Source organism: Centruroides vittatus, unplaced genomic scaffold, assembly GCF_030686945.1.
Source record: "Centruroides vittatus isolate TY-2023 unplaced genomic scaffold, ASM3068694v2 contig_549, whole genome shotgun sequence".
NCBI lineage: Eukaryota > Metazoa > Arthropoda > Arachnida > Scorpiones > Buthidae > Centruroides > Centruroides vittatus.
This window is the reverse complement of record NW_027122325.1, coordinates 453,317-597,495: the sequence shown is the minus strand read 5'-3', so window position 1 is coordinate 597,495 and position 144,179 is coordinate 453,317. Positions and strand designations below refer to the sequence as shown.

At 27.5% G+C, this 144,179-nt stretch overlaps 3 protein-coding genes and 1 long non-coding RNA gene across 11 annotated transcripts; 2 read left to right on the top strand and 2 right to left on the bottom strand.

Moving 5' to 3' along the window:
* The first annotated feature begins 6,472 nt into the window (after nucleotides 1-6,472).
* On the top strand, nucleotides 6,473-8,176 carry LOC136978632 (uncharacterized). Its single transcript, XM_067274372.1, has 2 exons — nucleotides 6,473-6,699; nucleotides 6,993-8,176. Exons 1-2 carry the CDS (start codon nucleotides 6,513-6,515, stop codon nucleotides 8,174-8,176), a joined length of 1,371 nt encoding a protein of 456 aa, XP_067130473.1. The 5' UTR covers nucleotides 6,473-6,512.
* Nucleotides 8,177-48,855: 40,679 nt separating this feature from the next.
* LOC136978631 (radial spoke head 1 homolog) lies at nucleotides 48,856-51,709 on the bottom strand. Its single transcript, XM_067274371.1, has 5 exons — nucleotides 51,585-51,709; nucleotides 51,280-51,467; nucleotides 49,812-50,031; nucleotides 49,507-49,733; nucleotides 48,856-49,311 (listed from the first exon to the last, which is right to left on the bottom strand). The coding sequence occupies exons 2-5, from the start codon at nucleotides 51,463-51,465 to the stop codon at nucleotides 48,964-48,966; spliced, it is 981 nt and encodes a 326-aa protein (XP_067130472.1). The 5' UTR covers nucleotides 51,466-51,467; nucleotides 51,585-51,709; the 3' UTR covers nucleotides 48,856-48,963.
* Nucleotides 51,710-53,085: 1,376 nt separating this feature from the next.
* On the bottom strand, nucleotides 53,086-53,461 carry LOC136978629 (uncharacterized). The gene is made up of 2 exons (XR_010881252.1): nucleotides 53,336-53,461; nucleotides 53,086-53,263 (listed from the first exon to the last, which is right to left on the bottom strand). It is a non-coding gene; the product is annotated as an uncharacterized lncRNA (long non-coding RNA).
* Nucleotides 53,462-56,080: 2,619 nt separating this feature from the next.
* On the top strand, nucleotides 56,081-142,061 carry LOC136978673 (putative leucine-rich repeat-containing protein DDB_G0290503). Of its 8 annotated transcripts, none has more exons than XM_067274410.1 (22): nucleotides 56,081-56,176; nucleotides 59,682-59,833; nucleotides 67,268-67,379; nucleotides 71,225-71,381; nucleotides 89,075-89,146; nucleotides 90,532-90,576; nucleotides 93,775-93,990; nucleotides 97,412-97,522; nucleotides 99,903-100,060; nucleotides 102,570-102,827; nucleotides 106,676-106,880; nucleotides 109,276-109,320; nucleotides 110,926-111,039; nucleotides 114,991-115,107; nucleotides 119,980-120,611; nucleotides 123,761-124,254; nucleotides 128,333-128,453; nucleotides 128,590-128,701; nucleotides 132,695-132,748; nucleotides 135,092-135,209; nucleotides 139,170-139,212; nucleotides 141,596-142,061. In XM_067274410.1, the coding sequence occupies exons 2-22, from the start codon at nucleotides 59,773-59,775 to the stop codon at nucleotides 141,741-141,743; spliced, it is 3,393 nt and encodes a 1,130-aa protein (XP_067130511.1). In that variant the 5' UTR covers nucleotides 56,081-56,176; nucleotides 59,682-59,772; the 3' UTR covers nucleotides 141,744-142,061. The 8 variants fall into 8 exon arrangements, with proteins under 8 accessions (XP_067130511.1, XP_067130509.1, XP_067130513.1 ...); XM_067274408.1 differs by having other exon boundaries at nucleotides 141,593-142,060; XM_067274409.1 differs by lacking the exon at nucleotides 56,081-56,176 and adding an exon at nucleotides 56,186-56,324 and having other exon boundaries at nucleotides 141,593-142,060.
* Nucleotides 142,062-144,179: the final 2,118 nt, after the last annotated feature.

Genomic DNA, 144,179 nt, shown 5'->3' with positions numbered 1-144,179 from the left:
GTTAAATCAAATTTGCCACCACACGAACTGTAACAAAAATTTTATTACACATGGTCAGAGCCAACGAATCGAACGGCTACATCACCGGGCAACACCCGGACAATTCAACGAACTTTCTCGCGCTTTTTCTCCAACGTTACCAGCCAACTCCGGTTAGTAAGTGTTGTCAGACAATCTTCTGGATCTCTGGCGGTGGCGGCAGAAGCCTAATAAAATTACAACCCAATTGCATTTATGACAGAGTACCATTAGATCGTTTGTCACGTGCTTAGCTTAGGGATACACTAAAAAACTTGGCAACTTTTTCATCTACATCAGTAGATGAAAAATTAAAAAACTTGGTAACTCATCTGCTAGTGTAGATGAAAAAGTTGCCAAGTTTTTAAAATTCTTTTCGCGCTTTGAACACTAAGAGGACCTTTTCAGCAAGTCCATTATGATTTCGGTCAAACTCACAATGGCGTGGTCGGATGATGAGGAATGGGGCACTATATATCCGAATGAACCGACTTTGAAAAATTCTTGAAGTTTATCGACCTGTCCAGATTCGATTCCGGATTTCCCAGAGCGTTAGGCTGCCACCTTAACGCTCCAAGAGTTGCCAAGTTATCAACAGTTTGCATTTACTAGGAATAAGAGTACGACGAATTTAATCTTTTCATTGTTTGGCCTGATCTTTTTAAAACTAAAATTTCAACTTCAAAGCATTTGATTCCTTAACGTTGAAAAACTGGTTAAGATAACTCCATTAGATAATACAATCGTCAATATTTTATCTAAATTTACCCTCATTGTTTCTTTCCTATTTTTTGCTATTAAGGTGTCAAACAAGGTCGCGAATATTCAATCTACTACTACTACTACTGTATTGAAAATTTCGATGAATTGCCTTAGGATAACTCTGTTAGTTCATATTTATTTTATTAGCTATCCTCACATCTACTTTTGTCTTCGGATAATATTCAAATTGCTGCATACAAAATATTTCACTTAGTTCATACAGATGGTATTACTATTATGTGTAAAACCCAAATCGATTTGCAAAGGAAAATTAATTTTTTATCACTTTTGTTTAAAAAGGGATTGTGGTATCAAAAACTGGAATCCAAAGCAGCAGTCGTTTACAAAATTTGGATAAATGCTTTTTGGAGAAGGACCAGATTGAAATTGTTGATCAATATATGTATTTGGGAGTTATATTCGATAGTACTTTGCCATTTAATTCTCACTTAAAATAAGTCATTTCTCTTGCCACTTAAGTGATAAAAATCTGATTTTTGCATCTACGAATAAGCAATATAAACGACTTTTTATCTGTTTTAGTTTCTATGTGTAAACAGTTATTTTATTCTGCACCAATTTTAGACACAAAATTTTTATTCGGTATATATTTTCTTAATTTTATTCAAAAATAAATTTGAGAAGATTCAAATTCAATTTTTCAAAAATTTAGCAACGAGTTGTGTAACTTTCCCAACTGTTATAAGATTCACCGTAATTTTAAAAATAACAGTTATATTATTAATCATAATGAATAAACTGTGATGTGGCGGAATCTGTTGTGAAATTTTGTTATAAAAATTTTTACATGATTAATTATTATAAAATGGCAAAAAGCTTAATTTTGAAGGTAAAGATAAGTTTTTTTAAAAAAATTATAAATTCTAATAAAGAGTAAAATCTTCATTAAGTTCGACCTGTCTCGAGACATGACACAACAACCCTCTATCTTTAACTCCCAAAATTTAATAGCATCAATGTTCCTTATACACAAGCAGCGTTGCCACAATGAAATTTCAAAATGGATTGAAGCTTCTTCAAAAAATGTACTATTTCTATGGTTGGTTGCTTCTGATATTTATATACCATCATACTCAATTTCTGTACTTATTTGGAATTCATATTCGTGCAAACAGTGGATGTAGGGTTTGGAATCGCTAGGCGAGCGATTTCCGCCCTGGTTTATTATAACGAACTTTCATAACGGAAAAGCCGTTGGAATCGGCCGTTAGAAACGACCGTTAGAAGATCCGTTGTGTTTCAAATCGACGACAGACGGACGATTGGCCGGCGGGAAATGACCGTTGGCGGCCGTTGTGGAAGAATTCAAATTTGATTGGCGGACGATTCGAACGTTGGGACTATTTAAGCCGTAGTTTCGGCGGGAACGAGAGCTCGTATCGTGAGTTCGTATCGGGATCGGCTGAGCTCGTATCGGGAGGATCGGATTGAGATCGTCGTTATCGAAGTGCTAACTAACTCTCTCGTTGGACGCTACGGAAATCTGGGGAAAGTAAACCCCAGTGTTTTAGTACGAACTTGTTCCTGACTCGGAGGTGCTGTTAATTACAAGTCTGTTTGTGGAGGTCGTAAGGAGTTTCTTTCGACGAACGTGTACGGGAATAGTCGGTTGTCGTTGGATTAGTGTTTGTGCATATTTAATTGTAACTCTAATTTGTATTGTTTTGTACATTTCTACTGTAAATATAAATTTTGTGTTTCGTCAAACCGACTGAGTGGTTATTTTGAACATTACTGTGGATGATCGGTTAATGAACAAATCGGATAACAAACACTTTCGAAAAATATTTTTGTTTGGACAACGAACACATGTTCAGATTACGGACACCTCACAGAACAAACACAAGTAGCGACATAAAATAATGAATACCGATTGCTCTTCCCTTATCTTCAAGCTAAACTTCAAAACTTTTCGGAGTGCGGGAGACGTCGACATCGACGCTCGATCCAATATATACTGATCGGATAGTATTCCTTCGAACTTTGAAACTCTCCCTTGTAATTCCTGCCTTTTATTTTTTTGACAGAAACAATTCTTTTATAGTATTCGCGAGATGTCGGGCGGGCACTCGTTAAGTTTTGCGTGGGTTTTTATTTTCGAGAGGTAAGAGTATAATAGCAAAGGTAGAGAGTGGGAAGATGTCTGATGTTGCTGGGTAGTATGACTAGAACAGGTCTACAGTAGGTCGCAGTTCAATCTTATCTAAGAAAGATACTGGATAATCAAGAAGACTCAAGCAACTTAAGGAGTAACAAAAATCGCATCTGAGAAATAAAGAACTTTGAAGAGGTCATAATGGAACCTGAAACTGATCTGATGACAGAAGAACGCCAAGAACTCTTGAATAAAGAACAGCAAGAAAACTCGGCGAGATATGTTTTCTTCTGAAAAAGAAGATTAATGCCGATATCTGCTATTTAAGATCTTTTGAAGAAGTGGGAAGATGTCAGAACAACGGTCTTAGAATGGCATCCAAACCAGGTTGAGGTTAATAGGCTTGGGGATCTCTACAATTACAATGCTATTACTTCCGAATTACTTTCCGATTAATTACTTCCGAAAAATTCTGAAGAAGAGAAAAAAGCAATCGACATTAGACAGATTCTTTAACCTCCACAACGGAAAAAAACATGACTAATAAAAATGCAAGACTGTGTATATATATATTTTTATTATTGCATATAAACAAACGTAGTAAGAAAGTATATATTTTTTATATTTGGTGGTCTCCAGAACGAATTAATCAAATTCCCATAAAAACGTATGGTAAATCGATAATTGGTTAACGAACAATTCGGATAGCGAACAAAGTTTTGGAACGGATTATGTTCGTTAATAAAGTCTCACTAGTCACACTAGTGAGACTTTATTAAACTAATTTTTTCGCATTTTCTCGTTAAGGCACGAAATATTATTTTGTACCGTAAATATTATAATGTATTTAAAATGTACTAAAAATCTAAGTGTACTTTCATTGTACTCGAAAAAGCAAAATGCACCCGAAAAGTACAAGTGTACTAGGAATCGCAATGCTGTACACAAGCTACCCTGCCAAATTTTCTTTCTTGATCTTTACCCAACCCGAGATATTAAATGAAATAAACGCCACCCCCACACACAACACTGTCAATTACAATGTATACTAATATAAAACACAATTTTAACTACTGTATTTGTGTAAATGCAAATCCTAAAATAGCACGCGAAACTGAGATAGTAGTATCCACTAGCGAGGTATAACACGAAATTCATTAGAACGAATTTAAAATAAAAACATTTAAAAATATTTTATTGCCTCTTTATTCTCTCTTTTTTTATTATATTTGCTAATCCTTCGCTGGATTTTAATTTCGCAAATATGTGAAATGATTGTACAGTACATACCAAAACGGAAATATGCGAAATGCGTGAATAAGGAAGTTTCTACTGTAAAGAAACTTATTCCGAAAGTATTCCGATTTTTCAAAAATACATCTTATTTCAAGGTATATTGATTTACGTAGATTTATATATGGTAAAGAGTTTGGTTATAATAACTATTGAAAATAAAATAATTAATTTAAAATATTTTACTAAATAATAAAATTAAAATCCAAAATAGTTTAGTTTGAAAAATTGGAAAACAATATAACGAAAAGCCAATCTCGATCATAAATTCATTCATTCAATTGATCGAGAGAGATAGATCACATGCGAAATGAATAAAATGATATCATATAATTAGATATTCATTGCTATTCTACGTAGACAATAAACCATCTTGACTAAATCAGGTTAATTTTGTCGATTTAGTTAAAATATAATCCGAAATTAAATTGTTGTTTTCATGACGCATGTGAAAATAGAAACAAAGAAATATCTATTCGTCTTAAAGAGTGATAGATTACGTAAGTACTTTTAAATGGCGGGTACTGTTTCTCAGATTTTTCCTGTCCTAAACGGATAACTGAGTATTCAAGGCTTATAAAATATTCTAAGGACAACACATCATTTACAGATTTAGATTAATTTATTTGAATATGTAATAGCACTAATGGAACTTAATATAGGTTTACAATGTTCGAAGCAGGAAAATAGAAGAGTAATATTTGAAAGATTGAGAAATAAGAGAAAACAGTAGTGAAATGATTTTAAATTAAAAAAAAAAGAGAAAGAATATTTATTTTCATTTCTAGCACTACTTATAAAATTACATAGACTACAATACAACTTTATTTAATTAGGAAAGATGAACAATCAAACATCAGTCATTTACAATCACATTTTCAAGATGCTACATTGCAGAAACATTTTTATATTCCATTTGGGTTATTTCAGTTGAATTAAATTACTGTATAGATAAAAGTCTGGATTTCCTCATGTTTTAAGAACATTATGAAATTATTAATGCTGTAATATTGAGTCAATGTTAATTTGGTTAATGTTCAAACAGAGCATCTATCATGTTTTTACATTATTTTGTTTTTAATGGCTTTACTATTGGATGACCAGAAAAAATTTATTTATCAAAATACAATTAAATTATTAATTCAATATAAATACAGTATTTTCAATACTACTATCTGCGCTAATAGGAAGTATACTGCTGATAATAGAGGAAAACATCAAATACAAAAAATGAGAAGTCCTTTTGGTAAATGTATCATGACCAGGAATCAATTTAAAACTACATTTTATATTGAAAATGTTTAATATTTTTATTATAATTTGAATTTTTTTCACTGATTTAAAAAATAAACTTGTTATTTATTATTAATATTATTGATTTTTCAACTAGATTTCAACTAAATCTGAGCGAAAGATTTTAGAAGAGAATGTCTGAGAAACGATCACTATGAGTCTTTCTAAATAGGTTTAATATCTACAAATTATTTCTTGTTAAGTGATTTTCAACTTTCTCAACAAATAAAAACTTGTATGACAATGCTGTATCATCTTTGTTGGTGTTTTCATAGTTGAGGCAAAATAAAGTAAGAAACATTCTTGTTTAAAAGCAATTTCTAGTTTATCCAATAAAGCTATACGCCTAATAAAAATCATTCGTACTATAAATCATGAAACGACAGTTTTAAAAAGAAAATCAGTTATAATTTAATGAAATGACCGAAAATAAATTAACAAAGCAATCGATGACTATACAAACAGTAAGATTATTTATAATCTTAAATCACGAAATTATTTTAATCAATGTTATGTTTTGTAGTACAAATAATCACAACTGTAACTTATATCGAAATTTTAAATATTAAAATGAGATTTAACTGCTGTTGAATTGACTCTGCCAATATTGCTTCGGTATTGTTCTCCGCTGAAATCATGTCTACTCTAATATACTACATACAAGATCGTGTCGTCAATCATGTTTCGTTTAATAATTTTATTCGTTAAAATATTCATTACATTAGAATCTAATTTACATTTTAACATTTAATTATATGTGGTTTTCTACAAATACAAGAAATTAATTATATTGAATAATTGCTTGAATGATATTTATATATTATTTAAATAATTGTTTTAACAACAGCCGAAATTAAATGGCCTCAATAATTATTTAGCAATAATAATAGGGGAAAAAAGTGAAATTTACTCCGCACGCGGCGCTAGTATCGATGAGGTCGTAAACAGACTAAGCGATACGTTGTCGGTTGTAAAGTACCATTTGTTTTTTCTTTAAACGAAAATCTAATAAATATTTTAAGTTTCAAAAATGCCAAGTACGTGGTGCTGTGTACCACATTGTTCTAATAGTGGTGGTCACAAGTTTCCAAAAAATCCAGCATTGCGAAAGAAATGGATTCACGCCGTTAAAAGAGCAAATTGGAAACCAACTTCATCCAGTCTCGTGTGTAAAAATCACTTCACACCTGATCAGTATAAGGAAATTAATATCTTTGGTAAGCACATTATTTAAAGAATTATAATAACTGTACAATATTTTTTTCAAGCTATTAGCAATTAAGAAGCTTCAAACACCTCGCTTGAAAAATACTTGATGTTTACATCAAAAGTCTCTGTTTAGTTTTAATATCTAGGCGTGATAAGCCCTAACAGTAGAGGCTAGTTTTGAGCACTTACATAGCATTAATGCTAAGTTAACAAAGGATAAAAAATATATATAGTATCATGGATTTAATTGTTAATTCTTTATGCTAAATGAAAAATAAATAGATTTATTTTACTTTATTAGGAAACATCCCAGCAAAGAGACAACTGAAGGCTGATGCTGTACCAAATGTATTTCTTTGGTCTAAAAAAGAGGCACCTTCGGTTGCGAGCAGACGAGCAAGAAGAGAAAACCGTGAACGCAAAGTTCAAGATAATCATGATGCATGCTATATAATGGATACTGGTACATTAGAAATAGGAGGAGAAGTAATAATAGATGAGGAGGAGGAAAAGGCTACTTGTCTTATTGAAAATAATGTGGCAAGCACTATGGTCTGTGTAACTACACAGACCCATACTTTTGAAGTCCCAATGTCAGTTGAAAGATTTGAGTTTGACAACAATGCTATACATTACTATACTGGGTTAGAGAACTACAATTCTTTCAATTTTGTACTACAAAGTTTGGGACCAGCAGCATACAGCTTAAAATATTACAAGTTTCAGGTTGTAACACTTGCAGTGCCAAACCAGTTGTTCTTGACTTTAATAAAATTAAGATTGAATACAGCAAATTTTGAGTTGAGTAGGATGTTTAGTGTATCTGAAGAAACAGTACGAAACGTTTTCATTACTTGGATCAATTTCATGTATTTACAATGGCAAGAGTTGGATATATGGAGTGAAAGATCTCTTGTTGATACATACATGCCTAGAGATTTTAAAATGAAATTTCCAAATACTAGAGTTATCATTGATTCTCTAGAATGCAAAATAAGCAAACCAAAAAATCCTGTTGCACAGCAGGCTACATGGTCATCATATAAAAATGACAACACATTAAAAGCAGTTGTAGGTTGCACACCAGGTGGTCTAGTAAGTTTTGTTTCAGAAGCCTATGGTGGTTCTGCAAGTGATCGACAGATTGCAGAAAGGTCTTCACTGTGTAAAATAACAGAGGCAAAAGACTGTGTAATGGCTGATAGAGGTTTTAACATTCAGGACTTGCTAATTACTAAAGATGTTGTGGTAAATACACCCACTTTTATGAGAGGAAAAGCACAGCTGAGCAGCAGTTTGTTATCTCGAGACAGAAAAATATCTAGTAAAAGAATACATATTGAACGTATTATAGGAATGGCTCGTACATATAAGATTTTGAGGCAACACATGCATCCGACAGTAACCAAACTTGGCAGTGAAATTATATTTATATGTTTTATGTTATGCAATTTTAGACTATGCATTGTTGGCAGAGATGCTTAATTTGTTTCACTGTTAGTCTAGCTCTATTAATTCTGTATATAATGTTTTTTTCATTCTAGACCCTAGCCTAATTTAAGTTTTCCATTTATAGTATTTTTAAATTTTTGTCTGCTTATAAATTCTAAGATTAAGAATGTATACTAGCATACACAGTAAGGTCTTCATTATGGAACTTCAATTCAAAGTAATATAGTGGTTTTAAAATTTGTACTATAGTTGAATAAATGTTTGTAAATTTGTAAACAAATAAAAAATTTTAATCTTTAAAACAAAATCTCTTTTTATTATTTAAAAAATTTACCATCTAGAAAAATTTTACATAAACTCAAATTGTAAAATAAAAATAACAATTAGCTCAATTATTTTATAAACTTAATGTTTATAGAACATCTTTTTTAAAAGAGCTGGCTTAAAATGCTCATGGAAAAACATAATTAGTGTTTCAGTCATGTCTGCAATAAATTTATCATCTCTTGGAATGATAAAAACTTTGAAGTCACTTTTTGTGTAAATAAACAGGTGAGCAACTTGTCTATTTGTCACTGCTAATTGACCTTGGATTTGATAAAAATAATCATGATTCCGTTTTAAAGTAATTTTGTCATCAGTACATTCCAAATATGGTACATTTTGCACATTCACAGGAAGTTTAAAACTGGAGTAAGGACATTTAACTTCTAATATTTTATCATCATCCACAAGCCCATCTGGACTTGCAGCTAAGAATGGATATTTTGGATGAAGAAACATGCCACATTCTTTCACAGGAGTATTTTCAAAAGAAGAATATGCTTCAATTGCTTCTTTTTCATACCTTAAGCCATGAGAAATTGCCTTACTTTTTATTGGCCTACTTGACAGTAACGAGTCACACAATTTTAGTCTGTCTGCTGATTTTAATTTACAAACTTTTCCAAAGTTTGAAGATGTCAAACGCAACAAATGTTCCTTCTTCCAAACTGCACTTTTTCGTTGTAATCGGGTCTCTTTTTCCAAATGTTCTATGTACTCCCTACTTGCTTCAGTTACATGTAAAGCTTTTAAAAACATTTCGGACATTGTGCTTTTGCAATAATCATGATCTGACTCTAAAGCCCTCATGTTTGCTGGTTGCCTTAATTGTAATATCGGTATTGCACAACCACTTTGCATGTTCATTGCCAAATTAATAACAAAGTTTGTATAATCAGAGATTGAACTGCCAGATGGTCTGGGGTCAAATTTCATGTCTTCCAATCGTTTCCTTTTCATTCCTCTCTTCTTAAATAAATGAAATGGAAGCTCACTAGCCTTAATTGGGGAACCTTTATGTTGGCGGGTAGGCTGATGGAATGTTTGCAGAACCTGAGTGCATGTTTTGTGACACTTATAATTGCCTGTTCTTCCGTATTCTTCTATTGCCAATAGTGTTACACATACATGTTTGCAATATGCTTTAGGCCCTTTACCTGCTGTACATTCACATATTGCATTTTCTATATCCCCATCATCTGTAATTACTAAATCTGTGTAATATGTGTTCCCCTTGGTTAATTCAGATTTTACATTACCTTTAAAATATAAAAAAATGTTTCTCTTTTGTTCCTCTTATTATTAATAAGAATTCATTAAAATACATCTGCACAGCAGACAGTGGCATTCTTTGATCTGACATCTCCATGTAGGCATCAATTGTATCTATAGTCAAAACTGGTATTTGTAAACTTGGAGAGAGATCCTTATATTCAGATGAATCAGGAAGTTTGAGTTCAGGAGAGCTATCACAGGATATAGAAAAATTATGAGTTTCCTGATTCCTCTCATATGCCAGTAACCTGAAAATTATTGTAAACAAGTTTAATAACTAGTTAACATATGATCACCAATATTTTATTTAGTTTTTTCTGTCTCATTGACAGGAAAGGCAAAAATTATTATTATATATTATATTCTTACCTTAATATATTACATATAATATAAAAATAAACAGTATAAGGTAACTGAACAGTATTGACAAGCACCTAAATATGGCATATATATATATAGTGTATGCCAGATTTAGTAAAAGGAAATGAGCAAAAATTCACTTGTACAAAAAGTTTATTGGTGAAGAAATTAGTCTTATTGCATTAAATTATTAAAACAAGTAAGAAGACTTGTGACCAATAAAAAAGACATTTTGATTATATTTATTTTAATTACTCCAAAAATTGTTTTCTCTTGGTAAAAGATCCAGATATATATCTCTTATATTGTCTTAGAACTTCATAGAAAGTAGTTTTGTTTATGTTGATTGTTGTTCTAAATTACAGTGATAACCTATTCGTACAGTTAACATTTCAGATACTGGTATAAATTGGTTATAATATATCAGCTTCAGTACATGACCATATTCCAAGAGGAAAAAACTTCATTTTAAAGTTTTGACCTTATGTTTTGGTTAGGCAAATGTGAAAAGAATCAATGACAACTTTACTGATCTTTAAATGTTTTTATCGACGAAAAATGTGCATTTTGTGAAATCTTATCCTTAAAACTTTCATATACTGGTAAGTTACCTTATCATGTAATAGTTATAAGGACTTGAAATTATAAATGTAATAATTAACGATAGAAATATAGATGTAGATTATTTTAACTTACCTTTCTATTAAATCGGCTTTTCTACCAGCTAACTTGGCATTGTACTTTTTTAATTCTTCCTTTAATTGTACCGTTGTTAACCTTCCTAAAAAATATTTTCGTTCTTCCATTATTATAAAGTAAGCTATCCTTCGAACGGAACAGCTTGTTTACAACCGTATCGATATGCGCGACATCTATGTCACGTGATCGCTTTTTTCCCCTATTGTTTTGAAAGCTGTTTGAATTTCGGCTAGAAACTAAAATTTGATGTCTGAAAATTCTGCTCCGTTAATTATTTACATTTTGTTTATTTATTTTAAGCAAACCTATTAGAAATGTTTTCATAATTGTTAATTCAGTAGTCATTTACAAATGCATTTGAAAATGCTTGCTGAATGAGCAATCAAAGCAAAGGAAAAGAAAAATTCATTAACAGTTCCTTTTCAGGCTGGAAAATCTTCACAAGAATAATCTAAATTTTATAAAAAATTATTTAAATAATTGAAAAAATTAACATGATAGCTTATTTTATTAAAATATATTTATGTCCTAGCTATTTCAATTATTTTTAATTTAATTTTAATTTTGAATTTCTAATGATTAACGAAAAACTTAAGCCTTAAATTATTAGAAAGGAAATTTATTATTCACAAATGTCATGATAATGATTATTCACTTCAAATAAGCAACTGAAATTGCTCATTTTCACTTAAGTTATATCTAGTCTTCATATTATATTTCAACTAAATTTATTTATTTAAAATTACAATTACAGATAACATTAATTATTTCATCCCTTCAATTTTAATAATAATATTAATATGTCATCATAGATTATTTATTTCATTCTCATGAAATTAATTCTCATCCTTAATTAATTTGTAACGAAAAAAATCAATATTAACTTAATTAATTAGTAGCATTAGTAATATTTGCAAATCATAAATTTAACTCTAATATGAAAATAATAATATATTAATAATAATAATATATAGTATATATATAAACGCATAAAATCACTTTAAAGATAAGATCTTAATGAATTAATTTGATTTTACTTTCTTACGAAGAACAATTTTATAATTTTTTGTTTGAAACAAAATTATATAAATGGTAAGAAAAACTATTCATGAATTCTTCTAGAGATTTTCCTAAAATCTAGAAACTTTATGAGGATTCCTTATAATCATTTAGTCGAGTGAGCGATAATATATTCTACTATACGTAATCGAGATTTAAATCTGATCCTGATCTGTGCAATTTTTCATTGGAAATTCGGTGCAGTCGATGTGATGAAGGATGGAAACCATGCTCCATTTTGAATCAGGACTGCCAGTAAGTGTGCAGTGTTTAAGTTGAGCATAGAATTGATAAAATACAAGAAATAAAAATTATCTTAATTATAAAAAATTGTTAAGACCCTATTCGTAAAAAATGTAATTAGTGATTGTTTCTTTTATTGAAAAATTATGCTTATAAAAATTTCATTATTGATTTTCCGTTAAATGATATTTCTTTCATTTTTCAAATATACAAAGAAAGAAAAAACTGAATTTTTTCCAATTTAATTCGAATACTTTGGAGTTTAACAATTATCTGCCTATAGGAATCATCATATATAATTTAAAAAGAACATTCGAAGTTTATTATTAATTAAAATCGCCATTTTATATTCCTTATAACATATTTTTAAATACAGGACTATAACATTTTTTTGTTAAACAGCTGAAAAATCGAAAAAAAAATTAAAATAGTCATTACATTACTAGAATATAATTTACATTTGACAATCTTATAGGATTTTCTACACGTCAGTTATAGAAAATCAATAAAACTTAGTAATATTATAGTACTTTAATACTTATCCTTTCATAAGCAAACTGGATTAAGCTTTAATAATTCAATCAATTTATGAATTTCTCAATTTCGATAAATTAATGAATCAGATAATTGGTTTTTAATGAGAAAATAAGTATATTGTAATTATATCAAGTGCATGTGAGAATATTAAAATTATCATCTAAAGTTTTAAAATTATGTTTGCATAATTTTCAAAATAATTTATACAGATAAATTCATTTTACAATAGACTAATTTATAATATAAAATATAATTTTAAACTAAAATAAACTAAGTTTTTATTTATCGGCAAGATTGCAAATTTATCAATAAATGGTGAAAAACGATCAGTAAACTCGATTACTGAGTGACAGAGTACATGAATTATCAGAATTACATAATGTTTGATCATTCATTTCGTTATTTTTAACATTAAAGATCAATTTAACTTCTAAAAATACATTTTTATTTATTATTAAATTTTTTCTTATTAATATCTTGTAATAGACCTATCAAGAATTTTACAAAGATAATAAGATTTATGTCATATTTTTAGCGCAGAAATTTAATGAATTTTTTCAAATTAAAATTTTATATAAGATTTTTGACTTCAATTTTAAATGAATTTAGAAAATAGATCCAAATAAATTAATATAATTGATTAATATATGTATATAAAATAATTTTTAGGCATTGTTATTGTGTACTGTAATTTAGATTAATAAAATCAATAATTAATTACTATGTTTAAATGTTTTTAAATTATATAACATACAAATAATATACGCGCTTATTGATGTAAATTAAGCATTCTGTATCAAAAAAAAATAATTTGCTAATATTAAACCTGTATTTATTACCATGAAATTACAGATATAATTTGATAAAATGAATGTTTTCAAAATAGTTAATGTAAAAATGCTTCAGGGCCTTATATTTCTTTTCGGGTTTTATAATTAGAAAAATTAAATTATTATACTTTTAAAAAAAGATGCATAAAAAATACAAAAGTTTAAAATTAGCTTTATTCTGGAAATTACAAAATTTAATGTGAAGTATGAACAATTAAATAAAAATACTTAAAAATGAATATGTAATTCAATTATTAAATAATATAAACTTCTAACTAATCATCACTTGTAAAGTTTTAAAATAGTCATGAGATTAAAGATTGTTTTAACTTAAATCAATAAATATTTATTAACTATATTTGGAGTCCAAGTTATTTTGGAGGATATCTCAGTGCATAAAATCGATTTTGAATATATACATGAATTTTTACATAGATCGAAAGAGAGAATCGAAAGGAATTCTATAAATTCCAATTCAACAACTTCTCTCTACGTAAGAAAGGTGATTTCCTTTTACCAAGTTAGAATTTAAAATTCTAGTCTAAGCTTTCCCTTCATATAATTTGGTAACTAACTATTTGATTTGACCAAGAAGCCTATGCAAGGCATGCATAATCATAATAATTACTAATATTAGGCGTTCTGACAGAGATTCATATTTAAATTTTACTATCGATTTGCAATTTCATTTTACAGCAAACTGAACTTGAAGATCATTTGGGGAGCTGTTATGGATATGTTAAACCATTTTCGACATATAATCGTATGTAATATATCTACACAAATTTATCAGAAAATTTAAAATTTTACAGTTTGATTTTGAGCAAATACTTAAATTAGTTTCATGACTTTATGGCAATGAAAATGAATTTTAAATACAAATTGCTTTCTAAAATTATATTTGAGGGTCATTACATAAAGATACATTAATAGTACATATCGTTATATATTTCAATAAATAAAATTGTATAAGTTTATTAATTAAAATTAACGATTATAATGAAAATATATACCATAAATCATTCAGTTTACCTGAATGATTCATGGCATATATTCATTAGATGATTCATTACCTGATAAATCAAAAAACTTTTTAAAATTTTATTTTCCAGTCTTTATCAAATATTTTTCTATAGATAAATAATTTAAGTATGTGATATGGCTTTATAGATAAGCCATGCAGTAAAATAAGTTATAAATTTAAATATAGTTGTAAGGGGATATTGTTTTCGAAAGCCAAGCTACTATCCTAAAACACATTTTATGATGAGCTATTGAAAATTGATGACACTCGTATGTTGAACTACTAAAAAATATGCACTCAAAACAATACAACTGTTAACACAATGCTTAAATAATAAATCATGTAAATGTATATAACAAAATGATAAAAGAGAATAAAACTTTATCAAAATTCATGCAAACATTACTCTTTAAGAGCAGATTACTTTTATTTATAGTTATGAAAAAGCCGTTTATTCTGAAAATACATGCAATTGTATCCACGCAATTTCTTGTAACATTATTTTAAGTTTTCTGATTCCAAGTTAGCATATAAGTTTATATACATATATTACGCATCAATATATATATAACATTATATATTAATACGGACCTGTTTTATAACCATGTTGATTAAATAACGTAAATATTAATTATGAAAAGATTTATTTTCATTCTTCCTAATGTCTAAATTTTATTTATTTAATTAATTTAATTAATATTTTTATTTAAAAAATGACACAAAGCATCTTTTTTATGTAACTTGATGCATTTTCTGAAGTAAAATATATTCGAAATTTAAATTTTTATTTAATTCTAAATGATGAATCTAATCTCTCTGTATAAAATACTTACTTGCTAGCTTAAAATCGTGACAACAATTTTTCCGTCACGAAAAATAAAATAAAATAGAAACGAATGCACCGGAAATTGATGAATATCACGAAATTTTTGAACAAGTGAACGAAGCGAGCGGAAACGAAACCCTCTGGCTTGAAATATAATACATTTTTATTTATTTTTTTATTAAAATCAATAAATCAATTCTATGAAATAGGAAATAATTTCTGTCTTCGGGAGGAATTAAAGTAAATTATAAAACAAAAAAGTAATTCATATAGCATCATTTTTCTATTGTTATATATCCAAAAAAATTCAACACAATTTTTTCAGTCTAAATACCCGAAAATAGATTTCATAAAGTTATCCCCTTTATACTAGGGGCTTTGCACCTGCATTCGCTTCTCCTTCAAAAATTTCGTGACAATTCATCAATTTCTGGTGCCCCGTTTCTATTTATTCCGTGACAGAATAAGTGTCATGACGATTTTAAGATAAATATTTTATATGTACAGGATGATTCAAAAGTGGTGGATAAAACATTACAAAGTGATCAATTATTCAATTTACAGTAAAATAATGTTGATATACTCTTATCTGATTCTTAAAGAAAACCGAGTTACAGAGAAAAGTCTTTATTTCAAATCAATTTACTACTTCAACATTAACTAGTACAAACTACTATAGTTTACTATTTATTAATTTAGAAACAGATTACATTTACTTAACTAACATTTACAGAAAAATCAAATTTATAAGAGATGATGAAATTGATTGTCTTCATTAGCTGTACGGTCAAGATTTACATCTACGGATAATAGAAACATGTATATTATGACATTTCTTGGGCTTTTGACGAAACTAGCACATTTGCAAATAATGTGACAGCGAAAGATTTATTTGTTTTGTTGTTTTTCAGTGCTAAACTACATTTAAAATTGTGAATGATTTAAAATAAAGATTTTTTTTACTGTAAATTGAATAATTGATCACCCCGTAAAGTTTTATCCACCACTTTTGAATCACTTTATATACGTAGTATATATCTAGTAGCCTTGGAAAGAATTCTATAAGAGTCATTTACTGGAAGAACATACAAGTAAAAAAATTGCTCTAAATTTTGAAACACAGTATCTTACATGTTAAAAGAAAGTGCGATATCGAATTCGGTTATACTCATATTCTTTACGAAAGTTTGGAAACAAAAAATATTTCTTATTCTCTCATTGAAATTAGATTGAATATTCAGTTTTATTCAATTTAATTCGAAGTATTAAAGATATGATGTGACCTAACATGAAAAGATAGAATTAAAAGACTGAACAAATACCGAAATGTTGACAGAAGAAAAATTCTTTTTTAAGAAAATCATAGTAAAATTTCTAATAACCTCTATAATATATAATTTTTTATTATTGTTAATTTGAAAGACGTTTTAATAATATGTTAACATAATTTACATTTGTGTTTAAATGATAACATTTAGTCTTTACATTGCTACAAAACTTTTAATCTTTAGAAATAGATGTAGTAATTATTATTATGTAACGATTGCATGAGTTAAATTATCCTTACATTAAAAGGAGTAATTTATTTGAAAAATTTCCTGATGTTTATATTTCTATTAGTTTTATTGACATTATCCATAACTGTAGTTAGTGATGAAGTGTTTTTCTAGACATTAAAATTAATTACTTATATTTGACAACCAAACACCTAATTAAGAAACACTAAGTAAACTGACAATTTTAACAGAACACATGGATTTTAAATATTTAAATATTGATATTTTGACAAGTTTACCAACGATAAAGTTATATACAGTATAAAATTAAGAACCACATATCATAAATTCAATGTTTTCTTTTATTTTTAATAGTTTATCTTTTTAATTTTACATATATTTAGTGAGATTATAACATCTTATTCGTAATTATTTGTCATTTAATAAATCACTACAAAATGTAGGCCTAATACATTATTCAAATTCAATTTAATTGTTTGTGCTGTAAGTTAAATTTCTAAATAAATATAAATATAATGAGCAATTATTTATTGTGACATCGTCACAATGCCGGACTGCAATTTTTAATTTATTTAATTTAAAATATATACTATCTACCTAAAATTAGTATGGTCTTGCCCCTGTACATAATACTTTTCCGTTAGCAACGGAGTCGTGCCGGTCATCTACCTAACTCCTTTCAGGAGAAAATTTTTGAACTGAAATAACGTGGCTTCCGGTTGCAGTGGACAGTGGGAAGCTTATAGGTCTATAATTTTTTCAAATTGCAGCCCAATTAACCTTGTATATCAAAAAATATTTACTATAGTTTTGTACATCAAAAAATATTATGTACAGTACACGTATATATTATGACACAAGTAGAATTGAAGAGAATGAAGGATTGATGAAGTAAATGTTATACATTGTGTTTCAGAAGGCGTCAAATTTCATTCAATTTTGAAAGGAAAACAAAAAAGATGCGGGCGCAAAAACTGTTTTCGCTTCAGGCATCAGTCATGACTTGTCCCTGGATTTCGATAAAGTTTTTCTTCACCCTCCACCCGCTCTCATTCCGGATCAAGCCAGCCCGTATAATGATAAAATTGTGGCCAGCCATATACTGTAGTATAGTAACTTAGAGGCCTCACGTCTATAAATGAATATCTAAAAAAATTCATACAGTCTAGAATAAAATACAGGTATTGTATTGACATATTCCATATAGCATTAAAGCAATTAAAATGATTACGTTTGATCACTCCTTCAGATCTCTTATTATGTTTTTCATGCTGTGTTTTGTTGTTTACAGAATTTTCTCACTCTATCTCTTTTAGATATTTGCTGACAGCAATGATTACATTGAATTTCTAATTGTTCTATATAAAATGGAAAAAGTTATTACTTCGTCACATAATACAAATGACTTTTTTTATTATCCAATATTTCCGAAAAACTATTATTGTTCACTAAATTTCAAGTGTAAACAATAACAAAATAATTACAAATTCCATTTCGATGTAGCACAAGTAATGAAAACAAATTAACAATGAAGATGAAACAGTCTTTCACACGTGAAATGAAGTGATAATTTCTGAATTATTATTTATATCATTTTGAATTAGAAACTGCTAGTTATAAATTTATACAGAATTTGTAATATTTATAATAATAATATCTTTTCTTGCCCACTACTGGCCTAATGGATAAAACTATTGAACACTTGTAGTTGTTCCTGGTTTGCTGTAACCAACGAGCTGTCCACGTACAGTTTTCCAGGTTTTCTTTACTTGTGTAACATCCCAATAGGGGTCAGTTTCCCATAAAAGGTCCTACCGAAAAACCCTCTCGGCAGATCAATAATTTAGTCGAAGTAGTAATAAATTATTTTTTTAATTCTAATTTGATTAATATAAAATTCATGAAAATATTTATATATATTAAAAATAATAATACTGTATATAATTACTATTAAATATTATTTGCCAGAATAATTTAATAAATTTGAATATTATCAATTACTTTAAAGTATAGTTATATAATCTACTTAAACTTATTATATAAACTGCACGTAAATATAAAAATCAATGAAATATTTATGTCAACACTCAATAAAAATATTTAAATACATTAATTAACATCTAAATTAAGCTTACATTTATAATTTTTTTTCAATAACAGAATTTTCAATGGTCAATCATTTCATATATTTTTATTTGTGTTGAAATATCATTTCAATGTAACTATGTACTATATATATTTTAATCTGTAATTTACGTTCTTGGTTTGACTTAAATTACAAGTCTGTGAATCATTTATTATTGCCGTTATGGGGCCAACTGGCGAGTTGAGAAATAAGGATTGATGGACTAAATCTAAATTTTTCTAGAAAAATCAATGAACGATGATTTCAAAATTCGATTTTGGATTCCCCAAACGGAAGACAACTTTCTCCATTGCAACAATATTTCGGACTCTCATGTTGACTTTAAATATTCATCTGTTAAGAAACTTTTAAAAACATTACAAAGTTTTTAAAATATAATTTTATACAGATATCAGTAATTTATTTTCACACTTATATTTATGTTTCTTGAAATATTCGCTGCTAAATTTTTAGAAAAATATTTAATAAAACATCTTTTAAATCATATTTTTTTTATAGAATTAGTTATAATTTCTCACAAATATTGAATAAAATATTTTTAATACTGCAATTTGAAAAAAATTGTAGACCAATAAATTTCCACTGTCTCCGTCTGTCTGTCTGTCCTCCCTTAATCTGGAGAATGGAGTGAGTTAGCTAGATGAAGATCGAGACCAGGTATGGCAAGCTTAGGGGCTGGAGGGTCCGACTATTTTTAACTTAAAATCTATAAATTTAAATTTGGGTGTATTTTGAAGAATTAAACAAGTTAAAAAGCTAATACTATAAATTTACATTAAGTCAATCTAGACAGTTTGTGATTACGCTTTTTTTATTTAATATCTTTGAAAAAATGTATTTAATTTTATATCTATTTTTTCTCCTCTAGTTTCCCTCCCTGTGGACACCAATACGGCCTATTTTTAACAAACCCATTATGGGGTCATCAGGCCTGCAATGAGAAATCAAGTGATGGGGACGGCGCTCGAAATATCCGAACCAACCTCCTCGAACAATTTCTGAGTTTTTCGATTCTTCTGGATTAGATTCTACCAGAACGGCAGGCTGCCCCATTAGTCGCTCGGCCATTCGGCCTTTTATATCTATTACAGGATTATTATTAAGTTACTTTATAAAAAAAAAAAAAAATCTATTTTTAAGAATTTATTGGAATTCATTTAATTTCGATTTTATATTAATAAACACTTTTTTTTTCAAATTAAGTCCAATTCTTTTACTTTTAGTTTCTTAGAAAAGATAAGTAAATTTCATGTTTCATCGATTTTTGTGCAGTTTTTAGTTTTTATTCACTTTATAAAGATCAAAGAAATATAAAATAAAATATAAAAATATATATAAAATTGCTTCAAACTACATTTTTATAAAAGAATAACAATCATTTTTCATTGCTTTGATAGTTACAATTTGATCTTCAAAATTAAAATAGCTGTAAAAAATGAGAAAATTTGTCACTTGAAAAATGACTTCCTCAATAACAACTTAACAATTTTAAAAAAGAAAGGCAACGACAAAATCTTAGCGTATCAATAAACTGCACACTTTAACATAAATATAAAGTTTATCTGAATATATATATATATATATTCTTATATATAATAAGAAATATATATATATATTTCTTATTGATTTTAATAATTCATAATTTTTTTTATTTTTAAATGTAGTTTCTTGGTTAATTCATAAATTTTAGTTTTTAGGAATTTAAAAATTTTAAATTTATATTCAAATTTACTTACAAAAAGTATAAAATTTACGATTTATTATTTTTTTATTTTGATTACTTACTTCATTGGGCTGAAATTTGAAAAAAATTGTAAATTCCCACTGTCGTTCGTCTGTTGTCTTTCCTTAATTTCGAGAACGGAATTAGATAGATGAAAAATGAGAGTGAATATGAAAAGCTAAAGGCAGGCGGTTTCGAATAATTATATACATGAATTTCCGATGCAAACTGGAAGTCATGTTATTTTAATTCTAATATTTTCCCCTGAAAGGTGTTAGATCACCTTACACGACTATATTGTTAAAGGAAAAGTATGATGTACACGGCAAACCACTACTAATTTGAGGTGGAAAGCATGTATTTCAAATGAAAGAAATTAATAATATGATTAAAACTTGCAGCCTGGCATTGTAACGATGTCACAATTAATAATTGCTCGTTTATTTGCTGAAAGCTTCAATACATTTAATGTACTGCACACTGTATATAATATAAATGCACTGTACTTTATACGATACAAATACATAACTACATATAATATAATGTATCGCATCTATATATATAATCGAGACGAGTTGATAATAATAATCAGTGCAGAGCCCAAACGGTAAGGAGTTGAAAGTTGAAATTTGGTACATAGTTAGGGTACGTCACGAGGACGCACATTAAGAAGGGATTTTTCGAAATACCTCCTCACGGGGGAGAGGGACAGGATTAAGTCTTAACACTTCCATCAACAATGGAAGTGTCAAGTAACAATGGAAGTGTGAAGTAACAATGGAAATGTTAAGTAACAATGGAAGTGTCAACAATGGAAGTGTTACGTAACAATGGAGAACAAGAGAAAGCGACGTGCAAGATTTACCCGCGCTGGAAAAAAAAAAGAAAGAAAGAAAAAGATAATATGTTAGAACATATTCGATTTTCAAATTTAAACACATTAGTTCGGTTTTTCTCGACCTTTCTTCTTTAGAACATTCGATGAAAATTGAACGATATAATCAGAACACGTCGTGAAAATCGAACAATATTAGAACATTCGATTTTCAAATTCGACCTTTCTTTAGAAATACTTAGTTCGTTGATGAAATTACTCTTTTTCTTTTGTGACTATAACGTAATAATCTTAATCTTCGCTATCGTTACTTTTGCCCGAGCAACGCCGGGACTACCTACTAGTAATATATTAATCTAATGTAACTAATAGTTATTACAACGAACTATTTTTTTTAAATATAGGTCTGTCAGTTTAACTTTTCCTAACTCAACTTTAAACAATTGAATGTTTTTTTTAAAGATGTATTTAGGAAAAATACTAAAGAAATTCAAAGAAAATTTATTTTGTAATAAAATAAAAAATTCAATTATAAAATATAATTTTCGAAATATATATATATACATATATATATTTCGAAAATTATGAAATAAATGAATATATATATATATATACATATATATATTTCGAAAATAAATGAAATATATATATATACATATATATATTTCATTTATTTGGTACAAAGAAATCTTGTATGTTCGGGCATACAACAAAAAACATATAACAATCACCAATATCAATTCCAACATGAAATAACACAGTGTTAATAATACAGCGCAGAATAATAAGCGTGTTAAAAAGCAATACAGTGATAATAACAATAACAAATAAAACCATCAACAATAATAATTATAACCAAAAAATATAAAATATACACAAAAGTGGCAGCGAATAGTCGACTCAAACTAAAGTTCTAAAAAATTTTTATATATGAAATCAAACAATTAAATAACCTGAAAAATTAAATGAATTGTTAATTATAATACGCCCAAAAGCACCAACAAAAAACTATGCCAACTCCCAAACACTGAAACAGCCACTAATATATTATATTAGTGGCTGTTTCAGTGTTTGGGAGTTGGCATAGTTTATAGTTTAACATGTTGAAATAGCCACTAATATATTATATTAGTGGCTATTTCAGTTAGAGCCTATTCGGTTATTAAGTGAAAAGCATAGAAATTAACACCAGAATAACAAAATTCACAATATCCTAAATACAGAGCCATCAATCTTTTAAACAATATATATATTTGTAATTTCATGACATAAATATTAAATATTTTTAATTAAATAAATCGTGGATTGTTTTGCTTTAATATTATTAAAAATATTTCTTAAGGCTATTCTATTATATATATCAAAGATATTATTAAATTACAAATAATTAAACATTAATATTCTTCCGTAATAAAATTTAAAGCATTAATTTAATCTTGAAATTTTAATCCATCCTCTCTTTCTCTCTCCCCTTTTTCCTAGCTTAGTTTATTCATTAGTTTTAATTGTTTAACTAGTTTAATTACAGTTTTTAAATATATAATAGAAGTTATTTTTAGCTTCTATTATTTTAAAAACTTTTTCTTATTTTCCTTCATAGCAAAACATTGTACTTGATTTCTCATACGGTAAAACGTGTCCAAAATGCAAACATGTGTAAACGAAACATGAATAAAATGGAAACCTGCCCAAAAGGAAAATTCTTTAGAACATAGCGATTTTCTGTGTTAAATGTTATACGCAGAAACCCGTCCCTTGAGGAAACAGAATAAGTTTTTGAGTACAAAAAACGTAACCGAATCTGGATAATGCGGAAAATTAAGATTCTACTGCAGAACAAGACATGACAAACTATCCCAAGTACAATTTCGTGCCTTCTCAGAGAAACGAAGGTCACGCAACAAGAGGACATACGGAAACAAATGTTTTTGTTAGTATTAATCTTTGTTTTGCAATTAACCAGAGGCAGAAACGAATATCTTTTCAGAATCGAGAACCGCCAAGAGTCGAATGAGTTTCGGACGGGTGATTCTCGAGAACAAGCTACTCGTGAAAACAATGAGAATAAGGTAACATAGTGCTGCCAATTTGCCTTGTACGGAAAAGTTAGTAACTAACTAGTGTCGTGTATTCGAGAATAGGTTGAATAACATGTTGATAATTACAGAGGTTGAAGTGAACAATCAATTAGAGTTTTAAAATTCCTAGAGAAGTCAGATCATAGAGTAATGCTCTATGACCTGAATTGATCTTTGTATTACTGTAATGCGGTTAGAATTTCCGACATCGGAACAAGATATTAGTTTTTGGAACTTTTCTTTTTCGTTGTCGTGAGGTAACGTGAACTCTTAATGACCGCACCGAGAAGTATTCGAATACCTTGCACAAGTTCTCAGAAACACGTTCGAGAATTCTTTCAATCAATACACTGTAGTTCTGAATTCTTGCATTCATATACTTCCATCTTTAGCTAAAATTACTTTAGATTAATTTGGATTAAGCCTAGCAATAAAATTTCTTTACGCGTGTAAAAGTGATTTTACTATATCCACGGTAGCCAGCAGCACCTTTACATTTAATTATTATAATTAAATATAGAAAATACATATTCATTATATAAATACAGAATATCAATGCGGTTCTCGTATTTCCTTTAATCGCTATATGGCTCCTGTGGTTACAAGGTTTGGCCAACTCTGCTCAAAACAGTAAACGTACCTGTGTGACATTTATTTAATGCACTTTATAGATGAAAAAAGAAAAAAAATACTAAAATTTGTTTAGTAAAACAGTAACCGAAAATATATCGGGTATCGTGCAATTCCGGTTTACACAGGTTTTACTGTATAATATTATATGAGATAATAGAGCATTTATTTCAAAGAATTATTTTTAAATTATGAAATTAGAGTTTTGTTTTAGGTTTTTTAAACAATTATTTTACTTAACATATTATATACTCTCGCGATGTATATTAGAGTCATATATAACTATACATATAACATAACTTATATTTTGACAATTATAAATATAAAATTTTAAAGTGAATTATTTTGACATTTTAAATTTTAAAAAAAGTTTTGTTTTTTGATATATAACTTTCATTAAAATTTTACATCAGAGAACAGAAATAAACATTAAAATTTAAACTCTACTTTTTATTGTTTTTATATAACCAGCAACATGGAACAATTCCAACAAAAATTTATCTTAGAACTATTTATTTGTTTTTAACTTTTACCACCCTATGGGAACTAAAGAATGTTTTTCCAGGCCCATATGAGTTCGGATAGTGACTAAACTTACAATGGGGCGGCTAGGTTGTGAAAGACAGTAGGGCCTGCAGGGCATGGCATCGCATGCGAGCACCATCGTCAATGGGGCATCAAAAGGCATTCCTAATTAAGTGCCTGATTTGAATTATGAAATGACAAAAAATGGAATAAACACTGAGTTAAAAAAAAAGTAAAAACGCGTGCTTCAACGTTCCAAGTGTTAACCTTGCATTATATATTTATATGGATTTATGGTATTCAATACAATCAAATGTGTGCGAAGTGGCCTAATTTTAAGTTTAGCGAAGAATAAACTTAGATTACATAGATAGCATCTGAATAAATATTCAGATGTTATCTATGTAATCACTACTATTTAAACACAAATTTACAATTATTTTTTTGCAGATAATAAAAACATGATATTCACAAATACAAAATAGATACAGGAAGACAGCATTTTAAATCCGTTTATTTTTCTGAGAATATTACACTGAAAATAATTTAAAACTTTAAGTATTTTCCTTTTATACATTTTCTAAATCTTAAGAAATAAATATGTACTTCTATATTACATTAATTAGAACATGATTATAATAGAAAATACAAAAAAATGACTCGCTATTTACAAAAAAATAATTAGAATAAATACAGCTATTAACATTTAATGTTTATTATAAATGATTGAAATTTATAATAAATTATACATTTTGCATTGAAAAATATGTTTGAAATAAGTCTATTTTTATTAAACAATTGACAATTGAAGCATCGTCTTCGGTTATTGCTTTTATAAATCGCGGGTTTCTAGGAAACGGATTTGGCAAATGGATTATAGCAAGCTTCAATTTCTTTCTGAGTAATCTTGTTGGAGCTTTCTTTCGGGTTATTTTAAGCAACTTTTTTTCATCTTAAAGCGAGAATTACATGAAATCGGGATAAACAATAAAAAAATTACATTAATACTACAATACATAAGAGGTTTTGGTTCATATTAATGTACTAAGTTTTCTAATATTTATTTTTATACTTATTGTACTTTTCAGAATCAGTATAAAGTCAAACTAATCAAATAATTTCTCGAAAAACTTTATACATAGAGCGTGTTGAATAGATAACCAAACCGAGAGATGTCGCAGAGATTAAAAAACAATTAAAAATGCTGATTGTTTTTCTATTTTTTAATATTATTTATAGCCTATATTTTTTATATAAAAAATGAAAATCTTTAACGTCACTTTTCTGTTTATGCGCATTGGTACAATTGCTTCTTGCTATGCCACCAAATATTGTGAGTGTGTTTCTAGCCAAAAAGGTTGAGAAACATTGCCATAAACTATTCAGCAAAAAAGTATAAAACGTTTGATCGTAGTGAAGAATATTTATAAATTATTAGAGATTAAATGCAAACTAGTCACATATATCAAACATATATATAAGCAGCTTAATTTTGTTGGCTTTGACCTTAAATATCGACAAAATTAATAATTTTTATTAAATATATGTTAGTCATAGGAAAAAAATTATTTTAAAAATCGTCTATCGTCTATTTTTAAAATATAACAAGCAAAAATTATTGTGATACCTTCACAATGTCGGGCTACAGTTTTTAATTATTTGATTTTCATTTAATCATTTATTTTCTTTTAAAATATCATTTTACTTTGTATTTTACATATGAATGAATTTAGTTTTTATTACGATTAAAATTTAAACATTTATATATGTTAATTTTTTTTAAAATTAAAATTGTAAAATATACATCATATTCTGCAATACTTACATTTCTATAATATAAACTACAAAATATTATTTATTGTATATTTAAAACAAAAACAATGCATTATTTCTATAATATGGCATATTCTTTAATTTATATCTTAAATGTAATGAATTAAAATATTATATAAATTATTTTTCTAATAATAATTTAGCTCAATGATTTAGAAAATCTTGTTTTCTTTTGAAATATCCTCTATAAAATTTGTTTCCGTTGATAATTCACTAATTCAATTTCAGTTAAACGAAGTTAGAACAATTCTAAGAGGATAAAAAGCTGCACGATTATTAACTGAGCAACAATGCAGTATACCCTGTTCAGAAATATATCGGTGAAGTATCATTTAGAAAACTTCCCTTCAACAAGATCGTAAAGTCTTTCAAGTAACTTATCCTAACGTTCTAAGTCTTTCCCATTTCAGAAAGTATCGGGTTTTTATTGTACCTTAATACAGAAGTAGATCTAAGTTTGTTTTCAAACGCACTTTCTTTAGAAAATCAATAATCTCTATGAATTAAAACTAAAATAAATAATTAATTTTTTTTCTTCCTTTATCTGCTATTATTTTTGTACTTGGAGAGTTCTCTCTAATTGATTTATATGATTTTAAATCTGATTATAGTGTTCATGTCTGTCAAGATCTGTTTAAAATATGGGATTTTTCAATTTCTTTTACAATATGCTTGAATCTATTATATAATTTATTGACTTCATGAATTTTAATAGAAAAATCTACGAATTAATAACAAATTTCCGAGTTTATGATGTTGATAATCTGAGTCATAAAATATAAAAACCAGTAATCTTCATATGCTTTGAATATTTTTCAAAAAAATAATTTTCAAAATATTCAAATTGTGATCAAAATACATAATTCTAAATAGTCGATAACATCATATAACTTATAGTATCTACAATGTATTTTCGAAAAATCAATTTTGCCTTTATATTTAAATCAAAACTAAAAGAATACATTCATTTTAAATGTTTTGTTGTATTCAAAACAACAGAAAATAATGTGGAAAATGAATGTCATTTTTGTGTATTACCAAAGACAGTTAATGCTTGTGATTTGGTATTTAGTGTAAGCACAATCCATTAATATATTATTTAAGCAAATCCAAGGTAAGTTTATTTATTACTTAACTTTATTACAGAAAATATTTTATAGTATAGAAGATATAAAAGAAATAATATATTTTTATTATAAAAATATTAAAGAATTAAAATGGAAACATCTCTGTAATTCTTATCATTAAAAAGACATCTACTCTACACATTTCAAATACTTAACTTAAAATCGTCAAGACATATTTTTCCGTCATGGAGGGGGGAAATATAAACTGCGGTACCGGGATTGGATGAATCGTTACGAAAGTTTTGTTATGAATAGTCGATATTAGGAATAAGAAGGAAAACCGCTGTAATTAAAATATAAAAACCAAGTAAATAGGCCTAAATAAATGTTATCTACAATTATTAAATGTTAGTTAAATAATACTGCTGTAATTATAAAAATAATGTTTAAGTTTAAGAAATTAAGAATTATATTCAAGTTCAAGTACAAACTAAATCACAGAATTACAAAGCGGACACTGAAAATAAGTTTAAAAAATAAGATATGTAACAGAGTTCTTCAATTTAAAAAAAAATTCTATTTTTTGACCAAAAATAATTATAAGAACGATGGAGTCAGACTTTCTATTCTTCTTACTTGTAAAATATACGAAAAAATTATATTTTTCTTCCAGTTCTGACTTATGATATTGTATAACTTAAAAAATTTTTAAAACATTGTATAAACAATGAATAAAAAAATTAAAGTTAAAAATGGTAGAATAAAATCAACTTGCAGAGAGAAAAACTTTTTTATTTACATTAACAAACTTCCTAAATGCATTTCGCCTTTCATGAAAGGCTTCTTCAGTAGGATTTTTTGACTTTTTGTCTGTTGGGCACTAAGAGTGTCTTTTTTCCATACTCATCGTGGGTTCAGATAAGCTCACAGTAGGGATGACCGAAACTATAATGAGCAATGAAGGAGGTTTCCCAGTACCTCAACCTTCCTATTATGGGCCTGAGAGTGTCTAGAGAGCGAGAGACGGGCTCAACAAATCCAGCATAGACCACTCACGAAAAAATGCCCTGGTTTGCTCGTACGAATTTGATCGCTGGTTCCCCAGAGCGGTAAGGTGATTGATGCTGGATGGCCTAGGGTTAGACCATCCAACTGTCAACCAAATCAAAATTTAAAAAATAATTTATATACAAAATATTTCGTACGTTATTACAGTGATTTTCAACCGGAGTGCCGCGGCACATTAGGATACCTCAGTGACACTTCAGGGTGCAGAAAAATACAGTGATAAGCGGCATTATAACGCTTCTTACATGTATTATTAAAAATTATTGTACTTTCATATGTAATTAAAATTATAAATTATTTAATACATTTGTATTCATTATACTGGAAATATTGTATACAATTTAAAGTAATTGCACATGTATTTATAATACGTATTAAAATGTATAAAGAAGTAGGAGTGTAGTAAGAAAAAAAATGATCAAGTTAGAAGTGCCACTATTAGAAAAAGGTTATAGAAAACTGCTTTGTTACAATACAAATACATAAAAAATTATATTTGAAAACAATTACTACAAAAATTAATGCTCACAAAATAATTGATTTAAATAAAAAACACGAATAAAAATAAGTTAAAATGGATATCGATACGAGAAAATGGAATTACAAACTCAAATTTTTTCTTAAAATCATAATAATTATTTATATATTGAATCTCAAGCTGTAAAATTGAACACTCCATACAATTTTTTATAAGTTTTATTTAGAGTTCTTATATTACAAGTTTCTCTATGTTCTCACATTCAAATTTAATAGTCAATACTGATATAATTAATATAATTTTTACATAAAATATATTATAGATTTACTCTGGATAGCGTCCATTTCTTCTATATAGTTTGGTGAGTAAAAATGTATTTTATTTCTTTCAAAAAAGTTTCCATGATTAAAGAAATTAGTTCAAAGCAATCTGAAAACAATTGAGAATAAAATTTAAGAATTCAATTTGGAATTTGACACTGCTAAAGCAGATTTACAATTGGAAACCAATGAGATGAAGAGGAAGACTTAGGTAAGGACGGAAGGATACTATCAAAAAAATCAATGCCTCTTGACCGCAACAGATGGTGCATCTAATGCCTGAAGAAGAAGAAGAATTTTAAACTTTTAGAAAGCACATAAAGTTATATAATTTAATCATGACTAATATTTAGTCTAATAATAAAGGTTTCCCAAAATGTTTAAATAGTTATTTTTAATTTTTATTCATTTTTTTCTGATAAGATTTTAATTTAAAGTCAAATATATTTACGAAAAATAAATAATAGGTTCAAAATAAAGTAAATAAAATAGTATACGTTCGTGTATTTCATGTTATCAATTGAAATATTAATCATATTTTGTTCAATGACATTACAAAAATATATATAGAAACCATTTAATTAAATATTTTTCTCATAAACGATGCTTATATTATAAGCTACATACCAGTATATATATATATGTGTGTTTTTTTTCAAAATCTCTGAAGCTGTATAATCAATTTAAAATAATAATAATAATAATAATTCATATGCGGTACATTAAATATATAATAAATTATCTAATAATTTTCTAATTTTAGATCCAATTTATCGTACTAGTTAACTCACGATTCGAACTGAATTGAAAGAGAACTATTTAAATATTTATTGAATAATTTAAAATAGAATTTGCATGTCTGTCGAATTTAGAAAAGAATACTACTAGAGCGAAAAAAGATTAGAATGTGCTAAACATGAATCTCAATTAAATATAATTAAGAAAATACTGTGAAATTTTAAAAAAGTGAAATACAAAATCGTCAAATTTGTCTAGTTTATTTTTTCATTCTAATTGAATGTTTTACGTTTATAATAAATTGATTCAATAATTATATTTTTACATATCCAATTTAATAAGCACTTAGTATTCTGTAAACAAAAAGCTAAATAAATTATCTTTATGGATTTGAATATATTTTAATAAATAAATTTTAAATAAATTGTATAAAACATATGTACATTTTGCTTGATAAGGTATTTCGACTGAATTAAAATATATTTAATTATTCAAAAAGGATTGGCAACTTTATATTTGAATACATTACGTAATCACATTTTGCTTTTAATGAAAACTAAAAAAGAAAAATTACAATTTTTATATTAAACTCTGAAATATTCATAAACTATATGTTTATTTCATTTAAATTTAATTTGATTTCACAAATTTCAATGGAAATTACTAACTAAAAAAATAATAAATTAAAAAAATTTTTTGAGGAAAAAATTAAAATTTTGAAAAGTAATTTAATCAGAAGTATATATGATAAATTAATACTACAAGAAAATAAATTGAATTCAATTCTTCAAATGTTGAAAGAAAGTAATCATGAAGAAAAAGTTTCAGAACTAAACTTTGAAGAAAAATTATAAGAATTTGGACAAATGTGTGTTATTACTATGAGTTATATACTTTTTACAGAGAATTTATTAATTGTAAAGATTATTATTTTATATTTAAATAATTTTATTATCTGCTTTATGTAACACTTTCAATTAATTTTTTTGGGAGACAATTTTTATTTATTTTAAGATTTTAATAAATGTTCAAAAACATCCAAATAGGCTACGTTTTATTTATTCAAAAAATAATTTATTAACTATAAAATATACTTTTCCATTAAAATAAATTTATTAATATTAATAAATCCATATTTTTACGATAATAAATAACGACAAATTGTTTTTTCAATAAATGATTTTCTTCTAAATTTTAGACAATAAAAGATATAAGCAAGACAATTCATCTTCTGCAATTGATAAGTTATAAATATTCATTATTTATTAAATTGATCTAATTTAAATTTTAAAATTTGAGGTTAGAACTATCAAATAATATTTTATTTTGAAAATAAAATTGTCAAATAATAAAAGCTAAAGCAATAAAAAAAATAATAAGTTAAATTCAGTAGAACACCTGCTTCTTTGTAATTAATTTTGATATTTATGATTTCATATTAATAATTATGATAATAAATGCAATAATTATCGTAATAATACAAAGTAGAATTAATTTAAATTTTTTAAATTATTAAATTTATATTTTAATTTTAGAAACTTTAAAATCATTTGGATTTATATAATAAAAAACTGGATTCAATTTTGTATATTTCCTTTATAAAAACTAATGCTAACGTTATGTTTATTTTTACTGTTTACTTTACATTAATGTTAATGGCTTCAAATTTGTGAAATGCTTATAAATGGATAATAATTATGTCGCTAATTTAAATACTCATTTAAACAAATTAATGTAAATTATTATATGTTGCATTTATTTTATTTAGAAATAAAAATATAATGACTACAGAATACTTTAAAATTCTTTTGTCTTTGTTATTATTATTGTTATTATTTGAATATTATATATAAAATTATTAAGTTGAATGCATTTTTTATTATTAACATTAATTAAATAGTTATGAACTAATCATAATGAATTATACTAGTATTTTATCACTAAATAAATTTGAAATTTTAATTTTTTTTTTAGCAAAGGAAATAATTTTATTTAATTATGTTTAGTGTTTTTTTAAATATTTTGATTTTCAATTTTTCTTTAATTATAAATTAAAGTAAAAATAATAATAATTATTTTAAGTCGTTCATTTTTATAATAATTCCTATTACAGTCAAACTTCTGAACAATATGTATTGACAGGAACATAAAAAAATTTCCATTGTTCGGAGGTCGCCATTTTTTAGAAGTTATTTTGTGTATATTTTTGTTTTAAAAAAATTCCTGAAAGAAATGGCCTGAGAAAAAGTTGATAATGTTGTTGAGAAGTGGTCATTATTGGAGGTTCGATTGTAATAATAAATATCAGGAAACATAAAGATTAGTACATTTCACATTGTTATTGTTGTTATTTTTTTGCAAATTACAATAAAATAATCTTATAATATCAATATTATATATTCTTCTGTAAGATCTATTTAAAAACTGTGTTTAAAGATGTTAAAGAAAATTGTACTTTAAAATGTTTTAAAAATTATCAATTATACTAAAATTAAATTTACTATTTTACATAATTTTCCCGGAATTTTATATTAATAAAATACGTCCATACATTAATTAGTAATGCTTTAAAAATATATATTTAAGAAAGTTTTTAATTCTAAAATATTAATATTTTTTCTATATTGATTTATGTTATAAATTATTTCATATGAACACTCGATAAAGTTATTTATATATTCGTTTAAATGTAAAATATAAAAAATGCATTAGTTTTTAATACAAACTTTCATACATTATTTATTGAAATAAATAATTTATAACAGTTTATTTAAATATTTACTTCTTAATTATAAATCTTTTTATTGTTTATTATTATTACGTTTAATAATTTTGTCTTTGAATTTAAAGAATAATTTCGATTTATTATATTCGGAAGACGAAAATAACTTGTCTCCAATTCAACAGAAAGTAATAAAAATTTCTATTGATTACAAATTATTGAAGAAAAATGTAGCGAAGAAAAAATAATATAAATTTTAAAATATTTTCTTTTTCTTTTACACTTTTACAATTATGGATCTGGACAAATCTATGAGGGGCTTGATTAAAAAAAAAGAAAAAACTTTCTTAGTGCTCATAGCCCTAAAAGTGTAATATAAACAAAAAGGAAAAAAAAAAAACATTTTTTTTTTCTTTTTGCTCTGTGAACACTGAGAACTTTTAATCAAGCTCTTTGTGGACTTGGCCAGGCCCATAATCCAGTGATGGATTGGTGATGGTCTGGACCCCAACATGATTCCCATTCTCGAAAAAATTCTAGGGTTTTTCGACCCGTCTGCATTCGTTCCCGCATTTTCAGAGCTATAGGTTTACACCTTTACCGCTCAGCCATCATTTATACTATTTATGGGCGAACGTAATTAAAATAGAAACTTAAAAATAACGCAATAAAATTGGAATGCTCTAATATTCAGTTTAAACGTTATTATTCAATATTAATTCAATGAATCACTAACTTCAATGAATTATTCTTAGATATTTTATTTTACGAGGTATAATAATTATATAATATATGTATAATTATACTTATATTTTACTCACTTTATATGTAATAACAAAACTACTATATGTTGTACAATTAGATATTACGTCTTCCTTTCATGTTCAATTTACCCCCCTGTAACAAGGTTTTTTTCCTTATTACAATAAAGATTGATTGATTGATTGATTGATAATTATATAATATATAAATAAATTGCGATAGACTATTATTTTAATCTGAAAATTTCAAATATATTTTTCAGGAGTGGTCTGTCCCAAATACGGTATGTTGGGACCCATTGCTCACCACTCGCCCACACAGTAATGGATTATGTTCTTTTGAGGCCCTAGACACAATTTTGTTATAAGGCCCTTTATGTAAAAGCATTATTTTTCATTTTAAAAAGAAAATGAAATCCTTAAATAATAAAAAAAAAAAAAACTCCAGCAACAAGTTGTGTAATTTTTCCGGCTGTTATAATTATAAAAATAACATATATATTATTAATAATAAACAAAATTGTATGTTGAAACTTCTGTTATGAGATTTTGTTATAAAAAATATTTTATATTATTAATTCTTATAAAATGGCAAGAAGCTTAATTTTGAAAATAAGAATGAATTTTATATAAAAAATTATAAATGCTAATAACGAACAAAATCTTTATTAAGTTCGATCTTCTATCTCTCCACCCCCTCGACTTTAACTACCAAAATTTAATAACACCAACCCCTTATACGCAAGTTACCATGCCGAATTTCGTTTCACAATCTTTATCCCATCTTTATACATACATTTTTTCCAATAAATAAATTATATATATATATTTATTATATTAATATTTAAGATATATATATATATATATATATATTTATTTATTTAAATATCTTGGGAAATATCTTAAATATTAAATATAATAAATAAATATAATATATATTATTTATTGAAAAATGTATGTATGTGTATGTATGTATGTATGATATACATAATACATCATAACAGAATACATACATAAAAGAAAAAAATGGAAAAATTAAAATTCTGTAGCTATGTATGTATGTATATACATACATACATACATACACATAGCTACAGAATTTTTAATTTTTTCCATTTTTTTCTTTTTACTTTTTGGGTTCAGGCTGTCTCAAAACATGAAGATTTACAAAAAACTCGGAGGGTCAAATTTGACACGTTCCAATACTTTCTCTTGTTATGTACAGTACACATAACAACCGAAAAAGTAAAAGTTTTTAAAGGTTTTTAAACGTTCACTAAATTTTTACAGTTATATTATCTTTTTTCTGTGTAATTTTTAGGTCTTCGAGACGACGAGACCTTAGGCACGCGCCTAGTGCGCTTATTGGGTAATCTGCCATTGCGCCCACCCCATTGTGTGCTTGATCGAGCCCACAATGGGTTTGATAAAAAGATTTCAGTGCCCACAAGGCGAAGAGTCAGAAAATACACACACATATATATAAAGATTGAAGTTTTTATTCCAGTCGTATTTGTTTGTAATTTAGTAGAGCATAAATTAATTCGTATGAAAAATAAAACGTTCATTCTTTAAATTTAACGAAAAAATAATTTTTTTCTATTTAAAAATATTTTTTGGAGATTGATCGGAATAGAAATATGCGAACGTTATAAATTTTCTATTTTTATCATTATCTCTAGAAAAACAACATTTCAAAAACTGGCATTTCTTTAAAATCTTTATTTATTAGCACGTCTCAAATTTCTTTCTTTCAAAATAAAAATTCAATACTAAAATTATTTCTATCCAACATATTTTGTTTGACTTTAAAACGTTTATCGCTTCAATTTATAATTATTTTTACAGAGTAATAAAATTAATATTTATATATGGAAATTGTGTAAATTGTTAAAAATATTTTCATGTTTATATTATTTTTGTGAATTACACTGTTTTGCTTACAATATTTTCTAAGAAAAATCCATAGGAAATCATACGGTGTCACCGAAAATTTTCTTTTCCTTCGCGAGGAATCAGTTTTTAATCTTATCTTTTATTATTTTAAGTTCAATAATTGCATTTAAATATGTTATCTGTTTAAGAAATTCAAAGATAAGTTTAGCACTAGTTACTTTTCTAAAGAATTAAATTCATGTTAACTGTATTCTATAGAATGATATATCATTGTTAATTGATAATTGATAATAAGCTAGAATTTTAGCATGTTACAACCAAACTGTAATTCTGTTTATAATAATAATAATAACTTATTATAATTCATTAAAATGTATGATACATATTGTTATACTGACTGATGATGATAATTCAAAACAATTATAGTTATGTGACAGCTCGTATTATATTAATCTATTATCTGTTTCTGCTAAATTTTTTCTTTAAAATTAAGTACAGAATCATAGAATTATGTTAATAAAATTTGTTTTAGAGTAGTGATTCTAAAGATATAATTATTACAGTTTAAATTTCTGATATTCATATTTATGAAAATAGAATGAGTATTCTTACCAAAAGAAAATCTTCGAGTACACTCTTAATGTTAGGTAATTAAATACCGTAATTGTAAAATTTTAAGGATGAATCTAATTCAAAAATCAATGCTAACTGATTACAAATGTTTTATTAATAATAATAATAATTACTGTATTATTATTATTAATTATTAATAATTATTTTTAAACGAATTTGTTTAACTCGCTTGTATCATGTCCTCAAATCTTGCAACTCAAATTCATTCACTTGTAATTAAGATAGAAGGCCGAAACATTGAGTATAGGCCCAAGTCCAATGTATGTTTTAGTGGGTGGCCTTATCCCCGCCATCCTTCTCATCCCGAAACTCGATAAACACAACTAAATGCAAAAATTTAATCAGTGACAAATTTAATCAATTGGACATGGATATTTTAGATGTGTGTGTGTGTAAATGCATTGTAGTGATGTATATGGTGAGGATGGCTCAACCCCCAAAATTTTTAAAAGCGTTTTTTATTTCCTTTATATATTCTATTAATTTATAAAATTTTAATTTAGACATGTGTCGATATGGCTAAATTTAAATTTTATGAGGAAATTTATAATATATCCATCTATTAATATTAATATTATATTATCATAATATTATACTATTAATATGATAATATTACATTATATTATATATTATTAATATAGTTTTATCAATTTTTTTTAATGATTGCCTTTTAAAGATAATCTGACCAATTACACATAACAGTATAGGGAAAAATCAGAATAAAATCAGATTATATTTGGTAAATTTCTATTTGAATCATAGTATTTTGGTAGAGAGACATTTAATTGATATTAGAATTTAAAACTTTTAATCTTATTATGGAAATGTATCAAAATTGCTTATTTTGATTTAGGAAGTATTTTCATGATAGGTATAAGATGTAGATTAAAATTAATTGGTAAAAGTTTTTCTGGCACAAAAACCAAACTGGTCAAGCTGCATCAATCGAAAGGTAGAAAGCAATTAAAAACAAATAGACTAAACAAATAATTACACACAAACTAAAACCTAAATGCAACAGATAGATTGTATCAAGACGAAAAGATTAAAATTGCACTTCGAAAGACAAATAGTTAAAAGAAAAGTAAGAAAAGGATTCCATCAATATAAATATTAGCTCTGTGTTTAAAACTTGATAATAATTTATTATAGAAATAATTATTAATAAGAAAACAGCAGAAAGGTTCTATCATTTTCAACTTTCGTTTTCGTTTCCTGTGTGTTTTTGTTTGTTTCTTTGTGATTAGAACACCTGAATTCTAATTATTGAGAATTTCAAATTAGTGAGGTTATTTATTAACCCGAAATTCCCGATTAATTCAACAAATTTTTAATATAATAATAATATATGCTATAATATTGATAGGCTGTAGTTTGTAGCTGAATATTACAAACCTTTACACATAACTGCAGTAGAATCCCGAGTATCCAAGGTAATGTGGACCGATGCTAACACTGATAAAGCGGGCGGCCATGGCAAATTCGGATAAAAAATTAAGAATATATTGATTAAAAAATAACGGAAAGAAATCATTTTTAATACGTGTTATCGTTTTAAACCTTGTTTTATGGATTACAGTATAAGAAAAGTTGTGTATTTACTTACAGGTCTACCTTGGATAATGCGGAAACTCGGTTAATTGGGGTTCTGCTGTATTATTATATTACAGAATAATCAATATTTTCTATCAGATAGAATCTTATGGTTTAGTCTGTTCTTGATTTTGATATATATTTTTTTCTTTTTGGAAGAATATTTTGCGCGCTGAAGTGCATCGCGTTTATTCTTCGATCGAAGTTTAGAATTTAACGAACTATTCTCCTACTTTGTATTCATTTTAGATTCATATCATCGATTATTGTTATCGTCTTAAAATTATTGGATTTTGGTTACCAAATAGAACTATCAAATATAGCAGAATTAATGAATATTTATTATTCGTCTCTGATATTTTTAATCGATTTATTTAATTTTATCACACCAGATGGCAACCAGTGGTAGCGGGAAACAATCGTGAACAAAAGGTAGCATTTTGTGGTGCCACCTGGCGAGATAAAATACAAAATTATATTTTATGGATAGTAAAATACATCTCGTTCTTCATCCTTAAACTAAACTTCAAAATATTAAATTTAAAATTAATTTTAATATTTAATGTATAAAATTATTTAAATATTTATATAATATAGTTTCTTCTAAAAATAGAAAGAAAAATACTTTTTGATATATAAAAATCTTTATTATTTTTTATAGTCATCTATGACCAGAAATAGACTTTTATAAATAATTATAGATAACATTAAGTATTTAAAAAATTATGAATTTATAAAATTCATTCTGAAAAACAACTGATATTTAAAAACAAAAAATTTCATTATAAAAGAAAAATACGCAGTGCAATTTTTAGTTGTTTTTCATTTTAATACATAGAAACATGTACTGTACATTAAAAAATCAATTGTTGTTAAATATAAATACACAAATATAAATTTGTTTTTAATATATAAAATTTATTAATCTTTAAATAACAAATAACATAGCGTTGTTGAAAATTCATTCGATTAATCATTATTTTGAAGGGATAAAAGGTCGTTTTTAACATTCTAACTTTGATCTCTGTAAACTTAGAATAAATTTACAAAAATCAAGCGTTTCTTAAAGATTTCAAAGAGTAAATTGTATCTTCTTATGATGCAATTACTATAATAATAATAATAATAATACTATACAACACATCACCTCTGGTTGCAAGCTCTTGGCACAAACAGATTATTTACACAGACATAATCAAGTAGCAAATATAATACACCAAGAGCTTGCAAAGAAACACAAATTAGTAGACATCCACGAACCATATTACAAATACATTCCACAGACGGTATTGGAAAACAACACGCACAAAATGTACTACGACAGAGCCATAATCACAGATAAAACAATTTACCACAACAGACCAGACATCACATTCATTGACAAACACAATAAAATCACATACATTATAGACATATCCATTCCAAACACTCACAATATACAAAACGCATGCACTGAAAAAATTAGCAAGTACACAGAACTCGCCCAGGAAATAAGGCATCTGTGGAGGATGGATAGGGTGCTTATTGTACCTGTTGTTCTCTCCTCTACAGGTGTCATACCACACACACTACACAAAAGCCTGGGCACATTAGAATTGAATAGAAACACATACATCACACTACAGAAGGCCACTATATTGAATACAAAATATTGTCATATTGTGAGAAAATTCCTGAATACAGACACACACACTGATACACTTCTTTAATTTTTGTTTTGGTTACTATGCCTTGACTTTGGTCCGGCACAGTACACAGCCACCGGTGTTAACCGAGTATATCTCACTTAACCCAACATAATAATAATAATCTTTAAAAATCGTGTACATCAGCTCATCATGTAAAGAATACATAATGTAAATATGCATAATATAAACAGTTCATTTATGCTTTATATTATATAAAAAATCATATAATTTCAATTTTATATCAAATATAAAATAATAAATTAAATAATATATAACCTACTTATAATATTTGTGTGGATTTTATGAGTTTCCTCTTTTACTCGAAAATAAAGTATCAATATTTTTGAAAGATTTAAATTGTTACTTGTTAACTATAAATAATTCTTTTGTAAGAAGATTATTTCTTACTTAGTTTTAAAAGAAACAATTTTTTATTCTTAATATATTATTATTTTTTAATTATTTAATATCACCTTTATCAGAAAATTTAAAATTTATGGGATTTTTTTTCTGAAGTTTTTGATCTAAGTTACTGGTAATTTAATCGAAGTTGGCAATAACCAACTTCGATTAAATTATCTAGTAACTAAGATCGAGCTAGAAATTTTTGAAGCAAACAATATCCATTGTTAAAAATCTCAAAATGATTGCCCGGACAATGTCTAAATTTGAAAATTTCAAGAGAAATGTAATTCGTTTACAGCTTAAGAATGTAAAATAATAGAACAAATTATTCTGGAAATTAAATAGTTTTGCATTTGCTTTGTGAATTTAAGTTTTGAAAATAAATGCACTTATCAAATTAGGTTGATTTGTATTGTACAGTACATAGGAAAACAAACGTCAGCGGATACACATAAAGGCGAAAGATAAGTACTGTAATACTAATAAAATCTATTTTAGATATGACGTTTTCGTTTTCATCATTATTCTGAACGTTTATGAATGAAACTGTAAAAATTCTTTTACCTAACTTGGATTAAGTTGATCCGCAGAATATGAGGAACTTTCATGGCACAGCAGGAATTTTAAGTAAACGTTTTTAATTTGCGGATAGAAAAGGAAATGCATTTTAGTTTGTATAGCCCTTTTCAGACATGTACCAGTACATCTTTATATAAACAAACAAATACAATTTTAATTGAAATTCGAGTCATGATCATATCGCTTGATGAATACATAATGTAAAAAGGTGCATTATAGCGCATCGAATGCAGGCGCATCGAATTAATGACGATCTCATATTTCGTCCAGAATTGAAATTCGTCGTGTATTAAAGTGTAAAAAATATAATATATAAATTCAGAAAATATATATATGCATGAAGTACACAACACTCGCATTTTTTACATGTTTAAGAAGGGATTAACGCCAGTTCATGAAATGTTACATTTAATATTTCTTTAATGTTGAACTAATTAAGTTCAAAAATTTTAATCAAAAGATAATTAAAAATATCTTTAGATTTTAAACTTTTTAGAACTGATAATCTTTTGAACTTTTTAAATTAAAATATCAATATATTTTCTAGGTTTTTGTACATTTAAATAGTGTAAACAATATTTTAAACCATATTTATTTTAATTTTTGCTTTCTTAAATATTTTTCTAAAAATATAAATAAATTTTTTTATCAAAAACATAATATTATTTGATGTAAGAATATCTCTATTCTTATTCTGTAATCAATACACACACCCACTTGCAAACGAACATACACACACCCACTTGCAAACGAACATACACACACCCACTTGCAAACGAACATACACACACGGGCTCAGGAACCAGTGATTGAGTAGAACATGGCCTACCCACTTTTATCTTTACTAAACATCAAAAAAGCTTAAAATGTAAATTATAAACACAAACGTAAACAAGTTATATATTTATTTAGGTTTTCTACTTGAGTAAAAACATATAGGATTTATTTCAGAGCTTGTTAAATAGTTAAATTCAATTTAACATCACTTTTAAGTCTGAGCTGGCATCCAAAAAAGTAAAATATAAAATAAATATTGACTTTCAATCGAATAGTAACATTAGATTAACTCTCTAGAGTTAATATTTTCTTAATTCTTTAAGATTTTTTTAAAAATAACTCACTAACGTGACGTAAGTTCATATCTGTGATCTATCAGCAGTATCTGACTACGCGATGGATAAGCGAAATGTTTTATCTTTAGAAAATTTGTCAATTAGATGCACTTGATAAAATCTTTTTCTCGGGCTATATGCTACACTCGCATAAATTTTAAGAAGTTTCTACTTTGCCCTATCAGGAATATGATGATGCAGTCGATACTTCAAATGATAGAATACGACACTATTATGTATTATTAAGTACCGAATGAAGATATGGGGTGATTGAGGTGAAATTTAGCCACCTAAGGTTAACATGCTTTTTATAATGGTAAGTTAACGCGTTGTATGCACTTTCTATTACGTCTTGTTGCGCTTCATTTAATGGGCGCCAATAAATAAATGTAAACATTTCGCACTGTTTGGCAAACCATTATTAAAAAGTGAGATCTGTTTCCTAAGAGACAAACCGGTTTTATTAAGTCAAAACTAGATAGAAAAGCTACAAATGTGAAGTAAAGACTATGCTATTAGGAGAAGGTCCTCTAGTACCGGACACCTAAGCTTTTCCTATATTATAAAAAATTTTACAGCTTAATTGGTCCAGATTACATTCCAAAACTTCATTGTCTTATAAAAACACCTATTAAAACTCATTTTTCTAAGATAAAAATATTAATAATTTTTTACACTTTTTACAGTCATTATATTTTTACTAAGTTCAATTGTGGAGAGTTGTATAGGACATGAGAAAAATCTGCAAGAAGAGAACTACTTTTGATTTCATAAACAACTTTTCATTATTAGGCAGAGTTATTATTGAGAAATTTATAAAAGTACAAATTACAGATCGTAAAACTAAGTTAATACACGAGAAGAAAGTGGTATAAATGAGAAAAATTTAAAAAATTATCAGTCTGAAAATTTAAGAATTCGTTTTAATGACAAATGCATTTTGTGTTTATTTATCTTTTTTTTTTGTAATGCAAATATTACATTCATAAAAATATTTGTTTCCTTCAAGATCAGCGCAATTTTCATGAGCCTAATCTTCACAAATTCTACACTGAATCCAGTCTTTTTCAAAGGTTTCATCACAGATGATGTAGTGAGTCTCTTGGTCTTCTCTATTTTCTTGAACTGATTTAGCTCTATTTACTGTTGTTTTTTCTTTGTTTCTCTTTATGAAGACGATTTTTCCCCCAGCAGTTTTCTCTTAGCTGCATAGATTCTTTCTTTTTCTTCTTTCTTTCCTTTACTCTGCCGTACTTTACCCATATTGTCTCGTAAAACAAAACATTCTGTGAGAATATAATTCTTATTAATTTCAAACTGTTTCCGATACAACCTGTAACACCTGTCACATACAACCCGCAATATATCTGTCCGATACAACCCGAAACATCATAGAACAAAACATCGCTTACCACCTACGTATTAGTAAGCTTAAGAAGATTTTCGGCCTAGAAGTTAAAGGACAATAAATGTTGTTTTCAACAATAAACAAAAAAAACAACTTATTCTCATTTTCAAGCAAGCAATGACAACCAGAAGTCATCTTCGTTCACTCAAAACGCTATTAAAACTAACAAATTTTCTGCCACGTGTCAACAACACTACTGATTTACTAAATATGGCGGGAATCCGAACTTTCTTTATTCACCCACATTCTGGTGTCTTCACAGGTTCTGCCACTTGCAACAAATGTTAGAAACAACGCTTGTCCGATACTAGCCGCCGTCCGGTACTAGAGGACCTTCCCTTATGCAATTTGGATTGCTTAATGTTTCGTGAGCCAGAATAAACATCATTTAAATTTACAATTCTGAAAATATTTATGAAAATTGAATGTTTAGTTGGTTGGGTAGATTCAATCTGAATCTACCCAAGAATTTCCTGAAACTTTCAGGAAAACCTGATCTGTCTTGGTTTAACAGAGAATATGGAATCATGAAAGATGTGTTAAAAAGACAGGCAGATTTTAAGAAAATTTCGCATGCAAAAACTCCTCAGTGCCGTAACTAGGCGCACGAAGGGGAACCCTAAAATCGGCTATCAAAAAATGATCAGAACTATATTTTAATTTTCAAATTTTACAGTTTGTCGTTGTGGGAGATGATTCCGTTTTTATTAAAGTTAAAAATTAACCGACCATTTCCATTGTGTTTGTTTTTTTTTCGAAAAAAGAAACAAAAAATAAAATCTTACACAGAACATATGAAAAGCTAGTTAAGACATTGCAAGGACTGTTAACTTCAAAAATTAAAAATATATACAGGGTTAGCGAGAAATAAGTTACCCATTTCAGAGAGCTCTGAAGTGCGTTCTACTGCTCGAAATGAGACAAAATTTGGACTACAGATAATTCAAATGATGCGCTTGACATTTTTTAAATAAAAAATTAGTACAAAAATAGTATATTTGTCGATAGGCGGTGCTGGAGAACATAGAAATTTTGACTACGCGTGCACATATAAATGTTGAATATGTAGCACTAATACTGCTCAATGTGCCTTTCTTCATTTTGAACAATGTACTCTAATCGCAAAACCATATTTTCCACATCTGAACTCAGTGAGTCTGCCGGAATATCCAGAACATGGTGCCGAATGCTGCCCTTCAGATCTAGCACAGATACAAATCTTCTTCGATAGTCGTTGTCCTTCAGGAAACCCCACAACCAAAAGTCGCAAGGGATGATATCCGGCGAGCGAGGAGACCATGCTGTAGGAAAATAACGGCTGATTACCCGTGCATCTGTGAAATGCTGTCTTGGTATGGTTTTGCAATTAAAGCACATCGTTCAAAATGTAGGAGGACACATTGAGCAGTTTTAGTGCTACATATTCAACATTTATATGTGCACGCATATTCAATATTTCTGTGTTCTCTAGCACTACGTATTGATGGATTTTTGTATTATTTTTTTATTTAAGAAATGCCAAGCGTATTATTTGAATTATCTGTAGTCCAAATTTTGTGTCATTTCGAGCAGTAGAACGCACTCCAGAGCTCTCTGAAGTGGAAAACTTATTTCTCGCTAACCCTGTACATGGAACAAGTCAATTCGCGATTTAATTGAAACTTGCAATTTGATTTTGTTCAAAAAAAATTTGCTGAAATAAGTTAATCTAGAAAATTAATGCTCATTTTCCAACAATCTATTTTCTATCGGGTTAAATGCAAGTTACTCATACTTTGAACAAACAATGCTCTTGTTTTGTAGAATATAAAATAGGCTTAAGTGATTAGAAATTGTTCTAGTTACTAAACATTTCAGTTAATTAGTTCTTACTGCTGTAAGTTTAAGCTATAAAATGCTTATATCTAAGTTAAGTACAGTCAAACCTCGAGTTAAGAACGCTCCTGTTTAAGAACAAAATTTTGAACGCCGTATTTGCTCCGGTTGCCGTACGATAACTCGGTTTTCGAACAAGCTACTTAGTAGAACCTGCCACCAATGGTCAACTTCCTATACTTCCTATGTTAAAGAAAGTCGACGGCCCGACCAATCAACGACAGGACTACTAATTCAACAATGGTGCCGAGATTCACTTCATGTCATTAGACGTCACAAAACGAGCCATAGATGACGTAGTTATTCAAATTTGATTTCAATGCACATGTGAGTAAGATACTACTTCCAGTTTTCGGTACACAAATCAATTCAATTTAAATAAAATTAATTAATAAAAGCCATGTTAATTGACATTTGCATAATATAAATGACATGTAATAATTCGTATTTAAAGGTGTTTTACTCAAATTAAATAACAAATTTATTAATATATATTATAATATTAATGTTTAATATAATATTTATTAATTAATACTAGGTAGCCAGTTAATTAAAATTAAAAGTAATAAAATAATTAAAACTCTGGTTTTTATACCAAAAATGAAAGAGAAACTAAAATTAAAAATAAAATCAAAATTAATTAATTAATTAAAATTAAAATTAAATCAAATCAACTGAAACATAATATTTCGGAAAGTGTGGATTAAGTATTGTACTTGTTGTCTGTCTAGATTGATTTAGTTATATTTCATCCAGGTAATCAGAGTTGACTCCATTTATAATACTTTTTGTAAAGTTTAATTTTGGTTTCGGTTGGCAGTGATGAAACATACTGCTTTTAATATGTATTGAAAATGGATATAGATATAAATAATATTATATTATATTGCATTTGTAGATATTTTTATGCATGAAATGCTGCTAAAAAGTAAAAAAAGGCTTTGTTTTAGGGGTAGGGAATGGATTAATCCATTTAAATTGTTTCTTATGGAAAAATTTGTATCGGTTTAAGAACAAATCGGTTTCCGAACAATCGGATGGTTTAAATTCGCTTTGATATTGATCATCAAACACTTAGGGATTCAAGTTTCACTTTATTGTATGCAAATAATAAGTCAGTAAGAACATAGTTGCCACAAACTATCACAAAGTGTATTCTACTATTTTGGCACAGATATATATTTTTCTAATTATTTTTATCGTCTTAATTTATTGTCCTAATAAGATAACTATTATTGAAACATATTGAGAAGCAAATTTATGTATTTACTTCAGTTTTAAATTTCAGTTATTGTGACTTTATTTCTGAAAAAAAGCATATTTTGTTTATCCATTTTTTTCCTTTTTTAATTTAAAAAAAGGAGAAAATGTTGCCAGGAGAAGTATTAAACATTCGGAAATTGTTTCGTATTGATGTCAAAATTATTTTTAATACTGTGTGGTGCCATTTGACTTCTTTGCTCCATTAACATTAAGCATAATGTGTAACGAATAAAACTAAACAGTTTTCTGCTGGGTGTTTTTCTTCCAAACATCCGTAACAGAAACATTAAATTGTAAATTTAGAATAAGTTTCTCGAATTAAACTGGTAAATAGAAAAATTATTATAAATAGAAATAGATACAATCATAAAATTAACTTGACACATCTAGTGTTGTCATCAGTTAATTGACGGAGCAAGAATAGACCTTGCTCCGTTAATTAATATTCAACTCTCTCCGTGTAATATAAATAAACATTTAAAAATATTTATAAAAGTAATACACCTGAAAAGTTTGTATAAATTTGTGAAAATTTTTTACCCTCGCCATTTGCCCATATGGTAGTGACCCAGAGTGGCATTGTGATCAAAATCGATGGATACCCAGCATTAAGTAAGTAGTAGCAACATTAAAAATAAGTGAATAATTCTAATTAAACTAATTTTATTGAATTATTAATTATTAAACGTTTTTGATTATGTTACAGCTAAGTTTTTGTTAGAAAACTCGGCTTCTCTATTGTAAATCTGGCCGAATTCATGAGGAACATGATTAGATATAAGGGTGCGACTATGCAGACGCGAACGAACGAATTTGCCGAGCGATGTGCGAGCGAGCGAGAATGTGGTGAGAAGAGGTGATGATGTTCCTCACTCTCGTTAAGTGCGATATGACCATAACGATGAGAGCAAACGGGAGAATTTGGCATGGGGTAACTGAAAGAGCAAACGGGGTAACTGAGTTTGAATGTTCGAAAAAGTCCTAAAATCATATGAATACTGGTGTGTTAATATTTTTGCTCTCCGAACATTGTCTGTAGAATGTGGCTGCCATCTCATCGTTTTGGGATTTTTTTTCAAACATTCAAATTCAATTACCTTAGAAACGTGATTCTGAGGGTTTAGCACTATACGTCCCCGAAGGCTTCAATTCCTTAGTTTATTCTAAATCTTCATTATATTAATAAATTTTAATAAATTCAGATCTTCGTTCGCAATATATTTTTAATCTAACTAAATATATTTTTTCAATTTTACATTTTTATAAATCTTTATTCTGCCTTTGAGAAATGTCGATTTATAAAAATGGAAAATCAAAAATTTATTCAGACACTCGTCAAATAGAACTTATAATACAAAATCGAACTTAGCGAAAATAGAATATAACGGATTTTTTAAAATTTATTTACGTTGTTTATTTTTATTATTATTTATCTACTTATTTATTTGTAATTTTATTTTATTAGTTTAATTTTTAATTTAAACCAACCGGCATTTTATGTTCGAAAAATTATCTGTTACGAATATTTTCGCTAAGTTCGATTTTATATTCTACCTGAAGATGTCTTTAAAAATGGCCGAAACGTTTGTAATTAATTTGCTGTTTTTAAATGTTTCATGAGTGTCTGAATTTCCATATTCGCAGTTTCTATTTTTATAAAAAATTTATAAATCAATTAAAAAAAATTAAATTTCGATAATTTTAATAAAATACATAAATTATAAGTATAAAGCATATAAATTATGTATGAGTTTTTGCATCAGTCTTTAGACAATTATTCTTGTAGAAAATATTTATTTACGTTGCATATAATCTAAAACATAAACATCAAAGACAAGTTAATAAATACGAATTTACTGAAATAATATGTAATTTTTGTAACTTTTTCTTCAATTTATATGGCATATATTTTTCACAAATAAAATTTGCTAGAGAGTAAATCTAGGTCATAACATAAATTATTGATACAGAAAACATTTTAATACAACATAATAAATAAAAGAAAATTTAAGCAAACATTTTTATAAAGTTGCCGTTAGAAACTTCAAATGTTTTGTTTAAATTGTTTTTTGTTACAGGAAGATACAAACGTACCCTTTACATTCCAGGAATATCATTAAAAATATTTTAAGTGCACTTTCGTATCAATTTTCTGTCATATGATTTTAATGTTTTCTTCTATGTAATTTTCCCTGGGCTATTTATAAGAAATAAATCAATATAACTTATAGCTATATATTCATATAAGCTAATAAAAATTGATATTAAATTTTGATTAAATTACACATTAATATAGACATACTTCTATTTTTACTGTTAATTTTTCAAAATAATTTAATGGAATTTCTCAGTATATAAATTTTTATTTCCATATTAGCATTTTAAAAATTACAAAATATTTTTTTGTAATTTCTTTATCTCATCTACAGACTTAAAATCCATAGTAAAATGAAGCATAAAATAACAGATTAAGTAATGATTATATGAATACAGAAAATGTTTAAATTATTAATCGCGTAATATTCTAAATACCTTTCGCTTAACAGGTAAATATTTTTTTATTATTTAATTTGTTAATTAATCTTTACACACATAAATGAACTAAAAAAAATAATTAAATCAATAATTTTATTATAGTTTTATTTAATATTTTACAAGATATGAACTTATAATTAGAAAATGTTAAATTAGTAGATTTTATTCCTATCAAAATGGAGTAAAACTAAAAAATTTTAGTGAAATTAAAAGTACTATTTTGGTGTTTCCTCTTCTTCTGTTAATCCTGTGATGTTTTCGGCTTGAGATATATTTGTAGAAAATCTTTCAGTGTTTTCTTCCTTTAAATCTCTATCAATAATAGATTTTTTTGTAGGCAACGCATCAACTGAAACTGTTGGTTCAAGCGTATCATCTTCCTTTTCTGCAGCCAATAAATATTCTTTTTCGTCAAATTTAACAATATCTGCGATTCCCCCTTTAAGGGCAGCTTTTTGTACTTTCCCCCCTTTCCATACTAGATCTGATTTACGATCTTTTTTTGATATAAATTCACCATATTGTTCTGTTTTACTCTCAAATAAAAATCTTCCTTTTACAGGCTGAAAATAACATTCAAATTTGTTACTTATTTACACACAATATATTTTAAGTTTACGTAAAATAATTATACTGTGTGTGCTTGACAATTTTAATACTAAATATCTGTAATTTAAATTTTAATGATTAGCCTGATATAAATTTATATTACATAAATAAAATTAGCACTTAATATTCTATTATAGAAGACTATTTACTTGGCAATCTTTAAATATTCCGACGAATATAAAGTTTCCCATAATCAATTCTCCTGATCCTGACATTCGATCTTTTATCCAATTGCCGAGAAACTGTGCGCCTGTTCTACTATATCTATAAGAACCATAACCATGTCGCAGATCATATTGCCATTCTCCGATATATACGTCTCCATTTGTATAATAATAATGTCCAGAACCGTGTCTGTTATTTCTATAAAACTGGCCTTCAAGTTAAAAAAAAAAATTCATATCCATTAGTATGATTAAATATTTTAATACTGTGATTTTTGATTAATATCTACCATTATAAACACTTTTATCTGGATAACGTAGGGTTCCCGAACCATCCTTTTCTCCATCTCGCCATGTACCTTTATATTCTGCTCCGTTGTGATAAATATATCTGCCATCACCATGTTTTCTGTTATAACTATAACATCCTTCGTAAACATCTCCATTAGGATAAATTGCTTTTCCAAATCCGTGTCTTTCCCCTTTATCGTTACGTTCTCCAAAATAGTTCTAAATGATTTTTAGTAAATCACCTTTTTTTTCAAAATATTACCAAGGAATCATCCATAAATTACGAAATTCTAATTTTATATCTTTCAATTACCATTCCACATCTGTAATGCTTCGTAATGCCATCGCTAAAACCCAAAATTATGCAATACATATCCACGATCAACCATCTTAATTGTACTAAGGATACTGAACTTTACATTATTTTATTAATTACACGTATAATGTATAAAGCAGATGTATAACGTACAAAAGTGACATAAACAGTACTGTTTATGTCATTTTTTGTTTCTGAATTGTTGCATAATGTTCAGTACGCAACATTTCAGAAACAAAAAATTCAGCAAAGAGTTGCTTTACTTTCACAATAACATTTGATGGCGCCATCTGTTATAATATTTTATTTAAAATCCTTTTATATTTTTAATCATTATAAAATGACCAAAACCTTAATTTTGAGAATAAGTATAGGTTTTATGAAAAATTGAAAATGCCAATAACGAGTAAAATCATCATTAAGTCTGACCCTACTGAAGGTACACACGATTCCCTTTATTTCCCCACCCCTCGACCTTTAATCACCAAAATTGATAGCATCAATCCTCCTAATAAACATCCTATAAAACTTCAGAAAATTTAGACAAAAAGCACAGGAGTTCTTAAACTTCAAAGAGGTTAAACAAAATAGTGCCACACACACTAACATCCATACATACAGAAATTACCCCCGAATTTTTTGCATTTTTCCATGTTTCAAGATCTCCTGAGTCCAAAAATGTATAAATCTTGGGGCAGCAGAGCCCGCAGACTATAAAAAAGGGGAGACACAAACTATAAAAACGGGCATTGCACATACATTATATAAAATATACAGTAAGTATATACAGTATATACTTTATATTTTATACAATATTATATATATATATATATATATTAAATATACCTGTGATATCTGTGTATACTTATACAAGTATCGCAGTTAATTATTAATTTCTCAATGCTATCATATATCAAATACAGTGGTACGACAGAACAATCACCACCCGCTAGAACAAATTTTCGGAAACAAACCTTTATCCCTATTATTTTACAAACGATACTAATCAATTTAAAAACACTAGTGTTAGGTAATATCGCATTCTTTTGTAACGTATTGTAACAATTACCTGCATACCCATTACTCACCCATATCTGCGTTACGTAATTTACGGACAGCCCCAAGTTTTCATACATAAAGTTGTATTATACCTTTAATTCACAGAAAGGAATTTCTTTTTCGATATCTTCTTCTGTGAATATGAATTCATCTGATTCTGTGAATATGAATTCATCTTCTTCAGATTCCATTTCATTCATTTCATCATATTCCAGGGATTCGAGAGATTCTGTGGAATATGATTTATCTGATTCTCCTTCTACTCTACTTTCCTCCATTGCTAAATAATAAATAATTTAATTGCTGTATTACAAAATAATTATGAGGAATAGAAATAATGCTCTTAATTTATAAATTGTATCAAATCAATGCTTACTACCTCGTAATTCAGCGACACTTAGAATAAATTTGTCAAATTTAATAAAAACTCTTTTGTAACGGAAAATATGCTAAAATCTGTTAAAAACTAATCAAATATTCGAAATTCTTTTTACAAATGTTTTCCAAATATGTGCATTCTTTATTATTTAAATTCGAATTTTATACTAACTCGATTAAATTTTCAAATATTCGAAATTAAATTAATCGATAAAAAATGTTTTAGAAATTTTTATTTCAAGTCATCCGTATTACAATAAAATTAATATATTTTCTTAAAAATACTTTTCATTATTTATTTATTTGAATATTTTCACTTGCAATAACTCACAATACAAATTATTATCATATAAAAATACTCTTTATACATTTGAAGAAAATTCTATTTATGTTCATTCTATCGAAAAATTTTATTTATTCATCACATATTTACAGCATTATGGTATTCTTTACATATATGAGAACATTCATAAATCACGCAGTCCAATGTTTGCACATTTTTACCCCTTCACCGTTCTGGTAACATTTTGTGGCTAGACAAGTGACCCTTCTCCCTAAAACCACGTAGTCTAGGAGACCTTAACCTATCATATACACGATATACGAAGGCTGTTCGGAAAGTTCGCGGCCTGAAATAGAACAACAAACAAAATAATGTTAAAACTTTTTTTATTTTTCAATATAGTTTCCTTTATTAGCAATGCACTTATTCCAGCGATGTTCTAGCTTTTTTATGCCATCACAATAGGTCGATTTGTCAAGGTGTGCAAAATACTCATTCACTTCCGAGATGACTTCGTCATTTGAGTGGAATCTCTTTCCAGCCAAATTTTTTTTTTACGTTTGGAAAAAGGTGGAAGTCACTGGGGGCCAAATGAGGTGAGTACGGTGGATGTGGAACTAATTGGAAGCGAAGTTCGTTTATCTTTTGTTCGGAGATTCTGGCGGAATATGCAGGTGCATTATCGTGGTGGAACGGAACCCTTTTTCTTCAAGTGTTGCCTCTTTTCTTCGATTTCTTTCTTCAGTTTTTCCAAAAGTTCACAGTAGTAGACAGCATTGATGGTCTTTCCTCTTTCTAGGTAGTCAATAAAGATGATGCCTTTAGCATCCCAAAAAACCGAAGCTATCACTTTCCCCGCTGATGGAACTGTCTTTGCCTTCTTTGGTAGTGGCGAACTGTGGTGTTTCCACTGCTTCGACTGTTCCTTAGTTTCAGGAGTGTAGTAATGGATCTACATTTCATCAGTAGTCACAAACCAATGCAAGAAATCCTGTGGATTTTTCTGGTAGAAGTCCAAACACTCCTTTGACATCAAAGTGCGAACACAATTTTGCTCGGCGGTCAGCAATTGCGGCAACAACCTTGCTGAGACCTTCGTCATACCCAAATTTTCGGTTAAGATGTGGTGCACTCGATCGACAGAGATGCCTGTTGTCTCAGCTATCTCATGCGTTTTCAAACGGCGATCTGCTAACACAAAATCGTGAACTTTGTCGATATTTTCTTCAGTGACAGCAGTTGACGGCCGTCCGCTGCGAGGGTCATCTTCCACACTCTCTCTGCCAGATTTAAAAAGGGCTGTCCATTTTTTCACAGTGATGTACGAAGGAGCAGACTCTCCCAAAACTTCATCCATGTCAGCTTTGATTTGAGATGGGGTCAACCCTTTTTTCGTCAGGTATTTTATGACCGCACTAGTCTCCGTCTTCTCCATTTTTGACAAAGCACTTGCACACTAACTATCTGCTAAGCGGTCGTGGCAAAACTTTACGACAAATCAAGCGGAAATTGGTATTGTATCTTTAGCAAAGATGTCTGAATAATTCCCGCCAAAAATTAAATTGATCGCAGCGCCGCATATAGGCAAGGCCGCGAACTTTCCGAACAGCCCTCGTATGAGTTCCGAAGTTGAATTTTTATGGCAATACTAATGGCGCTAGTCATTTCCGTCTGAACTGTTCTCGTAACCGCTGTCAAAGTGTGTGAATAGTTTGCATTGTCAACAGTTATCTCATCTCGAGTTGTTACTATTTTGTGAAATTTGTTTTTTCAGTATGTTGGATTTTCAAGAAAAGCAATGTATTTCGATCAATTTTGTTTTAAAGCCGATTTATCAGCTTTTAAAAACTTTTTACGCTATGTGGGCACTATGTATGGCTTTTTTTTTTAAAGCCCATTATGGGTTCGACCACAATGGGGCAGTCGGGTAGTGAGGGACGGTACTCGACATATCCAGACGGATCACTCCTGAAAAATTCTTGGGGTTTTTGACCCGTTCAAATTAGATTCTGAGTTCTCCAGAGCGGTGGCCTGCCACCCTAACCCTGCCGACCAGGTTTATCAGCTAGAAAAAACTTTGAAAACGGTGTAAAAAGCTTATAGTAAAGAGACGTTAAGTCGAGCGAACGTCTTTTGATGATATGCCAGATTTCGTGAAGGGAGGGAGGTAATCCATAGAGGACGGTGACGTCACACAACAAGTCGAACACACGACATCACCGCTGTGGCAAATTGGTAAAAATGATGAATCACTTCTCGCATGATAGTAGAAGAATTAAAAACATCCAAAATTGTAGTTATTCGCATTTTAGCACCTAAATAGGGGCCAGTTACCCTTAAAAAACCTCGCAGAAGACATCCCCTTAGGCTGATCACCCAAGTGTTGTGTTGCCGTAACTAATAAAACAAACAAACAAACTGACCTCCCAAAGCAGAAGGTAATGCTTTAATCGCCTCCCAATTTTACTATCGGCATTTTTAATATTCTCAAAATAATAGCCTAAATAAATAAATTGTTTAACAGAATTCTAACATCTGATGCACATTTCGAGGAAAGGTTGGTAGTAAAATCTTTTAAACATCATATAAAATGACAACTAACGGAAATAAAATGAGAGAAATGGACTTGACTTCCAATGCTTATCCAACGATATTTCTCAACTTCGAATATTTTTGACAAGAGTTCCAAAACAAAGGAATCCACTATCAAAAAGAATATGATAATCACTTTAAACCGAACACTAATTGGAACAACATTCTTGCTGATTTACATTAAATTAATAACCATAATGAAATCTTGGATAACGTTATGTAAATATTGCTAATAAACCGGATATTGAATATGCTATACTGTATTATTATTTTTTTTAACTTTCATTGTTCTAGTACCGGAACAGATGTATACAAAAAATTATTTTAATCCTTTGCTTTCTTATCCTTTTCTATCAATTATAATTATACATATGATTTCTATGCCAACAATATACTATAATAATATTTCCAATAATGGAAACTGGTGACTTATGAAGTTCTGGTGCTTAAGAATAAACCAATGAGATAAATCTTTTCTAATCCTTTTAATGCAGTGCAGAAATAATATATAATTGTGTAAAATGTTTTTATTATTTTATACATCCAATTAAAACTAATTGTTTTTAACAATTCATGACTTATTCAAAAATTTGCTAATCTGACTCGTTCTTCTTTATCGGCCTTTTCTCAATTGAACATTCTCATTCATAGCGGTCGAGAGAGAGCTGAAGATTTATTTCCCGGCTCGGAGAAAACATAGGAAATCGAAGAAGTTCCTACCCGTATAAAATTAATGTTATTTTTAACTAAGAAAATAAAAGTCTTTAAGACTTCTTTTCTTAATAAAGAAACATTCTACGTATTTCATTTGTTTAAAAAATGCAGATAACTAAAGGAGTTCGTTCTATCGCCGGACTCCATACAAGCTCTCGATGACCCTGATACCATTTAAACTACATCTTTTTGTATTAAGTAATCTGTTAAGGCCATAATTGTTTTACCTCTTTATAGATATGGACTGGTTGTCGAGTGGTTAATATCCAAAATGTATAAAGGAACATCAGTGAGATGACCTAATCAAGTAGAATAAGCAAATGTTATTTATTAATAGCATGAACTAAGAACAAGATCGAGACTACGTAGCGGCGGCCGTAGACTATGAAAAAAAATGAACACAAGCTATAAAAAAAAAGACATCGTGCATTACGCAAAGAGCTTCTAACTCTAAGATTCAACGTCGAATCAGCATTTCCACAAGGTGACGCTCGTTGCACTTGGAGCTAACTTGACCTCGAAAACAAGGAATGGACAGAGTCGGAATGAGGTATTGGTCACCACATGACAAAGTTGCATGGTCATTGGACAAATACCGTTCATTAGTTTTGTTTTTTTTTTTTTTAAATATTAGCAGAATAATCAGAATTTTCCGTTGTTTAGGTACCTCTTGGGGATTATGAAAAGGGCAACCGAGACGAAAAAGGGGCACGTACTGTACCTCAAGTGCCCCAATGTACGGGTGCCCCTGACTACGGATATTATCTTTATACAGTATATATATTTTTATATAAAAATCAATAATAAAATGATAAAATTTTATTATTCTGTATTACTTTTAATTTTGAAAAAAGATATAAAATTTCTGCGCTTTATCAATTGAATATATTAATATTTAGTTAAACTGTAAATTTAATTATTTTTTATTTTAAAATAAATTTACCAACCGATAGGGGGCGAAGTTCGAATTTTGCGAGGCGAAGTGATGAGTGTTTACTTCACGAAAATATCCGAAGCGAAAGGTTGGCAAGAGTTATTAGTATTACTCAACCTATGATTGTGATTGTTTTTCTTTTAATAGAATCTTTACTATTCACTAATTTTCCTTATTAATTCTAATAATGACGTAAATTTGTAAATAATACTGATTGTATCAAATTTAAATGAAGAGTAAGTAAAAATAACTTTATTTTTCAAAATAAATATTTTTAGAATTATTTAATCATTGTTTATATTTTGAAACTGAACATTTAAGCAAGTTTACTATACAGTGGGTAATCGGTTAACGAACATAATCCGTTCCAAGACCGTGTTCGTTATCCGAACATCCAGTGTAGTAAATTAACTGTGATTTAGACACACCGTACTGTTACATCTGAGGAGAATAGTTAGTGATTCAACTAAATATTTAGAATAATTTAGCGTTTTACATTTATAAATAAGATATGAAACGGCTGATATCAATGCGATTTTTTCTTAATTATCTTCCGATTTTTATAATTTATAAATTTCTTAGTTGCTTATTAATGCGAATTTTGATACATGTGTCGCATACTTATACAATATTTTTAGAATATAGAAAAATAACTCTCTGCCTTTCTCCACAATAAGCAGTAGAAACAACTGTTTTTCTTAAAAGTTATTGATAATGTACTGGAAACTGAAAGGAAAAAAAAAAACTAGGGATAACAAAATCACTTAGAAAATTAACAGATAACTGTATCAGTGTGTTTTATTATTTAAAACAATTTTTTTTAACCTTTTATTCTGTTATACTTACCTAAAGAATCTCACTCAGTTTTTCATTTTTTTTTTTTTTTGAAAATGTGAGATCTTCTAATTCAAGAAACAGTTAATATAGATTTTAAAATAGTAAAAACAGCTTGTTTACATTAAAGCAATATATTGTTCTTCAAGCCTAAGTTAATAAATATGGATGATAAAAATTAAAACTGTCATTTTATAACAAAATATTTAATAAATTTTTTTATTAAGGATTCAAAAATCTCATCATCAGAGTATTTAATTAACTGTGATAAAAATATGATAAAAAACAAAAGTATTTGTTAATTTTTAATCAATGACTAGGACAAAAAGATTAGACAAAGTAACTAGGTAGGACAATTGAGATGGAACCGGAAAGAAAGAAGCAATGTTTCCACTTGCCACAATGAAAGAGGCTATCCTCATACCTGCTGACATGGAGAAATGATCCAAGAAGAAAGCAATCTTCGTCGATTACTTTGTTCTTGTGTTTCTTTCCTTTTTTGTGTGTATTTTCCATTAGGCGCATGCAATGGTGTTTTTATTTTTGATCCTTAGACCTAAATTCTGTTAGTGCACTCAGATGCATTGGAGAGCATGCAAATTCACTTTAACTCTTCTGTATATTGAAAATAAAGTCTTGGATTCCTATTTTTTACATTTAACTCTTTAAACATGAAATTGGCCAAAATCAGCTTTATTCATTAAAAACAAAATTGGATAATTGAAAAGTTGATAGACTAGTTTTAGTATACAAGTTCCCCTTGTAGCCTGAAGGGTAAAAACAATTTAGTCATTAGCAACAGAGATGGAGTTAGTTTTCAGAGATTAGAGAGTTAAATGGACCCTCATTGCAATTAATAGAAAATGGCAAAGTTTTATCAAAATTAGCCCATTAAACTTTGAGAATGAACTCAGTTCTATAAATCCATAGAAGATATACTAGTGACTGCAGAACATCACCCGACAAAGTTGTGTGATTCGTGCAATATTGCTTTGTCACACACGCTTGTGCTATGACATTATATCTCGAGAACAAAGTCATGGATTCCCATTTTTTATTACATTTTTGGATTCCTCATTGCAATTAATGGAAAATGACAAAGTTTAATCAAAATCAATCAATCAGATTTTGAGAACGAGCCCAATTCTGTAAGCCACATTCTTCTATGAAGCTTACAGATTTGGCTAACGCTCTGCCTCAATTATTAAAATTTTAAAATGTTTTTTATTTTCTTATTTGTTATTATGATTAATAATAACAAATAAGAATCATTATCATTTCTTTTTCTATTTTATAATCTATTTCTGTATGTTTTAGCCAATTCTATATGACAATCTTTATGGTTCTTCTGAACTATTCTTCGAGTATGAATGTATCATTATAATCATAAATAGTAATGTATTCAGTCATGTTTACTTTGACCATCAATTGAGTATAAAAACAATCTGTTTCTCGTTACAATGTTCTTTAGTGTAGCTCATACCTTTCTATCACATACCTACATTTTTACACATTTTAACAACTATCATTAAACTTATCTACTTTACTTATCATTGTTCTTGGCTTTTTAATTTTTAGTTTGTAATCTGTCTTTTCACTAGTATTCTTGGCTTTTTTTTTTATGGTAGTTAAAAGAAAACACTTTCTTATTCTATCTGATTAGAGCATTTCAATGATGTTTCTTTATATACTTTGGATATTAATGGAGTTGTTTAAAACAAATAGTAAACTATTTGTTTTAAACAACTCCATTAATATCCAAAGTATATAAAGAAACATCAGTGAAATGCTCTAGTAAATGTACACTGTCATCTGTCTCTTTGACTGTCTGTCCTTCCTTAATCTTGAGAATGGAGTTAAATAGATGAAAGATGAGACCAGATATGGAAACCTTGGCAAAATGCCCTGATTAACTATATACGAACATTTGATGCAAACTGAAAGTCATGTTATTTTAATTCAAAAATTTTTCCCTGAAAGGAGTTAGATAAATGACTGGCATGACTCTATTGCTAATGGAAAAGTATGATGTACAGGGGCATTACTAACTTGAGGTGGAGAGCATATATTTTAAATTTAAAAATTATTAAAAATACGATTGAAAATTGCAGCCCAGCATTGTGACAATGTGACAATAAATAATTGCTTGTTAGATGTGATTTATGTTTTTCAGATCTCTAACTTATTGATCATTATGCATTTATGTACTGTATTTTTTTTCAACGTTGCCTATAATTTTAAAGTTCTAGAGTCCCTTTTTGATAAAGCACCTTGTCAAACCATCCATTCCCTTCACTAAGCAAATAGACTGCTACAGTGCATTTTTATAGCCTGGCCAAAATTCATGAAACAAGCTGTACAAGCTGTACTCCTGTTTTACCACTTTCAACCTTTCATATGTATATATTCCTTTATCTTATTTTTATCTCCAATGAGATTCTGTTCTTAATTTATTTTGCCACTCAACTCTTCCATTGTCACATCCTTGTAATGCATAAATATAGAAAAATTTATTTATTTAAACAATAGAATAAAAATAAAATCACAATATTAAGAACATAGCTTTTTTTTTCAATATTTTAATTAAAGAATTATCAGTAATTTTGATAATTTATTTTAATTAAAATATGTTTCATTGTTACAAAGTTACATAGAAACATTTTAAAATTTTAATACCTTTGTTTTTTAAATATGCTAATATTATTGTATTAAAATATTTTCATTTACTTGCATAATAATTTATCATATATTTGTTTTAGAAAAATCAATGTTTAATGAAGATTTTGAAAATGAAGCTGCACGAGTTAAAAAACCAAAGGAATATTATATGATTGATGCATTTTTAATCTCATGGCTGTTCAGAAAATTTTAAAAGAAGTTACTGAAACAGTTACAGATATTTCAGATGAAGGTATATGTATTTAATTATACTTAAATATATATTTAATTATGTATATTTAAGTATAATTATATATTTAATTATGTATATTTAAGTATAATTATCTATTTAATTATGTATGTATTTAAGTATATACAGTGGTACCTCGGGTTTTGTCGATATTCTGTCTGAAAACAATCGGTGAAATTCGAAACCGATGAAAACCGAGGCAATCATTTCCATATGAATCAATGTAAATTCAATTAATTTGTTCTAGACACTCCAAACTTCATACCAAAAACACATTTTATAGAGAATAAATATAGGGTTTAATACTAATACAATAACAAATTAATATAAAATGAATATAAAAGACTAATATGATAGCCTTTGAAACAGAATCGTCATTTAACTGGTTTTGATTGATCCAAATTAATAACTGTTCAACATCTTCAATTGTTTGTGATCTCTATTTCATTAGCACATTTACGCTTTTCACTACATTAGCCTCCTTTATTGTTTCTTTTTTCGCCACAATGGAACTTATTGTGGATGGCGACTTCCTGTACATACAGCCGATTTCAGCAATCTTAATACCACTCTTGTATTTTTCAATGATTTCCTTCAACTCAATTATGTTCCTGGCCTTCTTCTTCAAAGGGCTGCTTGCTCTGGAAACTTTCTTTGGTCCCATGATGGAGCTAATAGGAAAGGAAAGCAAAGGAATTGTTTGGCTAGCTGTGTGGGGTAATGCTTACACAATGAGAAACAACACCACACTGATAGGAAAACGTGTGGGTCGCCCTTTGTTTTAGCAAAATTAGCAGTGAGGTCATGTGGGCATGCTGACGAAAACTGAGACAGATTTCTCACAGAAAAAATTGACAAAAATCGAAACTGACAATAACCGAAGTCAACGAAAACTGAGGTATCAGTGTATAACAAAAACAGTTATGTAAGTAGATTAGATTGAATTCAAATGATAGAATTCAATTTTTCTATCATTTGAATGATAGAAAAATTTATTAGTGATAGAAATTTCACTAATAAACATTTACTAAAAATTTCTTAAAGTATAGATAAATAAATAAATTTATTTTTATTCATAAGGGATTAATAAGCTATTAAAAGTATTAATAATTTTGATAAAATTTTTAATGTTAATTTTTTATCAGTCTGTTTCTATAAAAATTAATAAATTTACTGCAGAAGAAGGTTTAATACAGAAGATTATATTCTAATTTTTCTGATTACATAACTCATTAATTCAAATAGAAAGTCTGAAGAAACAAAATTCTCAGAGAAATTTAAATATTTAGAAAATCAAGAAACCTCAAGGTACCATAAAAAATTTTTCAATAAATATTTCTTAGTGACATTTTCAATTTTTTGTCATTTGAATATAATCTAATCTAGTTACATAACGTTTTTTTGTTAAAAAATAAAAATAAGTTGGGTATTATAATAATTGGAGTTATTTCTCTAAAACATTTTTGAGGTTTGTAATGGCATACATTAGAAATATAACAAAGAAGCATTCATTTATTTCAACCACAGTGAATACTTGAAACTTTTAAGAATTATATATAATAAGCAATGAATATAATTCACAGATGCCCATGTGGTTAAGGTGACAGCCCACTTCTCTGGGAGACCAGGATCAAATCCAGATAAATCAAAATCTCAGAAATTTTTGAGGGACATTCATTGGATATGTTGGTCCCTGTTCCTCGCTACACACCACTTCATTGTGGACCTGGCTAAACCTATAATGGGCTTGCCAAAAAAAAGCCCTGTTAGTGCAAACAGGGCAAAAACAGTTAAAAGTATAATTCATTAAAACAATAAGAATAAGGTAACACAATATGCTGCCAATTTGGATCGTATAGAGTAGTTAATAACCAACTAGTACCAAGTAGTGATTGCAATACCGGTATACTGGGATACCGAATACCGGGATTTTGAGTCATTTGTACAATTTTGTAATACCGGTATTCACAAGTTTAAATACCGTTTTTTCGGTATTTACTAGAAATTTTTTAAATTGTCTCCACTATATGTTTAGGAGTTGCCAATATAGCAAAATAGTATACGTGTTTGTTTTTATGTCTCCATAACAGGCGAAATGAATTAGACTGTGAATACAAAGTTGCATCGTACAGTCTAGAGAGGTGATCAATATGTAAATCACCTAAGGAGGCGGGCCAAAACTGTCCTATTACAGCTCAGAGCGATACTGCACACGCGCAGGATTCGTAGTCTGATATTCGTATCTGTGAAAACAAGGTTGTAATTGTGAAAAAAGTACGTACTATTTCGAAAAATTTTGATATATTTTTTAAATTGGTGAGTTTGTTATTCACATTGTATTTGCATATCATACTTTAGGGTTCAAAATATTCAGATTTATTATATATTCATAATTAATAAATCCATAATAATGAATAAGAATAACTTTAAAGATCATAAAAAATCTGTTGATAATACTTTGGTTTGGTTTCATTATTTATATGATGAAAAGAATATGGTGGCACAATGTAAAAAATGTTCAAGAGTTATTAAAGTGAATGGAGGAAGTACAAGCGGACTCCATACACATTTAAAAACGAAACATGATACAAATTTGTTAAAGAGAAAAGAATCTAATTGCGATGAAGATACAAATTTAAGCACAGTTTCTAAGCCCAAGCCATCAGGGATTTTAGATTATTTTGAAAAAAAAGATAATTTGGATGAAATTATAAATAAAATGACAGCATTAGATGGTTTGCCATTTCGAGTGTTTTGCACTTCTACTGAATTAATAAAATCACTATCCGCCAGAGGTTTTAAAAATCTACCAACATCGATTAATACTATAAGAAGAACTGTTATAAACTACAGTAACAGTCTTTGCAATTCTTTGAAACACGAGTTAATCCAATTAAAAATAAATGGTGAAAAATTTAGTCTTACAGTTGATGAATGGACAAGTGTAAGAAATAGATGCTATTCAAATATAAATATTCATTCTGAAAAAAAAAAAAATTGGAATATAGGACTTACACATGTCTCGAGAAGTATGCCAGCCGAAAAATGTGTGAAAGTGCTTAAATCTAAATTAGGGAAACATGGATTATCCCTGAAAGAAGATATTGTATCCATAACGACTGATGGAGCAACGGTTATGAAAAAAGTTGGAAAGTTGATTGGTGCAAATCAGCAATTGTGCTATGCTCATGGAATTCAATTAGGAGTAATAGATGTATTATACCAAAAAAATAAAGAACAGAAGAACCCAAATACTGTGGATTAGAAATTCTGATTCCGACTTTGAAGAGAGTGGGGGTGATACTGACAATGAAGATAATGACAATGTAATTGTTGAAGAAGATATTGCTAATGAGGATGAAATATTAACTCATCAAGAATTGTTACCTATAATTAATAAAGTTCGAAAAATTGTTAAGATATTTAAACGTTCCCCTACAAAAAATGCCTTATTACAAAAATATATACTAACTGAAAATAAAACAGAACATATGTTAATATTAGATTCTAAAACACGTTGGAACAGTTTACTCCTAATGATGAACGATTTTTGAAACTGAAAAATCCAATCCAAAAAGCAATAATCGACTTAAACCTGCAAATTAATTTTTCCGATAGTGAATTCGACTTAATATCCAGAACTGTATCAGCTCTACTTCCAATAAAACTGGCTGTGGAGGCATTATGTTGGAGAGATTCTAATTTATTAACAGCTAATGCGACAATAAGTTTCATGTTGCAGTCACTGAAAGAACAGCACACATCACTATCTGAAGAATTATATATTACATTGAAAAATTGCACAGATGAAAGGCATACCGAAATAGAAAATGTCTTACAGTATTTACATAATTATAATTATTTTAAAAATGAAAATAAAAAAGAAGAAAAGAGACTAACCAATTCAAATTTGATCAAGTTTATAGTAAATTTTCTTAAAAATTTTTACCCACTGACCTATCCACATTCAAAAGAATTCGGCAGAGTTATCGAAGATGATGATGACACTAATGTCGACAGTGAAAAGGAATTGTCTCTTGAACAAAAATTAGAATTAGCGATAACTAAAAAAAATTTCAACAAACCAAAATACAATACAGAAATCAGTTATATCCAAAACCATCCGACGAGAAATCGATTTATTTGAAGATGAGGGATTTAGAGGTAAATACTTGGTAAAAGTATATCGTGCATTGCTAACAGTACCACCAACTAGCATAGATGCTGAAAGGGCATTTCCGACAGCTGGTAATTTTTGCACAAAATTACGTTCCAGGCTTAATGACAGTACAATTGATGCATTATGTTGTTTAAGATCACATTTCAAAAATTTGTAATAATGCCACAGACTGAATAGTGATATTTATGCTTTTTTGTGATTTAAATAAATAAGATGTTCCTTGTTCTTTCACTTTTTGTGATTCTTTATATACTGTTATAATTTATAAGTTACAAATGATTTTTTGTGATATTTACCTCTCTAATAAAACTGGCAAATAAAACAAAAAAACACCTGTGTTTTCTTTCTTTTTTTTAAAAATTCCTACTACCGGTATTAAAACCGATATTCCAGTATTAAGATCTAAAAGATACCGAATACCGGTATTGAACTTTTGGTCCGATATTGCAATCCTAGTACCAAGTATTGAAAACAAGTTGGTTAACATATTGATAATTAGAGATTGAAGTTAACAATTAATTACAGTATTAAAATTCTTTGATAAGTCAGAACACAGAATAACTTTGTCTCTGTATTACTGAAATGCAAGTAGAATTTCTGATGCAGAGCAAGGCACTAGTTTTGGTACTCAAATTGGCTTGTTCACTATTGTGTGTGTTTGTAAGGATCATGTTTGATAAGTATTCAAATATCTAGAACTTGTTCTGGCAAACAAGAACTTTTTGCAGATTAAATAGTTTTAAATTCTTGCATTCAAATACTCTCATCTTAGAATCACTTTGAATTAAGTCTAGTAATAAAATGTTTTACATATGTAAAAGTGATTTTACTATAAAAAAAATGAACATAACTGTGACGTTTATCTAGTGTAGACAAAAACATAAAATACTAAAACCTATTCAAAATGGAAACTTGCAAAACATAAAAAATAATTTGGTAACACACAATTCTGGTTTATACAGGTTTTTCTGTATTAAATGTAACATTTCAGAAACAATAAAGATGCCAAAAACTGCTTTAATTAAATCATTTATATCATAAAATTTCAAAATGAAAAAGTTGAAACAAAACTAAGTTGCTAATTTCAAATTTTAAAAAATTTACTAAAATTGGAAGTTTTAAATGGAAAGCCTGGATTTGAAAGCCAAGAGGAGAGTAAAATTCTATAAAAAATTTAGATTTCTAAGGGAATTTTACATTAAAGTTGAAGTCACTATCTGATTATGTTATTAATATGTAACCCTGTTATGTACTCAACAAATTTCAGTTTATTATTAGCAGGTTGTATTTCTGGGAGTCATCCAAGAATTTAAACAAAAAAAAATATATATTTTTTTTTAATTTGAGAGTCATCTACAGATACTAATTTAGAATTTCTATTTAATTATGAAAACATTTTAAAAATATTTCAGATGAAATGTTACTTAATTTTTTTATTTTCAATGGTGTATTTCAAATCTGTGAATTATGTAAAATTTGAAAAACTATAATTATATTGTAAAGTGTGTTAAATACTGAATATTGTTTAGTTTTGCTTTATTATTTTATAACTTTTCATTTATTAAAAAAGCAAAAATTTGTTTCAAATAATAAATTGTTTACTTCATTAATGTAACTAATATTGAAAATGGCATTATATCAAAGTAGATTTATGCTTATTCTAAAATATTTAAATTTATAACTAAATACTGTTGCTAATTTTTTTATTTTTAATGGTATTTAAAACAATAAAAATATTTTTGTAAGTTTAACAGGATAATAGTATATATGATGTCTTCAACTCAAATTGTAAGAAAATAAAATTGCAAAAATTGGAAAACATTTAAGTTTATTTACAAGATTATTCACTGATTACATTCTTTATCCAGAAATATTTAGTTGTGATAAATAAAATCCATTTATCCATTTGTTAATCCTATTACATTGTCAAATAAAATTGCTTTTGATTTAAAGTAATCAATGTAATGTAATTTATACAGTACAGTAATTTTTTCCAATAAAAACATGTTAGCTATAAGTTACAGTATTACTAAGAAATACTATATAATACAGTATTAAATTTATTTAATACATAAATACTGTATAGTACTGTAATACTATAACCCTAAAACATTCATTCATTTAGGTCCAATGCCTTTGTTGACAGATAATGTCTTTTCCCCTTCTTTACAAACAGTAGCCATGTGGAGGGCAGATTACATGATGGTTTTAAAAACTGGAGTAATCGACTTTTAATAATCAATAGTTCTTGCAAATTAAAAAAAAATTGTTATATGTAAATGTAACTTTGTTATTTAGAAACAATTTTACTTATATTTTTGGTTGAAAGAGCAGTGTACAATGCAAAAGTTCATTTCACAAAGAGATTTGCTACATAGACGTTTGTAACATGGAAGTTTTATTGTATGTAAAATTAAAAGGGATTTTTGTAATAGCCCGTCTTTTGTGACAAACTATATTTTGATAGAAAGAACAATTCTCTCTATTTTTGTTACACTATTTTTATTGTTATGCATTGTACTATTTTTACTATTACTTTCCTGGCTGTTATAGAATATAACAGAGGGAAAGTATGGTGATAAGTCAAATTTCACCTTCTGGTTTTTGCATTTCTTGATGTTTTGACACTTCAGGAACTTAAAAATTAGAAAAACCCTTACAAAATTTTGTGTATGCATGTGTCTCAGTGTCTATTTTACATTATATCTCAGGAAACTATTTTATTACATTTTGGAAGAACCAAAAATTTTGAAACTCAACAAGTTATTTCCGTATACGGGGCATTGATACTATTAAACTTTGGTGGTTAAAGGTCAAGAGAGTGGGAGATAGGGGAGTTAGACTTAAGGAAAATCTTATTTGTTATTGGCATTTACAATTAATTTAAAAACTTATCTCTACCCTTAAAATTAAGCCTTTTGCTCTTTTTTTAATAATAATTAATAATATAAAAATCACTTTTTTAATAAAATCTCATAACAGATGGCATCACACACACATTTAACTTTGTGCTAATATGTCTTAATGTTTTTTAAACTTAAATATTTTTTTAAATGGAGAAGTTTCTCATAATTCAGCAGAATTAGTCATCTTAAGCTTTTGTTGTTGTTTAAATTTTATATGTAGTATATTGAAGAATATTATGTCACTTTTGAAGTGAATATAAAAATTGTTTTAAATAATTATATTCTATACAATATAAAAGAGAACAGAAATTTTGTACTAATTCTTTTGTATTAATAAATAATGTTTTACAGATGTAACAATTTATGCTCAGCAATTAGGAATTGATGTTTTAAATGAAAAACATCTCTTTTGGATAGCCAGAAAAGGATTAGAGACACCTTTACCAAAACCTTGGTGTCCTGTGTAAGTGAATTAATATTGTTTTAAAGCAATTTCTTTTCAGCTATTTTCTTTTTTCTATAACTTTTACATTATAATGTTCAAATTGAAACTAATAGTTGTTTATATTGTTTTTACAAACAATATTTTCTTAAATAAAAATATATACAAAGTTGATGGAAGAAACATCATAAATCAGTTTCTTTAAATAATCCATTTCACATAAATAGGATCTCTATTGAAAATATATATTAGCAATTATCTATAATTGCTAAGACTTATATAAGCCATTGATTTCACTGTTTGTATATCTGTCATTTGTCACGGAATGCCTAGAATGCACACTAGGGGGCGTCCCAGGCTACTAGTAAAACATAATACAAAATAATGGATTTACATCATAAATTATTATTTTTATTTATTTAGTACAAGATTTTTCACCCTCTGTATGAGGAAACATAACAGTAGAAATACATTATATAAACAATATACTATATTATCCCACTTTTAACAGCATACCATAATATGTGAAAATTGCATGTTTTAATAGAAAACAATATTTATTTTTATCTCTTACATTACAACATACCATATTTTTCTGTGGGAAAATGAGCATTGGAATTCATTGGCTGAGTTTTGAATTCTGTCAACATCAATATTTGTCAAACATTTTTATTAAAAATTACTCTATTTTACTTGAAATTCTGTATGCATAAATGGATAAAAGAAAATTATAGAGTTCATTTAAAAAGAAGCTACTTTAGCATATGAAAACTCAAATAATGTGTTAAAAGTTATTTGAAAACTTTAGACATCAAGATCAACACTACAGGACTGGTTAATGAAAAAAAGTAACATGCTAACTTCATCTAGGTAGAGTATTAAACTGTAAAAAAATTGTCATCTTCCCTATAAAACTGCTGCTAGGTATCTAAAAATCAAATAGAATGTAATGAGTAAGCACTTCAGCTTAGTCAAGAGGATTAAAAAGATGTGGTCAAAAGGTTAACTGCTAGTGGTGGTATTAGTTATGAAATGGCAAATTATTTCTCCAAAATTACTCAAATGTTGATTCATCAACATTTAAGGTGTCATTTGGGTGGTTGATTCATTTCTGTGCAGGCATAAATTGGTGAAATGTTGAGTCACCAGACAGAAAGTACCTGATAATGCATCTGACATAGTACAAACATTTTTAAATGACATGAAGAAATACATACCAGAATATGAACTCATTGCAAATTTTGATGAATCTCTACTCTGGCTCCAGTTTGATCTGCTAGTCAACTATTCCCTCAGTTTTAAGGCAGGTAGGAGAATTAAATGCAAGACAACTAGAAAAGAAAAAATTGTCTTATTCTGTTGGACTTACTATAGTGTAATCCAAAACAAGGAAAGTTTAGAAATTGTCTGTTTATTATTTCAAAATTTGAAAAAAAATCCCTAAAGGAAACTTTCCAAAAGGTTGTCTTGTGTATGGAACAAAAGGTAACACAATGACAGCAAAGATGTTTATAGAAGAGTATAAGCTGAAATGCTTACTCGTTACAGACTTGGCTAGCTCACATTTCGGAAAAAACAGAGGCCACAATGAAACAACAAAATACTAATATTTACTACATTCCAGGCAGTATAACTCCTTTAATATAACACCTCAATACTCATATGAATAAACTTTTTAAAGACAAGGTGAGAAAAAAATGGTGAGTTTGGATTGCTAATGGGAATAAAGACTACAAAGTTCAGATACAGAAAGTCTGTTTCCTGTGAGGAAATCATAAAATGGATTTGTGATACCAGAGAAACATAGATAATGAGGTTGGGAGGTCATTGTTTGAGAAAAATGATTCTGCCTTTCTCAAATTGCCCATCTTTTGCATTCTAAACTTCAAGGGTGTTTAAAAAAGGAATATGTGTACCAGAACTGTCACACTTTGTCGAGAATCTACTGGAAAGAAACGTGAATTGGAAGATACAAGTAAAACTAGTCCAAGCAATGAATCTGGTAAATACAATGAAATAAGTACTTTGCAAACAAATAGGTTTGCAAAGAACTCGGATCATTCCAAATCAAGAATTGGGGGAGTAAATTCTGATATGCTGGCAGTATTTTCATGGTTTACTGTGATAGTTATTAGTCTTTCTTCACATTTTGCATTTTGTAGTATTTTAATATCCTGTCTGTAATATTTCCTATATTTAGTATTTTTGGCATATCATATCAGTATTTCATAGTATTAAAGAAAATTTAATTTTCTATCTCATCAAAGAAGTAAAAAAAAAATGTCAATACTTAATTTCTAATCTAGTCATGAATGAAATATGAGATTAATTTCTTTTGATATTCTATTTTTCACTCACTGTTTATATGATGTGTTAGTTGTTATAAACAAATATACTTCAGTATTTTTAATAGAAAGGTGAAAATTTTTAAATAAAATCCAATCATTATGTAAGGAACTGAGTCCGAATGTTATTTTTATTTTATTATTATTTCTGTTTTATTATCTTTTGTTTGGGGTTTATGTTTATTTAGGACGAAGGTTCCCCACCACTCTCTTGTTAGTAATGAAAAATGAAGATAAAACAACTCACGGAGAAATAAGCGCCGTAGGAAAAATCTTGCGCACTTGCGCTGCCCGGCGGAAGTAACAGTCCGCAGAAAAAAAATGGGGGGGAGTCCCCACAATCACTAGTAGAGAAATACTTGATAAACCGTCTTAAACATCCCAGAAAATTATGATAAATATTTTGTAAACGGTTTATAAGCTTTGTCGGAAACTTAAAGCTGCCAGAACAAAGTTAATGTTAGCAACTAAGTATGTAAATAAGAGGAGTAACCCAGCTCAAGTGTGACGTCACCTCACAGTATAAAACCTGTACGTTAACCGAAGAAGGAGAGGTGTTTTCCAAATCGAGGCGACTGTGAGAGCGAGGTAGATTCGAAAGCGAAGTATTTTCTGATAGAAGTCCAGATTGATAATTGGACGATCCAAGGTGCTAAAGAGGAGTTCGATTGACGATTTGACGATATCGAAAGGATTGAGGAAATAGTTTCTTCGTATAGTGAGGTGACGGATAGACGTTTAATTAGTAAGAGATTTTGTTCATAGTTGCTAAGTATTTGATTTGTCAAATTTCAAAGGGGAATTACTATTAAGTTAAGCTAAGTTTATTGTCGAGTTGACTTGTTGATTTTCGTTAATAAATTTTGTTTGGAATTATTGATATTTGTACGTAGTACGTTCTAGTTGCTAATTAAATATATTTGAACTTTTGATTTGACTTGATATTTATCGTTGTTATTACTAATTTTTCGGTGCACGCTTAAAAGCCCAGGCCTGGCAAACTAATCTCGAATCCGCGTAAAGTACCCGTTAGGTTAACGGAAGTTTTACCGACCGTAATTATAGTCGGTTTCCTAAAATACTAAAAAAAAAAAAAATAGTACTTTACAATTATATTTAGTCAGAATGACAATAGCAAGGTTGCGGCCAAAGTTTTCAATGCGAAAATGTAAATGTTAGACATTCAGTGCCGCCATTCCATAAGCCTAGAAGTTTGACAATGAGATTTGGAACATCAAGCATGATTCCATTGACATTCCAAATGCCATTGTCAAACTTCTAGGCTTACAGGATGGTGGCACTGAATGTCTGACGTTCATGTTTTTGCATTGACGACTTCAGCTGCAACCTCGCTATTGATTTTCCTGCATTGAGGGTATATGAAATACTCTCAGTTAGAATAAAATTAAGTAAGAAAAATATAATTTTGATTTTGCTTTTTTAATTATTATTTTTGGTGCATTGAATATTTTTAATAAATATAATAATAATACAGAAAAGTAATTCAGTTTCTCATTACAGAGAAGATGAGAAAGGAAGAATATATTATTATAACTACGAAACTGATAATTCATCTTGGGAACATCCTGCTGACAGTTACTTTCGAGAAATTGTAAAGCAAGAGCGGGAAAGACAAGCTTCAAATAAACAGTTTACAAATACATCAATTGATTGTGAAGTAAGAACAATATTTACTTTATCTTTATTTTAAGAGAAGGATGGAAAGTAATTATTTAAAATCCAAGTATAGTTAAATAGAAATTTAGTTTTGACTATGTCATTTTGAAAGTGCATGTAAAAAAAATACTGCATGTCAAAATTGTTAAAACTAATACAATAATATATAAGGTTCTAAATTTTGAAAATTTTATACACATTTTATATTATATAACAAAATATTGTACATATTTATAATTAATTTTCATACAGCTTAAAATTCTATCAAATAATAAATAAGAGAATATAGATAAATTGCTAATTCAGATTTCCAAACTCTCAATGATAATTTTTATTACAAATTTCACAATTGGATTTTTTTTACTTGCATTTGGATATATGATATATAAATTTTTTTTTTCTCATTAAAAAGTAAATATACTATTTTGTCACTAAATCATTTTAATAAAATTTTATTATGTAAAATATTTTATCAAAATTTATTGCTTTAATTCAAATTTAAATATTCTAATTAGTGAATTATCTTTGATCTTTATATTTTGAACAAATATATTGATAAATATTTAAAACTTTTAATATAAAAAAAATTCATTATCAATAAGTTGCTGCATACTAGTATTATTGAATAAAAGTAATATATCTTCATCTCTTAGGATTCAGTTTTATCAAATTCTATCAGCCATCTTTGATATTAAAATCTGCAAATAAATCAATAGTATTGATATAATAAAAATTAGAGATTTAAAAATATTTGATTTTGTAACATTATAAATAAACCGCAAACTGACAACGTAATTAAGAATTTTAAATTATGAGGGCTGTTCTAAAAGTTCATGGACTGGCAACATTGTGCCCATTCTGTAAAAGTGATATTGTGACTATCATCTGTCAAGATAGCCTGTGCCATGCTGTGTTTATGTGAATAAAGCCAACAAACAGTTGTTGTTTGTTTACTCTCTACAAAAGTCAAACTGCAGTGTGTTGTACAATGGTGTGTGAGAAGGATATATAATTAATTACCAGACAAAGGATCACTATTGAATTTTGTATCAAGTTAAAAAAGTGTCCAGGAAACATTTCAGATGATTAAAAAGTATACAGTGAAGAAGCATTGGACAGATTGGTCATAATCAAGTAGTGGAAGCATTTTAAGGAAGACAAATGGACCAGGAAGTAAAAAAGCTGCATATCCACTACATTACACTGTATCTCAGAAAATGGTTTGCAACATGTGCCTAAGAAGCTAGAGCATTACTAGAAATGGTGTATAGATTGTGAAGGCCACAATTTTGGAAAAGAAACCCACACCAAACTTCCTAATGACTTGCACTCCATCTCAGTCCATAAACTATTGGAACAGTCCTCATATTAAGAATAAATAAGAATTTGGTCATAAAGCTTTCATGGAGAATAATAGATAAAATTGAAAATTGCAATAAACAATCAAATCCCATTTATACATTTTGCATTTGTTCATTAAATATTTTTCTGCATGGTATTTTCTCCATTATAAAACACTTCAGTTATACCTTTTTCATTTATATGATTTTGGATTTATGTCATGTTTTTCAGTAACCTATAGCATTTTAGTCTCGTGCATTATTTACTTTAAAGAGAAAAATTTAAAGCAATTATTTAAAAAAAGTGAATTATGTATTCACTTTAAGTTAGTCCACATTGACAACAAATTGTCAATAAATGCAATAAAGCAGAGGGAATAATATGTAATATGTGACACCATTTCTGATGAACTTTTTTTGTTTAACAAATGCTATTCCAGACCAACATAATTTTATTTCCTGTTTTCTTTCTCAAACCATTACACAACCCTAATTAAGCTGATATTTGTGATGAAAACTAATATTCAAAAAACTAAGAATATTCAAACTAATAATATATATCATTATGTTGACAATGCCAAGCATTGGTTTGACTGGCTTCTGTTGGTTTAGTCTTTCTGCTGCCATTAAGTTTGGTATCTCTAATGCTGTTAGAAACATTCTTCTTGGTTTATGTACACACTTTATATCTTTTGCTTTGGTACCTAGCAAAGCTTTCATTGCTAGGTACCAAAGAGAAAGATATAAAGTGTACATAAATCAAGAATAATAATATTTAGTTTGCATAGTTAGTTTAATAATATTTTACTACTTAGTACACTGTAGTTACAGTGTATGTTAGTACTCAGCAAGCTTAGCCGAAAGCCTATAACATGAGAAAAAATGAATATGACCTGCCAGAGCCTACAAAGTTCACTTCTGACCTGCATCTTGAAAAGATTGTTCATCACTGATCTGAATTGTAGAAAAAATAAAAAAAATCACTGATCTGAATTATATGTAACAGTAAATTATGATTTAATAACTGTCAATATGATTAAAAATATTAATTTTCAAAAGATATGTCCATTGTAGGCATTGCTAGGTTTTTGTTTATTTCAATTCTTTTTGCATGATTCATTATCATCATATTTTCTAAGAAATTTTGTGATTTTTATTACATGTTACATTATTAATATATATTTCATACTTTTATTTTTTGTTATAAAATTTTATTGTGTGTTATATTTACTATTATAATTATTACTATGTTATGTATATGTGTAACCTGTGTTTGAGTAGTCTTTGAATACTTAATTTTTATCAGATTGTGCATTTTTATGTAACCAAATATTTGTTGTTTTTCATTTCATTGTTATTATTTGGTTGCCTGATTTAATTTCTGGTATAAATTTCACAGTACTGTCATTTAAATTTTATTACTAAAATCAATATAATATGTTTAATATTAATAGATACAACTCAACATAATATTTTACTCAGTATGAGAGCTTTCATATGGAATAACAAACTTTTTAAGACAATCTCCTCATCCAGAGAAAGATTTTAATTTTGTTTCAGATGTTTAAAAATCAAATGTATTACTATGACTAGGACATCGCACACAACTTTGTTGTATTGCAATAGAATTGATGCGATCCTTGTACCTGATGGCTGTGGACAGGTGAACTTTGCGCTTGCTGTCACAAAAGAGACTATCCTTCATACCTATATATGTGGCTAGAACGTTTGGTATCAGGGCAAACTTAAATATGGCACCTTTTGGATAAGCTTTTCATTAGTCTGTTACAAATTTAAAATTATTAAAATCATTTTTTATTAATATAATGCATATTATATTTCATAATATAATTTTTAATATTTGTGTGAGTTTTCTATGAATTTATTAGTTTGTCCTTGTAATAATTTTGAAATTATGGTGCCTCATCATCTTGCTGCCCTGGGCACATTACCCCTCTACCCTTACCTTTCCATGATCCTGCTTGTGTCTGCCGGACACAGGACAGATGATCCTCATAGCTGTTGGCCATTGAAGATGCGATCCTAGCATTGGCCAGGTATGGAGATACAATCCTTACACTTGCTGACACAGAAAGGTGATCCAAGAATAAAGCAATCACCATCTATTATTTTGCTCTTGTGTTTTGTTCATTTTTGTGCCTATTTTCTGTTAGCTGCATGCAATTAGGCCCCCAAATTCTGTTAGGTATTGTACATTCAATCACATCAGGGAGCAAAGACGTTGTCACTTTGACTCCATTGTACATCAAAAATGAAGTCATGAACCTCTATATTTTATATTTAAATGAACCCTTATTACCCTTTTGGATTCCTCATCACAATTAATGGAAAATGACAAAGTTTCATCAAAATCAGCCTATCAAATTTTGAGAATGAACTCAATTCTAAAAGTCCACAGAAGACATGCTAGTGACCTGGGACATTGCTTGACAATGTTACATAGAATATCACTTTGTTGTACTTGCTCATGTTTTGAGATTAAATGCAATATTGTAAACCACATAGAAAATGGTTTGCTAATGCTCTGCCTTAAATATTTTTAATAATTGTTGTTTATTGACATTTATCAATTATGGTATATTAATAATTTTAACTATTACAATTCTGTACAGTTAGTTTGTCAAAATAAAATATTAAATTTGAGTCATTAAATTTCAAGTAAATTTGCCATTGAATTAATATTAATAATAGGAAATCTTGAATAATATACACAAAAATATGTGGTTATATATATAAAATATTTTTGTTTGTTTGTATTCATGTTTAATTGTACAGGGAAGTAATCTCTACTTTCCTGATAATATTTTTATTTGAGAAATTTTTAATAAAAAATAAATATAATTATAAATGTCACTTATTTAATTAAATATATATAATTAAAAGAAAGTAACTGAAGAATTAAATACTTTATTGCTAATTATCGTTTTAATAAAGTTAACTGTCAATGTTTTCCTGTTTAAATATCATTTAATGGTTTTGAATAGAAAATTTTATAAAAATATGTAGTAAATTCATGAAAAATTTTACACTCTTCTAAGCAAAGATAGATATATAAAATAGGTAAATTTTACATAATTAATAAAGTTAAAACAATCTTTATTTTTTCTAATTTGATTTGTGAAAATAAAATAAGAACAAAAAATATAAGTAATACATTATTAAAACAGATTTTTAAGTTTAAGGTATGAAATTTTGTTTTATTAGTAATTATGTTTGTCATTATATTTACTATCATTAATTATAAATAAAGTTTTAATTACATATCTTATAATAACAATATATATTATTATAGGGTTATGATTATTATAGTTATTATAGAATAAGCAATTAAAAATGTATTTATTATATTGTGAAAATAGTTCATAATTTTGAATATTTTTAACATTCTAAAATTAGGATAAATTAAAATTTTTAATTTATTTAAAGTTTATTATAATTATATGTATTAAGAAGCTGCATGTTTCCATACAAAATGCCAAAATTGTTTCATAATGAATCTACAAACTATTTTATAATTTCATATTGTATTTCAATATAGAACATTTGCTGAAAATATTTTATTGTGTTTCAATAAAAGTATATACTTAGAATTTTGTTATAAATTATCGAATATGTTGTTTATATAAATTTTATAAAAATATTGAAAACAATAAAAGTAGAAATTTAAATAATAAATAAATAAATATATATATATATATTTATATAAAGAAAACTGCAAAATTCAATTATATAGATTTAACACAAAATATCTTGGTCAAGTTGTGTATTCCAATCACGGTATTATTTATTTATTGAATAATTTATTCTTATTTGAAAATTACAGTGTAAATTGTAGTTTACTAATTGCTATTGTCAGTTTTTTAGTGCTAAACATCATTTACTTAGATGTTATTTTTCTTACAGCAACTAATTTGAATTATCTTTATCATAATATAAAAATGGGAAGATTCAGTTAGTTTCAATTTATTAAAATTATATAATATATATGCTAGCATATAAATTAGTCTGAAGAATTTCAACTCAAAATCCTAATGTAGATCTAGACTTGTCATATAAGTCAATCCCTAAACATACAGTAGGCTACAGTAGATTAGAACTGGAATTTGAATATGGTATATGGTAGTCTATGAAGAAAGCATATAACAACTTTGAGCCACCTTTAGCTAAATATTAATTGTGTACACAGCCAAGTATCACGATATTACTGCTATATAAAGTATACAAGTAGAATCTTTATGCTCTACTATTTACTTCAGTGATGTACAGTTGGCATGTCAACTGTTCATAGCGGTATGTGACATATTGTTTAGTTATACTGGATATTATTACAAGATGTAACTTGTTAAAAATAAAACTTATCATTTATTTGGTAAAAGTAATAATATTGTCATAAAAACTTAATTTCTGTTCAAACCCATCAGAGGAAATGAAAAAACAAGCAATTATTTATTGTGACATCGTCACAATGCTGGGGTGCAGTTTTTAATCATATTTTTTAAAATTTAATTAATTTAAAATACATACTCTCCAACTCAAATTAGTAGTATCTTGTCCCTATACATCATACTTTTCTGTTAGCAAGAAAGTCATGCTGGTCATCTATCTAACTCCTTTCAGGGGAAAATTTTTTAATTGAAAGAAAGCGACCTCTGGTGCAAAGCAGAAGTTTGTATACAGTTAATCGGAGCCTTCTGCCCTAATCTTTCCATATCTGGTCTCGGCTCATATCTGGCATCTATCTAACTCTGTTCTTCAGATTAAGGAAAGACAGATGGACAGATGAATGACAGTGAGAATTTATAGTTCTACAATTTTTCAAATTGCAGCCCAATTATTTTTATTTTACACTGTGCAACTTTTATGAACTATAACATTTCTTTAATGACATTTTTTGTAAAGGCTGTTATCTCAATAATTTGCCATATTGTTCTTAATCCAAAATATAAATTTTTAAGTTTCTGTTATTGCTAGAACCTAATCCTAACTTAATCAGTTTTGCCAATCTTTGAATTTGAATGTGTACCATCCAAAAAAATGTTATATTTAACTTATGGTGAAAATATTGTGTTATATGATAGGTATAATATATTTATAGTATAATATTATATTATATTTTGATATACAATATATTATAGGTATATTAAACTTATCATTAAAGTATTGTGAAAATATAGATGATCATTATTGAGTGAATTTTGTCAATTCTAACAATATAATAATTTTTGAGTTTTGATTTATTTATTCTCAGGAAAACCAATTACTTAAAATGCATTTTCCCAGCTTGAAATTAACTAAAGTACATTTTCAAAATGGAATATTTATTTTGCTCATTATTAAGTTTCTGTAAAATTATCAATTTTATGAAACAACAATGATGGAAATTAAAATGATACAACTAACAATAATAATTATAAAAAGATACTTCACGCCAAGGATCAAATAAAATAATTAACACAACAGTGTTGCAGTGTTACAGTGGTACAATCACAATTAAGACGTACTTGCTAGTACTTTCAACAGCTTACAGCCATCATCCTCAGGCAAAAAGAATACAGTATATGAATGCTCTGTATTTAATAATATATTTTTAGTTAGTCAATTAAATTAATTGATTTTCTTGCAACATCACTTTGTGATCTGTGTTAAGAGAAAATGTTATTTGCAATACTTTTTATTCTGTTTGTCCAGCACATGGCATGTTCAGAAATGCATAATGTTTTAAAAAACTGTCAATGAAACATCATTAATTATATGATCACAGGGTCATTAAAATATTTATAAATTGAAAGGAGCAGTAGGAAGAGGAAGATTGGACCTTCTAGAAGATTTGGAGAAAATATTATAAGTAAAAACAGAATGTCTGTAGTTCAAATCAAAGACACATTGAAGCCAATATAGAAAAATCTGTAACTCATGGCAATTAAAAACATATTTCAAATGTAGATTGTGTTACTAAATTTTATTTCTCTGATTGTATTTTGTTTTGATGCATAATTTGACCACCAAGAGGAAGGGAAGAGCTTAAACTTTAACTAAATCATGACACATGGTTTATTCATGAATCTGTACTTACTTGATCTGTAAACTTTTTTAAAATGAAAATAATAATAATTATTTAAAGTGAAATATTTTAAATTAGATCTTTTGTTTTTATCTATGAAATTTGACTTAAATCAATATTAGATATTATGTTTTTAGAATAAGAATATTTATTTAAATATAAAAGTTTTATTAATTAAAAATTCTCTGTAATTAGTTTCAATTTCTTTGGTCAAAATTCATTTTTGTATAACACTAAATTGCATTTAAATAATCATCAACTTTTTTAACTAATACCTATAGGGTCTACTTTCTGTTTTCAGACTCAACTATGAAGGCAAGTGATGGATATCGCCTGGAAACAGAAAAGTTTCAAGCTTATAATTTATATAAAATATTTAGATGTGTTTAAATTTAATTATCGCTAAACAAAATTTGTTTATAAATACATGCATAAATAATTTAAGTTAAAGCTTTTTAGATTTTATTTTGACTGAGATTATTCAAGTATTCAAAATTTATAATTTTCATTAAAGATTCTATTTGCAAGTTTTATTTATTTAATTGAAAGTTTAAGCAATTTTAATCATCTTCAAATATATATATAAACAAATACTGTACATAATTTAATACTTTGCACTCATTTATCTAAATTGATGTTTAAATTATTGATCAAGGATCATATGGGCTTTAAATATTTATTTCTGTTTAAGTATTAATTAAAATTCTACATAATTAAAAAATTAAAATGTATTATTTGAATGGAAACAAAATATTGAATTATTAGGAAATTATTTTCATACTTGTATACTGAGCTATCTAAAATCCTTTTTACTAATCAATTTAAAACATTTTTGTATTGTATACAATACAGAAATAATTTATTTAAAAAAATAAGTAAGTGAAGATCCTTATTACTCGTCACGTGATCTTTACAAATGTTCCGTCCCGAGTTGTTCTTTACGCCTCGAGATTGTCCGTTAGATGGTCCGTGGAAAGTCACACCTCCACACTCAATAGTTAGTTATATACAGTTTATTTACAAATATTTACAAAGATGTACACTATGCAATAACATCACGTACGCTAATGTACCGAAGCTGGGATGCCGCACGTCGGCTTGTCTGGCCGGGGAACACGAGTCACTTTTCCGGAGAAGGCTTAACCGCATGGCCGTCCGTCTCTACACCAACCTTTTTCCAGAGGACTTTCCAAGAGGAGAACGCTCTCTCTATACGCCTCAAAGGCCTACCTAGTGTTAGAGTCCGCCACGTATCCGGTCTCTCGCCCTTTCTCCTCGTTTTTTTGCCACCCTTCCAATTTAAGGGATTCTGCTACTACCTCCTGCGACCAATCAGTTCCTTCCCTTTCTTAGAGCCTTCAAAGACGTCCGCCCTATTTCCCGCCGACGTAGCTTACATTTGCGTCCGTGCTTTATTTACATTTATTTTCCCAAGCTGGCCGGCACGTGGCCAACACATTGACCCTTAAGTGGAGACGCTACACCTTTGATCCTTCCGGCCGTTTATGGCCCCGGCTCCAGGTGGGAGCAATTATCTCAGTCGGGCGGTTTCTTCGACTCAGGCCGCCAAAGGCGACCTTTACAAAGTACAATACTAATGTTTAAAACTAATGCTTATCTTTGACTATGGTAATATAATACCAAAAGATTGACATGGAACATTTAAGAAACTTAAAATAAATATATCAGTCAATTAATCAATCATCTTTATTTGTATTAGGTTATTACCTGTTACAATAGGGTGTATAAATTAGTAAAAAACATTTGGTTTTATTGTGTATTATCACATTATTTCCAACACAAATTATTTCATACATAACATCATTAACATTTATATATATTTTTGATATTATTAACACAGTTATTTAAATTTACATATAATATACAGATAAAATGAATTTTTGAAAATAGTTGTAGTTTTTGTTGTATGAAAAAAAATACATAGATTTTTGTTAGTGACTTTGTCTAATGCATGGAGGTTGTATCTATCGCAACTCCTAAGCCTCTTTACATAGACAAAACATGTGGATTTTGGAACGTATATCCCTACATCTAAAGCAACAATGGTTAGATAATTTGTAAATAGAATTATTGATTATTATTATCTCCTTATTTAATCTTAACTGATGAAGAACTTTTTTATATTAAAAGATAGATTCGAGAGCATATAACCGTTAATATTTGGGTATTCTAAAATTATACTATACCATTTGGGATTTTTCTGGTTAAAATAAATATATCAGTAAACATACAAATACAAAAATAGAGTTAAATATACAGACATCAAAGACATCATTTAAGACAAAAATAAAATAGACAAGAACAAAGAACAAAATTACATACCTTAATAAAATTTTTTCTTCTTTCAATAACTTTTACCAATAGCAAATTTGAAGTCCTTTAAGAACTTTGAATAATGACCATAACTTCTTGGAAATTTAATTTAAATTTGATATTGCTAAAAGCTATTAAAAGGAGAAAATGTGTCTATCAAAGTGTATAATTTTGGTTTTCTGTTCTTTGTTTTATTTCTTTTGTTCTATATCATATCATATCATATATCATATACTGAAAGTTTTGATGATTAACAAAATTTTAATGCTAATAATAAATTAATAATAAATATTGGGTACCCATCTTACATGTATAACATGAAAAATCATCAATGAGCAAAATTATATGATTAAAATAAAGTTTTACTAATGCATTTAGGTATTTTTAATTAACCATTCTTTCTAATCATTTATTATTTTCTATCTTCAACAAATCAGTTTAACAAAAACCAAACATTTTCAAATTAATAATTAGAAAAAAATACTGTAGTTACTTGCATGTAAGATGAGGTTTTTATTTGTTTTTCATTGCTTCAAAAACCTTCGTTATTCTATACATGAGAATAAAGGATTCTTTGTGTATTTTCAATAATTTTTGTGAACTGTGTGTTCACGTATTTTACCGGATGCTCACTGTCTGGTGTTTAAAAACAAAGTATTTTATCTGGGTCATTTTAATCGTTCTTGTGTATTGTCAGGAGTAAAGATGAATAGCAATAGAAAAAGCAAAGCTTTTGAATTGAATTCCAATTTGAAATTCCAAAAACACATGGGAGCTCGATATAAGTTTTAATCCATTCTCGTGTGAAAACAGATAATTATTCTGAAATCAGAATTCAGAGAAACTCATAGGTGTAATTGACGGAGAGTGGATTTGACTGTTAAGAATTGGCAAAAAAGGTTCCCAATTGTCCAGCTTTACATGAACAAATTATGTTGTTGATTTTACAAGATATTTTTTTTAAAGTTTAAAATGCCAGTAATTTTTGTGGGACAATGCATGCATTAGACATTTTATTTGTGATTAAACAAAATTAAATTAAATTGTATTAATAAATATAATTTTCTTTATTTTGATCTTTAAAGTCACACCTCGTCCTATATGTGAGATCATCTTATAAGCGAGTAACTATTGTATTTTTAGAATTGCTGAACTCTATTTCAAAGTATAAAATAAGACATTTTATTACATAAAAATTTTTGTTGTAACATTTGTAATTATAAAATTGGCTTTGAAAATGGGAAAAAGGCTATATTTTTATTATTATTTTTATTTCGTAATATATTTTATTAAATTTATTAAACTTGTCTCTTAACAAATTTCCTGAATTTATTAAAATATTAACAAATTGGAAGAAAACTATCAAAAATACATTTTCTATCCTATCATATGGAGTAATTTCATATATTATAAAAATTGATTGGTGTTAGATTTAATGTCAACAGGCAGTTTTGCATAAATCTTAAGGAAAAAACATATATGAATTTTTGAAGCCAGTTGCAAAAACTACCTGACTTTGGGGATTTCAGGTAGCTGTAATTGAAATACCTTTGGTATCAGGATACAAAAATGTCTAGTGTTCACCCCTTGCTTATATATGATACTAGGGTTTCTCATTTCCCAGTCTTTTGCTTGTCTCGGGATTTCAGGAAAAAAGTGAACTGTTTCCTGGGATCCCGGGATAGAATTAATTATTTTTAAGATATACAAAATATCTTGAAATCAAATGATATAATTATTTTTCATTTTTTAAAGTAATCTAATACGTTCTACAACCTCCAAAATCATATTAATAATGCTGTGTAAGATATATATTAAAAATTACTTTTGAATTATGTAGAAATTTTTACAAATAGAAATATTGCTAATTAAAAAAAATTTATTAAAGTTTGCTGGAAACTGTATACAACAACAACAAAAAATGCTTTGAATTGAGTTAAAGATTTAAAAAAAATGAACTTAGATCAAACTTCTAACTTAAAAGGTAATTTTCGTTTTTTAAATAAAACATAATACAAAATAATAATGTAAATTTCTATAATAAAATTTTAAAAAGCAAAGATGGTCAATACTCCAATCACTCAATCTGATTCTTATTTTAGTAATGAAAAGTCTTGCTATCAGGAATGCCCTTTCCGATTCAATTGATGTGGGTGGAATCGGGTTTAATGCATTTAAGAGAAGACAGATGTTATGTATTTTTTCACCTGTAGCCTGGAAGATTTCTACTTTGTTTTTGAGATTGTAGTACTTCTTTTGCTCTCTATTATTCTTGATTTGTCTACCTCGGCTGCTTTAATAGAAATATCAAGCTTATATCCTGATAATTTGGCAGTTTGTTTGTCTTTAATAATCAGGTTTATGAAAACTTCATACTTGCAGATTTCATACTTCATGCCCAGTAGCTTCAAAAACTGCATTATGCAATTATTGAAGCTACTGGGCATGGTTAAAAATTAAGACAGCATAAGCACAATTATTTCAGATATTACTGGTTCTGACAACTAGAGAATTTTCAGAGTCCTGCCATAATTAAACAACTTACTACGACACCTTATGAATGTGCAGCCCAATTTTTATTACTTTATTACTTTATTTACAATTTTTATTACTAAGGAAGTAATAAAAATTGGGCTGCACGTTCATAAGGTGTCATAGTAGGTTGTTTAATTATGAATATTATGCAGTCTCGAAAGAATTGTCCTGCCATAAATAAGTTACGTATTGATTATTGACCATTTGTGATATGCCATAATGAGCAAAAGTTTAAAAAACTAATAAGTAGGTTTAAAATTAATAAATACAAATGTATTCTGACAGTTTATGAGTTAATTATACTTTCAATTTGAAAAATTTCCTCAATCTTAACACAAAATAAGAAAAAAGTAAACTTTTAAGAAATTTGCGGGATTTTCCGGGTTAAAAAAACAACTAGGATCCCAGGATTTTGTTTGAGAAACTCTATATGATACCTATGTTAATATTTTCTTTGAGTTTCTGTGAAAAGAATATTTCCATGGCAATCCTTTGTTTGTTATGTTACCATATAATGGTATTCATTTCTTCAAAATTGATTTGGTTTGTAAAAATGAATGTTAGCTCAAATGTCAAAGTTTTATATACTTTTTTAATTTACAGTAAGACCCTCTTAATGTGGGGGGATGCGTTCCTAGACGACAAAGCACTAAACAAAACAGTGTTAAATAAGGTCATTTTAACATAGAGTAAATAGGGAAAGGGAAACCTGTGACCAAAAATAAACACATTTTACTTTAATTTTAAGTTCTTTTTATATTAATTTGCATAATAATATATGTTAAATAACACACAAATATAATGCACACAGAAATGTAAAGTTTGTTTTTTGTGATAAATGTCTTGACTTTTCTGAAATTCTTATTTTTTATGATAAAGTCGTATAGTTTCATTTGTTGCTTTTTTCTTTCCTTAAGCAAATGTCAGTAGCAAAAGATTGCATCCAAAATGCCTCATTTTGCTTTTGCACTCCTGTCAAAATTTGGATTGTTTGCTACAGTTTTATCAATGATTTCATTTATCATTACCAAACTTTTATTAAGGAAATCTGTAGAGAAATTCTTTGTGTTCTTCATTTTCAGAATTTCTATTTTCCAGTCCTACATGAATTCCTTGTTCTGCCAGTTCTTGAAGGTCGTTGTTGGTAAGGCTCTCACCAGAAACCTACAGTAACTCTTCAATATTCTACTCGTCTACATCTCCTAGTCCTGCTGTCTCGATTAGGTTGACAATTTGGTCAACCTAGCAATACAGCAATAGTCTTTTCTTGTTGAGAATTCTTGGATACCTCCAGTCTTAACTTCTTCCACACTCCACTCATGCATTTTTCAATTAATTCTTGCCAAGTGAAGTCAATATTGCTTATGGCATCCATGATGTTATATTTTTTCCCAAAATTGTACAAAACAAACGTAGATTTAAGGAAAGTACAGCACTAAGATGAATTGCCACCTTTTTGCTAATTGGTTCATGTTTGTAAATAATCATATTATATACGAATCAATGAAATGCTGCAATAATTTGAATCAGTGTAAATTTTGAGCTTTGTTTTTAGTCTTCAAGCAGACCACATTATATCAAATCAGTGATAAACAGGGTCTTACTATACTTGTGTAGTTTCTCCAAATAAAATATTATTAGATTGTTTACAGTAAATTTGTAAGTTTTTAATTACTATTTAATATTTTGATAACAGTCCACTTATTTATAATTTTAGTTTGTATTTGGTAGTTTGATTTTCTGTTTTCCAAATTTTTATGGTAGTTAGTTACACAAATTGTAATAGTTGACTTAGTTGCTACTAACAGAATTAACCAGCTTTTTTAATTGTATTAAAATTAAATCTTAAGTTTTCAAATACTATAGATAGTTCTGTACTAGGAAAAAACAAATGCTGTATTTTGATGCATTAGCATTCTTAGATTTCTAGTTGTTCTCTGAAGACAAAAGTTTATATAGATATTGTCAAAAATATAATAAAAGTCAAAGACAATATATAATTTGTTTTATTATTGTATGATTTTTTAAAACTTTTTTGTAACTATTAATTTTTTACTTAAATTTATATTTTATTCATTAAATTAATGATACAAACAAACAAATTTTAATTTATACTTATGAAGTATGAAGTGACATTGAAAATATTTCACAATATTACTCTAGAAATTGTGTATATACTTAAGTTCAAGACCATGAATAATAATGTTCCACTTTTAATTATAATTTTTGAGAATCTAACCTAATATAAACACATGGCTATTAGTGTTCCATTCTAAATTAAATATTATAGTAGACTGTAATCTGCTTTTTAAACATTTTAACTGTTTAAGAAATAATTTTTAAATTGGTTTTTCTGAATTTTTAGTCAAAAATTTTATTTTATTGATTATCAAAATTATTATATTATAATGTATTAGCATTTAATTTTTTACATACTAAGCTATACAGGAACATTCAACACTCTATAACTTAAAATGTGAAAGTTACACTTTTAAAAATGACTTTTGTCATTAGTAAGTTGCTTATGACAAATCTGTTGGTGAAATTGATATTGAAACTTGTTTTGAAGGGCATTTAAATACAGTATTCTTATTTGCTATGGCATCAAATTTTCAAATTATAAAGTTGTAGGGAATGATGAAATTACTCCAGTTCTTGCTTTAAATTAATTTTATTGCTTAAATTTCTCCAAGAACATATTATGAAACAATAAGTCGACTTTATATTTATGAATAGTGAAAGTATCTTACTTCTGCAACCTAAAGAAGAATGCTATGCAGAGAAGTTTCTTTAACATAACAAAAGAAAAACCATTTCATCCAAATTTAATTAATCATATGCTTGAAATGCTGTTCTTAAACACTAATACACAACTGATCATGACAGGTGATTGAATAGTAAACAATTTGAATGGTTTCCATAGTATCTTCTGCACATGCTGATGCAATTATATCCTGCACATTTGCAATGGTAGTTATAGGAGGTGAATAGACCCAATCCAAAGGAAAAAGTCCAATGGAGTTATGTCTGGCCACTCCACAGATCTTCCTTGATCAATCCAGTGATTCAAAAATGTACAATGCAACCAATTTCTAATCTCATTATGGTGATGGGTGAGACTCTCATGCTGGAATCATATCTACAGATACTGAGCCAACAGTAAATCTTCTGTTAACTCAGAAACTATTTCTTTTAAAATTGCAAGCAAATATCAAAAACTACTCAATAAACCTTCATTTTAAAAAAATGTGCCAATTATTCTGTGCTGAAAAATATAACACCACACATTAATTACACTAATGAACTTGATAGACACTTTCTCATAGAATGGTTTATCAGTCACATGTAATGTAAGTTTTGGATGTTGACCACTCTGGAAAACTAGTCCATAATACAGATGATGTAAAGTTTGGATTGTCATCAGCTCGAATTAAAAGCCAATTTCAAAAATCAATTCATTTATCATAATCAATTAATTGTATGCTTGGTGGCAATGAAAATGAAATGTGTAGAGTTTCTTTCTTTTCAGATTCTGAACTGTAAGTGGTTGGGAAATTTGTGAAAGAGATGAGAGATTGTGAAATGGCAATTATGCTGGTTTGAGGGTTTGCATTAACCCTATTAATACCATGATAGTGTTATCTTCATTTGTCTTTGAAGCTGGTCTGTTTGATATGTTTTTTATGCAACATTACCAGTTTCCACAAAACATTTTACTTTCAGTAATGTAGCAAGTGATGGATGGTGCTGATCTGGATACCTCTCTGCATAAAAACTTGCAGAGCCAGATTGTCGAGAAGGAGGGGGACCTGAGAATTTTTCCCTGGGCCAAGAAATAACTTAGAGGTTCATAGTGGTTCACAAAAATTGATGAACACTTATGAACTGAAGATGACATTTATTTAATGTTGAAAGTATTTGTGTGCATGAAAATTGAGGTATATTAATGCCAAAAGATAGCACTGTACATACAATATATATTTATCATAGTGGTTCTTACCCATATAAAATTAATGTTAACTTTACTAACAGAAAATAAAATCTTTAAGACTGCTTTTTATAGAAATACTTTGACATTTCATTTGTTCAAAAAAAAAATGGTTAAAGGGACCTGCTTTACCTCTAGACCCCAAACAAGTTCTCAACAGCAGTGCAGCCGCTCATATAATTTGCTGACTGCCATTGTAATAAAATGGTATTTCAACAAATTCATCCTTTGTAGAATCATGTTAGCATTAGGTTATGCAAATTAGGACTAGTGAGGAAATTTGCATTGTAACATGGCATGTTTTTTTCTTTTGTTAGGATAAAAAATACTTCTCTGAATGGCATTCTTGTTTAGGTTGCAGAAGTAAGATACTTTGTACTGCTCATAAATATAAAGGTGACTTATTGTTTCATAATGTGTTCTTGGAATTGAATTGGAGTAATTTCATCATTCCCTACAACTTTACAATTGGAAAATTTGATGCCATAGCAAATGTTTGAATACCCTTCAAAGTTTCAATATCAATAAAAATGTCACCAATAGATATGTCATAAACAATTTATTAATGACAAGTGTTACTTCTATAAGCATTACTTTCACATTTTAAAAGTTAGAGGATGTTTTTACCTTTTACTGTGTATAATATTTAAATACTGAAATTTATATCCTAAAGAAGTTCAATAAATAATTAATTCTAACCCATTTCAGTTTGTTTATTAAATGAAAAATGGAAAAAGAAATTCAGAAAAGAAGTATTTACATTTTTATGAAATGTTTTAGATATATATAAAATTCAAAATAACTTGAAATTTTAGTTTTATTTAATTTCAAATATTTTGTAATTTGAAAATTTTCAAGATTTGGATTATTGTATGTTGTGACTTCAAAAAACAAATAATTATCAAAAAGAAATTGTTAATAAATAAATAAAATGATTTGTTATTCTGTAAGTTCCTCAAATTAATTTTTAATGTTTATTTTTTATTTCTTTTCTTTTTTTTTTTTGAAATTGAACAATTATTCAGAGATAAAACAATAAATATCCTAAATAAAAAACTACACAGTTTATTGCAATACAAATAAAATGATATATTAAAATATTTTAATTTGTAGTGAATGAGTAATCAGATGCATTCCTTATCCAGAAACATTCCTGCTGCTCCTCTAAGAGCAGTTCAAGATATTAAGGTGTGTTGATTTAAATTTAAGCTGTTAACGTGTAATATTGCATGAAACAGTTTGCATGCTTTACTAATTTTAAATATGTTTTATAACATATGTGTATTTTGATTTTATAAAATTATGCACTATGGTCTGAATGCATGATTATCAAATTTGAATACATGCTTATATTATTCATTATACCTACATATAAATGAAATTTTGAAACTTTCTCCATCCTTCTCTTTTACAAGACTTCTCATACATTGTATCCAAAGAAAAATGTTTTACCAGAAATTAGTAATAAAAGACGACTTAAATTTATGGTAAGTAATCTTATGTCAATATAAGTTTATTGACAATTTTATAAAATTTTAAATAAACTCCTATCATTTTTCAGAATCCTAAATAAATCAGTTATTTATTATATCTGATTTAAATATTATTAAGAAAAACATGTTACAATAATAACTGATAAACATTAAATCAAATTTTTAAAAGGTATTTAAAAAATATAGTAAAGTCTTTAAAAGTTTAAAGTTATTTCTACCAAATATTATAGAAATTAAGTTAATATTAGTTTTTTAGTTATTAAAATATTCATTTTAACTCAGACTTTTTAATTTTTATATATGTATTAATTTAGAATGAAATCAAAGCATAGAGTTTTTAGACATTTTAAATTATTTTTTACAATAAAATTCTTTTTTCTACATAGTAATAACAATACCTTAATTCACTATTCCATCACTGTTTTACTCTCCCAACAAATGTTTTCAGCTCACTTCACAAGACTGCATAGGTTTTTTTTAGTTTAAAGTTTAAAGTTCCAAATTAGAATGCTATAATTCTACACTCATAAATATTAAATTTAAATAGTGGAACATGCAGACTTTTATGTAGTTTTGTATTCTCTAACTCTGAGAATTGTATGATAGTTCAGATTGTAAAAACATTAGTTATAATATTTCCCATAAATTATTATTTAAAAAGATTGCGGCCATCTTGTTAAGTTGTCTTCTGCAGTTTATTGTAAAATGATAGCCAAGTGACAGACAAGGATTCACAATCCTTATGATTTATACAATGTGGCTTTATACTCTCCAGAATTTCTAAAATTCTAAGGTGCTGTTCATTGTAGACTTGTTTTAATAATTTAGCTTCTTGCAGATTTGCAACCACTCCAGCCTCTATGGTGTAACTGGCTAATACATTTACTGGCTTGTTGTGGTCTAGGCTATATTTTTGTTCCTTGAGTGATGGACCCTATGTAAGTTAACTATTGGTAATAATAAAATTAAAATTTTTATACATTTATAATTTATCTCATATGGGATTCAAACCCACATATTAATGCTCTTCAACCAATGCCTTAACTAATCACGCCACTCCATGAACACGTGAATGGTGCTTCTATATAGGTAGTAATAGTTCTAGAAAAACTTTAATCATGATTTTCTCGAGAATGCCTGATTAGTGGGTCCTACGGTTTTGGTAGAGTTTAAGTATAAGTAAATACTACACACCCACAAAATTTCATCGAGTTGGTGATGACAACTGCCTGTGTTCCCCTTGTAAGATATGACTTTCCTTTATAGTTATATAGAAGATAAAGTAATAAGAATAATAAAAATAAATAATTATTACTTTATATATATTAATAAAATTTTAAAATTATTTTTGACAATTTTTGTTAACTTTTATTTTCTAGTCATCATTGGAGGATATTCCACCTATTAAATCAGGAAGAAATACAGTAAGAAAAATATTATTTATAAAAAAATTTTCATATTTTGCAAAAATAATTTTAATATTTTAGTACTATTTTACCATTATACATTTATTAAATAAAAAAATAATTGCTTTTATATCAGTATTTATAAAAACTTTGTTATGATCATTTATAATTGAACACAGGTGCAAAATTTTGAAACGTTGTTTATGAAGTTATTTGGAATTTATAGTTCTCAGGTTGTATCATTATCAAATTTAAAGTAAAATGATTTTAACTGTTTCCAAAATGCTAAAGTTAAAATAACTCATTAGACAAATTGATGTAAATAATTACATGAAAAATAATTAGGAAATTAAATATTAGAAACTATTAGGATGATTAATCAAATTATTTAAAATTTGTAACTTTTCAGGAACCCAGAAATGTTTTTATTTTTAAAAAGTGCTTGTTTATTTTGTTTGCTTCATTTTTGTTCTTACAAATACATGTATGGGTGACCATACATCTCTGTTTGTCCAGGATAATCCTCGATGTTTCTTGTTTTAACTCAAAAATAGAATAAAATTTTAAATATAACCAATTTATAGTCAATATAAAAATAATCTAAGTTTAGCCATTTTTAAATCCACTTTTCATTCACTCTTACAAACTGTCCTGGTAATAAACAGTTTTGTCATAATACATATATTCTTATTTACTGCAAAATTACTTTACTTTCAATTTTGTTAATATTTATTCATATTTTTCAAAACATTTTAAAATAGCAAATAAGTTTTGATTGAGAATTGTTGTTTGTATAGTTTTATTGTGTTATAATGAGAACAATTTTAATTTAGCTTTAAAGTATTATTGTTTTTGAATACTTTTGCTAATGAAAGCTAAAACTTTGTAATTTGTAATTGTGTAAGAATAAATAAACTGAAGTGCTTAACTTTCTTTTATTAAAAATAAAAATATTTTATCTCAAGGAATTGTACAGTGAAATCAAAATATCACATAACCTGATCTTCAAATGTATATATTGTACAGAAGATATACATTTGAAGCAGCACTTGTGGTTTGTGACTCTTGTTATGTGTTGACATCAAGAAGCACAGTCTGAATGGGCTATAGTAGATAATTGTTGATATTGCAAGTGGTATGTTTTTTCCTAGATAATGTGCATATTCATTGTTGAGCAGTATTTCACTACCTGCTTTTATGCAAGAGTAATTGAAGAATTTTAACAGAAATATCTGAATGTGGAACCTTTCGATAAATCTATAATAGTATGGTTGATTGCCCATTTTCATGAAACTGGGAGTGTTATGGATAGATTACATAGTGGATGTCTATTGATATTGACTGAGGAAAAAAATTGTTGAGCTTTTGGAGTGAATGCTGCAATTTCTGTCAAAAAGAGTATGAAAAACTTTTATCACAGTGTAATTTAGCATATGGAAGTGCATGTGAAACTTTGAAAAAGAGTGTGAGCATGTATCCATGAAGGTGACCACTTTGAACATACAGTATGTTGTAACCATCATCATTAACATTGAACATTGTCCAGAAAACATTGCAAATTTTAACATAGTAACATTCTGTGTAAACATGTGATTCTGTACTATTATATGCTACTGTACATATTGGGTTTTGTAATTTTTCAATTGCACTGTATAAACCTGTAAAATTGTACAAAGATGGCATTTTAATGATACTGAAAATGATTTATATTAAAATTTTTAAATTTCTTTATATGAAAGAAGGCTTAGTTAGTATTTTACTATTTATGGGTTCTTTGAATCTATTAATAATGAAAATCAGTTTTTCATTTTATTATCAGACAAGTTGTAATAAACAAAACTGTGCTAAAAATAGCTGAAAGTTTCATTAATAAATCCTGAATGTAGGTTTTATAAAAACAAAATTATTCATTAAATATTAAGGAAAAATAAATACAGATGTACTTTACAAACTTTGAAAGAATACTCTGAAAGATCAGAGCATTTTAAACAATAACATATTCCAAAGTTCATTAAACATGCAATCAATGTTGCTAGATGAAAAGAGTTAAAATATTCTGTTAACTATTAAAAATTTTAATAAATTTAATGAAAAATATATGAAAAACTATTTTTTACATGTTTTCATATTATTGCGTTTACATTTACATTAAAATTTGTATTAAAATCATAAAATACAAAAATAAATTTCTTAATTTTAATATTTTAAAACCAGATGATATGCCAAATTATTAGACTATGATTAGGCTAAGAAAATAATAATATAAAGTTAATTTGCATAGAGATAGTGGTTAAGCCACCATCGTGTAATAATTTTAATAATTATAATAAATTTATTTTAATTTAAAATTTCTGGAAGAAAAGAATTGGTCCTGACTGGGATTCAAACTCATAAATTCTGTTTATTGTGCAGATGCTTTGTCAGTTACACTACCTGGACCAACATTTAATCTTTACTCCCAGATCCATTAAATTAGATATAATCATACAGATCACTGACAGTGCTGACTGAGTATGACTTTAGCACCCATTATCTTCCTCTATGGCACTCACCCAGCTATTGCTTTACCCTGGCAAGGCGTATATATGAAAACAACAAAAATACTCAACAAACCCAATTTTTGACTACCAGTTAATGGATTTTGTTATAGATCAAAATAGATTTAAGAAAAACTTAATTAGAACAAAATGAAAGATTTAGGTTGAAAGCAAAAAAGAAAAGTGTGGTGGATAAGGACTGAGTTAATGTGTATTCTGTCCAAAAAATTAGTATATTAATATAATTATTATTTTTCTGGCTTTTAGTCTTAAGATAAATATTTAAAAGGAAATTTTCTATTTCATTCTTATCCATTTTTGATATTCATTGTTTAAAGTGTTTATTATTTTATAAAAACTCATGAATTAATAGAAAATTTGAAAAATTAGCATCAATAAGTCTTGGTTGTACTGTTCTTTCAAGAATTAATAAATTTAATTTATTATTTACCGTAGTTTACGGACTATAAGACGCACTTTTTTCTTCGAAAAATTGCCTCCAAAATTCAGGTGCATCTTATAGTCTGTAGCGTCTTATAGGTATTTTTTTTAAAAAAATTGTTTAAAAATTAAGGTGCGTCTTATAGTCCATAGCGTCTTATAGTCCGTAAAATACGGTATTTATTATTAAAAAATTAAAATTATACATGCATACAATATCTGAATTTATATTTTTTAGATTTCTGCATTAACTGATGACAAAAATATGAGTGATCAAAATATTAGTAAAAAATCTACACTTTCAACAGAAATGCAAGAAAATAAAGGAAATGAAAAACAAATTACTGTTTCATACTTAAAAGGCAAGAATGAAATTTTATTGGACGATTCAATAATAATGGAAAAAGATCGCAATTTTATTATGAAATTACAAACAGATGATAGTTTAAAACAAGTAAGTGTAAAGAAAGTTATGTTTTAAAGTATGTTAATCTATTATTTTATAAATATTTTTACTAAATGTAGATTTTGAATATCTAGAATAATTAACCCTTTTGCAATCATTTGTCAATACAGTAAGACCCTGCTTAACACTGATTCAATATAACGCAGTCTGCTTGACACCTAAAAAATACTCAAAATTTATGCTGATTCAAATTAACATGGTATTTCATTGATTCATATATAATACGATTATTCCCAAACACGAACCAATCAGAAACAGGTAGCAATTCATCGTAGTGCTGTACTTTCCTTAAATCTGTGTTTGTTTTGTGCAATTTTGGAAAAAATATATCATGGATGCCATAGGAAATATCGACTTTGCTTGGCAAGAATTAACTGATAAATGCATGAACGAAATGTGGAAGAAGTTATGGTTTGAGGTATTCAAGAATTTTCATTGAGAAGAGCCTGTTGCTGTATTGTTAGGTTGACAAAATTGTCAACTTAATCGATACAGGAGATGTAGACGAGCAGGATATTGGGGAGTTACCGCAGGTTTCTGGTAAGAACCTTACCAACGACGATTTCAAGAACTGGCAGAACAAGGAATTTGTGTAGAACTGGAAAATAGAGATTCTGAAGACAAAGAACCCAAAAAATTTCTCTACAGTTTTCCTTAGTAAAAGGTTGGTAATGATAACCAAAATCGTTGATCAAATTGTAGAAAATGATCCAGATTTTGATAGGAGTGCCAGAGCAAAATAATGCATTTTAGATGTGACATTTGCTTAAGGAAAGAAAAAGAAATTGACCAATGAAACTACACAACTTCATTGCAAAAAACAAGAATTTCAGAAGAGCCAGGACCTTTGTCACAAAAAATTAACTTTACATTTCTGTGCGCATATGTATATGTGTTATTTAACATATATTATTATGCAAAAATTTATATAAAAATAACTTAAAATTATAGTAATATTGCTTATTTTTTGGTTGCATGTTCCCCTATCCCTATTTACTCTATGTTAAAATGGTCTCGTTTAATGCTGTTTCGCTTAGCGCTTTGTTGTCTAGGAACGCATACCCCGCGTTAAGCAGGGTCTTACTGTATATCATCAAGTAGTTAATTAATGAAACAAATCACTTGACAATTTATCGTCAATCTGAGAATTTACAATTCTTATAAAACATTCCATTCATAGAGGGCACTACACTACTGTAGGTTTTTCTGTACACTTGTTTCACATATTTAATACCAAATGGCATTTTATTTTTATTTTCTTTTAACTGTTTATAATTTTATTAAGCAAGAAATTTCTGTGTAAAAAAATTGTTTGAGTTTGTTTTAATCAAAATGTAAAGAACAAAATGGCTGTTCGTGCAAGGTTACTCACAGAAATGAACTATATAATCGAAAAATTTTATATATGATCGAATTGTGTAAATTATAAATAATAATCAAACTGTCATTTTTAACATATTTTTATCAGAGAACTATTTTATGCTAGGGAAAAGAAACTTTACTACTGTAAAGGAAAAGTAACGTATATATGTGAATTTTTTCATATGTGTATGATAATTGCCAGATTTTTGGCGAATTTTTGAATAATATAAGTTGAATGACCTTCAGTGAGTAAAGCTTGCAGTGACAATTTTCGAACAATGAACAGTGAAACGTCATGAGTTTAAAAGGGTTAACAAAAGTTCTTATGAAAAATTCTCTATTCAACAATAACCAACTCAATGTACATTCTGATATACAGATTTAGAATTAGACCTGATTGGTTCTATTTCTGCTAGATCTCAATTGACTATCTCCAATTGATTCTTTGTATGGGCTTTGACTATTATGAGGTTCCAGACTGAGTCTGAACCTCTTGTTAAACATTCTGAGAAAAGAAATATTTTATTTCTAAAGTCTAAAAGGAAATGAACCCTGAGTTTAACTCTAACACCTGTTATTGCATAGATCGGGTGGGTAAGCAAGAGTTCAGTGGGAGCTGAAATGTAGGTTTTGCAAAATGCACGGGAGCCGCAGTTCTGTTCTGTACTGTTGTGGTGGATAGTATGGTAAGACGTGCAATTTTATTATATAATATAAATATAATATAAAACAAATATTGAATTTTTTTTAATAAACATATTTTTCACAAAATTATAAAAATAAAATTGTAAAAATAATAATAATAAAAAACAGAAATAACACTTTCAGCAAGAGCCACATGTAACTCAAAAAGAGCTGCATGCGGCTCTTGGAGCCGCATTTGCCCATGCCTGGTATAGGTTAATGTCAGTCTGGAGAGTTTGAACTTTGACTCTGATGTTTGTATAAAGATGACAGGAATTTGGGAAACTGAGCAATTTGGTGAGAGAAAAACATTGTGTTGTAATTAAAATTTGAAAACATCAAAACTAGAACCATGGTGGTCTAAAATACAAGTGCAGGTTTTGTTCTATAAACATTTCCTAGTCAGAGTCATGAGATGACGATGAGTTGAATACTGAAGATTGACATTGACCTTTCTTGTGACCAATCCAATCTTATTTCCACCTGAAAACAAGGGAGGAGACCAGTCAGGAAATGATAAGAGGAAATTGGGACCAATTGAATCATGGAATTTGCAGATAAAATCCTCTAAAAACTCTGAATTTCAAGGACTAAGCATGGATTTCCTTCTTCCAATTTTGCAAGGTACTTTGTGCACTCCTTTTTTTCTGTTTTTGCAACATCATCATCTCTGAAACATCGTCACCCATCGTCCTTCATCTGCTAGACTTATCCATGACACCATCCTGGGGCTGCCAATGACAACAAAGAGACACCCTCAATGAAAATCTTTGGACACTCCCTCTCTCAAGATCATTATTCGAGAAGGAGCATCTCCCCAAAAGACTTCATAAGCTGCCAGTTTATAATAATTTTTTAATAAATGGGTTTCATTTGTAAAGGTACAGTACAGGTATGTCAGGTATGACCATCACTACCCATGTACAGTCTTTTACCCCTTGTTCATCTTGACTTGACTCTAACTGGCTCCTTCCTTGGTTGGCAAGCCTTACACTATTAAAAAATTTTCTCCAATTGTTTATGATAGTTTTCAAGAAAAACATGATACCGGTGATCTGAAACACACTATATAAAAATGTTTTATAAACATAACTATAATATGTTTATAAAATGAAATTTAAAAAAAAAAATAGCATATTAATAAGAATACTAATTCTTATTAATTTGAAGTAAGCAATATTATAATGGTATCTGAAGTTGTTACAAAGTGTTAGTAATAAAATTTGTTTCATTTGGTGGTAAAATGTGAATGAGAAACATAATTATATTAGAATTTTTAAGAATATTATATTAGCGCTATTATAAAACTTCTTTTCAAATCTGTGATTAGATTATAACAAAATATTATAATTATGTTCTACAGGAAACTGATGAAGATTTGTCTACTGGACTTGATGTTGGATTTGATAGATTTGCTCTGCAGTTTGGTTTAATGGATGCTTCCGATTTATCTCCTATGATGGCTTCCCCAGAAGTAAGTTATTGTGTTTGTACTTTCAACAACATTTAAGTTTTGAATTATACAGAAAAGAACCTTATGTTAAAATAAAATAAAATTAAGTAAATGAACATGTAAAGACTAAATATTTTTCAAAATCCAAACTTAGTATCAAAAGAAGTTTTTAAATTCAGAATATATAAGACATATTTGGTCAAAAAAAATGAAATGTTGCTTAATTTCTGATTATGAGTACTTAAATTTAAACAAATATGAAAATAATAATTAGTATCAAAGAAAGTGAAGAACTCTATTATGACATTTATTTTTCAGCTATTTCTGTTTCATCATTTTATGTTGTATTTTTAAATATGTTTTAAAAAAACTGTAATTGTTAGAAGCTATTTCAGTTTAAATTTGATAGACATTTTAATATTGAGGAAAAAATATCATCTATTAATTATTAATAAATTGTGAATTAACTTTTTAAAATTATTTCTAATGTTTTTCCAGATTAAGTCAATTTATTATTTCTTATTAATTAGATTAATTAGCTACAATAACTTTCATATATTTTAAAATATTGAAGTTGAATATTTGGATAAGAATATAAATATGAAGTTAGATAAATTTAAGAATTTATAAAGCAAAAATGTATATGTAGGAAGTAATTATATATAATTACACTAGTGTTATTCTTTTGAACCATATATCAATAATTTTTGAATATCAACTGAATAGCTTACAAAATCTTAAACTATTTAAATATTGTACTTCATTTCTTAAAAAGTATTTATTTGCTGAAACTGTCAAAATTTAGACAAAAAACATTTCAGTTATTAAATAATTCTTTGATATCCTTAAAAATGGCAATTTTTTTATTATTATTTATTAAGTCACGGTGCTATATTTTATTGAATTTTCATAAAAGACAAATCTGATAAGCATCAGACCAACAACAGAAATATTACAGAGACTAACTCACATGGTTAATAAATTTCTGCACAGTGTCTTTCAATGTGTTTGAGATTCAGTGTACCTCCATCTTAAAATCAAAATTTAATCATCTTAAATATCATAAAAACAAAATCTGTGCCATTGAATGACTTTTGAGTAGGACTAATAGACCAATAATTGTCAGTAGCTGAAAAGACTATTCAAGCTCTGCTTCCTTTTGCATCCACTTATCAATGCAAATCAGGCTTTTCAATTTTTGCTTACACTGAAAACAAATTTAGGAATATCTTGGATGTTGTCCCAGATTTATGTATTCAGCTGTCAGACAAAGCTCAATATCAAAACTATTTTTAAGTATAAAAATGAAACAATTTCATTTATCAGACTGCATATAAGTCCAATATTTTCTTGTACCAAAATTAAAGTGTATGGTTATATCTAAAAAATTTTTTTTCTTTCTTTTCAAATCTACTATGTTATGCAAACAAGTCGGGCATTAAAAGTAGGTGAAAGAAGGAAGAATAATTTGAGTTCATAATGCTCAATAAAAATTAGGGTTAGGGAGTTAGGGTTCTGTGAAAAAAAAGTTTTCTGAAGGATTCATTGACAGGAAAAGCTTGGAAAACTACTAATGTACATGATGTGCTCATATCATGGGAAGAAACAATGATTCAATTTTTCTTGTTAATAAGCTCTGTAGTATTTATCCTTTCATCAAATTTACAATAGAAACTGAAACTGTGCATAAAACCATCTCCTGTTTAGATTTACATATTTTCTGTAAAGACTGTAATTTGGTATTTGGTATATACTACAAGTTTAATGCCCTGTCTAACATTATCCCCTGTAATTCTTTTCAATCAGTACAATTAAAGTATATGGATATAAGGCCCTGCAAACTAAAGTTTAGTTTGCAGGGTGTATCTCAAATTCTTCAGAATTGCTAGTGAAGAAGTTAGATACCATCTCTTCAGCTATGCTAGCAATGTACTACCATGAGTCCAAGTTTAGTTATATATGTAGCAAAGTCTGCAAGTTGTCATTCATTTCTTCCACGCATCATACTAAACATTTTTATCTTCTGTGTTTGCCTATCTCTTAAATCACATAGATGTATTTAAAAACTGTAACACTTTTTAAGAAATATGGGTATGTACTAGTAGTCACCCTACCTTAAAGAGGTTAGTTGTCATGGATAGATCATCTTGTCATATTTTGGAATATATGGTATGATCTGTCCTAGATATGTTAGATCCCATCCCTCATCTCCCAGCCATCCATGATGGGCTTGACCAAACCCATGATGGACTTGAAATAAAGGTCCTCTTATGCTCACAGGACATAGAGTAAAAAAATTATTACATTTTGTAGTTATTTAATGTAAATTAGTTATGCTTTATATAAAATTTATTTAAATATTCAGTATAATATATAAAAGCATATTTTAAAATAATTATAGATAGAAAAAAAGGAATCAAGTAATCATAACAGTAATTTGGATTCAACTCCTAAATCATTGTTGAAAAATTTATTTGATGCATCTTTTGATATAAATGATGATAAAAATAGTATGGAAATTAAAAGTACAGATGGCGAGAGATTTTTCAATTTTCTTAAGTAAGTATGAAAATATTTCAAATATAAAAATACAGGGTATTTTTTAAAATGTTTGCTAAAACTTTTAATAATTCAATAATTAATTTTTTTTCTTAATGCTGTATATACATATTTTATCTGTAAATTTATATAAATTTAAATTTGACTTCTAATTAATGAATTAAGACCATGGCCATGCAGATAAGAGCAAACAAATTTTTTAATGTTGGATGTTAGTGAGTGAATGACTGTAATGATGTCAGATTATGATGTTTCTCACTTTCTCATTTCCTGTTTTCACTAACATATTCATGTAGTAGAATGAATTTTTTTCTTTTATTCAAGAGTGTAGAAAGAAAATGGATTGACCATGACATTTACTATCTCTAGTTTTATTATTTTTTTTAATTGCTTATCCCATATTTAGGGATAAGCCATAACTGAATTAATCTCTCTGGAAGAAAAATTTAATAAGTTTTTTCTTGCACTTATACACTGAAGAAGCCTTGTTTGAATCATACAAATATCAAAAGTGAAGTAAGGTAGCTAATGCACAATCACAGTATAAAGTGAGAATTCAACTTGTGATAAAAATCAAACAATGCTGGATATATCAGAGAGATTTTCAGTCTGGCAAGCTAGAGATTCTATTTTTCATTCTTGCATGGCTTTGCTTTTTGAGAACAATATCACTACAAACTCCTAGCTCACTACTATTCTTGTTTGTTTGACCAAAACCTAAATTGATAGATTTATATGAAGTCAGCTTAGATTGTTTTCACTTTTTAATGTTAAACTGAGCTATTAAGTTTTTATTATTTTTTTTAAGTTATTGTTATTAATTGTCAATAATTAAAAATGGATATATTGTACTTGTATTAATTTACTTAAAATGTAAAATAACATTTAAAATATAATATTTAATTTGAAGTTGTTTTAATGCTGTTTCCTAATACAATTTTCATATAATTATCAACTAGTCTTCGGTAAGAGGTTAATTGATTTAACAAAGAAAAACCAGTATTTTGTAATTATAACATTCATTTGCTATGCAATAAAAAGCTTTAAATTCTTTTTCACTTTTTTTATGATTTTTATTTCTACAACATTGTATTACAACTATTTTCTAATATATTAATATAATACAAAGTAAATAGAAAGCCCCTTTCTTGTCTAGTCTTGAGTTATTGGTGTAGCAACAAGAATGAGTTGAGTGTATCATGTGATATAAAACCATTAAGCTAATGATAACACTTATGATAAGTAAAAAAGTTCATATTACATGATTTCCTCAACTCACTCATGTTGTTACACCAATAATTCAACACTTTTCAGATGGACTTTTGTTATTGTGTAGTCTTGTTGTGCATCTACTTAGAAAATTATAATGAATAACATGTTTAAAGTGAATGGAAAATAAATAATAACAAAATATGAATTTTCTTTGCTAAAATTATAATTATTCACATAGTAATCTGCTTCAATGCAGATTATTTAAACCTTACAAAAAGATTTGAACCAAATATATAGTATAGTAGTTGAACACCTTTGCCATTCAGCTATGCCATTGTTAACATATTATCCATATAGCACAGTACTGTACATAAAGAACACAGAAAATTTTAAACTCATTTTTTTATATGAATACTTGAGAGTTGCATCAAGTGCCTTTACCATGAACTAGTTGGAGGTAGTACTATGATATGTATCAAACTCAGTCAAATTGGATAGGATATCAGGGAGCTCATGGAATGAAAATTAAAGAAATGTATATTTATTATATTAGGAATTATTTTAATAATTTAGATAGTCTTAAATAAAACTAGATATTTATATAATCAGTCTTACTGCATTAGAAATTGTATACAATTATTTCTAATAAATTTTATAAAAGAAACATTGTTGAAATATTTTTTTAATATCATTCAAAGTGTAACACTTATTTTATATAATATTGGTTATATAATATATGATTTGAAACCAAAAATTTATAGTTTATAAAATTATAATGTTTAAAATCAATAATAATCATTTTAAGATTTGATTTTCATAATTGCTCATGAAATTTTCAAAATAATAAAAGATAAAAGTATTTCACAGCAGCATAGCTTACTTCTGGATTCAAATTATATTGATAATTTACTTAAAAATTAGTAGAATTATAGCTCAGGTAATTTGTTATTTGGTTTATATTTAAATGAAATACCCATTTATTGAAACAAAATTTTTAAAAATTATTATTTAGATATTATATATAATGTCTTTGCATATTCAACATTATAACTAAATAATAGCTGTTGTTAATAATAATTGAATGTAGATTACAGTTCTAATATATGGAATTACAATAGGGTGCTCCTCTCAAATATTTTATATGCATTTTTATTTTACATTAGACTTGTTTATTTTTTTTAATTTCTGTGCATGTTATTTTTTTATATTTGTCTTAATTTTCAATAAATATAATTATAAGAATATATGTTTGATTATTTTATTTGTAATTATAAATTGGTGGTTTTTATATATTTAGAGAAGTAGAAGAGCTTAATGAAAAATCATCAGAGAAAGAAAATTCATATCTAATAAATAAATCAAAAGAAGAAACTGAAGAATCTGAAAATGAAATAAATAGTATTAATGATGAAATAAGTGATCCAAAAGAATTATCAAAAACTGATAGAAATATTCATAATGATTTTGAAAAAGATTATAAAGAATATGATCAGAAATTACAAGAAATGGAAGAAATCTGGAAAAAGGAATTAATAGAAAAGGAAAAAGTATTGCGGTATGTAGGAAACATAAAACATATTTTAATATAAAATTTAAAACTTTGATGATATAATTATGTAGTTAGAACTGAAAAATTTTTACAGTTATAGTGACAACACTTTCAGTAATTTAAAATAAATATAAAATTGTAGATGAATAAGTGTCAAAATTTATTCTTATTTTTAAGAAAACATTTTGGTCAGATTAAGATTAATATTTTATGAGTAAATTTTCTTATTCTGCTTTGTAAATAAAGTATCTTCAATCAGATGTATTCTTATAAATTTTATTAAACTGAAGAAAAGGAATTTGTTAAATCAACTATGTGTTGTTGAGGTGGAGCATTAGCAAAGCCTCTTTTATGTGGTTACAGAATTGTGTTCATTCTCAAAATTTGATCAATCAATTTTGATTAAATTTTGACATTTTCCATTAATTCAGATGAGAAATCCAAAAATGTAATAAAAAATGGGGGTCTACAACTTTATTTTTGAGATACAGTGGGGTCAAAATAATAATGTCCATGCTTCCTGATGATGCAATTCAGCATGCCTAACAGAATTTAGGGGAGAGGGAAAAAAAGCATTGCATGCATCTATTGGATAATTTGGCATGAAAAACAAACATAGTGGCAAGTACAAGGATTGCCGGTTCATGCCAAGCAAGTGTAAGATTGCCTCTTCCTTTCTGGCTCTTCCTCAATTCTATTGTGATATAACAAAGTTGTGTGATGTCTTAGTAATAAAGCAATAGTAGTATGTAGAATTTTTTAACCAAATAAAAACAAACTGAAGTAATATAAGTTTGATTGAAGTAATTTATTTTATCATGTAGTCAGATTCTATATAAATCCAATTGGTAACTACTAATTATAAGTTTAAAAAACTTCATTTAACTGAAGTAGTAAATTGTTTTCAAAATAACTACACAAGTGACAAATATTTAAGTGATTGAATAATCTAAAATATGTGACATCTATATAAAGATTTTTGATAAAACAGCAAAAATAGGCTCATCATTGATTGCATGGAAATATTAATTCATCATTGATTGCATGGAAATATTAATTAGACTATCTATATTATTATTATTATAATGGTTTTGTTGGTTGAGTGTAACCTACTCGGCCTATATACTGGTGCCTAATGCTATGCCAACTAAGTCAACAAGCTCCTATTTTGTTTCTATTCTGTTCAAATATGTATTTATGTTTAAGAATTTTCTAACTTTATGATGTATTTATTATACCAGTTTTATTTAGTGTGATGTGTATGCTGTTGTGAAACCCTAATATTTCTAGACTTTTGTGTATATGGGTATATGTAATAAAACCTTTTTAAGTTGAAGTTTAAGGAATAAAAAAAACCAGCTTCAAGTTAACAAGTTTAATATTTGATTATCTTGAATTTTTCTGTGGGCATTTAATTGTGTTATTTTTACTTTTGAGTTATCTGTATTTGCCATTTTAAGTTTATAAAAAATGGGTATTGTTTGAGGTGTAGGACTAGATTAATTCACTTTCCATTATTTCTAATGGGAAAAATTGCTTTGGACTTCAAACAATTCAGTTTGAACAGCCTCCTGGAATGAATTAAATTCAAAGTACAAGGCAGCACTGTATTGTATTTTATAGATTTAGAGGTATTACCTTATAACACTTTGTGGACCATCCTGTATATTCTGTTATGGGTTAAAGTATACCGAGGGAACCCCAATGGCCGCGCTTCCAGTAATCTCGATGGCAGGTGATGTTAGAAATTCGCTGTAGATGGCGCAATTTTTAAATAACGCTATCGTACGCAAATTTTTTGTTTTTCGTGACGGCTTGACTGCTGCGAGTGGTTTTTTGACCAGTTAAACATTTTTGTAGAAAAAGTGTTAATTTCTGTTACTTTTTACAGTAAATAGGTAAGTTTCTATTCCCTCTAGTTTTAATTGTGCAATGTGATGCAAATTTAATAATTTTATCATATTCATATTTGTTGTCAGAAGTTTTTCTTTTTTGGTGAGATAATGGCTACCGCAGACATTAATTCGGAAAATTTTTGGAAGAATTGTACCACTGGACAATTCTTTCGACTAATGTACTCTGGTTTCGATGATTTGGCGATAGATAAGAAGATACCGAGTGATGTGAAATTTGCAATATTCTTGAATTTGCAACATGTAGAAGAAGTATGCAATAAATGTGGAAAACGTCGTAAATTAATGTATAGAGCAGATAAAAACTCTGTATCGATGCGATGTAATGTTTGCAAGACAAATTATTCAGCATTCCAAGGAACCTTTAAAGGAAATGTGGTCGTTTGTCATGGGAGAGTATTTTGTCATTTATCTGGCACCTATTGTGTTTAGAGTGTTCGCTAACTGTTGCTGCTGGAGCTTCAGGAATCTCCAAAAAAACAGCAGTTGATTGGGCAAACTTTTTACATTTTGTTATGATGGTTTCTATTAATAACCTATGTACTTTTAAGATTGGCGGGATAAATAAAGTTGTGGAAATAGACGAAACAGTAATTGCAAAGAGAAAATATGAGAAAGGTAGAAAATTGAAGGGGACGAGGTGGGTTGTAGGAGGTGTATGTAGAGAAGACGATACCTGTTTTATATGCCAAGTAAACAATAGAAATGAATATACTCTGAATTGGGTGATTTCAAAGTTTGTTAATTCAGGTAGCACAGTGATAACAGATGAGTGGAAAGGTTACAACAATATAAATGATTTAGAAGGTTTGGATATAGATCATTTAACTGTAAACCATTCGAAAAATTTCGTGGATCCAAAAACAGGAGCCAACACTCAGAAAATCGAAAGATTGTGGGGATTTTTAAAAAACAGGAAACATCTTCCGGTACATTATACGGAGGAATTGTCAGAATCCTATCTGTATTCTTTTATGTATAAAAAATATCACAAATGGCAATTGAAATCTGCAGGGGAACGTTTTCAAATTTTTATAAAACATTTGAGCTTTATTTATCCCGGGTCTGGAATTGAGCCGAAATGGAAAGAACCGGAGTCTGTTCCAGCTGCTCCACAAAAGGTTAAAAAAACTAAGGCACATTCGTGTGGTGAAACTAAAAAATGTGTAAAAATATCAAGTAAAAAGAGAAAAAACAGCGATAAGGATCATAAATCAAACAAAAGTGAGAAAAAACAAAAGGAAATGTATGACAGAGCGTCAAACATGTGAGTAAAAGTTTGTTTTATTTCATAGTTCGCTAAACTTGTAAAATAATCTAAAAACATTTATTATTTACTAATGTAATAATAATTTTTTCAATAAATTCTAAATACTAACTAATTTGCATAAGTTTTTGAACATAGTACGCGTGCGTAGAACAGTAAACAAAATGGCGACCGGAAGCGCAGCCATTGGGGTTCCCTAGGTAAACTTTAACCCTATTATGAAATTGTGACTTATAAATTTTTAATTTCTTATTATCATTCTTAATTATATCAATATATGATCATCCTCATTTGTAACATGAAACATCTTTGTTTCGTTATTTTACATTTTAAATTCAGTGTCTCAATGATCTTTATTGTAAATTTATAATATTAGCTATAAAGATTAAAATTATTTAAAAACTATGTTCTATGATTTTAGGTAATTTAAAACTCTCTGAAAAATTGTTATACAGTCATGTGTAACTTTTATATTTTAATTTTTGTACTATTATTACTATTTATATTAGTACTTTTTATTTAAATGCTTAATTTTTCACTTTATTTTGTCTATTAGACATTGCTAAGATATTTTTGTATAAGTGAATATTACAATTCATAATTCTAATGATTGATGCAAATGTCAGTTTACACCGCATGTTTTAAATTTAAGTTATATATATTGTATTTTACAGATTAGAATATGAAGATTACATCAATCAATTACAAAATAAATTATTGGAAGAAAAAGAACTTCAAGAAGCAAAAATTAATGAAGAAATTGAATCACTTAAAAAAGAGAATGCAGAAGTACTTGCTAAACAAGAACAAATTTTTACAGAAGAATTAGAAAGTGAATTAGAAAGTGTTAAAGTAGAAATGGAATTAAAAAAACTTTCTGTAAGTTTTGTATAAATACCATATTTACTCGCATATAAGACAGTCTCGTATATAGGACAAGGTGTGACTTTAAAGATCAAAGTAAAGAAAATTAGATTTATTAATACAATCCTAATTTTATTTCATTTAATCACAAGTAAAATATCAAATGAACGTAAATGCACACATTGTCCTGCAAAAATTACTGGCATTTTAAACTTCAAGGAAAAATCTTGTAAAATTGACAACATAATTTGTTCATGTAAAGCTGGGCAATCAAGAACCTTTTTGCCAATTCTTAACAGTTGAATTCACTCTTCGTCAATTACACTTATGAGTTTCTCCAAATTCTGATTTCCAAATAATCATCTGTTTTCATGTGGGAGTGAATTAAAACTTCTATCAGGCTCTTGTGTAATTTTGGAATTCAATTCAAAAGCTTTGCTTTTCCTATTATCTTTATTTATCTTTACTCCTGACAATACACAAGAATGATTCAAATGACCCAGATAAAATACTTTTGTTTTTAAACACCAGAAGGTGAGAATCTGGTAAAGAACGTGAATACGTTCACAAAAATTATTGCAAAAATGAAATGAATCCTTTACTCACACGTATAGGATGACCTAGGTTTTTGAAGCAGTGAAAAATGAATAAAAACCTCGTCTTATATGCGAGTAAATATGGTATATGAAATTAATTTGTTTTACATAGTTACAGGTAATTGATAATTTATTTTATAAATATTGTCTGATTCTGTTTAACAGATTGAAATAAATAAGATTCTTTATTTTTATTGAATAATGTGGATAGTTATAACTTTCACTTCACAATTATAAAATAAGAGAAAAATAAATGCAACATCAGATAATTTAGTTAAATATATTCTTTTCTTCTTAATTATTTAAATTAACTTTTTGCTGTTAAAAGTAAAGAAGAAAAACTTAAAAATTGGGTTCAATTGAATAACTAATATCCAAAATAAAATCCTTAGTACATAAATTATTTATCCATCTGAAGACTCAAATTAAAAAGTAAATAAATAAATATGGACATACTTATACATTTTTAATCTAAACTGCAATTTATGTCCTTTGATAACATGTCCACAGTTTTCAGTAAATTACAAAAGATGCAGATTTAGACCTACTTGGAATCAAAATACAGTTTTAATTTTGTTAATCTAAACTAAGTATTGTAATTTGTTTTTGGTATGGTGAAAAGTTTGCAATTACAGAATTATTAGAAGATCTGCAATGCTCCAGGGTTTCTCAAACTTTATTTTTCTCTCTTGAGTAGAATTACTTATTAAATTAATATTAAAAATAATCTTTGTTATAAAATTATTTAAATTAAAATTTAAAAATTTATTTATTAAAAACATTAAATAAAGTTTAAATTAAAGGTAAATATAGTAAAAAAAACATTTTATTCCATGATATAATATGCTTCTTATTTTTTATGAGAACTTTAAGATCTTTTATTTCTCATTTGCAAATCTGAGGAGTCTGCAGACAATAGATTGAGAAACACTGCATTACCCAAAGCATATCAGATATCTGGATAACAAAAGCATGGATACTTGAGTATGAAAATTTCTACTGTGTTCAGCATTAATATATACAGTAGAGTGATGGAAGTAGCATGATCAGTGCAATTATTTGATGCATGATCACTGATGATGATTGTATCACTGATACTTGTATCAGATGTAACAAATCCCCATTCCTTTGCTCTTTCCAATATTGCCCTGAAATTGATAGATCTTAAATGCAAATAGCCAGTTAAATAATCAAATATCATAGATTGTTGACTAGTGATGACTTTTATTGTTTATGCTTCTCCCAGGCCACACATGATGTACAGTACATAGATTTTGAATATATTATTGGACTACAATTTTCAAATTGCAGACCTATAAATTTCTAATGGCATCTATGTGTCTGTCCTTCCTTAATCTCAAGAACAAAGTTAGATACATGAAAGTTAAGACCAGATATGGAAAGTTTAAGAACAGGAAGCCTCAATTAACAATATACAAACTTACAGTTTGAACTAGAAGCCATGTTATTTCAATTCAAAACTTTTCTCCAGAACAGTTAGCTAGATGACTGGATTGACTCTATTGTTAACAGGAAAAGTATGATGTACAGGGGCAAGACACTACTAAAACCAAGATTATATATTTTAAATTAAATTAATTAAAACATATGATTAAAAATTGCATCCTGTGCAGTGTGACAATGTCACAATAAATAATTGCTCATTGTATTATTTTATTGGAGATATCAATGGTAATAGGGGATAAATGATAAATTAAATAGTGAGAGCCACTATATATTTAAAACATAGTAAAATTTATATTTAAATTTTAAATTGGTATATTTTTAAAAATTAACAAATTTAATAAATTTAGGCATTGAATGAACTGAGAAGGAAAATGGAAAAAGAAAATGAAGAAGTAAGTTTGTAATAAATTTTTTTTTAATAATTCAAAATATGCAAAAATTACATATATATATTTCCAATTTTATTACGGAAAAATATACAAGTGATAAATTTAATTTAACTGAAATTTTTGAATATTTGTTGTAAAGTTTCAGTATAATAATTAAATTGATTTATTTTAAAATTTTGAAAGAATTGTCTTTCAGATTGATGTTCTTTTTTCCTAATTATAACAACAAATTATGTATTTTATCAAATCTGGCAAATGAGTTTTATTTCTTTATATTGTAAAGATACACGGACTAAAAAAATCACAGCACATTTTTATGATACATAAAATATTTTAATATTTGGTTGAATAAAATTCTTTAATTGAAACCAGCAACATATTTTGTTAATTCTGTAAAGATATAGCTTTTTTGGGCAAAACTTCATTAAATTTGGTTTGCATATGTTTCAGACCACAGTGATTCAGCTTTATTAAAAAAAAAAAAAAATAGTTTCATAAAATCATCACTAGGAGTGTTATATGAAGTTCATGTCAATTTTATAAAAAAAAAACATTTATATTCAGTTATAATTAACTTATTCAAGAAAGTTTAATTACTGACAATTTGAATGAAAATTGTAATTCTAATTTTTAAATGCAGCACATAACAACAGATTTCATCAGATCAATTGCATGCTGCAGTTGAGAATGCCATCTTATAGTATCAGCTGCTGGTTTTTAATCATAGCCACAACATTGTACATATCTTCTGATTGACACTAACAGTCTGATGATAGTTCTTTAGCAGCATTGAATTTTAATCCAGTAATGCTTTGTTCACATTGATGTCAATCATTACAATTTTGGATAAACTAAATATGGTTGACTACAAATGTTTTTGTAAATCTAATTGATATGGACTCCACATAGCATCCACAGCAGTGACTTTTGGAACATTTGTTTTTTCATAAAGCTCTTTTAGAAATATGGTCTCCATGGTCTGAAATATGTGAAAACTAAATTTAACAAAGTTTTACCTATTGATTCTCTCTACAGAAGATGCTTCTGCATACTGTGACAGTATGCAGAAGTTGTGGGTTCAAGTCCCACTCTAGGCTAACTCTTTTCTTCCAGAAATTCTAAATTAAAATTAATTTATTATAATTATTAAAATAATCATGAGTTGGTGACTTAACAGCCCATGTCTAGACAAATTACTTTGTATCTGATTATTAACTTAGCCTAATCATAGCCCATTCTGTTGTTAATTGGTTGGGCCATTGACTTTCTTTAACATAGAAAGTATAGGGAGTTGACCATCTGTGTGTCTGTGTGTCTGTAATCTGTGGCCAGCTCTTGCCAATTAGTTTCTCTGGTGACTGAGTTATCGTATGGCATCTAGGGCAAATATGAGTTCAAAATTTTGTTCATGAACCAAATTGTTCGAAAAGTGAGACATTTGAAAACTGAGGTTTGATTGTACTGTAATTTTGAAAAAAAAAAAAAAAACAATTTAGAGATACAGTTGGTTTTATAAAATTTGTTTAGTATTTAATTTTTAATGTTTAATTATTATCTATTTTATTGAAATTGGACTGTTTAAATTTAATAGTTTATTCTTAATTTTAGTCATTAACAGTACTTAAGGGAGAACTTGAAGAAAAATATTCAAAGGAATTTAAAGAGAAAGAAGAAAACTTAATAAAGCTGTATGATGAAAAAGAAAAAGATATGGTAGCAGAAGTAAGAATTGTTTTTTGTAAATAGTTTTTTCTTGATTTCTACAGTAAAAAAAGATATTATAATTAAATAGTTTATATTTTTCTTTTACATCAAAAAAATAACAACAATAATAATTTAGTCATTTTAAATATTTTATTTTAATTATTTATATATGACAATCTTTAGGATGTGCTTTTTTAAGAATTTTAAAATTAACACAATAATTTTAACGTTTTCTAGTGTTAAAATACAGTAGAGCATCAATTATCTGAAACAATTCAGGGCTGGGGTTGTTCGGATAACTGATTATTTACGAAAATATATATTAAACACAAAGCTGTACTGTATATAATTTGTGTCACACATCTTACAAATACATACCTTACATAATGTAGTACATTAAACTAGGCCTACAGTTCAGTTTGGCAGGGAGGGGAAGAGTGCTGCAATGCCACAGCCCTAGCAGAAATTTGAATTTACCAACGGGAACGCTCTCGGTTAACCGATGTTTCGGTTGATCGGTATTTGGATAATCGATGCTCTACTGTAATATAATAAATTAAATAATATATCATAATTTCCATAACACCTTATCTCACTAAGAATTATTTATTAACTTTGACAAACATTTTTAACCTGTTCTACAGTCCATCTTCAGGTTTTTAAAAATTCATGGAACATTGATAACTATTCTTTTTGAAATAGAACAAAATTTTTTGGAATAATGAACTATTTGAATCCAAAGAATAAATTATGATAATATATATACAATTTAAAATAACAAACTAATAAAATAAAATAAGAAAGTAAAAGAAAAAATTACAATTATAACATTAGTTGTTGATTGTATGGACATTATGCATTATTCTCCAAGTTCTTTTCAACCATATGTCTCCACACTGTGGGTAACACTGTGGCATCTTTATAGTTCATACATCTGCCAAAGCTGACCTCATCCAAAAACTGTTGAATCATATTTTTGTTTCTCCATAATATGAAGACATCATCTACATACTTCTTGTATAGTACCATGTCAGTCATAAAATGTATAATAGTATTCTTTTCCAATTTACACAGAACTAATTTACATAGCAAACCTGATATTGGGCTTCTTGTAGGCACACCTTTCCTTTACCTATATATCTGGCCTTCAAAGCTGAAAAACAATTGGTAACAGATAAGATCTGCTAGTTGTTTCATCTCCTTAGGAAAAGCAGTTACTTCCAGTTTTAAGAGATACATGGTGTCTATTAGTGCCTCATAGCATGACACTATTTTAATTGAAGGGTGTAAGTTTTTAAAATCCATAACCGTTCCAATTTCTTCATCCATTAATGATAGATTTTGCCATTCTGTTGCCAGGTTTTGTAGATTTTTTTGTTACGAAGTTACTGCTCTCCAGTTGGCTTGCTAAGAACCTATGCAAGCATTTTTCAACTATATATGTAGACCCTTTGCATTTCTCAACCACTGGTCTTATCTCTTTTGTGTTCTTATGCATTTTCACAAAACCAAATAATCTAGGTACCCCTTGAGCTAGGGTTATGGGAGCCCTTAAGAAAAGTTAAGATTGAGGCAAGGGGTGTTTTTTTCAGTCTTTTGACCTTTCTGTCCAATTTTTCGACAGTATTTTTTTCTATCCTTTCACACACTGTTTTCTTAATGTATTCTTCCAATGCTTTATTATAAAATTGTCTTTTCATTATGACTAAATGTCTACTTTTGTCAGCTCTTGATTAAGACTAAATTATTCTTTGTTAACTGTTGTTTCATGCATTTAATCTTCTTCATTTCAACGTCTTCTTTTTTATGCATATGGTCTCTAAGGACTGCTTTCCATCTAAATAGACCTTTTTTACCTCATCAAGTCTTTTTTCTATTTCAGATATCATGTCTCACCAATACTTGCTGTTATCAGATACAAAATTTGGATCTTTTTCAAGGAGCTTCCTAACATCATCTGGGACATTGATGCGGTCTCACAATATAAATGGTGTAGAGTGCTTTATTCTATCTCTTTTTCTTACTTGCTTAGTACAAATTCAGACCAGCTTCTTGTTGTACTTCTTCCTTAAATTACTTTGCACTTGGTCTGTTAATTTAACCATACTTAAGTTAATTGTTATCAGGCTGTTTGGTTCCTCAAAATGTATTTCATTTTCCAGCTTTATGAGCTTATTTAATACTTTATATTTTCATATTTTTGGTATATCGAATGTAACTCCAATAGGATTCAAGAAGATTAAATTACATACATTATCTTTGGTGATTTGCAGTGTTTGTGTAATATATGAAAGAAATTCAGGAAATTGTATCTGATGAAGCATTAAATTGGTTTGCTAATAAATTAATAAAAATATTGGAAATCTTTAAATAAAAAACTTGAATAAATAATGTAAGTCAGAATATTGAATGTAATGTATTAACCACTGTGAAATATATCTTGTGGTATATCATAGCTTTAAAATGTTTAATATTACAGAAAACATTTTTTACAAGGTAGTTAACATACTTTTTTTTTTTTTTAAGAATAGTAATGATAAACAATAAAAATTATTGTTAAATATAATGCTCTTATTTGTAAGCTATGATAAAAGAGGAAAACGATGGCTACTATAGTTTAATATGTATATGAAAATTTGCAGGAATGAAATCAGGATATGGAACTATAGATTTATAAATATTTCAAAATTTCAGAAAAAGATGATATTTAATTGTATTTTTCAAATATAAACTTTAAATATGTAATGCAATTTTTATTAAAATTAGTAAATTAGTTGTTAAAATTTCATTATGTGATTTTCTCATTTATAGTAAGTCCAGGAAAGCTGATAAGTTATACAATGGAATCTGGTTAACTTGAACTGGTCATTTCTTCTCTGATTATCCAGCATAGGAATTTACATGTAAAATCAAACTGGTTAACACAAATTTATCAAACTGTTTATCTTGAATGGGGTTTTGATACAGTATTTTCGTAAACTCTCCAGAATTTTAATTTTTCATAAATAAAGTCATTAACATTCATCTATCAAATAAATTAATTAGAAACTTTCCATGAAGCATGGAACCATGAACAGTACACCTAAAAATAAACATCATGTCATATGACAGCAGGAAGAGATGGCAGCTTCCTCACAGTGTGTGTGACCTAGATGTTGTACTATAACTGCCATTTAAACCTGTTTTTTTCCAGACTTTTTTTTTTTTTATTGCTGATGGATTTCTCCAACTAGCTGATGTAATAAATGGATTTTTGATAAATTAATTTTTAAAAAATGATTATAGACCAATGCTGTGTAAAAGTCTTTACCTTTATGTCAAAATTTTAAAAATATAACAATCATAGAATGATTTTTGATGATAAAAAATAAAAAGCAGATCGATAAGCATTTTCAAGTTTCTGGATAACACCAAGAAGTTTACATTGATACCACAATTCTATGTCATAAGATCCATGGAAATATCATATGGATACTTTACATAAACCAATGCACAAAATCTTGATTTTTAGCTGAACCTCCATGACTTGAAACTTTTTAACTCAAAGTCTGAATTTTCCCCCAACTGATTTGAGTTAACCAGGTTCCACTGTATTCTAAAATATTGCCATCTTTTCTGAAATTCAAATCAAAATGCAATTTTCAGATTTCAAGTAAGTCCTAAATTTTTAAACATTTCAAAAATTTTGTTTTGAAATGCTTAAAAACTGTTGTAACCCAGTGCCTATTTTGCATAAAATAATTCTCATTTTTAACATATGAATGAAAATGATCAAGAAACAGTCCTCCTGTTCTAATTGGCTATAGTTAATAAAGCAGATTATTGCAGAATATCAACACAGATTTACTTAATGTTATTTTGATATAAGAAAGGAATTAAATTCATGCAAAATTTTCAATGACATTTTGACAGTTTTTAAAATTTACTTTAGTTAGTTTATAAGATTTATTTGTAAAATTATTTTTTTAGATGGAAAAGAATTTAGAGGATAAGAGACAAAATATCCAAACTTTACATCAACAAGAAATAGAAAATTTAATACAGAAAAATACATTAGAATTGGGAGAAGTGAAATGCCAGCAAAATGTAAGAATCTCTTGCTACTATTTCTAAAATACATATTTATGTAATAATTTTAAAATGACAATATGTAAATTAATCCAGTACTAATAAGGTGTTTATAAAGTCTGCATAATTTTTGTCATTTGAAACTTTGGATGTATACATAATAAAATGACTGACCTAAATATTTTTTATTTTTAAGAGTTTAATCCTCTAAGTTTAATCTCAATTTAATTTCATCTTTTAACCCTCAGCATAATTTACACTATTCACGATGTATCTCATTGATTGAAAACATTTCTCATTGCTGCTCAGTGATTTTTTGAATTGCATTTGAGATCTTAAGGTCATTAAAATTATGGATTCCATTGAGTATATAAATTTTAATGCAATATTTGAATACACACTAATGCAGTTAATCTTTCTTCTAGTGTTAATTTACATTGTCATAGGGTTTGAAAAGAACCTATAACTGAATGTTTAATAAAATATTTAAATTAAAATTAAAATATAAATTAAAATTGTTTTAATTTGTTAACTCAAAACCAAATGTATATAAAAAAAAACTTTAGGAATCAAACTTTTAAATTTCTTTTTATTCTATGGATTTGTCATGCATATGTTTAAAGTTGCATGCAGACATTATAAGCATCCTGTATTTCAATAAGTGACATTTGATTACAGAAGTTTAAAATATTGCTATGTATTTAAAAAATTTTTTAGTTATCAGCTACTTTTCAGAGGCTGCCAGATTAACAAACTACTACCACTACTACTACTGTATCACAAAATGCTATAACACACTTAGTAAGATAATTTTTATCAAATTTGGTGGATTAAAAAAAAATAATATAAACATTAATAATTAGCAAGATTATATCTATACAACTATTAAAAATTTTACATTATTTACTTTCAAAATACTGTGTACTAATTTTAAACAAATAAAAATTTTTATGTAAAATATAAACCTATTTATATATCATAACTGTATATTTCTAATTCAAATTTCATAAATAAGGTCTAATTTCATTTATCCAAAAACAATCATCATAAATTAGAAATTTATGGATGAATGATAATACTCGTAAGTTGTTTTTTAATTGTTTTTAATATTTAGCTGGTTTAATAATTGAAGACTTTTTCAGTAATGGACTTATCTTTATTTGAATTTTCAAGGAACATATTTTACTCTGAATTCTAACAATGAAACAACAAATAGAAAAGAAGTATATTATGCAATTTGAATTATGATTGCAGAATATTAGGTTAAATGTAATCATTGAAACATCATTACAACATTTACATGATTATATACAATACATTTTTAAAAAATATTAAAAATTAAAGTTCATTTTTCTCCAAAATTTTCTCAGTGCAGTTAACCCTAGTTAGTGTGCCAATGTCTGTTCTTCCCTCTTTTTTGGCACTATTTTGAAATTAGAAAAATATGTACTGCTGAAGAAGAGAAAATGTAAATACACATCTACAGCAGAAATAAAAGTGAACAAATAAAATGTACACACACCACAAGTAAATACAAAACATATTATTTATTTTGAGATGAAGAAACATTTAACATTTATTTTGAGACAAAGAAATCTGGTATTAATGACTGCTTTTCTTTTATGCTCACTGACTTCATTTATAATATCATTTATGGCATAAACCTGGGACATTACATTAGAATAAACATAGTTTGCTTCTAGGAAGGCTTTTACTATTCTAATGCTTTCTTTTGCTTCTTTAGCAGATGGTGGATGTTTCACTTCTTCAGTCTCATCATCTGAATCAAAATTATCAGTGTGCAGTTTTACAGTTTTTTGGATCTCTTCTATGTTCATTTTATTCAAAGTTGGCAGATTTTCATTAATGTTTAAAAATTTTTCTGAAGTTAAGAGATTTTCAATGATGCTGTTGCTTGAAGCTGGTTCAAAACATCTGTCAGCCCTTCTACCACATGATATTGCTATAATGGAATTAACCCTGTGTAGCTCCAGCAATTTTGGATTGTTTCAGGTGTTACAGGATAATTTCTTGTCTGGCTGCATGTGTTAATACAATCCACTTTCCATCCATATTATAAATGTTCTGCAACTCATATACTGTCAGACAATGTTTCATGAGCATCTGATACAACTTCAGCTGTTTAACTTTGCCTAAAATGTGTCCATGACACTGTTTGAATCATGACTGTTTGACCAAAGTCCACGACACTGAATCATGCCAACCAATCCTTGCTATATTGGAAATCTGTAGTTCCCATCTGTCTTCCAAATTCTTTTGCTTTTTCTATGATTACAGCTTCTGTTAAAATTCCTTGCTTGGCATTAACTTGGCTAATCCACATTATTAGAGCATCTTCAAGATTCTCATGTTTAGCAGATTTAAGATGCAATGCTTTAGAGGAAGGCCAAGGATTGTTTTCTTCCACAAAAAAGAAGTGTCTACTATTCTTTGTTCTAGACAAGCATTTGGAAATTTCTCTTTGAATAAACAAATTTCATGTTTTTCTTTAATCAAAATGACTGCTTCTTTACTCATATTGAGGAGACTCACACAAGAGCAGATTACGTCAAGTTAACAATACAGTAGAGTAGAACACTATGAAAGAGCAACAGATTTCAAAGCAAGAAGTCAAGACTCATTGCTACCTGCTGTGGGTGAAACACACCCAACATTCCACCAGAGTAATTCATTACAAAACTGGTTTAGGGGAAAAGGATTCCAAAAATTTATACTGGTATTAAGTGAGTTGGCATAATAACAGGGTTTTTTAATGTATACTCCTTTGGTAAGATTTGTTGTTTATAAATATATGGCAGTAAATGAGGGTGGCACTATAATGAAGGGGGCATACTAACAAGGGTTGACTATATTTCAAAATCACTTATTTCTACAAATCTATTTAAATTCAATTGCAGAGATACTGTGTTATCTTCTCTGTTAAGCTTTAATGCATGATATTAATTGACCTTTTAATAATAATTAATATGATTTTATTTTATGTACAGTAGAATTTGAATGCTGTATACTAAAAAAAAATATTTTATTACTGTGTTTTCTCAATTCTAATGTGCACCTTTTTTGATTTTTTCCAGTCTCTAAAATTCGTTTGTGCATTAGAATTAGGTACAAGGTGAACATAATGCAACTTTATTCTTATTTATTGCTTCTCACTCTGCTTTGGAAATTTGTATGTATTATATTGTCAGGAGAGACATGTACCACATGTAGTCATGGTACATATTCTACTTGACCCCAACTATTTCAGTTTTGGTTTTAAATTAGTTTGTTGGTCTTCTTAACTACTGCAGGCCAAATGAATGATGTCTGACAGAAAGGTCTTCTGTAAGCTAAAGTATTCAATTAACATAAACTAAAAACATTAAAAGCTGTGGAAATCTATAATGCAAAAATTGCAAGAGAATGCATTAATAATAAAGATAGAAGATAGTGAAACCTTGTTACTAGCTTGGCAGTCTCTATGTAACAACCTTCTGTAGCACAATGACCAAAACTACACAAGCAACTAATTTAATTGTGTATACATAATTGTTTAAAGTATAGCACTTTACACAATAATATGTACACATTCTATTTTATGTCACAATTCTATTCTATATATAATATATAAAATATACTATATATAGAATAGAAAAGAACTAAACAAATGTAAAAATAACAAGAAAAAGAATTACAACAAATACAATACAACTGAACCTTTAGTATTGCACTTTACACAATTATATGTACAGTACATGTTTAAATTAGTTGCTTGTGTAGTTTTGGTGGTTGTGCTGCAGAGGATTGTTGAGTGTTTGATATATACAGTGGACCCTCGTTATAGCGCTGCTCACTATACCGCGCACTCGGTTATAGCGCAAGCAATGTTCGCGACGCGATAAGCTCAAACATATTTATACAGGTCCATGCAGCATTAGTGAGTAGCACATTTTATTGTTACTGCATATTGAGTAATAGTGTATGTATTGAGTTCCTGCATGTATTTTGAATAGTGTTTAATTATTGTATGCATGATGAGTAAAAGAAAAGCTTGAATTATTGCTAAAGTAAAGAGGTGAACCGCGTTACAGCGCGTTGCTCGGTATAACACGGGTGTTGTTTCCCGCCCGACATGCGCGTTATATCGGGGGTCCACTGTATATATTCTATATATCTATGTAGAAAAATAACATGTAAAAATTAAATTTGGAACATTTAGTTGAACATTTGATTTTTAAATAGTATAAAATCTGAAGTAAGCCCCTAAACAGGCCAAAAACATTTGTTCCATTAAAGATTTTTTGCTGGAAAAAATACAGATGGTATGCTGTATTAACTATAAAGCAAAGTTTAAGTACAGAGTTATCCATTATGCTGAAGAACATGTATACAAATATTTCAATGTGACACTATTTATCTAATAAATTTTATTCTTGTGAATACTGACCTAAATTCTAACTGTTAAAATGTTGATCATACAGTAATTTTGACTGAGTTTTGTGTTGATCCTCTAAATCTGATGATGGAGTTGTAAATGAATGCATTTGGAAACATGAACATTATGAAACACTATAAATGTGAAAACAAAACAGTTTTTAAAAAATGAATTTATTACTGTTTGAATATATTACCTTTTTACAGTTATGTGTTTGGTGATATATGGTGTTCATTTCATTTGCAAGGTTCACATTTTTGGGTTTTGACATCTCAAAAATTGGATATGCATTACATTCAATGATGCATTAGAATTGAGAAATCATGGTAATTATTTTATATATTGAAATTTTGCATTTTGAAAAAAAATGCAAAATTTCATAATATAATGATATAAAAATAAATTTACAATGTTAACAATTTTTAAAATATTTATATAATAATATTTTAATGTAGGAAGACAATTTAGAGCTCTTGAATGAAATTAAAATTGCAAAGAATGAATTACAAAATATTCAGAAATCTATACAAGTTGAAACAGAAACTTTAAAAGAATTAGAAAATAACAGAAAAAATGTTTTAGAAAAATATCAAGAAGAAGAACTAGAAATTAACAATTGTTTACAAAAATTAAAAAATGATTATCAAGATAAAGCAAAAGAGAAAACTGAATTGGATGAACAACTGCATTCTCTTCAAAATAATATTTCTGAAATTAAAACAAGCATCGAAAAAGAAGAAAAAATTTTAATTGATTTAATATCTGAGAAAAAGGGACTTCAAAATGAATTAACAATTTTAAAAGGTGATTTGAATAAATATCAAGAAATCCAGTTATTACAAGAAAAATCGGTTTCCAATGTAGATAAATGTGTAGATACATATGAACTCTTCTATGACAAGGGTGATAAAACTACAGAAAATATAGAATATAAAATTGATGAATATCTTTCAAAAGAATCGCCTAACGAAAATCATTCACTAAATGAACATGAAGACATTAAAGAGATGCAAAGCTCTTTTATTGAAAAAGAAAGTAAAGTTGAACAATTAGCCTTAAAAATGGATACTCTTGAAAAAGCTTTCAAGTGAGTATTCTTTTAAATTTAATTAGAAAAATAGATCTTTTCTTCATAATGTAATAATGCAAACAATAAGTTTTATATTCAAATATCACTCCTATGAAAAAATTTCTTATTTCATAAATATTGATTTTAGATCTATTTCAAAAATTACTTTGTTTTAAGTACTAATTAACAAATTATCTTAAATAAAACTTGTGCAAAAATGCTCAGTATTTTGTAAATTTTTTTATTTAAAAATTTTACAATAAAGTGAATGGTCTTGTACAGGGTAGTTATAATTAAAGTAGCCTTACTCAGACCTGTATAGAGTCTGTTCTCGTTGACGTATTTTGATGAAGCTTGGAATATACGTTATATGGAACATGGGGAAAAGAAAAAATGCAAAAGAAATAATTAGTTCAAATTTCTACCACTAGGTGAAAACATGGTGCATGAAGAACAAGAAACACAAAATGGAAACATGCAAAAGGTTTTTATTCACGACATTTGTTCAATGTGCAATCCATTTGCATCAATCACATGTTCAAAGTGCCTCACAGTGTGTTCAACAGTAGCTTGGTAGGTTTCTTGAGAAATTGCACAATATGGCGTGTTATGCTTGCTTTCAATTCATTCATAGTTTGTATGCCTCCTCTATAGACACGATCTTTCAGATATCCTCACAACCATATGGACTCTGCCTGAATTGAAAGCAAGCATAACATGCCATATTGCTGCAGTTTCTCAAGAAACCTATTGGGCTACTGTTGAACACGCTGTGAAGGCGCTTTGAACATGTGATCGACACAAATGGATTGCACATTGAACAAATGTTGTGAATAAAAACCTTTTGCATGTTTCCATTTTGTGTTTCTTGTTCTTCATGCACCATGTTTTCACCTAGTGGTAGAAATTTGAACTAATTATTTCTTTTGCATTTTTTCTTTTCCCCATGTTCCATATAACGTATATTCCAAGCTTCATCAAAATACGTCAATGAGAACAGACTCTATACAGGTCTGAGTAAGGCTACTTTATAACCACCCTGTACATTGCTAGGAACATAATTTAAAGTTGAAATAATAATAATGATTGAAGTTTATTATTTCAGTTATTTTAGTTATTTTGCTATTTTTATTTTTGCATATATTAAAATATATCCTTGAGTATATTTTATTAGTTATATATATATATATATATATTAATTTTTTTGTTTATTTTCTAATTATTTCCATATTAAATACAAAGATTTATTGTTCTAATAAGTCTATGTCCTTTTTTAGCCATTTTTACTCTCTTTAAAGAGATATTTTTACTTAGAATACTGCTACATTATGTGTATTAAGGTCAGTTCATGCTTCATGGTAATGGAAAAGAGAAGATAATTTTTGTTTTGTGTTTGTTTCTATTTTTGCAAGTATTTATACTTTGAAACAACAATAGGTCTTGTAATTCTTTTAGTTTCAAATATAGTGGTTCAAATACACTTTGAACTGCTTATAGAAGACATATCTTATTTATAAAATGCTTAAAAAAGGACAAATATGCCTATAATAAATTTGAAACAAAAAGAATGAAGAATATTATAAACTGTTAAAAAGAAATTAAGAAAGATGGTGCCAAAGAACATTTTCAATATTTTATGCAAGATTTAAATTATTAATTCATATTTTGAATCATTTATGTTCAGATGATGTATTATCCGTAATACAAGGATATTATAAAAAGTGTCAATAAACCTTTTTTTTTATTGTCCTTGATTAACAGCATATTTAGATATAAAGAAGAACATTCTTCTACTTTTCTTGCACACCATAAAAGTATGTCACAAGTAATGCTCAAAGTGTAAATCAATTTAGTGTTGTTTTCTCTTTGTTCTCACAAAGTATGAACTGCCCTTAAAGACTTTGTGAAAAGAATGTAAAAATAAAGAGAAAAAATGTATTATTTTTGTATCTTCCACATGCAATAAAACTGTAATAGCTTTTAAAAATTTTAGAAGGTATATTAAAATTTAGTTAACTATTGGTTAAATAATTTTTTATTCAAAAAAATAACTTATGGACAAATACTAATTCATAATTTTAATGAAAAATATTTAAGCCATTAAGATATGAGAAAACTTAAAATTTTCTGCCTTCTTAACGTTGAGATTGCTTGGAGCATTAGATATTCAGGATGTCCCATCTTAATCAATAGACAGAATATCTGGAGAAATTTGCATCCTACAAAAAAAATGTTCAGACAAAATTTGTACAGTATCAAAGGGGCCACAGTCATGGCACTAGCAGTTTTCCTACAGATGACATTATCATCAGTGAAAATGGGGTCAACTTTATTTTCTTAGATAGGGATTGCCATTTTTTATTGCATATTATGATCCTACATCAACAACAAAGAAAGAAAAATGTTTTAAAATAAAATTGCCATCAAGCTTATCACAGAGAAGATGCTGATCTTGATTTTACCAAATAATAATGGTTTCATAATGATTTTTAAAAGTATATATATATATATATTTTTTTTTTTTTTTTTTTTTTTTTTTTCAATGAAATTCAGAGATTCACAAGGGCACAGTGTGGCAGCTGCCTAAAACTTTAAACACTCATAGTGAGTTTCTGGAAAAATATTTTAGATAAAAGTTTTTGTTTTTGATATAAAATCACAAGATGCAGTAAAAACATAGTTCCTCTTAAGAAAATGAAGTTTACCCTATTTTCACTTATGATAATAGATTCCGATAGTATCATCTTATGGTCCACTTGATACAGTACAGGTTTTGTCCAAACATTTTTTTCATAAGATGCAAATTTCTCTAGATATTCCATGTATTGATTAAATGGGACATTCTGTATACATGTCGAATAGCAACTGTCTCAATTATAACATGAGAGGAAGTACTGACATTGTTAGCACTAGAGTTCAAGATTATTCTTGAATATTCATTGGAAAGGAGTTACATTAAATGTATTATTAATTATGATGTAGCATTTGATTCGTTCTAAAATTATTTTTTTCTTATTATGAAGAATCGAATGCTATTAGTATTAATTGTGTTTTGTTATTTTTTTTAATTTGAAATTTTTCAGCAAATAAAAACTAATTGGAAAATAAAATCCTATAATTTTATTTTAAATAGTAATATAATTTTTTTTTTCTAATTTTTAAAATAGATTACTTGAAATGAAGATTGAAAATAGCATTGATTCAACATTAACCCAAAATGAAAGAAATTATAATGAAAATACAAATGTTGATGATAATCTGAAATGTAATTTTCCTATCAGTTTATTATCTAACAAAGATGAAAGACAGAAAAATTTTTCTAAGTCACAAAATACAACTGAAAAATCTAATCACTACATTAATGATGATATAATTTCACCTCATGATGTGAAACAATCTGTAATGTTAGTGTCAAATGATGGAAATATCAATAACTCTTATCAAAATTTCGACCTGACAGATAAAGGAACATCTCCAGTTTATATATCTACAAGTGAAATACATTTAGTTCCATATAAGAAGGTTGATTTTAATTCACAACTGAAAGATTATAGAAAAAAATTGAATAATATACAAAGTAAATATAATACTTCAAAAGTCAAGTTAGATCTTATAAAAGAAGATATATTAAATGATATTTCTGAAAAATTGATGCATAAAGGTAAAGTATTTTAATTTTTAAAAAAACAAGTATTTCTTGATTTATCAATGAATAAAATACATATTTTTACAAACTTTCACTTATTTTATTAACAATAATAATATAATAATTTCAAATATTTTGTAACAACTTGCTTTACTAATTAAGCAATTTGTGTTATCTTATTTGATAATTACATTAAGTTTAAATATTTTAATTGATTGATATAAATTTTTGTCATTTGATTTTCTTTTTGTTTTAAAGTGAATAAATGGAATTTATGAGTGATAAATCACTCATAAATCTCATTTATTTACTTTTATCTTATTATCAACAATTTAATTTGAATACTTTTTTAGGTTTCATTGTATTTTAAAATCATTCTTAGTCTAAAATGGGTGTCCACCCCACGGGCTGCATGCAGCCCAAGGCAAGTTCCAATGTGGCCCAATAAAACATGTAAACAAAACCGACAAATTCTTTTTATTTTTTTATTTATTTCAACAGCATAAACTCAAAAAAGAAGTTTTACAAAGTTTATACGTATTTTATTTTTGAGTGGAAAGGAAATATTTTCAAATACTTGGAAATGTGTGAATGAACACTAAATCCAGAACCTGTTATTGGTGTAAATCATGAGAAAACCTTTCTTCAAAAACATTTTTGAATTTTTTAAATAGTTCTTCCTCAGGTAAAACTGATGGAATGCATTAAAAATAGAACGTAAAGATTTAAAACAAAATCGAATGCTTATTTAACGAAACCTGTTATGATGGGCATGTGCACTCATGCGTGGATGGTGGTGTTTAAAGGCCACCATCTATAAGGACCTGCCATGCTACAGATAGATTAAGTTCATCTTTCTGGTTGATACAGATGGTCACATGAATGAGGAAGGAATACTAAATAAAGCTGGAGTTATGAGTCAAAGGATTATAGACCTAAATTCGGGGAAAGTAGAGAAAAGCCAAATTATAAAAAGTAGTGAGAAAGGTTAAATAGACTTTCTGTTATGCAAATATTAACCCTTAATTTTCTAACCTTCCTCACTTCTTTATCTTTTGTCCTTTCCTTTCCTCACATTTGAGTCTATAATCCTTTGAGTCCCAACTCTAGCTTTATTTAGTATTCTTTCCAGCATTGCAAGATTTGGCTACCCTTTTTTAGTTTGGCATAAAAAATATCATTTGGTGCATTGGCTACTTTTTGGGCTACATATTATTTATAAATATATTAGTAGAACGAAAATGCACTTCAAAATGGTGTTTTATCGTTTTTATATTAATTAGAGACCCAAATAAAACAAATATTTGTGTTTTTCAAATAAATTTTTTTGTTTCCTTTATAATAAATGAATTTATCTATTTCTAAGTAAAAATTGAAAGTGTCTGTAGATGTAATTTTTTAAAATATCCCTTTTCGTATTAAAATTTTAATACTTATTACTATAATCTAGATACGTTAATCCTTAAATATACTTGTATATTTAAGGATTTGGGCCACAAGTATACATAATATACTTGTGGCACAAAACTCCATGACTTTTTCCAATGTGGCCCAGAGAAACAAAAAGGTTGGACACCTCTGTCTAAAACATATTAAAAAATTTGCTTATCTTTATTTCAATAGAAATTTAAACAAGGATAAGTCAAAAACTAAAGTGACTTTTCAAAATGATTTCCTATATCTTGAATCCTATATCTTTCTATTTAAGAAATTTTTAATTCCATCAGAGAAAATTTTTGGTTACATTTTTAATTATGCTTTGTGCCAATTATTTTATTATCCAAAGAAAGTTTCATTCTTAGCAATTTTCTTTGGATCAAACACGAAAATTATTATGAATGAGAGTTGTACTCACAATATGATGTTTTCTGTCAACTCAAATTTCGTTTCTTTGAATGCCTGCCAACTCCAATTCCTGAATGTTTGGCAAATCAAATTTAATTGTTTGAATTTATTTGGTTTCATATAAGATTTATTTGATTTCATATTTGATTTCATATAAGAATAGATATTGTTGTGCAACAAAATAACTTGTATTATTGTAGCAACTTTGATATGATCACAACTTTTAGTCCCATTCTTACTATATCACAGTATTTTACACAACATAATATAAAATGTTGTGATGTATTAAGAATGAAATTAAATAATTAATGATTTGATTGAAAGATTGGTAAAATTTTTACCTTTTAGAAAGATGAATCAAAATTATGATTTTACATTCCAAAAATACATATAATTTTATTGGTTAATGATGGATTTTTTTGGAAAAATTATTTTGGAATTATTTCAAGTCATAGTGTCATATTTACTTTCTAGTTCATAATAATGCCAAATTTCATGTACAGCACAGTGTCAATGCATGTTAAAAATTTTATGTCTCAAGATTGTGTCAAATAGATGCTCAATTTCTAAATGTTTGGCCTTTTGCTGGCATTCTAAGGGTCCATCTTATATACATTTCTTAAAAATTTATCATCATACTAGCAGATGAGCCTGGCATTGCTTGGGCAAAAAATAACAACAGCAAAGATTAAGATTATTAGATTATTTCATACTTCTACCCTTGTACTATATTATATTGTAGTATTTGATTTATATTTACGGGTTATCTTACATAAGAGTTTATCACACCAAGTGCTCAGTCTAACACATTTTAAAAATTCTTTAAATTGTGTACAGTAGGAGAATAAAGAATTTTTAAAATGTGTTAGATTGGTAATTTGGTGTGATAGACCCTTATATAAGTTTACCTTTATAGTTATACAGCAGATCTTACCTGTTTTTGCCAGGTGAAAGAATTAGGCCCTCCTCTTCCAAGGACAATTAGAGAATTTTTAGATTGATCTAAAAATATGTTCAATTTCCTGCAAAAACACAAAAAATTGCATCTAAAATAGTACAGTAGAAGTCAAGTTCTTCAGGGTAATCCTTAACCCTCTCCCTCTTCCCTTCAGGGTGGAATTTCCATAAATCCCTTCTTAGTGTGCATTCTCATGGTGTACCGTAACTGTGTACCAAATTTTAACTTTCAACTCCTAATCGTTTGGGATCTGTGCTTATTATCATCAACCCATTTTGATTATATTATAAGACTAGCAGGTAGGCCTGGCGTTGACCGGGCAAAAGTAACGATAGCAAAGATTAAGATTATTATGTTATAGTCAACCTTACCTGTTTTCACAGAATGCAAGAATTGGGTTCCCCTGTTTCCAGACTAATTAGAGAATTTTTAGATGGGTCTAAAAATATGTTCGATTTCCTGCAAAAACGAAAAAAACTGCATCTGCGTCTTGCACATTGCTTTCTCTTAACAATTCCATTGTTATGTAACACTTCAATTGTTACTTAGCACTTCCATTGTTGATGAAATTGTTAAGTCTTAATCTTTTCCCTCTCCCCTGAGGAGAGGAATTTCGAAAAATCCCTTCTTAGTGTGCGTTCTCGTGACGTACCCTAACTGTGTACCAAATTTCAACTTTCATCTCCTAACTGTTTGGGCTCTTTGCTGATTATTATTATTAACAACTCATCTCAATTATATATATAGATAAGCTGAAATATATTGTAAAAATTCTTCAATATCATGACCATAGATTTGTTTATTTTTCTCTATCATTCTCTCTCTAACTTGAATATTGTGCTCAATTCTTGATTTTAATGCGATTTAATAATACTTAATAACTTTCTAATCTTTCTTTTTTAAATGCTTTATCTATTATTAAATTTTACTGCATAATAAATAATTATTAACATTTTATAAATATTTCAACTGGTTGAAATTTTTTGCATTTGATAAAAAAAATTTCAACAGTTGTAATGTGTGCAGTCATGAATCAAATTACTTCCCATACATTTATCTTTATTGAAATTGACAGAGAAGATCTCATGTTTTCATTTATGATCTTAAAAAATATTTTCATATTATTATATAAATTTTTTTGTCATTTATCCACAATTTATTCAAATATGAATAAAGCAATATTTATTAATTTATATGAATATATATTGATGCATTTGTTCTTCATAAATATTTTTATTTAATACTAAATTTTTAAGACAATGTATTAAAAATATATTGATATATTTATAGAAAATCTTTATAAAAATAATGAGCAGTCTTCAGATAATCAGAGTAGAATGGAAAATGCTTATGAACAAAATATGCTTCCTACTGCTGCTTCTAACATTGATTTTATAACACATCCAGCAAGGTTAGCTGTAATGCTTAATTATTATTGCTAAGCAATTTAAACATTTTAAAATGTAATATTATATAATTCAATTTTATAAGTTAAATAAAATCTATATTTATTTATAAAGCACATGTATTTATAATGTATCTTACAGAATTATACAAAATAATAAATGGAATTCTGATTTGAGAGAAAGAGCACAACAATTCATACAGAAAGAAGCTTATTTTAAACACGAAAATAATTATTCATCTGAAAATAATCTGGTTGGTATTTTCTATGTATTTCATTTATTTTTATTTGACTTTGCAAATTTTTCATGCTTAAAAGTTTTTATTTCAGTAAAAGAATATGAAATTAGATTTTCATATTCTTTAATATATAATAATATACTTTAATATAATGAAATCAAACATGATAAATTTGTGTAGTAAATTATTTTTAATAAGAATATTTACTTATATACATATAAATAACATGTAATCTTCCATACTAATTACTAGTTTTTGATTAATAGTCTTATTTACCATATTTACTCGCATATAAGATGATTTCACGTATAGGACGAAGTGTGACTTTAAAGATCAAAATAAAGAAAGTTAGATTTATTAATACAATTCTAATTTTATTTATTCTAATCACAAATAAAATAAAATATCAAATGAACATAAATGCACACATTGTCCCACAAAAATTACTGGCATTTTAAACTTTAAGAAAAAAATTTTGTAAAATCAACAACATAATTTGTTCATGTAAAGCTGGACAATTGGGAATCTTTTCTTGCCAATTCTTAACAGTCAATTACACTTATGAGTTTCTCCAAATTCTGATTTCCAAATAATCATCTGTTTTTATATGGAAATGGATTAAAACTTATATCATGCTCTTGTGTGATTTTTGGAATTTCAATCTGGAATTCAATTCAAAAGCTTTGCTTTTCCTATTGCTATTCATCTTTACTCTTGACAATACAAAAGAACGATTCAAATGACTCAGATAAAATACTTATGCTTCTTAAATACAAGAGGATAAGCATCTGGTAAAAAATGCAAATACATGGTTCAAAAAAATTATTTGCAAAAATGCAAAGAATCTTTTGCTCGTGCATATAAGACTAGGAATGAAGCTGTGATAAATGAATAATAACGTGATGTTCTGAGTAAATATGGTATGTTTAAAACATTCTTTTCTGAATAGGATTTTTTTTTAAATAAACATTAGAAGTTGTCTATAAATTATGTAATGCAGTTATGGGCGAGTGGATAATCATTAGGGTGTGACTATGCAGACGCAAGCGAGCAAATTTTCGAGCCAGCGAGAATATGTGGCAAGAAGAGGTGATGACATTTCACGCTATCTGTTTTTCACTCTCGTTTATTTCAACCACACAGACAAGAGTGTGAAACATCATCACCTCTTCTTGCCACATATTCTCGCTGGCTTGGAAAATTTGCTCGCTTGCGTCTGCATAGTCACACCCTTACAATGCATTACAAGAGGATGGGGGTTTACAAAAATGTTAATAATGCTAGGGTCTTTAACTTGACTGATATTTCTTAAATATGTAGAAATTAAGCTTGGAAAACAGAATGATTCATTTTTGTTTCTGAAGTGTTGCATAGCAAATCATACTGTTTGTTACTGCTTTATACATTATAAAGTCAAACCTCGGTTTATGAACTTAATTCATTCCTAAATGTTGTTTGCAAATCAATTTGTTCTCAAACCAAAACAAATTTTCTCATAAGAAACATTGTAAAATGGAATAATCTGTTCTCGACCCCAAAACAAAACGTTTTTTTACGTTTTTAGTAGCATTTTATGCATAAAGACACCTACAAATGCAATATAACATAATATTATCTATATCCATTTTCAATATGTATTAAAAACAAAATGTTTCATCACTGCCAACTGAAACTGAAACTAACACTTTACAAAAAGTGCTATGAATAGAGACTCGATTCTTCCTGGATGAAATATAACCATATCAATTAAGACAAAAAATAGGTATTTTATGAACACTTTCTGAAATATTATGTTTCAATTACTTTGATTTTAATTAATTAATTGATTAATTTCAGTTTCAGTTTAAAAGCCAGAGTTTTAGTTATTATTTTATTATTTTTAATTTTAATTAACTAACTACCTAGTATTAATAAATATTATATTAAACATTAATATTATAATATATATTGCTAGATGAGCCCAGCGTTGCTTGAACAAACGATAGTAAAGATTAAGATTATTAGATTATAGCTGATCTTACTTGTTTTCACCGGGTGCAAGAATTAGATTCTGTCTTCAGAGGCTAATTAGAGAAGTTTTAATTGGTCTAAAAATATGTTCAATTTTCCATAAAAATGCAAAAAACTGCATCTAAAGTAGTACAGTAGAAAGCTGAGTTCTTCAGGGTAAACCTTAACCCTCTCCCTCTTTCCTGCAGGAAGGAATTTCCAAAAATCCCTTCTTAGTGTTCATTCTCATGACATACCCTAACTGTGTACCAAATTTCAACTTTCAACTCCTAACTGTTTAAACTCTGTTATTATTATTATCAACCCATCTCGATTTTTATATAGATATAATTTATTAATAAATTTTTGTTATTTAATTTGAGTTAAGCACCTTTAAAATATGAATTATTGGATGTCATTTACATTATGCAAATGTCAATTAACATGGTTTTTATTAATTAATTTTATTTAAATTGAATTGATTTGTATACTGAAAACTGGAAGTATACAAGTTAGTATCTTACTAGTTAGTATCTTGGGAAGTAGTATCTTACCCAAATATGCATTGAAATCAAATATTAATAATAATGTAATCCGTGGTTTGTGTTGTGATCTCTAATGACATGACACAAATCTCAGCACCACTGTTGAATCAGTAGTCCTGTTGTTGATTGGTTGGGCCATCGACTTTCTTTAACATAGGAAGTATAGGAAGTTGACCATCAGTGGCCGGCTCTGCCAAGTAGCTTTTTTGGAAATTGAATTATTGTTCATAAACAGAGGTGTTCATAACCCAAGGTTTGACTGTGTGTATAACCAGGGTTGTGCCAATAGATGAAGCAGAGGCAACTGCCTCAGGTGCAAAGTTGTCTCTGTGTCATTTGGAAGGAATATTAAAAAGGTGGGTGTTGTAATGTTTACAGAAATATAAGTATATTGGCACTGTTAAGATTGCTTCAGGCACCCAAATTGTTCAGAACAATCCTGCATGTAATTAATGAAATAATATAATGTTAAGTACCCTGTGCAGTATACACAGCACAGGACACTGTACATTATATTATTTTACTTATATTCCATATTATTACATTATATTATCTTCCTTAGTACAATTAAGAGAGTTGATCAAGGATATGCATTAAATAATTTTTAGGCAGGAATATGTGCAATAGCCTTATGGAACATTACAGGACAGTGGAATGGAAGATGGAAAAGTATAAAAATAGACATAATCATATACATCACATAATTTATGGACAATCTCATAAATTATTTGCAATATAAATTTATGATTTATTGGGGTGATATAGTATACTTTAATATAAAAATTTAAATGATAATGATGCAAATATATTATAATAAATTTGAATATAGGAAAGAATATTTGAAACTAGGCATATTTAATGAAATGACAAACTGTTTTACAGTTTTTTGTTCTGAATCTAGGTTTTTAGTATGATTTAAAACCCAATGATATATTAGCATCAGAATTGGCTATAGTATATTGGCTTCTATAGTAAAACGAATTATGAAAATTATTACAGTAATTTTTATGTACGTGAATTATTGTAAACTATATACATAGATCGTAAGCATTAAAATATGATTATTTTTGTTCAATTATTTATAATAATTTACCTAGTTAGTGTCTATACATCTGCATGTGTATGATTGTGTATCTTGTACAAAAAAACTCTTGCTAATATAAATGATGAAATATCTTTTTAACATTAATAAAGTAAGATTTGTATTTATTCTTCTTTGTCTATAAAAATGTTTTTTTTTTAATGCTTAGGACTGCAATGTAATGTAATTGCAAGTATATACAAAGAAGAACTCTCATTAAATTTTTCTTTCGTTTTTAATTAACATTTTGTGTGTGTATATATATATGAGAATAATTAATAAAATTTTATATTGTTTTTACTTGTTTTAATTGATTTACATGTTCATAGTTAATTAATTAGATATTTTATATTATATCAATTAATTAGTTTTCACTGTATTCTTTTATTTCAGATAAATGAACCTCTCAATCAGTTTTTCACATTAACTGATGCGGTTTTAGATAAGGTATATAAAATTTTAATCTAAATTTAAAAATCTGTTGTTTACATAACAACATAATTGATTAAATTCTTATTCATGTTTTATCAGTTGTTTTTATCATCATTTTTTACATTTAAAACAAAAACAAATATACAGTAGAATCTTATTTTAATGGCTTGCTTGGGGCACCAAAAATTGTTTGTGTTTCTGAAAATCTGTTATATTGCAAACAATAGATTTTTCACAATCCTAGGAAAATATCTGCTGTTCAAAAAATTTTCATTTTTTAAACCACCTATGACAGATAGACTGTCTGAAATGCATACTGTCATAACAATAAATAACTAGTGCACACCCATTTCTGTGTGATTTCTCCACCTGCATCAATAGTGTGTGATAAGTCCTCCATAGAGCCAAAACTTAGCACTCACATATTCAACTATATAATATAAAGACAAAAAGCAAATCACCAATTACAGTAGAGCAGTGTTTCCCAAACTTTTGACATCTGTGTACCCTTTGTATAATTTTCTTAATGCTGAGTACCCCTCGTCAAAAAAATTGCATATACTTTAAATCAAAAACCAAAGATAACGAGGATATTCCATTTCTATATGCTGCTGCAATTGAAAAATCGAAAAAGCCAAAATAGAAGACTATGTGGAAAATATTGTTCCTAGATATAGCGATATGGACTTTAGGTCTCATTTTTGTCTTTCTAGAAGCACTGTCAAAGTACGTCTCTGCTAAGAATTGTTAGTTGTAGTAACTAGCTACAGAAAAAATTGGTTTATTCGGCATTTTTAGCTTTTTATTAATATTAAAGCACATAACAAACCTTTCCTGTTAGAAAAATTGCACAAAAGCTAAAAATACACACGCGCACATTGTAACAATTCAATGTGTAGATACTGGAGGTTTTTGTGTGACACTGTTGTCTTGGCCATAGGGTGGAGGAATACACAGAATCACAGCACCCGACAAAACTGCTAAGAAGTAACAAAGTTTTTTATTTTTTTTTCTATGTTTGTAATCAAAAAAAGTAAACTGCTTGTTGACCAGGAACAGCCGAAGCACGGTGCAGCGTGTACCCCCACTAAACTCTTCTCGTACCCCTGGGGGTACGCGTACCACACTTTGGGAAACACTGCAGTAGAGAATCGTTTATCCGAACACTGGTTATCCAAACGCTTTCCAGTCGGACTGTGTTGTGCTGAATCGAACTTTTTTGATACTAGATTTACTTCTAAAGTATAATTTTTATGTTTTTATATTTTTCAATATATTTATTTTGTTTGTATAAAATAAAGAAATAATTTTTAATGATACAATAGCCTTGATTATTACAGTAGAGAGTTGTTAATCTGAATCAATTGGGGACTGGGGTTGTTCGGATAAGTGATTTGTTCGAATAACTGATTATGTACAAAAAAATATATTAACCTGTCTTATGTTCAAATTTTTCTCTGTTGCGTGTCGCTTTGTGTTGAATTTTCGTTGATTTTAAGCCTAACGAAAATTTTTATAATAATAATCGAGGCTATTGTATCGTTAAAAAGTATTTCTTTATTTTGTACAAACAAAATAAATATATTGAAGAATATAAAAACATGAAAATTATACTTTAGAAGTAAATCTAGTATCAAAAACGCTCGATTCAGCACAACACAGTCCGACTGAAAATTGTTGGGATAACCAGTGATTTGGATTACCAGGGTTCGGATTAACCACTCTCTACTGTATTATAAAAATTTTCGTTAGGCTTAACATCAACGAAAATTCAACACAAAGTGACACACAACTGAGAAAAATTCAACGCGAAGCAATACACAATGGAGAAAAATTTCAACATCAGACAGGTTAATATATTTTTTCGTACATAATCGGTTATCCGAACAACACAGTCTCCAATTGATTCGGATAAACGACTCTCTACTGTAATTCTAACTTGAATTAATATACATCTGAAGAATATCTTTAAAGAAATTAGATATCAGATGTTCCATACAGGATATAAAATAATTAAATTTTTATACAAGATTTTAATTTTCTCTAAAATATTTTATATATTTTTAAATTTATTTTTGTTTAAACTTAAATAAGTTTAAACAGAAAGAATACTTTTAAAAACAATACTTATCTCCATTAGATTTTAATAATTTTGAATATTGATTTTGTTATATGTTTGATGTAATAAGTTTAATGAATTAAGAAATAAATATTTTTAACATTTATATAATTTTTATAACATTTAAACATTTATAAAATTTATATAAATTTTTATATAAACAATTTTTATTTATATAAAAATTTTTTCATTTGAGTTAAGTATAGTTATATATTTGTGTACAGAAAATTTTTTTTTAGGAATTAGGCTTATTCTCAAAGAAGAAAAGTAAAAGACATTATATGTCATGCCCTACATTAATTGAAAATTATTCTACTGTTAGTAGCAGTTCATCTGAATCATTGGATTTTTCAGATGGTAATTATTTTTATCTCAATTATTCAATTAAGAAAAGATATTCAATGATAAAGTTCTATAAATTTTTTTATCATAATTCTTACACACACACTTTACACACATGTTGAATCTACAAAAAGGTATCTATCTATTTATCTAATCTATGAAAAGTGAGTAAAGTATATTGTACTGTAGTGCAAAAATTCAATCAAGATTAGGTGTTGGACAAATTAATAAAGTAACCAAGTTTCTTTATTTGAATATAATTTTATAAATTTTTTCTTACAAATTTGGAGAAAAACTTTTAATTCATAAAATCATAACTTTGAGAAAAATGGCTTTAATGTTCAAAATACTGTATCTTATTCAATTTTTAATCAAGTTGTTTTCTTTTAAATACTCTTTTAGTCTGTAGAATAAGATGCACCTTAATTTCTGCATCCTCACCAATAATTTTTTTTTAAATAGACAAATTTATGTTAACAGAAATGTTTAGTATTTATTGTAGGTAAAGTAAGCTATATATCAGTCTTCTGTGGTATCATAGTACTCCTCATTTTTCATGTTAAGTTCTTCCAAATTAACACTAATGTTGTTTTAGTCACATTTCTGAATATTAGTTTTATTTTTAGTCATTATATATGTGCAGTTGTAGTTTTAGTAAACTAAATCTAATCAAAAGTGAATTTGATGTTTATATCTTCCTTCATGCAACCATACTCAATGTCATTTAAAGCATCAGAAATGCAAAATTTCTCAAAAGAGCACTGCACAATTTTTTCTGGGATTTTTATCCAAATACTTATGACATTACTGTAATAGACTAACAAGACAGAGCTAAGTTGATCTCTAAATATTTTCTACTATTAATATTGGTTTAATAAAATCATTAAAATGATGCAATCGAATTAATGACAGAACTAGATGCATGACATTAGAATAGGGTTGCCAGATGTCCCAATTTTCTGAGATTGTCCCAGATTTTTTCTGGCCTCCATCTAGTGATAGGAAGACTTTATTCTAAAAACTGTTCCTGTAATGAAGTAATTTTCCTTTTACCACATTTCAAATTATTTGTCACTTACAGAATAAAAATACATATCTATTGTTTGCCCTGAAATTGAAGCATTTCAGTATCTTTTGGGAAAAACTCATTTTTTCCTAGATTTTATCCCAAGTACAGTACCAGGCAACTCTACATTAAAGGTCACTAATTATGATGCATCACATCAAATCTAAGATGCACCTTATCTTCAGCGATATTAAAACCTGAAAAAGTGCATCTTACTTCAAGTAAATACAGCATCTCTAAACACATAATTTCTTGCTTTATAATTTTTGAATTAATTATTAATATAATGTAGATTAGAAGTAAATGAAGTAGCCTTCTCATATCAAATTTAATAATTGAAATTAGTCAATTTAGAAAGCATTAGGAAAAAAGAACAACCTAGAGTTAAATTTAAACCACAGAACTCCTACACATTAAGAAGCTGTCTTGTCAATTACATCATCTGAATCACTGCTCTGATATTCACTTTCACACAAATACATAATTTGGAATTACCATATAATAGAATAAATCATCTCCATGTGGTGAGATAAAACTTGATACCAGCTAAGTATAATGGAAGACTTTCAGGCAAATAAGGTCTTCAATAAATATAAACAGTAGATTGCCTTGTTAAGAAATACAGCATTATAAATGACTTATATTCTAAAATAACTGATGACTAATTATTTTAATATATATATATATATATATACATACATATATATACAGTTGAAACTTGATTATTATGGGACTTAACTTCATGGGACTAGGAGTCGTTTGGATTATCCTTATCCAGAAACTGATTTGTTTTTGTTTTGGATACAACATCAAACACTGTGCATCTAAAGTTACATACAAAGAATAATAAATACTGTAATGCAGTTATTGTATTTGAAGATAAATTAATTTACTCAAATCTGTTATATATATATGTATATATGACCTAGTTTCATTTCACTACAATCAACAGATAACATAGTGAGTTACATAGAGAGTTTGGTCTCTGTATATTATATTTTGCTATATGTACAGTACAACACTACATGTTCTGAGTTTTTAAGTATGAATTCTGAACTAAAGTTATTTAACTGCCATGATAACTATGAGATTATATAGTATCTAATAATTTTCTTGATGATGAATGAATGAGAGTAATGGAATGAAGGAATGAGATTCCCTATTTAAGTTTATATATGGTAAGCCTATTCATAAAACTTGATGTGTTTATATGATGGTATCTTTCAATGTTAATTTTATTTATCATCAATTTTCAATATTATAATGATAAAACAATACAAAAATTTACATTTAAAAATAAAATAATTACAAAATATTTAATAATTATAAAAAATTACATATTATTTAGAAAATTTAAATTTTGGAATTTAAAAGTTAAGAAAAGAAAATAATTGTGGCAAGCAACAATAAAATTGCAGTTTGCAAATTATTAATTTGCATTTTGAGAAAATAATAAATTTTTTAGTTCTGTTAGATATTCAAAAATTTCCATAATTTATGCTAAGAATAAAAACTGGATTTCTGATGAAATTATTTATATTTGATTGCATTATTGATAAATTTATTAGTTAGACAATTTTTTAAAAGAGATTTTATTTTGTACTTTACTATATATGTTGATTTTCTATTTGTAGTTCCTATATAAAAAAGTAAAGTTGTTTGGACCAAAATATAAAAAAATCTAATTATATTTTTTTAAATATTAAGATTAGAAAAATACTTTAAAAATTCTTAAAAATACATTAAAAAATTATAAAGCTATTGTTTAAGTAATTTTAATAAAACAGTAATATTATTTGAGGGAAATTGTTTTCTCAGCCTATGATTATACATAATATTTAATCAGCATTAGATATTAATATCAGTGTGTGGAGAAAAATCATTAGAAAACCAACTTTATTTGCATCAAAATGTTCAATGATGATAAACTCTTCTTCAAATTTAACAAGTTTCATACATTGTAACTTTCTAATTACAATTCTAATTATTAAGATGTTTGTTATGATGATCAGAATGTAATGAAACAAAATTTCAAAGTTGTCATCTGTACAATAACTCCATAATATCAGTCTTTCATTACATTTCTCCTTAAACTGGAGTTCCCATGGTATCTTTCTCTGTATATGTTCCAAATAAGAAGGTATGTTCGAATAGATCAAAAAGTTTGTTTTTGGTTATATGGACTCTGAAGATGGATGAGGAATGGTAATGAAAGACTTTAATATCTATTCTTTATGTTTTAAATAAAATTATTTTCACTTTATAAAACAATTCCATTGTCATCCTTTGCCAAATCTTATTGTTTCATTTAAGAACTAAAATATTTTCATAATTATACATTACACACAGGAGTTTGTAAGTATAGAACAATTTTAGTCTAATTATAATGTTGTTTGTTTATTCATTATCAAATTTTATTTAAGAACTAAAGGATTTGAGACATTTAATTTTTAACTGTAATACAAAATGAATTTTGATATATTTAATTTTATTTTATCCAAAATCAGTTACACTAATATAAATAAGAATACTGAAAGTCCAATAATGTAAGACTTTACAATTATAATCTTATTCTTTTCTTTGATATATTAGATAATAAATTTATTTATTTTTTAAATATACTTAATAAACTGTTAAATTTGAAAGAAAAGTCACTTTTAAATATAGAAGTATAGAAGAGCCCATAATCTCCTATTACAGATTTATTTTAATAACTTTTGATATTTAAATATTTCAACTGTAAAAATGCACATATAAATGAAACTAAAAGGTAATAAAAATCCCAATATTAACTTTTCTAGGGTTATTTATTAACAAATTTAAAAAATATAATTGTTTTAAATACACTATCATAAGTTATGCTAATATGACAAATTTTATTCTTTTAAAATAATAATTTAATATTTCAGATTATAAGAAATGTGTGCCTTCGAGAAAACAAAATGATGTTAAGTGAGTATTATTTAAATAGTAATTTTTAATATTTAAATCATAATAAATTTTTCATGAAACTGATTAGTTCATTTTAAAATGTGCAATGATACAATTTCTAAAATATTATAGAAAGAAGCTTATGATAACAATTATTAAGACAGTTACGAGAATTTCATTAAATATTTTATTTTATTCCTGAAAAAAAAACATTCCAATTTCTAAATAAAAACCATTCCAATTGCTTAAAGGTGCTGGAGAATATAGAATATTCCCATGTATTAGGAAAGGGCTAATTTAATCTGCGTGTATTAATTATACTCTTCATGAAAGAACTATGTAATTAATGAACTGATAGAAAAATTTAATGATCAAGATCAAGATGCAAAAATCAAGACACATATTGGAAAAAACTATGTTTAACTAAGGAATAGTTTAAGATTTTAAACTGCTTTTGAATTCTCAATGTAGGCTCCATTTGTAGCACAAAAAAACCAAGCCAAATATTCTAGCTTATTTAAATAAACAACACAAACAAAAAATTATAGACTTCTTTTAGCTGAAAATAACAGCTTCAAGCAGCAATAATAATAATTAGAAAGACAGGATTCCAACTAATTTCTACTATTGTATTGCTATTTTAGACGTTTGCACAGAATATTTTTGATAATTTATACTGTATTTAATATAATTACATTCTGAAAATGTGAAATTTGGTTTCATATAGTAATAGATAAATTTGTTTTTAGAAACTTTTTTACTTCAAAATATATATATACTTTTTTATTGTGAATGAAGTTTTTTATCCTTGAATTTTTAACTGTATTTTAATATAATGAGTTTTCAGTATAATGAAAATATTTCAGTGGTCTTCACAATATCATTTCACTCTGTATCATGAAAGGTGCACTCATCACTAAATACAAGCTTATGACTTAAATGATATTAATTTAGTTTATAAAATTAGACATTAAAAACTTGATGTGTTCTTTAATTCCACAAACTATATTGCCATGACAATGTACATAGTAGTTTCATAAAAATATTTTGAAATAGTTTATATTTTTTTAAAAGTAATCTTGTGTAAACACAAGCATCTAAAAAACAATTGATTAAGGAGACTAAACCTCATACAAGTTAGTGCAAATCACAAAGTGGTTTCTAATATCTTCTTGAATAAAGATTGTTTCACTAATACCTGACATGCTTTGTCATTCTAATTTTATTTGATAACTTTTTTACAGTTTTGCTATTTCATTTTATTTTTTTTGGCCGTATACATGTCTGATGTCAGCCATAACATCCTCTTGGGTGTTTTGGAATAAAATTGGTATAGTTTAGAAATGCAAGTCAGGTATTGGTGGAATAGTTTTCATTCGAGGAGTGTAAACCTATTAATAGTACCAAGTAGTAGAATATTAATACAGTAGAATCTGCTTATTGTAATTAAATATATTATTATCAGTTAAAATCCATCCAATGAACAAAGTGATAATTGTAAATATAAATATGTAACACTAACACTAACACTAACACTAAACATTTTAACCTAGAACCTTCTTCAGGTGGCATTCTATAAAAAATTTTTCTGGTGTGATCCAAGTTTGATTTATCTAATCATTCCAATTTTGAATGCTTCTATTTTCAAATTTATTTTTTAAAATTTTAAATTTCCAAAATCAGATCACACCAGAAAATTTTTTTATAGAACCACCTGAAGGTCCTAGGATGGACCAAAAACATTAGTGTTATGTTTCAAAAAATAACTGCAAAGCTATATAAGGTTAGTGTGATGTATTTGTATTTATTATCAGTTACTTAATGTTATAAAAATTAGCATGTCCCAAAACATATGTTAAAATATAAATATAGTAAACAACTATAACAAAAACTACTTACAAACTTTCTTATTTGCTATTGCCTTCAGGGTAAATAGCAAAAAAAAAAAAAAGCTTACAGATATATATTAGCCCTAATATGTGACTGTGTGCAATTGCTACCAATTATCATTATTTGCTCACATTACAGTAGTTTGAAGTAAGAAATGCAAAAGTTTAGTTATATGCTAAAAGGCAGGCAAATACTTAGTTATTATTATTATTAATTTATTCAGTACTAGTAAACCATTGAATTGTCTTCAAGTCAAACATTTTTTTTTTTTACTGTTGGAATGTGCCCTGTATTTCAGTCAATAAAACCAGTATTTACACTAACTGTAGTTTTACCTACTTAATGCTTGGCTAAATGCTAAGCAAGTAAATGTCAGTATAAGTGAGTCCCAAATTGATTACAGTAGACAGATTTCACTGTAAGTAGAAACAGGATTAATGCCATGTTTTATGATACTAATTTAGAATTTTTTTTTCTTTAATAAAAAATTTTAATTGGAACATTTTTTTAGTAGGTCAGTACTTTTAAGCAAAGCTTCCTCTTTAGGAAAAATAATCAATGAAAAAGAAGACTGGACAGAAAAAATTGAAACCCTCTATCACAAAATTAGAGAAAGCGAACGAGATTTAATTTTGCATCGTTCAGTAAAAGCTAACTTTTAGAACTTTACTATTTTAAATAACAATTAGCCTATATTGTGCCTAATGTAGATATTGTATTATATAAATATAAATAATTCAAATAAATATTAAAATTTAAAAATTTACATTTCTGAAATATTAAAATAATTTTTGCATTATCAAGAGAGATTTTATTTGCAATATAAACTGTAATATTATAATCTAATTTATTGCAGCATTTCATTGTGCAAAATTACAAAAATATTTGTACTTAGATTGATAATGCACCTGTAAAACATTAGAAAATTATAAATTATTTTTTTATGTTATTTATTTTTAATAAAATATTCTATTTGAAATGTAGTGATGGTGGATTTTATTTATATCATCTCCAAATTCTGATATAAATGATCTGTTTTTATATAAATCCTGCTTTAGTTGTGCTTTGTTTTAAATATATAGTAGTATGAAGACAAAAGTTCACATAACATTGTATCAAAACTATAAAAGGATAGAATATAAATAAACTAAGACATCATGTGACTTTGTCATATTGTAATAGAATTGAGGAAGAGCTGGAAAGAAAGAAGAAATTCTTGTACTTGTTAGGCACAGAAGAGGTAATCCATGTAGCTGACGGTTATGGACAGGTGAATTTTGCACTTGCTACCATGGGAGATGCTATCCTTGCACTTGCCAACCCAGAGAAGGGATCTGAGAAAAAAAACCAATAGATGCCGATTGCTTTGTTCTCGTGTTTGTTTTTTGCATCTATTTTCTGTTAGTCACACGCAATTTTGTTTTTTATTTGACCCCTAATTCTGTTAGGTGCCCTCAATTGTGTTGGAAAGCATGGATACTAGAGAGGTTGTGGCCAAAGTTTTCATCTCTAAAATGTGAATGTCAAACATTGAGTGCCGCCATCTTGTAAGCCCAGAAGTTTGATAATGGCATTTGGAATATCATTGGAATCATGCTTGACATTCTAAACACCAATGTCAAACTTCTAGTCTAACAAGATGGCAGTGCTCAATGTTCAATGTTTATGTTTTAGAGATGAAAACTTTGGCCACAACCTCTCCGTTGTCAATTTTACCCTGCTGTATATTGAAAACAAAGTCGTGGACTCATATTTTTTACATTTACATGGAAACTTATAACATTTTTGGATTCCTCATTGCAATTAATGGAAAATGACAAAATTTAATCAAAATGAATTGATCAAATTTTGAGATCAAACACAATTTTATAATCCACACAGAAGAAACTTTACTAACACTCTGCTTCAATTAAAATTTATTCCACAAAATATGAAGATGTAGATTATTTTTACTAAACTAATAACAGAAAATTTCATAAGTTTATTATTATTATTATTTAAAATAATAGCAGATGTGAGCCATTTGAGTTATTCATTTGAATTATAAACTTGTTTTTTCAGACATTTTACTAAAGTAACATTAAATTTTCTTCTCCAGGAAATTGAGAATTATACACATTATAGAAGATAAAAGTTATGATAGGATCATTACAGAATTGATTCTTGTGAATTATTTGAATAAATTGACTTATATTTATCAGTTCATAGTGTTGTTGTTATAATTAAATTTGGTACAATATGGAAATTATTTTAAAATTATTGAAGCTTGCTGAATCAATTTCATTTCAAAATATGCTAGAAATTATTGTGATTAATACTGAACTGATCTATTTAATTTCTTCAATTGTAGTTTAATATAGTCTCTGTTTGATAGACTAGTCAATTGTTGTTGAATTTGTCTATCAGTTTTATTTCAGGAAGTCTTTTGAAATATAGTTGCCACATAGTAATGATGAAATGTGTAACTGTCATATCTTCATACTGAAAGCCTTGCAGCATATGTAAAAAATAAAAAATAAAATATATAATAATAATAAGTCAGACTTTCCAGAGTGGGTTATCTCAGGTTTTCATTTCATTTCAAAAATAATTAAATAACATAAGGTTTTAAGAAAAATAATTTAACAAACATCTAAAATTAGAATGGATTTGAAGAGTTAGATATTACAGTAAATAAGTTCATCTCAGGAAATCAATATTGTATGGTTAATAATTATTAATTAATTAGGTATAATTGACTTTCTTCTTACTAAACTCTGGAGATAAATTTGTCTAGTGTAAATAAAGATTATTTTATTAAATGTTTTTGGAGGGAACTTTGTAAACTGTTCCAAAACTGTAAAGCACTTTAAATGGAATTGAGCTTTGTTACTAAAAAACATAGAGTTTAGAAATGCTGGATTTTCCTATTCTGGTGGCTACTGAGATGGAGTTTGGCTTATATTAAAACTTATGCAGTTTTACAGAGGGTGATCACAAGGTGAGGTTTTACTATATTATTATGTATTATATCTATAAACAACCACACTAAATATTTGTTATCAGTTATATTTGTATCATTATAAATGATACATATTAATTTTAAAAATAATTAGCAA

Coding starts and splice junctions, on each gene's coding strand:
- LOC136978673 (XM_067274408.1), top strand. CDS start 59,773: ATGGCTGTTCAGAAAATTTTAAAAGAAGTTACTGAAACAGTTACAGAT. Junction 67,380..71,224: donor CCAAAACCTTGGTGTCCTGT/GTAAGTGAATTA, acceptor TTCTCATTACAG/AGAAGATGAGAAAGGAAGAA. Junction 102,828..106,675: donor GAAAAGGAAAAAGTATTGCG/GTATGTAGGAAA, acceptor TGTATTTTACAG/ATTAGAATATGAAGATTACA.
- LOC136978631 (XM_067274371.1), bottom strand. CDS start 51,465: ATGGAGGAAAGTAGAGTAGAAGGAGAATCAGATAAATCATATTCCACA. Junction 49,734..49,811: donor AGATAAAAGTGTTTATAATG/GTAGATATTAAT, acceptor TTTAACTTGAAG/GCCAGTTTTATAGAAATAAC. Junction 49,312..49,506: donor GAATATTTAAAGATTGCCAA/GTAAATAGTCTT, acceptor TGTTATTTTCAG/CCTGTAAAAGGAAGATTTTT.
- LOC136978632 (XM_067274372.1), top strand. CDS start 6,513: ATGCCAAGTACGTGGTGCTGTGTACCACATTGTTCTAATAGTGGTGGT. Junction 6,700..6,992: donor TAAGGAAATTAATATCTTTG/GTAAGCACATTA, acceptor TTACTTTATTAG/GAAACATCCCAGCAAAGAGA.